Source organism: Lontra canadensis, unplaced genomic scaffold (assembly GCF_010015895.1).
Source record: "Lontra canadensis isolate GAN:19392208 unplaced genomic scaffold, GSC_riverotter_1.0 scaffold25, whole genome shotgun sequence".
Taxonomy (NCBI): domain Eukaryota; kingdom Metazoa; phylum Chordata; class Mammalia; order Carnivora; family Mustelidae; genus Lontra; species Lontra canadensis.
The window spans coordinates 19,697,444-19,819,587 of record NW_022631019.1 but is presented as its reverse complement, the minus strand read 5'-3'; the positions used below and the strand labels follow the sequence as shown (position 1 = coordinate 19,819,587).

Below are 122,144 nucleotides of genomic sequence, written 5' to 3'. Positions count from 1 at the left end.
GGGGGGGAATGGGCAGGGCCCAGGGCCCAAGGGGAGGGGGTCTTGTGGGCAGAATGGCAGGGAACATGCGGGGCCATGAGGTCTGGAGGGGGCCTGTGGGCTGGGTGATACGGAGGAGAAGATCAGAGAGGGGCCTGTGGCTGGGGCAGGTCCTGGGGGCCCCGCCTGCCTGGCACTGGAGCTGGGTGAGCGTCTCTGCCCCAAAGCGGCCTGTTCCTCTCTTGCTCCCCACTCCCAGGTTCTCTCAGCCCCTGCATGAAGAGATTGCTCTGCACAAGCACCTTCGCCACAAGAACATCGTGCGCTACCTGGGCTCCACCAGCCAGGACGGCTACCTCAAGATCTTTATGGAGGAAGTGCCTGGAGGTACGTGCCCAGTGTGGGATGGCAGTGGAACTGGAACTGTGGGGCAGGGAGATGGGGCCAGGAAGGGGGTGGAGAACCCTAGGGGAAAATGAATCCTAGCCTGCGTGGGTGGGGTAGCTCAGAATTAGCTGACACTGTGCACTTGGGTGGGGATGGAGTCTGGGCCATGGCTGGGGTGTGCCTGGGCCTTGAGCAGAGAGCTGAAGGCTGGAGTCAGGGGGTGCCCGTGATGATCCTGGACTGCGTCTGCCCAGGCAGCCTGTCCTCCTTGCTGCGGTCGGTGTGGGGCCCCCTGCAGGACAATGAGAGCACCATCAGTTTCTATACCCGCCAGACCCTGCAGGGACTCAGCTACCTGCATGACAACCACATAGTGCATCGAGACATCAAGGTAAGTCCTGAGATATCAAGGTGAGTCCCGTTGCTGGTGGTGGGGGTCATGGGAACACAGGGGTCCAGACAGAGAACAGCAATTTGCATTCAGAAGGCTGACCCCTTTGCAAAGGGTGGGGGAATTCACCAGGGAGGCTCCCAAGGGAATGAGAGAACTTCAGACCTGAAGCCAAAGCAGGTGCCAGCACCCAGGAAGTCATAAGTGGGGTGGCAGAGAGAGGAGGCTGACAGAGGCAGGGTCAGGCTGCGATCGTAGGAGGTGGGATCCAGGGACAGGGTCCGGTTCCGCCATCAGGAGCCCAGCCTGATGTCCACTGCATAAGATCCACTCTGCTCAGGGGGACAATGTGCTGATCAACACCTTCAGTGGGCTGCTCAAGATTTCTGACTTCGGCACCTCCAAGAGGCTGGCGGGCATCACACCTTGCACTGAGACCTTCACAGGTAATGGGGTGTGGGGTGGGGAGTGGGAATGCTGACCTGGGACAGAAGAACTCTTAGGACCTTCCGGGGAATGGTGTTTCTCCTGGCTGTGGAGTTAGAGCCCTCATGGGACATGGAACCAAGGGCCGATGATTGCGCCGGGGGTGAGGTGATAGAGTCTAGAACTGGAGCTTGAGTAGTCCACGATGGCGAATTTAGTATCTAGGAAGTGTGAATGTGGGCAGAAGTGTGTGATGGGTTCAGAGTGGATGACGCTGTCTGGGATGTGTGGTGGGCCATACTGTGCGTGAAGGAGTCGGAACGTGACGGAGCCCAAGATGAGTGAGGAAACTCAGGATAGGTGTTTGACCCCCAGGGTAGGTGATGGGGATTATCTGGATGACAGAGTTCAGGGTGGGTGCGGGTGGCTAGAGGATGAGAGCCCGTCACCCCCACATTGTCTAATGCCTAGATGAGCATTAAGGGCACGGCTTCTACCACAGGGACCCTCCAGTATATGGCACCAGAAATCATTGACCAGGGCCCACGAGGGTATGGGAAGGCAGCTGACATCTGGTCACTGGGCTGCACTGTTATCGAGATGGCAACAGGTCGCCCCCCCTTCCATGAGCTAGGGAGCCCACAGGCGGCCATGTTTAAGGTGAGACCCCTCACTCATGGCCTGGCTCACAGGGTGGGGGGCGTGGCGACAGACCGAGCCCTGAACACCTCGAAACTTGACCTTCTTCCGTCCTCCCTGACCCCTCCCAGGTGGGCATGTACAAGGTGCATCCGCCAATGCCCACTTCTCTGTCAGCGGAGGCCCAAGCCTTTCTTCTCCGAACTTTTGAGCCAGACCCCCGCCTCCGAGCCAGTGCTGAAGCACTGCTGGGGGACCCCTTCCTGCAGCCCGGGAGGAGAAGCCGCAGCCCCGGCTCCCCACGACATGCACTGCGGCCCTCAGGTAAGATGCAGGTGGAGGGAGTGGGCGCACTGGGCTGAGGGAGAGGAGCTGTGGAGGTGAGAGGGCTGAATGGGGGGCCCAGGCTGACAGCCTCCTCCCTCCCTCAGATTCCCCTTCAGCCAGCCCCACTCCTTCAGCTGACCCAACCACCCAGCCCCAGACATTCCCACGCCCTCAGGCACCCTTTCAGCACCCACCCAGTCCCCCGAAGCGCTGCCTCAGTTACGGAGACACCAGCCAGCTCCGGTGAGAGCCCAGGGTCTTGGCGGGGCTTTGCCTCATCTGGGTTTGCTCTTGTACTCCCTCTGGGGGGGAAGCCCCCCTCGGGGCCCTGGGCGCCTCCCACCACTTGCAAGGATGGCATTGGGGGCCTCCTCGCCGATTCTCCGACTTGTATTTCTTGTGCCACCTCAGTGCCAGGCTCCTCTCTCTTACCCCTGGGAGGCTGGCCTCAAAAGAGCCAGGATTCAGACACTGGGGTGGAGGCGGCCGGGCGCTGTGGCCACCCGCCCTCCATCCGCAGCTCCCGGGTTGCACTAGGGTGCCTGAGGAACCGGGGGCCGAGGAGCCCACGTCCCCTGAGGAGAGTTCCAGGCTGAGCCTGCTTCACCAAGAGAGCAAGCGCCGGGCCATGCTGGCCGCAGTGCTGGAGCAGGAGCTGCCCTTGCTGGCGGAGAGTCTGGGCCTGAAGCAGGAACAGGTGGGTGTGCGCGTCCCAACCACCACCACCAACAGTCACACACCACCACCCCCCTCTGCCGGTTGGTGGTGAGGCGGGGCCTGCAAGTCCTCAGAGGTATTCCCCCACGCCTGCACCCCCACCTGCAGCTCTCTTGACTCAGGGGGAAACCCACCCACGACAACCTCTCTTCCTCCCCAGGGGCCCCAGCTGGGCAGGAATCATGTGGAACAGCTACTGCGCTGCCTCGGGGCGCACATCCACACTCCCAACCGCCGGCAGCTGGCCCAGGAGCTGCGGGCGCTGCAAGGGCAGCTGCGGGCCCAAGGCCTCCGGCCTGCACTTCTGCAAGGACCGCTCTTCGCCTTCCCGGACGCGGTGAGGGAGCCTTCTCGCGGTTCGAGCTGCCCAATAAGATGTAGTCAGCTCCCTGTACCCGGGAATGTGCAAGGACTTGTTGCAAGGTTGCGCGTCTTCCCCGTGAAGATACAGCCGTCCAGAAAGGGACATCTATCCCGTCCTAGTTTCCCAGCTCCTCCCTCTGCCCCAAGCCCGCCTACTCGACTTGCCTCTGCCTCAAGACTTTCTAGGCCTTTCCGACACGAGCCCCACCTCTGAGTCCCGCCGCGCCCTTTCTCCCTTTCCAGGTGAAGCAGATCCTCCGCCGGCGCCAGATCCGCCCACACTGGATGTTTGTGCTGGACTCGCTGCTCAGCCGAGCGGTGCGGGTAGCCCTGGCCGTGTTGGGCCCAGGTAACCCCAGGAGTGGAGCTATCCTGCCTGCCGGCGAGGGTGTGACCCGCTTGGGGGCTTGACATGCACGCCGGGGGCCGGTAGGGGGCGTGGTTGGTGGGGGTTAAGCTCAACCCGGGCGGGAATGAATGGCTGGGTACCCAGAGCCGTGCGCCCTCTGCCGGGTGTCTGGGGAAGTGTCCCAAATGGGCGTTCTCTCTCCCTGCGGGAGCTCACCCCAGTCACTTGGATTGGCAGAAGAGGAGACAGAGGAGGTACCACCGAGGTCAGAGGAGGAACCCCAGTCCAAGCAGCAGGAAACCATCAGTCGGCCCCCGGGGGAACCAGAGAAGGCACCCCCAACCCCAGTGGTGCAGCTGGGCCTCTTGCGAGCAGAGACTGACAGGTAAAGCCCCAGGGACTTGCCCACGCCCTCTGGGCCAGCTTCACCTTCCCTCTCCACTCCATCGTACTGGCCCCGCCTCTGCGCTCTCCTACAGGCTCCGAGATGTCCTGGCCCAGAAGGAGCGAGAGTGCCAGGCCCTGGTGCAGCAAGCTCTGGAGCTGGTAAACAGGGAGGCGGGGACCTGCGCCTTGTCCCCAGAGCCCCCTGGTGAGTATGCCACAGCTGGAGAACACTCAAGGCAAGTGCCAGGCAGCTTCTGCCAGGAGGTACCCCTGGATTGACCGCCTAACTTCTCCTCCACAGCTGCTCTCACGGTGGACCAGGGCTTGGTGCAGTGGCTACAGGGACTGAATGTGGATTCAGGCACTATCCAGATGGTGAGGGGGAGAGCGCTGGCCAAGTCCTTGACCCCCACCCACCAGAGACTCCATCTCTGCCCATCTTTCAGCTCTTCTCACTCGTTCCCTCATGCCAAGAATCTCAGTACACAAGAGCACTTAGTGTACCCCCCATGGGGCAGATGAGGAAACAAGCGCCAAGGGGCATTGGCTGCCATGTAGCATATTAGTAGCCCAACAGAGCTAGTACCTGGGTCTCTGGACACATCTCCCTCTGATATTCTTTTCTACTGTTTCTGCATCTGGGTCTTTGTCCACAACCAGCTGCTGAATCACAGCTTCACCCTCCGTATCCTGCTGACCTGTGCCACTCGAGATGACCTCATCTACACCCGCATCAGGTATGTCCTGAGCCCTCCAGGGACACCCACGCATATGGCTTCTTGGTGGCCAGAGTCTGACCACCCCGCAACCAGGCTACATGCCTGCTTCAGTTCCTCCCTGGAAGTTACATGGACACAGCGTCCCCTGGTGGCAGGAGGCGCATCAGGCAGACAGTGGAGTAGGCCATATTCTGGCTGAGCCGCACTGAGCCTGCTCTCCCCAGGGGAGGAATGGTGTGCCGCATCTGGAGAGCCATCTTGGCCCAGCGAGCAGGATCCACGCCAGTCACCCCTGGCCAACAGGAGGCTGAATGAGAGCTCAGAGACAGAAGGCAGGACCTAAGGATGGCTGCATAGAGAAGACACCAAGCTGCTTCTGATACACCTCACCTACCCCAGGACTCAGGGCCAACTGGAGGAGGCCAGACGGGTGGGGGCAGGGTAGGGCCCAGACTTAGCGATATTGGGGGGGATCAACCATAGAGATACCCCCAAGCTGATCAAGTATGGCCAGGCAGACTATTAAACAGAGTATCTTTGTATGTTTGGGTCTTGGCAACTTTTTTTTTTTTAAGATTTTATTTATTTATTTGACAGAGAGAGATCACAAGTAGGCAGAGAGGCAGGCAGAGAGAGAGGGGGAACCAGGTTCCCTGCTGAGCAGAGAGCCCAATGTGGGGCTCAATCCCTGGACCCTGAGATCATGACCTGAGCCGAAGGCAGAGGCTTAACCCACTGAGCCACCCAGGCGCTCTGGATCTTGGCAACTTCTGCGGTATGGGGGGCCGGGGGTCCTGGGACCAGCTTCCTAAGGTCTTTCTGAGTCTGAAGTCCCTTCACCTGTTCCCTTTCACTTCCCTCGCCCATTCCTGCCATCGCCCTTGCTGCCCAAAAACAGACATCAGCCCCTTGCTGCCCTTAGAATAGACTTTATTGGTTTTGGCCGAGGGCAGGCCCAGAGATGGGGGTCCAGAGAGGAGTCTGGTGGAGCTTGTAGGGCAGCTATGTCCTGGGCACCAGGTCGGTTCTGAGGGGCAGAAGGCCATCCACCCACTCACATGGTCGCTGCAGAAGCATCTGCCACAGCTGCTTCTCCTCCTCTGTGGAATCCATCCAGGGTACCCGGAGCCCATAGCTGCTGCCTGGATATGTGCAGACAGGGGTGAAGGACATGGTTACCCTGGACACCCTAGGTCCCAAGGAACACCGCTGGGTCCCAGATTACCCACTGCCACTCCCAGCTCATAGTAGGCACCAAAGCTCAGGGAAGGGTAGAGAAGTGCCCAAGGCCACACGCTGAGCCCGGTATCAGCATCAGGTCTCCTGGGGCCCTGCCCCACTCACCAGTGCCCAGGCTGAGGCGTATGCCCCCCAGCTGGCGGCTGGTCAGGGTCCCATGGTCCCAGAGGGAGAGCTCAGCACAGGCCTGGTGCAGGTCAGCAGGCCTGAAGCCATCGTAAACCATCGTATGGTTGAACACAGGGCTGAGGCTGCGTCGTACCACCCTTGTCCGTTGGCGGCTGGCGTGGCTGTCATCGGGCAGCACTGAACTGTGGGGCAGGTAGGCTGGCAATCAAGTGGCTATCCCCTCACGCTCCCCAGAACCAACCAGTCACCAGATCCTACCCATTCTCCCTCACAACGTCCGTGCCCTCTGGCTCCCGCCTATGTCCTGAACTCAAACCTTCACTATTCGTGGACCTTTGGGCCAGCTACCTCTCAGGCTCTTGTCTTTAAAAGTTACAACTCTTATTCGTAGGACCCCAGAGTAAAGTCTCTGAAATACGGTTCTGCTACTTCCCTGCACAGTGACCTTCATTGGCTCCCTGTTGCCCCCAGAAGTAGTTTCCAGACTTTTTAAAGCCTCAGAACCCACCCTGCAAGATAAAACATTACCCAGAAGTAGAAGAAAACAACATCTATGCGTGGAATCAGGGCTGGGAACTTAGAACCTGACCCACCCAACTTCATTTCACTCTCTGAGTGTGAGGCAGCACCCTGAGGCACCCCTAGAGGTCCCCCAGAGCTTGCTTTGAAAACCACTGAACTGCAATTTCAGGGGCAAGCCCCACAGCCTGACCTTCCAGGTCTTTTCATGGAAGAGCCCCTGTGACCTCCCAGGTCCCCAGCCTCAGCTCTCCAAGTCCTATGGCTTGTCACTCTGAAATGCAGCTCCTGAAGGAAGTCTTTAACTTTTCTGACTCTGGGCTTTTGTTCAAGTTGTCCCCTTCACCCCTGCACAGTGGGGGGGCAGGATCAGACTGGGGGGCGGATCAGACTGGGGGGCGGATCAAGAACGGTTGATTACAAGGGGTTTGTCAGAGGTGGGGAGCTCCAGAGCGCGTGGGCGGTGGGGGAGGGCGGGGAGGAAGGGTAGCCAGGAGGGTCCGAAGCCCCTCACCACTGTACGTAGGTATCGGGGGTTCCTGAGCGCAGCGGCACGAGGTCCTGAGCTTCCTTCACCCAGAAGTGCAGCTCCCCGCTGGGGGGCAGTCCCGCGCCTGCCCAGAGACTCGGCTCAGACCCTGCCGCCGCATGCCCTCGCCCGACGCCCCTCGCCCTCGCCGGACCTGAGGCCCCCTCCTTCCAGGTCCCGTCCAGCGTGGCCTCTCGCGGGGCACTCACCCTCGGAGCCGGCGGGAACGTACTTGAGGGAAAGGGAGAGCAGCCCGCGGCTGGGGAGGTCGTCGGGAGAGTGCAGGACCTGCGAGAGGCGGTCAGGTCAGGGACGGGAGCCGGCCCCAGCGAAAGCGGCCATCGAGGGGTGAGGTCTCCAGACCCGGATGGGGCGCACCTAGCCGGGGGACCCAACCGCCGCCGGGGGTGGCAGTAGGGTTTCGGGGCCGAAGGGAGGCTCGGCCAAAGGCGGAGTCAGAGGAGGCTGGAGCAAAGGAAAGGGGGCTGGGGCGGGGAGGGTGCAGGCCGGACACCTGCGTCGCTGGGTCTCCCCACGCGGGCGGGCTGCCTCACCCGGGGCTGCAGAGGGAGCCAGGTGGGCTCAGAGTCCCAGTCCCACGTTTCGAGAGGCACTTCGACTTCGCCCAGAAAGATGTTGCGACCCAGGCTCTCGCGGTGCCACACGGACAGGCTCAGCACGCGGCCCCGGAGCTCGGCCTGCGAGACGGAGTACTGGGGACAAGAGGTGCGCTTTAAGGGACCACGGCGGCTGGCGCCGGCTTCAGCGCTGCAGCAGTGTGGACGGGGGCCTGTCCTACCGCGCTCCTTGCACGACGGAATCTGGGGGAGCCCCGAAGGGCCTTAATGGGAGGTCTGGACTAGCGCCATGCCCAGCACTGGACTGACCCACTGGGGAACGCACGAACGGAGGGCCTCCCTGCCGTTCCTCCCGCACAACGGAGGGTCGGAGCGACGGGCAACGACCATACCCTGGCTGCCCCAGGCACCAGGCCCCCGCAGGAAAGGGCGTTGGGTTCATGCATGGGGGGCCGCCCGGTTGTCGCAGGCTCACCCTCAGAGTCTCGTTGAAGACCGGGTTCAGATTCCTTTTCTTCACCGCAGTCTTGCGTTTGCTCTGCTTATCCGGGAGGAGGTAGCTTTTGACGTAGCTGGAGCGTGGGAGGGGAGGAGAGGACCGGAGCTTAATGGGGGGCCCTCCCAGCGCCTACCCCCCCCGGGGGGGCCTCCCCAGCCCCAGCCCAGAGCACAGCTTCCGGGCAGCGCTTTCCAGGAGTTCTCTCACTCAACCCCCGCGCCTCCCAAGGACGTTGATACTCCCACTTTGAAGACGGACGAAAATCGACCAAGAAGAGTGGCGGGGTGGGGGTGCAGCGAGAGCGGTTCGGGCACTCACGGATCCGAGCGGTGGCGTCGTGCGGCCGCCAGGCCCTGGCACTGGATCACGTGCACGCGCAGCTCGGCGGTGCCCGGCTCGTAGCGCAGCCCGAAGTGCACGGAGCCGCGCACCTGCACCGCGCCCGCCTCGGCCTCCCCGGACAGGCTCAGCTGGCTGCCGCTCAGCTGCGGGCGGGGGTGGAGGTCAGCGCGGGGCGGGGGGTGTGCAGGGCTCAGGTCCAGGCGGGGTTGGGGGGTGTTGCTCAGATCAGGGGACGAGGGAGGGGTGAGGCCGGGGCTACGCGCGGGGATATGGAGGGTGGCGTCCCCCACCCGTCTCCTTCGTCCCCAGGCCATAGCCCTCACCCCTCACCGTGGAGGAGTTGAGGCTGGACACCGAGGAGCTGCTGCTGAGCATGCGGTCGAGGGAGGGGCCGGGCCCGGGAGCCTCCTCCCCGTTCTGCAAGATCTCGGGCGCCGTCTGGGTCTGGGGAGCGTGGGGCAGGGGGTAAGTGACGGGGCGTCTTCTTTTTCCCAGCCCTTCCCCGACGGCTCTCAGCCTGGTGCACGGGCACTCCCCGCCTAGAATCCGCTCCGGGTCTTGGGAGCAGCCGCCGGCCGCTCCCGCCTACCTGGGCTGGGGGTGGCCGCGACTCCGCTCCCCGCGGCCGTGGCTCCGGCTCCGGCTCCGCCTCCTCCGTGTTGACCTGCGGGGCCCCGGAGTCCGGGGCTGGGGTGGGGCATGAGCTACTGAGCTTGGCCCTCTCCTGCCCGCCCCTAAGCAGATTTGGAGGGACTGGTTTGCCACTCCCGTGACCTGCGGATTCAGGCTCCAGTCCTGCGGGAAGCCCTTGAGACCGCACACGTACACGCATATACACGCACCAAGGAGAGAGTAGGAAGGGGAAGGAAGGTGAACACAGGTGGTTGGGGTCACTTCAGAGATGCCTCTGGTCCCTGAAACCTCTCTGTAGTCCCCAACACACACCCTCCCACTCACCTTCCTGGGCCTGGGGTTCTTCCTCATGATCTGAAGACTTTAGGGGGACATATGGTGAAGGGGAATCAGGTTTCTGAAAAAAGCAAGGAGTAGAGATCACAGTGGGGACTAGTGATGAAGAAGTCAAAGGTCACGATAGGGTCAGAGGCCAGAGGCTCCAGCTGGCTATCCCAGATGGATTTAGCACAGCCCTCCAGGCAGGGCTGGTAACCAGCTAACCAGTTGCCAAACCAGTGGGGCCTGCATGTCACACCCCATCCCGTGTCACGACATGCCCTGTCTGACTCGTCCCACTGGTGGCAGACAGTAACTTCTGAGTCCTAAACCTCACCCAGCTCAGTCCCCCACCACCCCTAAGAGCCAGATTCTGAGATTCCCTTAGAGACCAGGTCCCTGTCCCCATTTGACAGAGGAGGATTACAGTGGCCCAGACCAGGGTCTCCTGAGTCTCACTTCCCACCTCCTCTTCAGGGTCACTCATTACTCACCTCAGCCTTGCTGAGCGTCTCTTGGGGTGCCTTGTCCATGATGAGCCTAGAAGGGAGAGGTGGTTGTCAGGGAATAGACCCCAGAGGACTGGTAGGCACCCTCCTCTCCCCCTGCCAGACCTCCTCACCTGGGCTCTGGCTCCTCTTCAGCTTCTTTCTCGGCAGCTTCAGCCTCCCCATCGCTGCCTGGAGCCTGGTCTCCTGTGCCCGGGTGAGAAGCTCTGTGAACCTCAGGAAGTCTGGCCTTTGGAGATGCTCACTCACCTCCAGGAGCTCGTGGAGGGGTGGTGCCCACCCAAAGACACACAGTACCAGGGGCCCTCTCTTACTGTACGTGCATACCCAGTGCCCTGGGCTGTGTAGCCAGTCTCACCCCGGGGATCTCCTCTCACCCATGGAGCTCTTCTTTCTGCGGATAGAGGCTCGGACAAGATCAGAGCCAAGGTGGGCATGGTGGTGCCGTTGTGAGCGCGCTTCCTGGAACCAGTCTCCTGTCAGGATCTTCAGCTGCCCAGGGTCTGCCAGCGAGGCCCGGAGCTTGCTGGGGGATAGGGGAGGGTGTGGTTGTCATCCAAACCACATTCCTGCTACCCACTCTGTGCCAGGCCTTGTACCTGGGGCCAGGGACACAAGAGCAAATCAGACTCAATCCTTACTCTGGATCAAGGAGCTCAGGTTGATGGGGAGACTGGATCCAGAACAGACAAGTACACTATAATGAGGTGGGTGCCATGATGGATGTGAGAAGGGCCAGCTTTGCCTGTGGGAATCCAGGAGGGCTTCCCAGAGGAGGTGACATTTGACTAGTTTCTTGAAGGACAAATTGGAGTTTTCCAGGCAGAGAAGGAGAATAATTATCATTCATTAAGTGACTACTGTGCCTAATGCCCCCTCCTAATTCCAGGAGGTAGTGCTCCTTAGCCCCATTTTACAGATGAGGAGAGTGGTGCTAGGGAGGTCAGGAGAGTTGCCCTAGGTTACATAGCTAAGAGGTGTCTTCCTGTCCCCAAACACTACTTTTAAGTCACATGCTCCTCTGCCACTGTGCTCTTCCAGGGAGAAGGAACAGCACAGAAGGCTGTATTCAGGGACTCTGACGCTCTTGAGTGTCTCGAGTGGACATTCTGGGTATGTGTATCGGGGGCGGGGCTTACTGGTGGAGGATGAGACTGGGGAGGCTGGCAGGGACTAATTAGGGAGGCTTTGCCAGCGCACTTAGGAGCTGACTCCTGACATGAGGTGCTGAGGAACCATGGGCGGTTTCAGCAGGGGACATTAAGGACAGATCTGGGGAGCTCCAGCTGCAGCATGACCAGTGGGTCAGAGAGGGTGAGCCTGGAGGCAGGAAGGCAGCTGCCTCGGGTGAGGTGGAGAGCTGCGCTGGTTAAGGGTGGAGGTGAACAGTGGATAAAAACAGGAACCACCCAGATATCTAACAGGCCACACACTGGGAGGCAGCAGGGGCACACTGGGGCTCCCAGTGCCTGAGGCCCCATTCTCCCGGGCTCCCCTGCCCTGCCTCACCTGACGCGGCCCTCCTCCAACTGGCGAAGGCGGGCATCTCTCTTCAGGACATCAGCAATGGCCTCCTGCTCCTCCTCTGTCAGGAAGCTGAGGTCCAAGAGTGCATCAGCCTCAGGCTGTGGCCCGTGCGCCATGAGGCAGCTGGGCAGGGCCCAGAGCCTCTCCTGAAATGGGTGTCCCCTCTGGGGCATCAGCTGGGACAGTACCCCATCAGCTGGAGCACATGTGGTGACCTGGGGGCAGATCAAGGGGGCAGGTCAAGCCCTGCCCAAACACAGGGTCAATCCTGGAGCTGCCGGCTCTTTTCTGCCCAAATACATGCCTGGGCGGTGGGCACAGTACGACTCCAGGAAGGCTGAGCTCGAGGTGGCATGAGACACACCCATGGACCCATGGGCCCCCGTACACACTGGCTCACAGACATACAGACACGCTTGAAGATGTGCAGACAGGCCCACCCACAGTGAGACGTCCGCCTGATCACACGGGCGCCCCACCATCTGTATGGACAGGCCAGTGCACACCTGTCCCTCACCAAGGACCCTATGCGGTCTTGGTCCCAGACCCTGGCCCACACCAGGGGACATGCCTGACATATTCTGAACCCTGCACGCCAGGCCCCACAGAATGTATAACTCGGGACAAAAACATGACCCGAGATACACACAAATCACACTGAGTGTTGCACGCACATTGCTCCTCCTCAAAACTGGTTTGTGAGCTCCTTGAAGACAGAGAGAGCGCCTCACCCCAAAAGCCCATATGTTGCCCACAACAGACAGTTGGTAAAAGCTTGATTAATTGAATGCCGAAATACGCCTGTACACACATGGGGAAGGCCACACACACAAACACCCAGATCTGCTTACTGCTCCCACCCACCCCAGGAACCTACCAATATGGGTTGTCTCCCTCCACCCTTCACCTCCACCCTGCCCTGGCCCATTTGGCCTTCCTGTCTGAGGCAACCTCCTCCCCAGCCCACACCCCCACTTCCTCCCCACTGAGGTAACCACTTTACCTACTCCCCCTGAGGCCTCCAGCCAGGGATGCCCTCTTGCCTGCAGCCCCTGGCGCCCTCTGCTCTGGCCACATGTGTTCTCCCCCTTCTCCTGACCCAGGACCTGGCCAGGGGCCTGGCGGCAGAGGCCAAGGGCTGCAAAGCAGCTCAGGCTGCCCGGGCACCACGCTGACTCCGGAAGGAAAACATTTGCCCAGCTCCGAGGGGCATGTGGACGTGGCAGGGGGCCTGGGACACAGTCGTGGGCAGAGCGGAGGCATGGCCTGAGACCACTGGGCCGTCTCTCCTCCCCTGCTGCCCATCCCATCCCCTCCCAGGCCAGGTCAGGGCACCAGGCAGGCCCGAGATGGGAAGAGGGTTCTCTGGCAGGCAAGTCCTGGCTTGTGCCCGCTGCTGCCCGAGCTGGGCCATCCCTGCTGAGTCTGTGTCCAAGCCTGAGCGTGCCTTCTCCCTCTGCTGCCTGCACCACGGGCTTGGTGTGGCTGTCTTTACAGAGTGCCTGGTCTGATCCTGTGTGAACACCCGTGTGAACGCCCGTGTGCCCCGCATTAGCACTACTTCCCGAACATCTGCCCTGTTCAGTGCTGGGTGCTGTCCGCACACAGCTCGGGGCTCTTCTGTGGCCCGGGGCCCAAGCCCATGTGACATTGTGCCCTTGCGAGGGTCTTAGACCAACACAACACGGCTCTGCACACGGAGGTGTCTATGAGGCTGTTTGTTTTGTGGGTGTGAAGATTGTGTCACTGCCTGTGTGTCGGTGCACCATGTCCCAGTGTGACGCCGCGTGGGTGACTGTTATTCACCTTCAGTGACTTTCTGGATGACAGCATGGTGTGGTATGTGCCCTGTGTACTTCATCCTCTGCTGGATGCGCGTCTGGGCTGTGTCGTGCTATGTGCTGGGGGGCCCCAGGGGTCCTCCGGGGGTGTGTGTAGGAGTACGGAGGGGGGAATGTCCTGCAGGTCCGCCTGGGCTGGGCTGTGGGCATCTGAGCCTAGGGTCCCCAGCAGCAACCCCTCCCTGTAGTTCCTTCTTCTAGAGCTAGAATCCAGCGTCCGGTCCTTCCCACTCCCGTTCAACACTATGGGACAGACCCATTGGTCAATGTTCCAGTCCCAGACCCACTCCCACCTGCCCCGACCCCTAAGGCCCCAGAGGGTACCCAGGAGACCAGGTGGCAGTGTCTGCCCCTTGGGACTCTGGCAAGGAACCCTGGCCCTGAGGTGTGTTACCTGTAGGGGTCCAGTATGGATCAGAACCTTCGCAGGGTGACCTGGGCTCTCCTGAACTCCTGGCAGCTGAGTTTCAGAGCTGAACTTGGGGAGCAGAGCAGAGAGGGACTAAGGCTGACTCAACCAGCAGCCCAGAGGAGCTGCCCCAGAGGAGGAGGAAACACCTTCTGAGCAGGGCCTGCTGCAAAACCGGGCCTGGACTCCCGGCACCCTAGGGGTGCACCTAAGCCTTGGCTTTCAGAGATCTCCAAGCTGATCTGCTGGGTGGGAGACACCAGGGGCTTGGCCCCAGCTCTGCTGCCCACTTATTCTGTAACCGCTGTGAACAGCACAGGCACCAACCCCTGAGAGCCTCGGTGGCCTCATCCCTAGAGTGGGTGGCCGCCCCACCCCGCCTGCAGAGTTGCTGAGAGGAACTTGCTTTGAAAGCAAGGTTAGAAATCTTTCTAAGAAGCAGGGTCAAGGAAGGACTGCAGACCACGGTCAAAGGACCCTAAGTAGAGTTTCTCCTCTGCCACTGTGTGACCTTAAGCAGGTGTCTCCACCTTGCTGAGCTGCAATTTCCTCCTATGCAAACTGGGGGTGGAGGTGTCAAGGGCCAGAAAGGGCCCAGCCAGCATAGAGAGGTACCAGGGGGCCCCCCTCCAACAGTCCCTTTTGACAACCACTGTCCCTCCCTGTCCACATGTGCCTCTTGGGCGGTGCTAGCCCCAGCCACACTGCTCTGGACTCTAACTCTGTATCCTCCACCCCCAACCAAGTCTTCTCTTATGTCCAAGTTCCCACTGCTACGAACGGCCCCCCTGCTGCCAGTGCCCAGACTGCCCCCTCTCCCGTCCCCAGCTACCCCCCATTGCTGTTGCTCCCGCACTGCCCAGGTGTTAGTACCAGCCCAGCCTCTTCTGGAACCTTCCTCCTCCCTATCTCCTGGCCTCCACATAGCCCCTCTAGTTCTGCTTGTGCAAGGCTGTTGGAGGGGTCTTTCAGTGTCCTACTTCGATCTGTCATTCCTCAGCTCTGGAAGGTGCTGGCAAACAACCAAGTTGACCCTGTGGCTCGTTCACAAAAGTGCTCCCAACCAGTCCAGCCTCCCTTAGACACTTTGACTAACTCTTGGGCTGCACCTACTCCTCAGACTGACTCCCAGGCCCCCCCATAAGTGTGGCTCTGATGTCCTTGTCTCCCACATCCTTAGAAGCCTACCCAAAGACTCTGCTTCCGTTGGTGCTCCCTAGTCCCCAGCTGCAGGAGTGCTCTCCCCACTTGCCGCCGCCCCTCCCAGGGCTCCCCTGCCTCCAGGATGTGCACTGGGCTTAGGTGAGAAGGCAGGAACCTGGAGGCCAACAGGTCTGGCTTAAACTTCTGGCTCTGGTGCATGGTCCCTGGTGGGCCTGGATCAGTGACAATCTCTATATGCCTCACTCTCTGCCTTTATAAAACAAAGGCAGTGACAGCAGCCATCTCCTGGGACTGCTGCAGGGGAGTGTCCCCTGGCTTGCCTCCAGCATGCATTCTCCCTTCTCTATGGTCACAGTAGCCAGCCCTTTGGAAAACAGCCTCTCTCTGCTTTACCCCTTGTGCTCGGCCACAGCGTGGCTCTGAGTGGGGGCTCTGGAAGTAGGTTAGGCTACTGGACTTGAACATGGGTCCACTCTTCCTACCTCTGTGCCCTTGAGCAAATCACTTTACCTCTCTGTGCTTACTTCATCTATAAAATGGGGATGGTAGCACTGACCTCACTGGACTGTGGTGAGGATAAGTGACACTTTATTATGAGGCCTAGCACACACTAAGCACTCAGCCACCTCTTTATATCTTGTTTCCCCAAGACAAATTTAAAGTTCTGCTGGAGGGCACCTGGGTGGCTCAGTTGTTAAGCATCTGCCTTCAGCTGGGGTCATGATCCCAGCAAGTGTCCTGGGATCGAGTCCCATGTTGGGCTTCCTGCCCAACCATCTGCTTCTCCCTCTTCCTCTGCCCTCCCCTCCTCAGCTCCTGCTCTCTCTCTCTCAAATAAATAAATAAATAAAATCTTAAAAAAAAAAAGTTCTGCTGGGCGGGATCAAGCCTTACTACTTTTGTCTGCCCACTTTGCTGTGGTTGTCCTTCATACTGGAACTTTCTCCCTTCAGCCAACTCTCAGATGAGTCCCTGTATGCAAAATTGATTTTTGAAAATGGAATTGCTACGAAGGGACGGGAGTGGGGCGCTCTGTCTTGTCCTGGAGAAACTCCAGCTCCAAAGGGTGATAAGCTTATAGGCCCCTCCAGGGCCATGGGGGCCAGCTGCTACAGCTGTCCTCAAGGCTGCCGTCAGGATGGACACCAAAGATCCTCGGGATTCAGAGACCAAATCCTTTGTGAGTTCAACTAAAATGACACATGACATAGAGCAGGGTTAGGAAAGATGTCACCAAGGAAGAGGCTTTGGAGCCAAGTCTTGGAAAGGAGGGCCATGATTTCAACAGGTGGAAAGCAAAGGACCAGAAATGAGCAGGTTCTGCTGTCTTGCTGTAGAGCGGGGCCATGACCTGATCGCTGGGGGTCAGCACGGGGAACCTAGCAATATGACCGATGGATATGGCAGAGGCCAGGGGCTCCGGTGATCCTCCTGGCTTATCCCAGACGGTGCAGCCCTGGCTGAGGGGACAGGTCAGGGTGCTGGTCTGCCCAGCCCCACCTCCCAGTGCTCTGCCAGTTCTTCCCAACAAGCAGTGTGGGAGGGTTTCATACTCACTTGCCTTGAGAAGGCTCTGGGAGAGTGGATCTGGAAGGGTGGGGAGCTCCCACAGCCTGGGCCCGGGGCAGGAGGTACCTGAGGGAAGCGGACATCCCCGTAAGCTCTGCCTGAGGTAGGCACTGGACGAGGACTCAACCATGGCTTTGTCAATCAGGGCCCCCGCCAAGGAGAAAACAAGGACAAGACACCTTCTGGAGTCAAACTCTTTATTACCCTGCCCAGGGAGCCCCACGCAAGGAATCCGTGGAGCAGGGGTGAGGGGCAGCACACGCCCTTTCCACAACTTGAAGTTAAGGGGAACTGTGGCAGGTGGGAGGAAACAGCTCCCCTCCAGCTCCCTGACGGCACTGGCTGCCGTGATGCCTAGCCCCCAGCATCCCAGACCCATGCGGCCATCACCAGTGCGCCTGGGCAAGGCCCATGCCTGGGGCTGGAGCCAAGCTCTGTTTACATTGCTCTGGTCTACAGGGGGTCACTCTGGGCATGTCAGCATCACTCATCTCCCTGGGCTGGCTGGGGGAGCCCCGACCCCCAGGGAGAAGAGGAAGCAGGGTCTGCAGGGGCTGGAGGACTCCAGGAGATGGCGCACGAACTGCCCCTCGTGCAGCTTCTGGTAGACATCCGACTGGGGGCCCACCCAGTCCTATTAGACCATTCTAGAGACTAGTGGTGAAGGTCCCAGGGCAGCTTAGCTTATGGAAACTTCTCAGTGTACTCCACCCACCCTGGGACCAGAGCCCTGGCAGGCGGCTGCGCTCCAAATCCAGCTCTGGCCCCTGTGCGGCCTTGTCCGATGGTCCAAATGTGCTCCCCTTCCCCACCGGGCACTGGGCTGAGGCAGAGGGAGCCCAGTGGGCAGTGGCAGGAGCAGCTCTACAGAGGCAAGCTAAGGCCTTTCCAACAGGTGACCAAAGAGGGTACCTCAAGGGCGGGGGTCACAAGTCTGGGAAGGAGGGGACAGGGAGCTTCTCAGTGACCAGTGAGACACAACAAGCAAACACCCCCCGCCCCATGTTCATCTTCAGCCATTGTTCAGTCCATCTGGCCCAGACCACTGGGTCAAAACCGGCAAACCCATCCCTGCCTTCTGGGGTGAGAATAAAAAATCTGGAACCAAAAGGGGTGGCGACTGCCTTCTCAGGAACCTGGTGGGCTCAGGGCCAGGAGGCAGCCATCACCGAAGGTTGAAGACGAGGCTGACAGTTAGGATGATGCCCAGGAGGAGGACGAATGGCAGCCAGGTCTTCACGAAGGCCCCCACGCTGACAGGGAGGAGAGATGGGAGTCCAAATGGGAAGGGCCCGAGGAGTGGGGTGTGTTTCATAGAGCCCTGTCAGCCCACCAGCCCAGATGGGGCTGTTGCCCCTAAGGAAGCTCCCGGAACCACTCCCTCACCCCCAGACTTGGTCAGTCAAGGGAACAGGCCCAGCCTGGCTTGACACCGATGATGCAGAGTCACCAGTTACAGTCCTGGGCAGGGGCTGCTCCAGGTTTCTGGCAGACATCTGACACCACACTGGGCAGGCACGAGACGCACCCACCCCTCTCTGGGCCTCACCGCTCCCTCCACAATGAGCTCTCTCTGGGGAGGTCTTGAGTCTCGGTGTGGAAGCCCTCTAAAGAGGCCCTCTGGGAAGCGAGGGGTGGGCAGGAGTCAGCACAGTGCTGTGGCTGGAGCGGAGGGGCTGGGAGTCAGGGCTCTGCCTCAGTGTCTGTGTGACTGCGGTTACAGTCTTCTCTGGGGACCGCTAAAGGACTTTCGGAATTAAAAAAAAAAAAAGGACCCCTAAGAGTCTCTTTTTCAGAAGCTCTTAATGATGCATGTGGCTAGTGGGAGGTCTGGAGAGGTGGCCGGTGGGGGTCGGGGGGGAACCAGGCCCATGCTGGCGCCCAGGTGGGTGCATCACTCAAGCTCTCTGAGTCCCCTTACCTGAAAACTGGAATAATGTCTTTGACCTTACAGTTTGAGGCTGTGGCTTCAAAGGTCCTCCCAGGCCACCACGGAGGCCACCTGCCCAGAACCCTGCCTCTGATGAGGAAGAGTAGGAAGGTAATCCCGTGGGGTCAGTTACCAGCCCTTCCTTCAAGGGTCTCCATGTTCGCCTGACCTGTGCACGGGGCTCTGAGGGCTCACAGCCTCTCCGAGGGGCCACAACCATCAGCTCTTTTACCAAGGGCAGCTGCAGCTTAGAGAGGCCAAGGCAGGTGGCTGAGATCACATGGGTCTGGGGTTGGACCCAGGTGAAATCCAGGTGGAGCTGGATTTCAGCACAGTCACCTTCCTCTCCACCAGGAACTCAGCTAGTTATTCTAGAACCTTCATGGCTCCAACCAGCATCTGCTTTGGCCCTGTTGGCTGCAGAACTCCACAAAGGGCCCTGACAGGATCCTCGGGAGAGTGCGGCCCCAGGGGTGAGCGGTGGCTGGACGGCTTACCTGACGTACTTCCCGTACAGCAGGCAGAAGAAGCAGAGTGTCACCATGTTCCAGTTGGTGCTGTTGTTATAGCGCATCAGGTTCAAGGCCAACGCCACATGTGAGTGGCAGTTGTCACAGCAGAGACTGTGCTAGAGACGTGGGAAGGGCTGCGTCAGGCTGGGTAGTGGGGGACCTTCCATCCCAGGTCCTGCTATGGGGAATGGCCCACCTACCATGCGGTGCTTGTACTCCTCGGAGGCGTCGTGCACAGCTGTGTCCCACGCATTGGGCCCGCTAGCGTACACCTGAGCAGGGTCCAGCTTCCAGTACCTGGGAGGAGAGAGGGGGTCCTGGGCACTGGCTCTCCTCTCTTACCATCACTCAGCCTCTCAAATGTTCCGGACGCCTGCTCTGTGCAGGGTCCTGAGAGGGGGCGGAGGCTGCAGGGGTGAGAAAAGCCCAGGGCAAGAGGCACACAGTGGACACCTGTCACACAGCGCCATGTGGATGCTGGGGAAGGCAGGAGACAAACTCATTCGGGGGGTTGTGAGAGGCTTCTGGGGTGACATCTGCATCTCGTGTGAAGGAAGAGTGGTTACCTGTGTCCAGCGGAGGGCGGGGCATGCACAGAGGGAGAGTCACAGACTTATGGGGTTCATACGGGGGTGGGGTGGGGGTGGGGGATGGGGTGGTTAAGAGTCTGGGCACTGCTGGAGGAGTCAGAGGGAGGAAGATGCAGGCAGGGCCACATGCTGGGGGACTTGAATGTCACCCAGAGTTTATCCATAGCACAAGTTCTCTGCCCCCCCTCCCACATGGAAGACTGGGGTGAGCAGGAGAAGAGCCGGTGGGGCTAAAAGCTCACAGATCTCAAGCTAGGTGCGAGCAGCTGTGCTAACAACGGAGTGCCCAGCGGGGCTCCAGAAGTGAATGCTGGGAGGGCAGGGCGCCCTCTGGCTGCTCCGTGGGGAACGGCTTGGATATGGGGCTGCACAGGGGTTCCTGCCTGGAAACGGGTGCCCAGAAAACTGACCCCAAAAAGCAGCCTGGCACAGACATCCAGCCCAGAGGTCCACGGCCAACATCTCCGCCTGCCTGTGGAAGTCAGCAGGGGGCGGGGAACCAGTGCAGGCTGTTTCACTGCGCAGGTACCACCTCCTCCCTGGGGCCTGACTTGGCTGGGGCAGCCTCAGACCACTGGGACTGTTCTCAGCATACCAATGACTAAGACCTTGTCACCAGGCCCACAGCTGAGTGGGCCCCCAAGACAGAAGAAATAAAGGGGTGCCTGGCTGGCTCAGTTAGCGGAGCATGAGACTTTTGATCTTGGGGGTTGTGAGTTCAAGCCCCATACTGGGTATAGAGATTACTTAAAAAAAAAAAAAAAAAAAGAAAAAGGAAGAAAGGGGGGGAGAGAGGGAGGGAGACAGACCAAAGATTCCAAATACCCAAACATAGCAATAGCTCCCAGAGGGTCTGACTACTTTTATTCTAACCAGAACTTTCCAGCTGAGTTCCAAGCAGTGCCTCCTTTACATCTTAAATGGCTTGTTCACTCCCGAGGGGCAGAAGAATCTAGATTTTGGAATGAGACATCTAGGTGTGAGTCTCAGCTCTGCCACTTCCTATGTGATCATGACCAGCCCTTTCTCTTTCCTTATCCTTCCAATGGAGCTGCATACAACCTCGCAGAGCTGAGGCAAAGTCTAGATGGTCTGTGGGTAAAAATGCAGCCAGGACCGGGGCAGATGCTTGGCATGGGTGCTATGCTCTGGTGGACCCTGGCTCTCCCGGCCCTCATCCCATCCTCAGGGTGCTGATTCCAGCCGCATCCCAGAAGGCCCGGCCCTAGGGCTTATCACACGGGTGCTCATCACTTACTTGGCAGGCTTCCCGAAGGCCATGTTGTCTTCCTGCAGAAGGACAAGAGCAGAAGTGAGTGGAGAACCTGGCAGACAGATGTGTCCGTGGTGCAAGTGCAGTGACTAAGAAGGTGGTAGGTCAGGGGGACAGAAGAGGAGTCTGTACCCCGCTCTGGGGCTGGCACAGCATCTAAAGGGCCAGCAGCAGCTTTTCTGGGAGAAGGTCACATCACAGCAGGAGTGCCCAGGGTGCTGCACCCAGAAACCAAAGACGGAGTGCCAGCCATGACAGCCCCTCTGTGTGGCTCCCAGGTACTTCTCTCACCCTCTGGTCCTCATTTGCTCCAAGTTCTCTGGCCAATCTCTGAGTGATCACAGGGAGGCAGTTTCCTTTGTGGTACAAATGACAACACCCTCTGACCTCCTGACCTGACAACAGGGCCCACGTGGGGCTCTTGTGTCTGGCAGCCTGACCGCATCATTCAGAGGAGGCCTGGTGGTTGAGGAGGGGGCTCGAGAAGCTTCCAATGACGGACATGTTTCACCCAAGCCCTGGACCTCCTACATAAGGGTCGGGGCAGATTCTGGGTTCAGAATCAGGAAGACCCAGCTGACAGAGCAGGTCAAAGAGAAACTACCATAAAATATACAAAAGACCTTCGTCATGACATCTAATAATATAAACAAGCTGGTACCATCACGGCTCCTCATTCCAGCCTCTCACGGAGATGAAGCTGCACCCCAGGGATAGGCAGCATGCTGCCTGCTTGTCGGGAGCTGGCCCCCTGCCCCCACCTCAGGCACATCCCCAGGAAACACACCTAAGAACATAGCTGGTTCGTTCTAGAAGCCCCACCCCATCTTCTCCATGGCCACACCCAGGGAACCACATCAGCCTCCCCGGTGTCCCCACCTTGTGACTCCCACCTTCTGAAGGTCCAGATGTGGTTCCTGGATGGTCTGACTCTCCACTCTTGCCTCTAATCCCTACCCATGTCTTGGTACCCCAGGGGTGGGCTAAGGACTGGGTCAGTTACTTAAGAATCCTTCTGGCCACACTGCCCTCCTGGCCTGTCCTGGAGGTAAGAGAAGGGGGAAAGGGGTCAGACACTGGTGAAGAGCAGAGGGCCAGGGCCAGGACTGTCTGGTATTTGCATTCTCCTGGGGAGACTGGAAAGCTGCCTCAGGCCAGCCAGGCCAGCCTCCCACTGAAGCCTCGGAACCAACCAGAGCAGGGCAGAATTGGAACTCACCGAGACAAAGTAGGGGCCAGCAAAGTCCCGAATGACTCCCGTGGATGTGCAGATGCCCATGTGGCCGATGATGGGGAAAAACCACCTGTAAAAAAAAGGACAGAGAAGGGGCAAAACTTAGGGGGTCTTCGACTGGTTAGACAGATGCTGGGGACACTCCACCCAGTGTGAGACTACGTGAATATAACGTCGTGCAGTGAGTGCCAACTAGGGTGGCCGGGGAGGGCTGCGGAGGCACAGACGAGAGGCGAGGGCAAATGAATAGCACAATGGAACACCACTGCACCCCACAGAATGGCTACCCCCAAAGGATGGTAACATGGGGTGTGGAGAGGATGGGGGGCAACTGCAATTGTTTCTACTGCTTTCAAAACTAGCAATTACTTTATGCCTCAGCAAACCCACTTCAGAGTGTACGCCCAGCAGAAACAAATGCTTATGTCCACCAATGCCAAGAAAATCCATAGGACCTCCGTTCAACATCGCTGGAAACATTTGTCAAGGCTCACTGAACCGCACACTTAAAATGTATGCACTTCATTGTATATACAATACATCCCAATAAAGTTGAATTTTCCCCCAAGTTTTTATCTCAATTCCAGCTAGGTAACACACCGAGCAATATGAATTTTGGGTGCAGGATTCAGTGATTCATCACTCGCGTGCACCAGCCGGTAACATCACAACTGCCCAGCTTAGTACCTGGCACCTGTTCAACTCCCACCCCCCCAATAAAGTTGATTTTAAAAATAACTAGAAATAATCCATATGTCCAACAAGAGTAAAATGAGTAAGTAAATTAGGTAGAGTCATGAAATGAAATAATACGTAACAATGAACAAAGAACACACTTCGGCTACATACATCACACATTCTCTCAGACATTAGGCAGTGAAAAAACCTTCCACAAAAGTCCATGCATAAAACTCCGCTTATATGAACTACAAGAAGAGGTAAAACTAACCTATGGTGCTCAAGGGCAAAAGAGGGGTAATTTCTTTGGCAGAATTAACTGGCACAAGGGAGTCTTTCAGGTACTGGAAATGTTATCTTCACCTGGGTGATATGAATATATATCTATATATATATGCAAAAATTCACTGAGCCATATACCTAATATTTGTCCACTTTGCAGTGTATGTTATATCTCAGCAAAAGAGTTAAAAAATAGGGGTGCCTGGATGGCTCAGTGGGTTAAAGCCTCTGCCTTCTGCTCAGGTCATGATCTCAGGGTCCTGGGATGGAGCCTGGCGTCGGGCTCTCAGCTCAGCGGAGAGCCTGCTTCTTCCAGTACCCCTGCCTAAAAAAAAACTCCCTAAAAAAAAAAAGGGGGTTAAAAAAATTAAAGAGTGAGGGGGGAGGCATTTAAACCAATCTGTGGGGGCGCCCGGGTGGCTCAGTCCTGGGATGGAGCCCTGCAACGGGCTCCTTGCTCAGTGGGGAGTCTGCTTCTCCTTCTCCCTCTGCCTGCTGCTACCCCTGCTTGTGCTGTCACTCTCCCTCTCTGTCAAATAAATAAATAAATAAAATCTTAAGGAAAAACAACAACAACAAAAGACTAATCTGTGTTGGGGGGGAGGAGGGTTTCAGGGACAGCTGCTTAGAGGAAATGAGGAAGTTAACAGTAGGTGGAAGGACATCGATGAGGACAAAAGCTGAGGACAAAAGCACGGTGCATTCCAGGAACTTAAAGTCCAAATTAAAAAAAAAAAAACACAAAATCTCAATTGGGCCCCAATAAGCAAAATATATAGAAGCCCCTGATCTGTCTGTAGCATGGGAACCAGGGCGCTACAGGGCCTCGGTGCTGAACAGACTGGTCCAGTTTAAAGACTCCCAGGGGGAAAATGTGACTCATTCCAGGGCCAGTGGCCAGCACTGGTTTCAAAGGTGCACCCTGCTCGGGAAGGGGAGGCAAAACCTGGAGGTGCAGTTCAAAGAAGCGATTATTAGGGGCTAGAGCAGTCAGCAAAAACTTCACAGAGGAGGTAACTTTTAACCCTAAGCCATGAAAGGACAGGATGTCATCAGGCAGAAAGCAGAACTCTGCTTGTGTTTGGAGAAGGTGAGGGGACAAGAGTGGAGGGAAGTGGGTGCCCAGTTCAGAGGCTATTCTGGAATACTGGCAAGAGATGATGGTGATCCTGACTAGAGCACTGGTGGTAAGGTAGTAAGAAGCAGATGGATTCAAAAGATCCTTAAAAGGAACACTGGGCAGTTTTATGACTGATGGGACAGAGGCCTTCCTAGGTCTGCTGCCCGGGGAATCTGAAAGGATAGTGGGGTCAGGTCTCTTGAGAACGTAATTCAGGTTCCATCAATCCCTTGCTTCACACTCATTAATGGCTTCCTGTTACACTTAAAATATACTTAAAACTCCTTCCAACACTTTGGCCCTGCTTATCCCTTGAAATCACCTCAACCCTCTTTCTAGCGACATTGCCTGCTTCTCGTTCCTCAAACACAACAAATCTGCCCACCTCAATGCTCTTTTTCATTTGCCTTCATCTGGAACACTCTTCCTCTAGAGCTTCACACAGCTGGCTGCTCTTCGTCATTTGGGCCTCAGCTTTAACTGTCCACTTGGAAGGTCCTCCCTGACATGCCTTCAAGAGTAGCCACACCGGGGCGCCTGGGTGGCTCAGTGGGTTAAAGCCTCTGCCTTCGGCTCAGGTCATGATCCCAGTGTCCTGGGATCGAGCCCCACATCGGGCTCTCTGCTCCGCGGGGAGCCTGCTTCCTCCTCCCTCTCTCTGCCTGCCTCTCTCTGCCTACTTGTGATCTCTTTCTGTCAAATGAATAAATAAAATCTTAAAAAAAAAAAAAAAAGAGTAGCCACACCATGGGGCGCCTGGGTGGCTCAGTGGGTTAAATAAGCCTCTGCTTTTGGCTCAGGTCATGATCTCAGGGTCCTGGGATCAAGCCCCGCATCGGGCTCTCTGCTCAACAGGGAGCCTGCTTCCTCCGCTCTCTCTGCCTACTTGTGATCTCTCTCTCTCTCTCTCTGTCAAACACATAAATAAGTAAAATCTTAAAAAAAAAAAAAAAAGAGTAGCCACACATTACCCCAGGAATCCCAGATCTCATTACTCTGCTTTAATTTCTTCATAGTACCGACTACTATCTGGAACTAATCTTGTTAACTTCTATGGTTGTGGTCTTTCCCCACTAGGACGTACACTCCAAGACAGCATGGATTTTCTTATTTATTATAGTCCCCAGAGCAGTGCCTAGCATGCAGTTGGAGGTATGAATTCACTGACTGATAAATGATGAATGAATGAATGTCCTGAATTTAAGAGTGGAGTCAGGCTCTGAAGTTGGAGCTGGGCTGAGTCTTGACTTTGTTTTGGGGCAAGTTACTCATTCCCAACTTTGTCAGTGAGAGGTGGATAGTAATAATGACCTCAGTGCGGGGGCTACTGTGAGGATTAAACAGGCTCTGCTTGCAAACTGCCCGACACACTTCCTTGCATTTGGTAGTTGCTCAATATTGTTACCATGAGCTGTTCCATAAACCCTTGCTATCTCATTGGCTGGACCGGCACAGAATAAATTGCTAAAGAGCTACAGTGGCCACAGAATGGGCACCGGAATTATGGGAAAGTAGCTCCTCTGGCTTCTCAGACCCTGATCTCAGAACCCCCCCCCCTTTGCCTCTGCCCCAGTTCCTTTCATCTGGTTGGGGAGATGGTCTGGGTTTGACCAGTAACCCACATATCACAGCTATGCCGGAAATCTATAAAGTCCAGAGACAACAGCAGAGCCCTGAGCCTACGGAGGCCACAGAGAAGAAACTCTCCAAGTATTAGTCGGTCTGGAAATCCCATGAAGGCAAGCTCCAAAGCTGCTTTGTGGATTGCTGTCTATTCAGACCAAGTACATAACAGACCCTCAATAACTGTTCATGAAACGAAGGAACGGCGGGAGGGAAGGAGTTACTGACCCTGGAGAGCTCTACCTGGTAAGGTAGACTATCTCAGTGGAAAGAGCCCCACGTAGGCTTCTAAGCCTTTATTTCCTCATCTACAAAATGGGGATGACAGTATCTATTTTCATGAGGTTGACGTAAGGACCAAGGACCGAATGAGATGATGAATATAAGATGTTTAGAGTACGTATCCAACCTTAGCTGCTTTTATTAGCAGCAGGAGCTATTATCTGGCTTTTCATGCAGAATTATCAACATCTCTGAGGGGGTGGACAGAGTTTTGGTTTCAGTTGCCTCCTCTCTGCTCCCCTTTCCAAAGACAGATGACAGTTCCTTGTGCCGCATCTATTCCCAGCTCTGCACCCTAGGTCAGCAATCATCACGATGCACTATGATGGTTCGTTCATCTGTCTTCCCTTCCTGCTGCAGGTTCCACAGAGGGGCTATGGCTTATTTATCTATTGACACATGCACATAGATGCAAACAGAAATGGGGTGCGAACTGCTCCTGGCCCAGGTGACTGGGGATTATGGTGCCCCCATTTCATGTTGCTATCAGCTCTCTGAAGAGCAGAGGGCTCTATGAATGTTTTTCTGAGAACAGGGAAAAACCAGAGATCTTAAAGAAAGAAGACATGTTTCTAGTAAAAACGGTATATTCCCTGACTATCCCTTCCAATTATTCTCACGTAAACATTTTATTTTCTTCACAGCACTAATCACTATCAGAAGTTCTCTTACTAGCTTACTTGTTTACTGTCTATCTCCCTTCACCAGGATTTAAATTCCGTGACAGGGGCGCCGAGGTGGCTCAGTGGGTTAAAGCCTCTGCCTTCAGCTCAGGTCATGATCCCAGGGTCCCGGGACTGAGCCCCACATTGGGCTCTCCGCTCAGCTGGGAGCCTGCTCCCGCCCCCCCTCCCCACCAGCGCCTGCTCTCTGCCTACCTGTGATCTCTATCTGTCAAATAAATAAAATCTTAAAAAAAAAAAAAACAAAACTCCATGACAGTGAGAATCCTATCTGTTTCATCTGTGACTTTATATTGTTATCACTTAGAACTACTCTGGGCACAAAGGAGTCATTCAGCAAATATGTTACAAGAACACTGAATGAATGAATGAATGAATGAACACACTTTCTTAAAATTTTTATTTTTTAAAGGAATCAGACTTGGATGCTTTTAAACGAATGCATAAGCATTTAAAAACAAACAAGTGAAGTATTTTAACATAATACAAAAATTAAGGTCATTTTTGTATCATCAACATATAAGGCCAAAAAATGGTCCCTTCTCCACAACACTTGGCTGCTTATGATACACGGAACAAATTTGTCTCATCAGGTGAGGGGAGATAGTCAAAAGAGAGCATGTTATGGAGTCTGAAGACTGAGTCTGGGACGCTTTTGCTCATTGGCTTGTGAAGCTGACCAAGACCTTTAATGGTACAGAGGAAGCTCAGCTTCATCGTCTCAGAAATCCCTACCTTAGAAAATGACTGTGAAAGAGCTTGGCCAATTGTCCAGCTCTGTGAAGGGTGTTTTTATCAGTTGTCAAGGCTGAAGTAGGAGAGCAAACCAGCTCCCCTGACCCAGGAGCTCCTCCTCCCTAAAAGGCGGCCACACTACAGGAGCACCTGCTCTCTCTCCTGACAAAGGACGAGGCCATGGAAGGAACACTGCTTTGGAAGGTAGATACCCTGAGACCTAAATTCGCTTTGCAACTGAAATAGTGTGTGATCTCCAGCCTCATCACCTACGAGACAAACGGCTGGACTCCCAGATGCCTGGGGGCTTTTTCAATGTTGACATCTCAGGAGGTAGTGTGGTCTCAGCCACACTCCCACTCCCGCCTCTGGACTCATTCTAGCCTATAGGAAGTGATCAGCAAGCTTTCGCTCAATGAATGAAGCACTGAACGAAGATGTCTCCTCAGACCCGGTGAGGGGCCCCTCTTCCGCACGGCCACAGGTCCTGCGCTTCCCAGCCACAGAACCTTTCCCGCCGGTCTACGACTGCCCTGCTCCCTCACTAGACCAGGTGTAACGAGGGCGAGGAGCGTGTCCCCTCCGTCAGCACAAACTGGCACCGCGTAGGTGGCGGGGTTCTGGTGACTGGGCGAGGGGTGCGGGCCGGACCGGAGGGAAGGGCTTGCAGCACGTCGAAACCGGAGGCTGGCCCGCGGCCGCCCGACTCTCCCCGTCCCCGGGCGGAAGCCGGGTAAGACTCACGTGAGCACCGGGATGGGCGTCCACACCACGCAGTAGGGAAAACGGCTCCGGTCCACGTCCATGGTGCTGCCGCCCGAGCCGCTGAAAGGCTTCTTGTCCGTCTCGGCCGCCGTCGGCGCCTCCACTTCCGCCATCCCGGGCGGGGGTGGCGGCGGCGGCAACAGGAGCTGCGAACTCCCTTCCGCTTCCGCCATGCTGCGCGCGCCCCGCTCCGGCCGGCCCCTGCTCCAGCGCCGCTCGCCCGGTGGCGTCACTTCCCGGAGGTGGGGTCCTCCGGCTTCGCCTTCCCCCCGGGAATTGGGGCCGCATCCCTCTGGGCCCGGCCCGCCTGGCCCCCTGCCTCGGCGCCCGTCGGCTCCGTGTGTTTGCGCCCGCACTGCAGCGTTGAGGAGGGGATGCCTTCAAGCGGCGCGCAGTCTAGCGCGAGAGACCGACCGAGAACTTCGTAATTCAGTACGCTGAGGCCTCCCAAGAGGTGTGGTACAGCCGCTGTTTACTGAGCGCTTCCTAGGTGCCAAGCACTTGACATACACTGTTTTTAATCCCCATAGACTGGTTCGACATGCGAATTTAGGTATTTCCCCTAGGTTACATGTGAGAAACTGAGGCCCAAGAGGTGAGGTGAGTGGCCAAGATTCAAACCCAAGTCTGCGTCCCTTGTCCTTTCCATTCTGTGGGCTCTCATGAGGCAGTGGCAGCGGAGAGAGGAAGGTCAGGCTAAAATGCTGTGTGGTGTGCGTGTACGCAGGGGAGGCTTGCCGGGAGGTATCTGAGCTGTCTTGATGTTTGCCAGGTGGCACGGGGGTGGGGGTGCAGGGATGCGTGCAGCCGTGCAAAGCAAGAGGCTTTGCAGAGCGCAGTATGCAGGAGTGTGAATATCACCTTGGTTGGAATAAATCTCAAACCTTACTTAGATGTGATCCGATACCTTCATCGAGCAAATGGAGAAACTGAGGCTCGGGGAAGTTCATTAATTGTCCGAGATCACACACAACCAATATAAAGCAGGCAGGCTTAAATCTTGGATTCTTTGGGTTTTTTAAAGGATGCCAAGATAGCCAAAGAAAAGAATCTGTTGGGATGGGAGGGGAAAATATGGGGACAAGAAGGAAGGCAGCAGCTAAAAATCAGGCTAGGAGGAGGTAGGGACAAAATCAGAAAAATGGGAGCTATGCCTTTTTAGGAACGTCTTTTTCTTCCATTGAATTACCCTTCCTCAACGCTGATCCACAGAAACCCTGCTCTCCTGTTTGTAGCAGTTAATATATATTTTTTAAAGATTTTGTTTATTTATTTATTTATTTATTTATTTGACAGAGATCACAAGTAGGCAGAGAGGCAGGCAGAGAGAGAGCGTGAGGAAAGCAGGCTCCCCGCTGAGCAAATAGCCCGATGTGGGCCTTGATCCCAGGACCCTGGGATCATGACCTGAGCTGAAGGTAGAGGCCTTAACCCACTGAGCCACCCAGGCGCCCAAGCACTTAATATTTTAATGCATTTTGGGGGTATGTCTGTTATGAAATCTAAGTTCCTTGACTTCAGTAGCTATCGTATAGCTCCTAGTACAGAGCAGATGCCCACTAGATGTTTCTTGATTTAATGATTGAACGGATGTTTTATAAAGGCCTTACAGGTATCACAACTGAAAACGATTCTGAGTAGGTTTGTGCCTCTCCTGTGACCCATGTATAGTGCGTTATCTTTGCAGAGCAACACCAGCATCTAGGACAGAGTTTGGCATTGATTAGGTGTGCAGCGTATGTTTGTTGAATGAATAAATTACTTCTTGACTCATCACGATACCTAATCTCTTCCAGATCACAGGCTCTGAGGAAGGTCTTTGCCTTAGATATTCCTCCGTCATCACTGTCAATCCATAATTCTAGCACAGGGCTGGTGGGTGCCCTTTAGTCATTTATTTTATATATATTGATGAATAAACAACCAAAGTTAAGTCTTTCTTAGGGTCTGCCACAATTTGGTAGTACTAACACAAGGACCACCTTTACTCTGCCAGCCTTCAGCGGCTTCTCACTGTACTTAGGATAAAACATAAATATCTCACCATAGCTTACAAGGCCCTTCGTCTTGTCTTTTTTCTTGCTTGTTCACTACACTACCGGCCACCACCGGGCCTTTTTATCAGTTCCTCTCACGTGCAGCACTCTTTCATGTCCCCAGGGACTTGGCTTACATTCCTCTGCTAACTGTTCCCCGCCCCCTTAAAGTGGCTAACTTCTATTTATCCTTCAAGTCTCAGATTAAATGTGGCTTTCTCCAAGAGCCCTTCCCAATCAAAATCAGAAAGCCCGTTAATCTCCCTTGAGACATCCTCTTCCTTTCCTTCATAGCACATTTGTAGCTCTGCATTCTTGGATTCCCCCACTAGGCTGGATACTCCTTGAGAGCAGAGACTATCCTTGTCTTGTTTACTTCTGCAAACCTAGTGCCTAGTAGTGTCGAGTATATATCATCTACTTAATATTTGCAAAAACGAATGAATGGCATACACTTAAAAGCTGGGTATCATCTGTTGGGTACACACAGTCCGAGGGCAGGAACCTAGCTTATCACCTGCTACCTCTTGGTGTCCCAAGCTTTTTAAAGGGGCCCATGGGTGTTGGGGGGCACAGTGCTCAGGAGTAGTGTCTGATCAGAGATCCTTAGCTCCTTGGCCTAGGCAGCTACAGAAGCAGAGGCATGAAGATGGCCAGGTTCCTGGAGAAAGAAGCCAGCTCCTCTGACTTCTCTGGGGCCTCTCCCCCAACCTTCTCCCCCTGCCACCCCTTAGCCTGTCCACATAGCCCCCTCTCATATGCACACTTCACCTGGGTTTTCTCTCCCAATGTAAAAGCCTCCCTAGCCTGTGCCTTGCCTGCTCTGCTGCTGCCACCTCTATCACCCATAGACAGATGGGAAATCTCCATCAAAGACTAACACTTCCTTCCAGGCTCAGAGGATCACAGCAGGGTCCTGGAAGAAGCTCCTCTGACAGCTCAGGAAAGGATTGATAGGACTCATCACTACCCCTCCCCTCAACACACACACCGACCTAAAATAGGAATGACCATCTGGATCCACTTACAGGGCTGGCTGGGGGAGGGAAGGATACGAGAGCCGGAACTGTCAAACTGGGAAATCTTCGAGGGCAAGATGCTGCTTGTTTGAAGGGTGAACTCAGGGCAAGTTCTCTTGGTGGGAGTCTGGGCACCCCATCCATTGGCCCCATCTCTGAGTCCCCAAGGCTCACACACCATCTCCCTCGGACTGTTTCACTCCTCATCCTGGCATTCAAGGCCCCCATGGTCTGGCTCTAAACCCCAGCCTACTTTACAAGCCTCATCTCTCACTCTGTCCCTCGGGATTTGCTCGGAGTTAACCTCCCTGGGCTGTTTGCCCTTCAGAAAATGATTCCTGCACTTCATACCTCATGTCTTTGCTCACACTGTTCCTTCAGTGGAATGCCCTTCCCCTAGTCTCCTATACTACTTTCAAGGTTTCTGGCAAATGTTCCCTCTTTGCTCCCAGAGCACGAAGGCTGCGTTTCTACCTATTGAATATTCATGTGTACTTGCATTAGCATTAGCTGTTTACATGTCTGTCTCCCCTGAGGGACTGTGAACTCCTTGAGAAGGGGTCTGAATGGATCTATTGGTCCCTGTAGCCAAGCACAGCACCCGGAAGATAGGAAGTGCTCAGGGAATGTCATCATTGCTATTTGTTGATCATAGATGGTCTCCTTAAGGGCTCTGGGGAAGAATCACCTCAATCAATAACCCCGGGCAGCAGGGCTGAGCCAGGGGCGGTCACCGCAGCAGGCTGGAGTTGCTGCTGGGCATCATGCAGTGTGCCTGGAGTGTGGAAGGGCAGAGGCCGCTCTTCAGCCTTTTGTTTCTATTTCAGCCTTTCTGTTTCTACTCCGCTCATTACCTTCTCTGGCTCCTGGAGATTGGGATTCTCCCCATTAAGCCCTGAACTATCTTCCAGGATGGCTCCAAACCTTTCCATGGTAGGGAGAGGACCATTTGAGAACAGACACTCTGACCCTTTGGACATTAGAGTTTACAAAATGATTTCCTTCTCTGTTCGGTTTTATAGATGGGCAAACTTGCCCAAGATTATCGAAAGCACAGCTAGGACCAGAAGCTAAGTCTCCTACTTCTGGTGGGCAGTAAAGCAAGACAGTTAAATATGTGAATTCTGGAGTCAGCCAACAAACCCAGTGTTTCCACCTAAGCCCTGTCAGTGGTTGTCCTTTGGAAAGTAACTGAGCCTGTTGCGATTAGTTCCCGCATATCTAAAATGGGAAACGATAATTCACATCTTAGAGAGTTCTTGTAAGGTTTGACCGGCTAGACCTGAACAGTTCCTGGCCCCAAATACACAATGTTAGCTCCTGTAGCAGGGAAAACCACACAACTATAGAACTCTTACTTAAAAAGCACTTTGATGCACATAATCTCACTGTGATTTGGGGCCTTTTACAATGTAGTGAAATAACCAGAGCAGGTATCAAAATACCCATTTTATTGATAGGGAATAGGAGTCCAGAAAGGTTCAGGAGCTTTTCTGAGATCTAAGTACCTATTAGACAGAGTTGGGGTTTTGAGCCTCCTTGACCCTGGCTCTCTCTGCTGATGAGCCGTCTTAGGTCTACTGAAGAGTGATTAAGGCTGAGACCAGCCTGAGATTCTGTAAATCACAAAACAGGTGCAAACTATAGCCTCATTAGGACTAGGCTAGTTTATATATATAAGAAAGAAATGAGAGCAGGAAGCAGAACAAGATAGAATAGAGTACCGCATGCCTGCCATCATGTCCATCAGAATGCTTTCCTCCCACACCACCCTTGCCAGACACAGAGCCTAGCAAATGGTGGGGAACTCCATGGCAGAATGTACAAGGGAGGACTACTGATTCCCAGGGAAATTCAATTCACAGGGACCATGCACAATCCGCATTTCTAGCCACATCTTCCAGATAATGTGGAGGTTCCAGGAGGTCAGGGATTATTCTGCTGTGTGCACTTTTATTAAGCCAGGGCTTGGTACAGAGGAAGAGCTCAAAAAGTGTCACAACATTTAAATAAATGATTTTTAAACACTTGGACTAGGAATCAGAGATTAGGGATCCAGTCCTGGTTTTGTTTCTGAGGTCCTTGCATAGCCCTTCCCTTTTTCCTGCCCCTTTTTGGAACTCCTTGTCTCTCTTCCAAAAATGTGGAGTTTAGGGCTAGATCAGTGATCCTCAGCTCTGGTCATACTTAGAATGAATCTGGGATGCTTAAAAATAATGGTTGATGCCTCAGATTAATTAAAACAATCTCTGCGGTGGGACAGTTTTAGTTTCTAAAGTATACTGGGTGAGGGGCACGTGGGTGGCTCATTTCGACCCTTGATTTTGGCTCAGGTCATGATCTCAGGGTCATGAGATCAAGCCCCATGGTGGGCCCCATACTGAGTACGAATGGAGGCTGCTTCAGACTCTCTTCCTACCTCCCTTTCTATGGCTCTCCCATCCTCTTGAAAGAAAGGAAGAAGAAAAGAATGAATGAATGAATCAATGAATGAATGAATGAATCCTGGGTGATTCTGATAGCATAGCCAGAGTGGAGAACCTCTGAGCTAGATGGTCTCTCATTGCCCTTTACGTTCTGCAGCACATTTCAGCATGTGCTGAAGCACAGAGACAGCGGAGCAGGCCTCTAGGGCCACACCTACCCTCCACAAACACAGGTGGCCCAATTCTTTTTTTTAGTAGGCTCCCTGCCCATTGTGGAGCCCAGCATGGCGGCAGGGGCTTAAACTCATGACCCTACGGTCAAGACTCAGATGCTCACCAACTGAGCCACCCTGGTTCCCCACAGGGGGGCCAATTCTAATGTCTGTTTTGCTTGCCAGGGTTGGCTCAGTCGGTAGAGCCTGCAACTCTTGATCTTGAGGTTGTGAGTTCTAGCCCCGCATTGGCTGGGTGTAGAGATTTCTCGGGGTGCCTGGGTGGCTCAGAGGGCTAAGGCTCTGCCTTTGGCTCAGGTCATGATCCCAGGGTCCTGGGATCGAGCCCTGTATCGGGCCCTCTGCTCAGCAGGGAGCCTGCTTCCTCCTCTCTCTCTGCCTGCCTCTCTGCCTACTTGTGATCTCTGTCAAATAAATAAAATCTTAAAAAAAAATTAAAAAATCTAGGGCGCCTGGGTGGCTCAGTCAGTTAAGTGTCTGCCTTCAGCTCAGGTCGTGATCCCAGGGTCCTGGGAGTGAGTCCCCCATCAGTCTCCCTACTCAGTGGGGAGCCTGCTTCTCCCTCTCCCTCTGCTGTTCTGCCTGCTTGTGCTCTCTCGCTCTGTCAAATAAATAAAATCTTAAAAAAATGTATTTAAAAAATTGTTTTGCTATGTATTCACTGGGTGGGCTTATCTGATCCCACCTCTCTCTCTCGTTTTTATCAAAGTTTGGTTTTTTTTTTTTAATATTTTTTTTTATTTGTCAGAGAAAGAGCAAGAGTGAGCACAAGCAGGGGGTACAACAGGCAGAGGGAGAAGCAGACTCCTGGCTGAGCAAGAAGCCCGATATGGGACTTGATCCCAGGACCCTAGGATCATGACCTGAGCTGAAGGCAGATGCTCAACCAACTGAGCCACCCAGGCGTCCCTGACCCTGCCTCTCTTATCAGTAAGGCTCGTGAGAGTTTTGGGTGAGTCACACAAGCAGAAAACGTATTAAAAATGGAGTACCATGCAACCTTTCTTACTCTAATTTTTGCCTTTTCCACAATGTCATATAGTTGTAATCCTACAGCATGGCTTTCAGGCTGGCTTTTTTCATCAAGCAATATGCATTTAGGTTTCCCCCATATTTTTGTGGCTTGATAGCTCATTTCTTCTTATCACCCTTTGCAGGACTTCCTGGTTGCTTCAAGTTTGGGGAATTACGAAGCTGCAACCAACATCTGTATACAGGTTTTTGCACGGATCTAAGTTTTCAACTCATTTGGGTAAATACTAAGAAGAACAATTGCTGGATCCTACAGTAAGACTATATTCAGCTTTGGAATAAACTGCCAAACTGTCTTTTCAAGTGGCTGTACCATTTCTGCATTCTCACCAGCAATGAGAATTCCTGGTGCTCCACATCTCTGTCAGTGTTTGGTAATGTCAGTTTTTGAAATCCAGCCATCCTAATAGGTATGTAATGAGATTTCAAAGATCAGCTGACTGTATTTATGTTGGTTGAATTTGCAATACCCTAATAACATAATGCTGAGCATCCTTTTGTATGCTCATTAGTCCCCTGTATATCCTTTTTGGGGGAAGTATCTATTCAGATCTTTTGCCCATTTTTAAATTGGGTTGTCTGTATTCATACTGTTGAATAGAGTTCTTTGTAGATCTTTGTGTATGTTGGGGTATAGGCCCTTTATCTGACATGTTTCACAAATATTTTCTCAGTCCTTGGTCTTTTTCATTCTTGTAATAATAATGACTTCATGGAGAAGATTTTAATGAAACCCGATTTATCAATTCGCTCATGGACTGTGCTTTTGATGTTGTTTCTAAAAACTCATCACCAAACCCAAGGTGACCCAGATTTTCTCCTATTTATCTTCTAGACCAGAAGTCTCTTTTACATTTGGGTCTATGATCCCTTTTGAGTTAACATTTGTGAAGGGGGTACGGTGTTTATTTATTTATTTTTAAAAAGATTTAAAAAATTTATTTGACAGACAGAGATCATAAGTAGGCAGAGAGAGAGAGGGGGAAGCAGGCTCCCTGCTGAGCAGAGAGCCTGACGTGGGGCTCGATCCCAGAACCCTGGGATCACGACCCGGGCCGAAGGCAGAGGCCTTAACCTACTGAGCCACCCAGGCGCCCCTGGTGTACAGTGTTTATATCCAGCACCACTTATTGAACTGTCCCTTAACCTACTGAGCCACCCAGGCGCCCCTGGTGTACAGTGTTTAAATCCAGCACCACTTATTGAAGACTGTCCTTTTTTTCATTGAACTGACTTTGCTCCTTTGGCAAAGATCAGCTGACTGTATTTATGTGGATCTACTTTTGGTTCTCCACTCATTCCATGGATCTGTTTGTCTAGTCCTTTGCCAGTACCACACTGTCTTTACTATTATAGCTTTATGATAAATATTAAAGTTGGGTAATGCCAATCCTCCTTTTTCTTTGACTTCATTACTGTTGTTGGCTATTCTGGGTCTTTTGCCTCTCTATAAACTTTAGAATCCATTTGCCAATGTTCTCAAAACTAGTTGCTGGGATGTTGATTAGGATTTCACTGAAGCTATAGATGAAGTTGGGAAGAAATGACATCTTAATAATATTGAGCCTTTCCATACATGAGCATGGGTTATTTCTTCATTTATTTTGATCTTCCTTGATTTCTTTCATCAGCATTTTATAGTTTTCCTCATATAGATCTTGTACATATTTTGTCAGATTCATTCCTAAGGGGTGTGTGTGTGTGAACAGCTGGGGCACAGGGGATTTTTTTAAGATTTTATTTATTTATTTGGCAGACAGAGATCACAAGTAGGCAGAGAGGCAGGCAGAGAGACAGAGAGAGAGGAGGAAGCAGGCTTCCTGCTGAGCAGAGAGCCTGATGCAGGGCTCAATCCTAGGACCCTGGGATCATGACCTGAGCTGAAAGCAGAGGCTTTAACCCACTGAGCCACCCAGGTGCCCCGCACAGGGGACTTTTAGGGCAGAAACTATTCTGTATGACAGTGTAATGATGGATACATGACATTATGCATTTGTCAAAACCCACAGAATTATAAAGAAAGTGACCTTATGGGCTTTAGTTAATAATGATGTATTAGTATTGGTTCATTAATTGTAGTAAATGCACTACAGTAATGCAAGATGTTAATAATAGGGGAAACTGAGCCAGGGAGAGAGGGGGATATATGGGAGTCTGTAGTATCCACGCAACTGAATCTAAGCCTTAAAGTGCTCTGAAAGACAAAGTCTACTTACAAAAAGGGTGGGGGGAGTACCAATTCCAAATGAAAGGGAGCCCTGGTGAATGAAGTCTTCCAGTGGCTCCTTCTTGCTTACACGGTCCAGCTTACAGCCCCTCATCATGCACGGGGAGCCCTCTGCAGCTGGACTGCCCCTTCAGCCCATGAGCCACTCCTCCCTGAACAGTGCAGCTGAACTGAATCACTCGGGCTCCGGGAGGGAACCTGTGACTTTACACTAGTCTCTTGACCTGGGACACTGCCCCTCCCTTGCTTGGTCTGCAAATGTCTTGAGGAAGTTTCTAAAGACTTCATCCTGGGGGTGCCTGCGTGGCTCAGTGGGTTAAGCCTCTGCCTTCAGCTCAGGTCATGATCTCAGGGTCCAGGGATTGAGCCCCGCATCGGGCTCTCTGCTCAGTGGGGAGCCTGCTTCTCCCTCTCTCTCTGCCTACTTGTGATCTCTCTCTCTGTCAAAAGAATAAAGACTTCATCTTGGACACAAAGAAGTGACACTGGTCTAAAACACCTGCTTCATAACACCACCTACTGTGCTTCTGTTTCTGTCAGGATCTCCTTCCTGTCTCCTGAATTAAACTGAGAATACCCTAGCATACCCTGCTGCCTTCCCATCACGCTGTTCTTTCCAAATGTACAAACAGAAGAATGACAAAATTTCAGTAGTGAAGCTGTTGTTCCCACAATACTGAATCACAGCCCTGAAACTGTGCATCAACAACCTTGGCAGGCCCCAACAAGTTCATAGAGCACATGGTAGGGGATTTTAAATTTGGGAGATACTCAACATCTGTTGGCTAAGGAGAGATCTACTAGTTCAAGGTAGATCACAGTTTCATCATTAGGTTGTGATACATTCCTTTGGTTAGATCATCTTTGAGAAGCTGGGTTTCTGGTGGTCGCTCTCGTAAAAAGCAACTCAAAGTCAGTGTGGAATAGGTAGTAGTGTCCAATGGGATTAGAAAGTTTGAGAAGCTTTATAGTGCCCAACAAGCACACAGATCCCATTAGTTATTGTATTTAAGAATGAAATAAAAATACTGTTTCTTCTAGTTTATAAGTACTTTTTTAAAAAAAAGTGACTTGGTACCACATAGTTCTTATGTAATTTGAGTATAATTACTTGATAAATAGAACTCTTGGGCATTTCTTTTGGTTTAGAGGCTCCATGAGAAAATTACTGAGTCACTAATGCTGGGTGAGTGCTATGAGCTGAGAAAGTCTGGGAACCTCTGGTCTAAGATACCCTCTAATCCAGGGCACATCACATTGTGAAATCCGTTTAGTGGGTTATGGCCAGCCCTTTTTTACCTTAGTAAAACAGAATGGTCACTAGAACACACTGCATGTAGCAACAGTAAATATTATTGTGTAAAGCTTATGTTCATTATATACACACAAATAAGCATGGGTATCTTGGATCACAATGTAAAATGTGTATTTCTTGTTTGGGTTGACTTTAGAAGTTTGAAAAGCCACTAAGACTTCAACCTCCTTGTTTTAGAGAGGAGAAAACAGCTTGGAGAGTGAAAGCTGATTACTGCAATTCACAGCCACCGGGGCCAGGCGCTGCTGCACTCAGCCTCGCTGTGCTGGGAGGCCACTGCTCACAGGGATCCTCCAAGGCAGGCCTCATTCTACCCAGCAGAGGTGTGGTTACTCAAAGTCACATAGCTACAGAGGTGAGGATCAGGTACCCTCACTTTGGTTCCAAGACCCATTTGCACCCCACAAATGCCAGCAGCCACACCTAGAACAAAATGGTTTTAATCAATTGCGTCACCCTCACTCTCCTGGGAGCGGAGCAACAAAAAGGCTCGGCTCCTGCCCCCAGAGGACAGTAAGGCTTATGTGTCTCTCCACACTGCAGGGCCCAGGCTGGGCAGGCGCGGGGCGGGGGGGCGGGGGGGGGGGGGGGGGGGGAACAGAGGGGGGACACATGACGGGCGGGCAGGAGGCAGAGAGGAAATGGCAGGTGGCTCGAACACAGGAAAGCAAAAGGGGCCCTTGCTGGTCCTTGGGCCCCAGGGCCCAGCCCCAGTACTCCTGCTTTCCCCTCCCTGGCTCGAGAAAGGTCATGGAGAAGAGACAAGGGAGCAAGTCCCAGCAGCAGGAAAAGCAGCAGCAGCTGTTTCCTTCACCAATAAATATACTTCATTACCAAGCTAGAAGAGAGGGGTGGGAGAGGGACTGGGTGGGGAGGAGGGGGAAGAAGCTGCCACCTGTGTTGCTGGGATTAAAGCAATGACGAGATGGTGCCAGACCCCCCACCACTATCCTCACCCCCCCTGTCTTCTTAAAACTGTGAAAAAGCTTTTAACATGGCCCTCCTGTCTCCAGGGCTGCTCGGAAGCCTGACTGAGAGGAGGCACCTGGCAGAGACCAGGCGGAGGGAGGGAAGGACGGAGGGAGGGAAGAAGGGAGGCTGCTGCTCCCCAGAGGCTGCAGCTGGAGGGCTGGAGCCAAGTAAGCACTGAGGGGAGAAGGAGGGAGAAGGGGAGGAAGGCTGAGCAACTGTCAGGAGCAGCTCCCAGCTGAGAGCCAAGGGGGCAGAGAGCGGCTTGGTGAGTGGTGGGGTGACTGCTGTCCAGTGTTAAGCTTGGGGCTGCTGAGGAGGGAGGGGGCCAAGTTAGGGATTTTCCCATCTGAGTGGCTCAGGAGACCCACCCCCCTCCCCCTAGAGCAGCAGGGGGACAGAGAAAAGCCATCACTTCTTTGGTCTTTGTGGCGGCTCAGCATGTGGGGTGGGAGGAAGGGCAGAAAGGGCCCTTAGCAGGGAGTGCCACCTCAGCAGAGTGGGCCTGGCTGGGAGCTCTGGCAGAAAGGTCACAGTGAGGCCAAGGAGCCCCCAGAAAGGGGAGTGGGAGTGGTCATAGTGCAGTGCAGAAGGCTATGGCGTGGTGCCCCACCCTCTGCCAGGGCCCTTGGGAAAGGCTAAGCCCCCGGAGGTGGCCAGTGAGCGCAGGTGCAGGGTCTGGAGCCAGCACTGGGAGAAGGGCGAGGACACTCTCCTGCCCAGGCAGGGGCCTGGCCTTGCCTACTGCAGGACTCCCACCTTCCTTCGGCTTCCACCCTGACATGGTGGCTCTGGAGGGAGGGTGGGACCCCATCCTTTTTCAGAACCTTCCCTGAAGCCACAAAGGAGCTAGCCTTGCCCGTAGGAGCAAGAGTGGCAACAGGTCAAGGCTAGCCCTTACGGACTGGAATTCCACTCCCCTTCCTGCCGCCAACTGAAGTGTAGGGCAGTCCTTGAAGACAGCTTTGGCCCTTGCCTCCCAACCTGAGGCGGGCTAGAGCCCTCCAGGGATATGGGAGGTGGGTGGTGTCTGGAGGGGTTTCCCCTCCTGCTCTTCTGCTCAGAGCTGAGGCCAGTCAAGGGGCAATCTGCCCCAAAGTCTGAAAGCCAGCGAGTTGTAGCAACCCCCCACCCCCAATGCCAAACTAACAACAAAACAGGGAAATGAAAAAAATGGGGGGAGGGGGGAAGACAAACCAAAACAGAACCCCCTGACCTCCTGCCCATGGTGGAGGGTCCAGCCAGTAGCAGGCGCCGGGGACCAGAGCTTGGAGGGTCTAGCTGGGCCGGCACTGAACCTGGCCCTCGGAGCTGTCCTCGTCATCAGAGGCCCCCGCACCCCCACTGCTCAGGCCTGTGATCCGGTAGCCCATGTTGAGCAGCATCACCTCCAGTGGGTCGGCGTTCATGCGCCGCTGGTTGGCCTGGGAAGCACCCTCCATGTCCTCCACAACCCGGCCTGTGAGGTCTTCGCTCTGTGGGGAAGGCACACATAGCACCGGGAGAGAGGTGTGTGGGGGAGGTTGGCAAGCGCGTGCGTGCATACACACACACACACACACACACACACACACACACACACAGATGGGGCGGTATACGTAGATGGCTGGACACACCAAGAGATGTACGTGGGGCTGTACGTATACTCCTATGTAGATGCGGATGCCAAGGAACCCACATATGGGGATACGTACAGGACATGTGCTCACCAGGATACAGATATGAGGGAGGCACGCCATGTGGGGTTATACATACGGGGCCCATCTGGTAGTACACACTGGGAGGGGACACAATACACTGAGATATATATGGAGGTGCACATGCTGGGATACACACTGGGGGGTCATACCCCTATTGGGGTACATATTGGCGGGGCCCCATACAGGAAATGGTGGGGCTTACCACATGGGGGGCCCATACATGGATTTATGTGGGAGGACTCACACCAGGGTCTGTTGGGCACACCTACTAGATACCCAGGGCAGGAGGAACAGGCAATACCCCCCATCCTACTCTTCTGTCATCACTCCCAACAACCCTTCCTTTATCCTTCTTTTTCTCTCCCCTCATGGGAGAGGTCTATAGGGTTCTCTTTAAAATTCACAGTAAATTGCCTCTGTAATTAGATACACCACTTCTGTTTTGCTGGCTAGAAAGGGGAGGGAAGTGGGGCAGAGGGCAGTGGAGGCCTCAGGCCAGCCTGCCTGGCTACCCACCCTGGGAGTAGAGGGGACCACATCCTCCTAAGTGTCCCTGTGAACTGGACACTTCACAGGCATCACTTCTTTATCCTTAAAGCAACCTTTTGAGGTGGTGCTGTCATACCCATTCCAGTGTACAGATAAAAACCTGGGCCAGAGATGGTTAAGTCCCTTAGGCAGTGAGTGAAGGGACCAGGATTCAGACTTAGGCTCACCAAGATTCCAAAGCCTGCATACTTCCCATGTAACCAAGGGACTGGCTTTTGTCCAGATTCTGGGGGACACAACACAGTGGTATATGAGGTCCCTAGGGAGCCCCTGAGGGACTGTTCTCATGAGGTGGCACTGGGGCTGCTCTAGTTCCCTCCCAGCCTCCTGCACCCTGTCCTTGGTTACTGTTTCCTGTATGGGAGTCTCATCCTCTCAGCTTGCTCAGGGATGTGCCTCGAGAAGGCAGGTGCCTACTCTTCCCCCTGGGACTGCCTACTGTATTTGGAATTGATGGCTCCCACCTTGACACGGTGCTGGGCCCTCAGGTAGGAGTTCACTCATCCTAGCGGCTTCCATCTCTGAATGACTCGTTTCCCTCCCTAATCCTCCCAGGCTCAGCCGGAGGCCTCGCACAGGGTCCAGCCCAACCTTTGTCCCTGTCCAGTTTTGGCCATTTTCTCCACACCCTCACCTCTGGCCGGGGGTTCCAGAGCCGCACAACAGGGTCAATGCCGCTGGTGGCCAGGAAGCAGTAGCTGGGGTGTGGCTGCAGGCAGTTGACGATGGACTCGTCCCCTTGGAGCACGCGGACCAGGTTGGTGGTCTCCTTTTCCCAGATGAAGAAGGAGCCATCGTCAGAGCCACTGACGATGTACTGAGCGTTGCTGGCAGAGGGGCAAAGGGCAGGGAGGTCAGGTGGGGTACTGCCCTACAGCCTCAAGTAGAGGCTGTACGGCTTAGGGCAAGGGGAGCAGGGAACTCTGGGGTCTTCCCTTGACTCAGAACTCCCACACACGGCAATCCTCTCCATACTGCAGAGCCTCGGTCGCCGTCCAGCTATTAAGCTTAAGATCAGGGACTGCTTGGGTGCCCCCAAGATACTCTCCCTCAACACATATTATAAGCTCCCTGGGTGCGGGATCAATCCTGCATCTCTTCGATCTCTGGGAACACTCTTGTCTAAGCCTTCCCCAGCAGTCCTCACTTCCCGGGTCCACAACCCCCTTACACACCACTGACACTTAGAGGGGATCTTGACAGTGAGACTCTCAACACTCAAGGATTTCACTTACCCCAAGAAAGTATACCATATACAAAGGAGGGTTGGGGGTAACGGGGTCTGAGACATGGGCTATGTCCCTCAGTACCGGGGGCACAGTTCTGAGAACACAAGTGTGCTAAGACTGCCAGCTTTTGAGGGCTCTGGCCTCATACCCCAGCAGAGGGAAGCTCCAAGCATCCACATCAAGACCAAGCTCTGGCGCATGGAGACAGAGGGAGAGGAGGCAGGGGATAAAGGCAGAGTCCAGACCCCATACTGGATGCTCTGTGGATTACCTCACAAATCCTCATTATGGCCCCATGAGTAGGGATGGCTGGTTTCATTTTATAGATGAAGAGACAGGCCCACAGAGGTGAAGCCATTTGGTCAAGGATACAGAGGCAGAACTGGGATTTGAGACTTTTCTGAAAGCATTATGCCCCACCCCCCCAAGTCTCCTGCTGCCAACCAGGCTGTGCCCTCCTCCTCTTCAGGGCCTCGGACCTGCCAAAGAAATTGGCCTCCTTGATATCCGTGGTGGTGTTGCAGTGGCCGCAGTAGCGGAACTGGTAGTCGTAGCTTCGCTCCCGCAGCACCATCTCATCCTCCGAGATGGAGTCCTTGCGGCTCGTACTGCGGAGGCGGACAGGGCCACCGCCGCCACCGCCGGCTCCCTTCTTCTCCTCTAGGGGCAGAGAGCAAGGAAAGGTGAGACCTGTCCTTATTTTCCCTCCCCTACCTTGTCTCTACCCCTGACCCTGTTTTTTCAGCTCAAGTGCTGACAATGTAGGGCTATCTGCCTCTACCCCTACCCTCGAAAGCTGGGAATGACTGTAAGGAAGAAGCACTTTTGGACCTAACCCTTGAGGATGTTCAAGAGGGGACTTTGGATGCTAGAAGGGCCTTTGCTCAGGTCCCAGAACAATGTCTGGAAGCCCCAAGGATGCAGAGGCCCACAGTCTGTTTCTGTGGAGGTAAGAGGTGGGGCGGGGGGGGGGGGGAGGTGAAGCACTACTGAGAGACTTGAAGGGATAATTTTTCTAAGTAGACCCACAGCTCTGAAAGGAGTAAAGTCCAAGCCCTTCCTCACCGGAAGATGAGTTATAGATCCCAAATGAGGCACTGATCAGTTCAGTGCCTTGGGTAAAATCACAACAGTTTTCTCAGTGCCTTAAAAGTGCCTTGATTCTGCCTGCCTCAGGGCCTTTGCATGTGCTGGTTCCTAGGCCAGAAATCTTTACCTCCCACAGGTATACTTTTTATCTAGTTACCTCTTCTTCCCCATCCCTGAGATCTCAGATTAAATGTCTCCTCCTCCAGAACCCTAGCCTGACTAGCCTGACATTAAGCCCTGCCCCAGGCACCTGTACTGTATCAGGCCCCCATGGCACTCATCACATTGTTTCTTCTTCATTGCTTGGTTCCTTCACTAGGGCTGTAAACTCCACGAATCCCATCTGACTTGTCCACAGCTGTACACCCACAACCCAGCACAGTGCCTAGCATGTGGTAGATGCTGGATAACTACTCAAACAATGCATTAGTCGCATGGTTAGTAAATTGCATAGGAGAGAGGTGAGGGTCCATGTCTGCCTCCACTGAGTTTCACCACAAATACCCAGCTCACCCTCCAGTGCTACTGAGCAGAGCTGGACAGGGCTTCAAATGAGCTCTGTGGAGGCAAGGTAGTGGGGTGGTCAGGGAGGCTGTGCGTTACCTTAGGTTACATGGTTACCACACGGCAGAGCTGCATGCGTGAGGCATTTCTCATGCATGCCTCTGCTGCAAGCAGCCAAACTGGAAGGAGTACAACCCCCCACGGCTGCCTCTTACTCAGATGTCCAATGGAACAGCTAAGACCCGGTCTCTGTGAGCAGGTGAGAAGGCCCAGCTGGAGCTATGCAGACGACCTGACTGGGCTGTTTCCTCCTGTCCTGAGTCCTAGGCATTAAGCCAGGTGCTTTAAACATACTATTGTTAATCCTCAAGAGAAACCCTAAATGGGAGGTGCTATCATTCCCCCTTTACAGATGGGGAAACTGAGTCTCAAAGAGACCAAGTGGGTGTCCCAACCTCACATAATTTCTGAATCAGCCTAAGAATCCAGGCCTCTCTAATCTCAGAACCATGTCTTCTCCAGCATGTCACATAGGACCTCAAAGTAACAGCAACCCCTCCTCAGTGCCCACTCACCACCGTCATTTTTGGAGAAGAGGGCTGCCGTGATGTCGCGGCCCAATGCGTCACAAGCGCTGCTGTGGGCCTGCTCCGGGAACTTCCCTTTGAAGTCATCCAGGCACTCCAGGGCCTCAGCCACGTACTTGAGCTCAAAGAGGCAGCGGGCCAGGCGGAAGTGTGCCTTCAGGTGGCACGGGTTTAGGGAGATGGCCTTGAGGCAGTCTCTCAGGGCATCGTAGTGGTCACCATCCCTGGGAAGGCAGGGGAGTGTGGCTTAGAGGTAGGACCGCGTGGCAAGCAAGGAGTCCACCCAGTCTCCTCTGAGGTGGGCCACCTCAGCCCACCTCTGACAGATCTCAGGGCGAGGGTGCTTGTAGACGAAAAGAACCCTGGCTCAGCTCAGACCCTGCTCCCCAGGAGACAGGGTATGTTAAGGAGATGAGTCAGGAACCCTGAAGTCTTGGTGGGGGATGGAGGGATGGAGTGCGCGCACCAGGGTGCGCGCATGTGTGAAAGAAAAAAACAGTGTCAGGCTGCCCTCTGCTGGGCACAGAGTGCAACTGCGCACTGGCTCACCCCAGGCCCCTGCAGCTCTGCAGCAGAAGGCCTGGCATCTTGCCCACTTCAGGCTCCCCAGGCCCTCCTTCTCTCTTCCTCCAACTACATCCTCAAATCCCCCCGGATGGTCTTCAAAGCCCTGGCCAAGGCAGGGGGCCCTCAAGGACAGTTCGGCGGTCTGGGGAAGCCAGAAGTACCAGGCTGGGGACTGAGGGTCTGACCAGCAGGCAGCAAGCCCTCAGCCAGACCCCCCTCTGTCCTGGCTGACTGATCCACAGCAGCTGTAGCCTCTACCTCCCGGGGCTGAAGGATGGGGCCTGACAGACTGGCAGAGTCAGCTCTCTGGAAGCTGATGGCGAAGGGGGGTGTGCACGCCAGGAACTCCAAATCATCCCCACTCACTACCTTCAACCTCCCAAAGCATGGATGAAGGGAAATGGGGATGTTTTTCAGTTTTCGGGGGGACAGCAAGAAGGGAGGGATCTTAAGGAAGTCCCCTGCTCTCCCACCCTGTGCCAGAATATAGGATACACTTCTCCAGTACCTCTCATCTGTTCCCACCTGTCGTTTGTAGATCCAGACAGGTCACAGGACTTCTCCTTTAGTAGCCTTCCCGCCACCCCCCCTTTTCCCTGCTGGGCTGAGAGGACCCAACTGTGACAAGCAGCATTCCCCAGAACTGATGCTCTTTCCACCAAGGCATAGCTCACAACCCTCCTGCACAGGGTCAAAGCAGGCCCGACAGGGGAAATGTCCTCCTGACCCTCCTCTCCTACAGCACTCAGAGCGAGCACCCAGCCCTTGCAACAGCCACGCTCAGATCCGGAACAAGCAGCTCACCAGCGTGGGAGCAGGCAGGGGATAGAGTGCTTTGAAGGCATGGCCTGCATTAGAACGATTGGCTGTGATGAAGGAGCAGGCACTGTTTGGAAACCCAATTACCACCTGCAAAGTGCACCTCAGAGCTCCTGGAGAGAGCCAGACAGAGACCAACCAGGAGCCAGAGGGTGACAGCTCCCACTGCACCCAGGAGCAGATGGCAGCCCTGGAGAGACTGGCCTGGAACAGAATGCGACATTCTGGGGTCACTGGCAGGCATGTGGGGATGGGGAGAGAGTAGGCTGGCCCTAGGGTTCACCCATCCACCAGACTCTCTGCCAGATCAATCTCCCTGAAAGGACAGCCCTCAGCACATCCCTCTCCTGCTCAGAACCCTTCAGTAGCTGCCCATCACCCCACTGAATCCAGGCCAAAACAGCCACCGCTCTGCATTCCAAGTCCTTCCCAGGCCGGCCCCAGGCTACCTCACAGACTCATCTCCTGCCAGTCCCTTCCAGAACCCTCTGCTCCAGCCAAATGGATTTGTTGTTCTGCAAACAAGCTCTTCAGTCAGTCCCCCACCCCCACGCCTTTGTTCGCACCATCTCTCTGGGAATGTCCTTCCCCCATAATCCCCTCCTCCTCTTCACTTCCTTGCCTAAGTCTGCCCACACTTACAGCCCATCAGACACCTCATCTTCCTGACACTTCCCTGACCCCAGCTGAAGTGACTTAACTTTTCTTCGTGCCCACAGCCTTTTACCTGACCACACAAAGACTCACTTTTTCCTGACTCTTTGACAATGAGAACCATGATCATGTCTTTGTCCTCTGTCCAGAAGCTGGGGACTCTGGAGCACAGGAACTCAAAGTGAAGAACTTTGTGTCCCTGGTATCTAGTGCATAGTAGGAGTTCAGAGAACATGTCAAGGGCTTTATCAGCCTCTCTTAGCAAGAATGCAAGAGTGAAACAGCTCTCAGTCTAAAGCCTGGATGAGGACACTGCGTATTCTACCCAGCTCTTGGGACAAAGAGGCCAAACACCTCAGGATGGCCCCCAAACCATCACCTCCTCAGTCAGGTTACCATCTGAGTCTTTGGCAAACTCTTGACGCCTGAGCTCAGGCCAATGGGGTAGCATCTTCCCAAACCCCCATCTACCATCCTGTTAACTTGGGTGGGTTTCTTAAGCTTCCCTCTCTGGCCTGCCTTGTTGCAGCCAGACGATGGCACACCAGCTGGCCTGTCTGTCTGGGCAGAGCCGACGGATGCCAGACGGAGCAGAAATGGCTGTGGGCCCAGCTCTATCCATCTCCAGTCCTGGCCCCGGCTGGGGGATGGGGCCTGCTTGCCTGCTGGTGCTGCAGGCAGAAGGGCTAGGAGCCCTGATGGTCTCCAAAGATAGCGGGTTCTTCAGGATATGGACCCCACCCCTTTACCACCAGCCACTATGACCCAACATGACCCGCAGCCAGCTTCAGATCTCTGGTATCTTGTTTGTGCTTAGTCCAATGGTCTAAGAGCATAGAAAAGCAAGCTCCAAGGTCAAGGAGCTGCAGAATCATCTCAGACAGATACCAACTGAATTCACCAAATGCCTCTTTCCTATGTAGCAAGAATTCCACTGTTCCTTCATAGTCCCAATTCAAGGCACAATTATCCAACAGTTGGGATTAATCAATCTCTCAAGTCCTACTTATCCAGTGGCCACATCACTTTATAACAAAACACCACTACTTAACAAAACTATTTCACTGTGACCTTCCTTGGTGCTTGAGAATTCCTGACTTCTAGTCTGGAGGTGGGGAGAAAAAGCCTGGGGCTAAGGAGCCCTAAGAGGCAGTGGGATGCCACTGCCACTTTCCCTGGAGGCCTCAGCAACTTGGCTCCATCAGTCCCCCTGCCTTCATCCCCCGTCCTAAGGTCCGCTCACCACTTGCGCTTCATGTAGGCAGCAGCTCGGTTCCCGTAGAGCATGGCGTTGTGAGGGGCCCTCTGCACGGCCTTGCTATAAAGCTGAATGGCCTGGGTCCACTGCTGGCAGGCAAAGGCCTCGTTGGCTTGCTGTTTCACGCGCTCCAAGTATGGGGGCAGCTCTACCTGGGGACTACGGGGAAGGAGAGCCAAGTTAGGCCAGCCAAAGAAGGTCAGAGCAGCCTCTCAGGAAGTTTATAGCCTTGCCTGAGGGCCACTTGTTATTTTCTTGGTCCCTGGGATCTGCACTGTCATTTAGAAGAGGGGCGCACTTCCATCCTTGGCCTGGGTTACTGCAATAGGTAATGGGCAGAAGTCCCGATACTCTGAACCAGTGAAAAAACAAGAGGAACAGAAATGAAGCTGTCATGGACAGGTAAAAGGCAACTCTCTCTCTTTTTTTTAAAAGTAAGCTCTAAGTAAACTCTATGCCCCCAACATGGGGCTCAAACTCATGACCCCAAGATCAAGAGCTGCGCTCCACTGACTGAGCCAGGCAGGCACCCCAAAGGCGATTCAATTTGATTCTATTTATTAGAGAGAGTGCGAGTGTGTGTGAGCTTGCACGTGCGAGCGGGGAGTGGGCAGAGGGAGAAGGAGAGAATCTCAAGCCAACTTGTGCTGAGTGCAAAGTTTGACAGGGGGCTCAATTTCAAGAGCCTGAGAGCATGACCTGAGCTGTAATCAAGAGCTGGATGCCTAACTGGTTGAGCTACCCAGGTGCTCCCCAAAGGCAATTCTTTTTTTTTTTTTTTTAAAGATTTTTTAAATTTATTTATTTGACAGGCAGAGATCACAGAGAAGCAGGCAGAGAGAAAGGAGGAAGCAGGCTCCCTGCTGAGCAGAGAACCCGATGCGGGGCTCGATCCCAGGACCCTGGGATCATGACCTGAGCTGAAGGCAGAGGCTTTAACCCACTGAGCCACCCAGGCGCCCCCCAAAAGCAATTCTTAATCAAATTCCTGAGCATGATAGTAGCTAACCACCCACCTCCACACTGAGCTGAACCTTGTGACCACCCAAGTTCCTCCCATGTATCTCTCTATAGAGACTTCTGTTTCTCTCAAAGTTTAGAGGCTTTGAACACCTCTATACCAAAGCCCAGAGGCCAAAAGATAGTATGGGACAAAGAAAAATATAATGGGGGAAGAACATCTATGTAGAACACCTTTAAGAGAGAGCTCAGTACTAAGAGACAGCTGATCCCTTGGTCCTGACCCAGCTACGGATACCAAGGGACTGGAACTTCAGTCTGAGCATGACTGGAATCCTACCAGGTAGGAGCAGTATTGGAACCACTAGCCACATCCATAAATACTCCACTACTCCATTATATCCCTTGCCCCAGTCCCCAGACTTGGAAGTATGTACCTGGATGGAAGGTTTAAAAGACATGCTCTTCCCTCCGATTCTATCCCTCCAATTATACTGTAAGGTACCATAAGGTATACTTGGGACTGGAAGGGCTGGACAAGTCAGACTGGCCTCACCTGACATGTCCCCTACTCTCCGGCAGCCGGAAGCCATTGCTATGAAGGTGCAGGCCATTGGACACGCCGTTGGATACACCATTGGTGGACATCTTGCCGTTCTGAACTTCTGGCAGGGATGGGGAGAAAGAACAGCAACAACTCAGGAGAAATTCCCCATTGCTCCTCAGCAGCCCTCCAACTTCCATCACAGGATCTGATGGTTCCACTGTGGGCCATCCTCCTGGGGTGAGACCCCTTCCCAGAAAGCAAGTTTGGACACAAGAAGGCGAGTGCATAAAGAAAAGTCTGTGCGCCCTCTGCTGGTTGGAGAGGGACATAGCTTTAACTTGGCATTACCCTTAGGTGGGATTTGGGGGATTGTGGGGCGGGCGGGGGAGTGTGTGTGTGTGTGGGGAGAACAGGACTTGTAGAGGTGCCTAAATCAACTGCAGGCCCCAGGAAAGAGTCAGTGAGGAGACTGACCCAGGATGAGAAAGGAAGGGCAACTACTTGAGGTCCTCCAGAGACAAGCCACGGAAAGTGCTTTTTCAGAGGGAAGGTATCTCTGACCTACTGTTCTCTTCCTTCTTACTGTACACAGAGCGTTCTTTCAGAGAATCTAGTCCTTTTGGGGCACAGCCACAGCACAAGGGAAGGGGCAGCTTTCTCAGCAGAAGTGGCAAATGCTCAAGCTCCCCAGCAGAGATAACCCTACCCCAAGAGAGAACTTACCCCCTGAGGAGTGGCATTTTCTAGGCAAGAGAAAGGTGTACGGCCGCTGCTTGTAAGTCAGGTCAAACAAATAGACCTAGGGTGGAAGGGTCAAGAAAAGAGACGGAGGCTGTGAGGTAAGAAAGTGGCCGGCCAGAAGCAAGGCCTTGGTGGCTTGATGGCTCTCAGGAACACAGTGAGTATTGAGTAGGGAGCCATCCTGCAAGGCCAGGAGGTGTTCTACGGAACAAACCTCAGACGAGAACATCTTCCCAGTTCCCAGTCCCGAGGGTGGACTGCTTAAAACACCGCCATTAATTAGAATCACGTGTTTAAGTTTGAAAGGTCCTCAGAGGTCACAAAGCCAAATTTCTCATTTTATAGCTGGAAAAACTGAAACCTCAGAGAAGGGAAGCAATTTGCCCAACGCATCACTGCTACTTACTTCTCTCAGTGAACATAAAATTATCTATTATTATTTAACGTTTTTTCAATTCTTACTTTGCTTTAGTAACTTGGCTAAATGTTTTATAGGACTTACCTCATTTCATCCTAGAAACCATCTCATAAAGAAGTACTATTATTTTTTTAGTTTATTGTTTTTAGTTATCTCTATACCCAACATAGGACTCTGAACTCACGGCCCCAGGGATCAAGAGTTGCATGCTCTTCTGACAGAGTCAGCCAAGTCAGCCCAAGTCACCCCCTTTACAGACAAAGAAATATGAGCTGAGTCTTTATTTACCCATGGCCATAAAAGTAGTAGGTGGCACAGCCAAGACCCAAAACCAAGTCTGTCTGGCTCTAGGCCACTCTGCTACACTGCATCGCTATTCATCCTAATGCTACCTTCAGGCCAGGTGATGGCTCAGCGATCTGAAGCCAGGACCAGTTCTCCATCCCAGTTCTCTGGTACGTAGTCCGCCTTGCCTTGTTCATCAACTGCTTCACCTGCCATGTCTCCCGTCAACCTGGGCTGGATCATATTTCACCTCTGTCTCCTTCATGTTTATAATAATGCTAGTCCCAGAGTAAGTGCTCAGTGAGTGTTTGTAGAATAAATGGATTTAAGCAAGGCTTACTAGATATCCTGACCGAGAACATGCAAAGAGAAGGGTTAGTAGCCTGCCATTACCAAGGAACACTCCTACGGCCCGACTCTGAGCCCCAGGGTTTCCTCCTAGGAAAATGGAGGATGAGGAAACCGAGGCTCAGAAGAACGAAGACCCTCACAGTTCAAACTCCCAGTACACAGAAGGCCAGCATTTGAAGACCGGTCCGTCAGTTCTAAAGCTTCAGAAAAAGCCAAGGCCAGGGCACCTCTCTGGGAATTCCAGTGATGCCAGGTTGCTCCTACATTTCACTATGAAGTAATTTACAATAAGGCTGCTGCTTGACTGCCTCATGGCAGTGGAAGTGAGGTGTTAAGCCCTGGCTGCTGACTGTAGGGTGAAGGAGGGCAGGGCTATCTTGGGCAGCCAAACATACCTGCTCCCCTCCCATGTTGACCAGCAGCTCTGTGCCATTGGGGCTGAAGGTCACATAGGTGGCAACCAACACTCTCAGACGGTTGTTGTAATCAGGCAGCTTCACGGGCAGGTGACCTGTGGGGAGCAGCTCAGTTACCCTAATGTGAAGCTCCCTGTCTTCCCCCAGAGGGGCAGGGAGTTGTGTGAAGCCAATCATATCCATAATGGTAGCACTTACCTTCATCCTAAAAGCAGCTGCGAGTGTTGAGCGCTCACTACATGCACTAGGCTAACTGCTTTATGTACTTTATTTCATTTCATCATTACAGTGCCATTTTATGGAAAAGGAATTAAGACTCATCAAGGGGAAATACTTTGTCAAAGGTCACAGGATGGCTGGTCAGTGGCAGTCAGGATTAAAGCCCACATCTGCCTTACTCTAATACCCTTTCTCTTGACCACCATGCCATGCTATCTCCCTGCACCATCCCAGACAGAGTCAGCACCCAGCCACGAGTGTGGGGCCAGGGCTGGACTGAGCCCTACCTGCTACGTAATACTGGGCGGCACCATCCGGAAGGGGCTTCTGCCGGTCACAGAAGGTGTGGACACCTGCCGAAGGGCTCTGCTTCATGCTCTTCCTGGTGGAAAGGCAAACCATATAGGTTATAACCCCTAGCACTACCCTTGGGTAGTTGAGATCACAATCCCTAGAGAAAAACCTAAATTTTTACCTCTGAAAGGAGATACTTTTCTTCCTTACCTGAGCAACCCCAAAGATTCACCAACTAGACAGCCATGGCCGTACACATTACAGTGTTTTACAGGTAAGTCCTATCCATTGTCTTGGTCCTCATGACCACCCTATTATTCTCATTTTACAGATGATGGAGTTAAGGTTCAAGGTCCACTCCATGTCATGTAGTGTATGAGGAGCAGCAGTGGTCGCCCAAACCCACAAATGAAAGTCTAGCAGGCCAGACACCCCTGTGCCTGTCCCAGGAGTTGACTGAAAACCCAGGCTGGCAGAGCTGCTCAGGTCTGGGACTTAGGTGGAGGTTCTGAGTATATTATACATTTGTTTAAAAAGAATAATAAAATTAAATGTACAAAAAAGAATTACATGTATAAGATTATAACTCTGCACAAATACTCATAGTAAGAGAACAAGCAGAAAATATTATACACAGTGATTTGTTTCAGGTGGTGGATTATGGGTAGTTTTTTCATTATATTTTCCATATTTTACAAAATAAACATGGATTACATTTTTTTAAAAATCACAAGAATTTAAAGACCCATCTCAGAAAGAAGAGGGCATGGCAATGAGGGAAAGGGGCAGCAGGTTCCCAGGGACCTGGCCATGGGTGGCCGAGCTATTCATACCTGTGGTTATGAATCATGCGAATGTCATAGAGCCTCACAAAGGGCCCACTGGCCCCTACTGCCAGGCAGTTGTTGTCCTGGGGGTTGACGGTGAGGCACTTGGCCTCCACCAGCTGGCCACAGTACTCTGTCAGGTCAATCAGCACCTCCGAGTGTTTGCTGTTCTCCCGAAGGTCATACTGGCTGTGAGAGAGGACAGCGTTAGGGGATGGGGGTTGGGTCCTCCTGTGAGGCAGGGGAGGAGCTAAGGCCTTGTTATACAAAGGGACTGAGAGCAGCTCTGACCTGTTCCTAAATAGTAAGAATGTCAAAAACCACTACTTCTTTTATTTTTTTTTGAAAGATTTTATTTTTAAGTAATCTCTACACCCGTGTGGGGCTTGAACTCAGGACCCTGAGATCAAGAGTAGAATGCTCCTCTGACTTAGCCAGCCAGGCACCCTGAAAAACCATTCCCATTTCTCCAGTGGTCACGATGGGCCAGGCACCTGAAATAGGCTTCTCATACAATCTGTTTTATTCTTTATGTAACTATTTACGGTAAATACTACTGTAATGTTTTTTGTTTGTCTTTTACAGGTGTCAGTGATATTACTATTAAGTACTATTACTACTGATTACTAAAAATGAGAAACTGCTTTGTGTCCAGTACTGTCTGTAAATGTTGTACATGGATTATCTAATTAAATCCTCATGCCATTCCCAGGTACCATTAGAACACTGAGGCTGAAGGCAGCTAAACAGCCTGTCTGGGATGACACTGCCAGTAAATGTGAAGCTGGGATAGTGCAGAGCTGGGGAGACAGCCTTTAACCACCTGGCTCCGCTCCTTAACTCCGCTTTTCATCTAATTTCTTACAGGAAACGAAGAAGTATGGAGGTGACTGAAAGGAGAATCTAGAGGTCACCTAAGAGCGATCTAGAAACACTTAGCATCAAGACAAGCCTGAGTCCCACTCAGGAGGTTAAAGGTCATGTCAGACATCCCCGGCAGCAGCACCCGCCTCACGGCAGTTTGGAGGACTGCTGTGCTGCCACTACACAGGCACAGAGAATGGGGAGGATGTGCCCCATGTGCTCACCCACCTCCTGCCTAGACACTGGCAATAATCTCCACCCTGTCCACCTCACCTTTCTATGCCGACCTCATCAGATTGCTCTTCCTAAAATACTGTTTTTTGTTGCATCACTCTCCTGCTCAAAAACCTGAGAAGATTCCTCAATACTTCTAGCTTACTGTTAGTAAACATTGACCAAACTCATCAGTCTGGTTTCTAAGACCCAATTTCAAACTAACATCATCCCTCAGCTTTCTAACCGCGCTGATGACAACTATCCCCCATATGGCTATCTTACCCCTGCCTCCACGAACTCTGCTCAAGTTGGGGAGTCCACTCAGCTTTTCCTTGCCCATCCAAATCTTGCCTATTCTGCAAGGTCCAGTGTATGCTCACCTTCTGCTAGGACACCTTCCCTGACTGTACCTTTGCCTAAGTGCCACTCAGGCTCTGACCCTAGGTGTTTAGCCTCTCCCTGCTGCCCTGGCACAGTCTGGTTAGTCAGGGTCAACAAGGGTAACAAGGAATTGTACCTGCCACTGACCAAAGTGCTTTTTGTCTTCCAAATACTCTCCTAAGGTTTTATAGGCACTATCTTGATTTTAATGCTCAGGCTAAGGGAGATATTATGATAATTTCCATTATAGATGATGAAACTGAGATTCAGGGATAAAGTGACTTGCCCCAAATACTGAGTGACAGAGGTAGGACTTGATCCCAGGTCTGTCTGACATCAGTGCCCTGTTTCTACCTGCTGTTTTATAGTTCATGCGATCTAGATCTCTCTTCTTTTTTAACGGGGAAGAGGGTATAAAGTCCTACAAGATCTCAAGGGAGACATTAAATCAGGTTGGAGAGACAAGGAAAAATTTCTAAAGTCACCTCTGAAGAAAGGAGTTAAAGGGCAATGAGACCATTTTAGGATGAAGGAAAGTAGAGGTAAAGTTGTCATAACCTAGGCCACTGGGAAGAGGGAAAGCCCACGTGACCATTTCTGGCTGGCTATCCCTTTCTCACACATATGCCCACTGATCAACTCCTTGAGAGAATGTATCAAGCACCTCTACGTACTAGGCAGTGCTGGGCTTCAGGAACAAAACCAGGGATGAGAGAGAGATGGAGATGCTCTGGCAGTTCACTGTTCAGTGAGTGATACAGACAAAAAGATAAACCAATGAGTAAATAAAATAAAAGAACTACAGATAGTGACTGGAGTTAGAGAGGATACAATTAGTGTGCTGAGACAGAATGATTGGGGGGGGGGTCCTACTTCAGACAGGATAGAAAAGGTGCTTCTGAGGAGGTGATCCTTAAGGTGATCTCAGGGCGAGGAAGAGTCAAATATGGAAGTAACTGGGGACAGAGAAAACCAGGTGGAGGGAACACCAAGTGTGAAAGTCCAGAGGAGGCTGACTCTGCGTTGGTGACAACAGACCTGCAGGCCTGGATGTAGTGTAGGAGAGCAGGACAAGCAATGTTCCCAGTTTTATGTCACAGAAAAGTGCCCTGGGCAGATAGAGGAGGCTGAACTCTGCTGACAGGAAGGAACCAGGCCTGTGGAAGGAAGCAGTGGGGCGGATGGGATGGGGAGCCAACATGCAGGGGGAGCAGGGGAGGCACAGGCCCCACTCCATGCCTCAGGCCCTTACCGGATAAGCCCGTCCTCAGCAGCACTCCAGAATGTGTTGGGCCACATGGGCGCTGTGGCGATGCGTTTCACCCGGTTTGTATGGTCTCCAAACATGTGGATCGTTTCCTTTACTGTCAGGTCATGGACATGCACTTTGGAGTCGGCTGCCCCCGTGATCAAGATGCGGTCCCCAGCATGAGGCAGGAACTGCTCCAGAGAGATCGAAGAAGAGATTGGCAGGCAGTGTGGGTCTGGCTGGCCAGGAAAGAAGACTAGTCTGGATGTTAGTACCCTCTTTCCTTCATTTTGGGTAAGAAAATGAGCCCATCCAAGACAGTCCACTAAGGAAACTGCATCAAGCATCAGCCTATAGGCCCAAAGGTAAAAATTGGGACATATGCCTTTACTTTGGTGGAGTAGTCCTGACTTATGCCAAACTGAACTACCTAAGAAAGCCTTTTCCTCTGACCCTTCCCCAGGGAAGAGCTGAGCAGGTGACAGTCACAGTTGTTACCATTTACTAAGTATTTACCATGTGCTAGACACTGGGCAGGTTCCTTATCTTACAGATATCTTAAATAACCCACTTAAAACTGAGGTTCAGCACTAACACTGAGTTAACTCGAGTCTGTCTGATTCTCATGTGAATACTGCCTCATGAGGACCATTTGATAACCTGAGAATTACATAACAAAGTAGGCTTAAAATGAAAAGGACTTCCAGTGTTTTAAGAAGAAAGTAGTATTTTAAGTTGGGTTCAAATATTTCTGGAGAACAATCTGGCAATAGGTAACAAAGTAAAAGATGTTTCTATCTTTTAATCCCACACTTCCACTCTTGAGAAATTTCTATTAGGAAAAAGGGACCTGTGCAGAAATGCTCAGAGCAGCACTCCTCGTAATGACAAATACTGGAAATGGCTCAAATGTTGGGCCCTGGGGAAGGGTTGAGCATCAGGAGGAAACATCTCCCTGCAGCTGTTACAAAGAATGAGAACCCCGCCATTCAGATGAAGTTGAGAATAAAATATTCCAGATGACATGTGGTAAGAACAAAACAGCCATAAATATAGCTCTGAATAGTAATCTTTAAAAGGTGTGCGGTTCTATCACCTAGCTTTGAGGAAGAAAAATATTTGGGTATGGCGTTAGTTGACTTTTTCTCTTCTTTCTTGGGTTAAAAAAATTTAATTATCTTCTTTCTTAACTGAAAAGTTCCTCCCAAACCACAACAAGGCTGAACCGGTGCTGGGGTTGGGGCATTAGTCTGCATTTAAAGAGCTCCAGTCTTACTTGACTTAATTGCTCAGGAAAGAGCAACAATTCACTCTTTCCACACACCACTGTCTAAGGGCTCACCAGAACAAGGGCTGGATGAAACAGATGGAATTCCATCATTTTTAGGGGCAACCAGTAGTCTTTAATCCTGTCTGGAAACAGCATGTACTTCAGGCACAACAGAAGAGGGAGCTCTTGAGGCCTAGTGCCACACTCACACACTGTAGTTGCCACCAGGGGGAGCTTGTGGGTTAAATAAAAATACCTGTATTGTTACTACCGGAAGAGAGAAGAATCCTTTTCTACACTTTCACAGGAGGCTGAGGGTCTATGAATTTAATTTTGGGCCTTGCCCCAAATCTCACTATTAGTATCAAGACCACTGTCAAATTCTGGTTTTTGAACTCAACGTTTTGTGCTCTACGATGCCAAAGCTGATGGGATAGGTCCCATTCCCAGATCCCACCCCACAGATTCAAATTGAACCTAATAACAATTTTCAGGGGGCAGAAAACAGTCTGTTTGCCATGCAAGAGGTGAATCAGCATTGTACTGTCTCTAAAAACTGCAGAAAATTATCCAGGACTGGTCTCTGGAATAAGAGGTGAAAATGAGAGCTTGGGAAGGGGGCAGGGTTTAGGGAAATAAGTAGGTTCTCAGCTCTCAAATCTACCTTCTTCTTCATGTATCTTGTAATTCTTCTTGATACTAATTAGGGAAATATTTCTCAGATTAGTGAGGCTTTCCAAAGGACACTCACTCTCTCACATACATCCATTACAGAATTTCAGGGCTGGAAAGGTCCTTAAAGGTCATTTCCTCCAACCTTAAACCTGTCAGGTAAGTTCCCGTTGTGGGGAGTACCTCAGTGCTTGGACATTTACAACCTTCTCAAAGGGCCCATTCTACCTTTTCCAAACTCTAAGCGCTAGACCTGTCTCTCCATCAGGCCCACATTTGCTTCTGTGGACTTAAGAGCCAATAATCCCACGTCTGTTTTCTGAGATCAAAAGGCAGAAACTTCATGTCATTTCCACTTACAGGGCTTCAGAGGTATGAAGACATTTTTAAATCCCGTTCCCACCTCTCCTTAGCTCACTTTCACCAACAAATCTGTAGCTCGAATGTAGAATAGCTAAAAGTACCTATGCCAGGTATCTTTTTACAATCATCTCATTGAACTATAATACTAAGCCTATGGAGTGCTGCTTCCCTTTTAAAATTAAAGGCCTATTTATTCATTTACTCATGAATCCAGGGGATTTTCCTAAGCTACTTTGTATTTACAGATGAGTAAAGGGGCTCAGAGAGGTCAGGTGACTTGCCTAGGTCACACAGCTTCTAAGAGGCAGATAAGGGGGTCAAACATAGGCCTTCCTGCTATCTAAGCTCATGCTTGGAACAATACCACCCACCATCACCACTCAAATAAATATAAATTCACCTGGAGCTGGCCTTGTGGCTCTAAGTGAGGAAGGAGAACATGGAAAAGAGATGGGGTTTCAGGAATCACAGTCAGATGGCTCAGATCACAAAGGTGTCTGTGACCCCAGGGGGTATGTGGAACCCAAATGGGCAAATACAACCATGTGCACAGCCCAGTCATGCCTCTTACTTGCTCTATGCCTTATCCTGCTCACCTTGACAGAGAAGATATTTGCCGTGTGTCCCGTGTGCATGGAGAGCAGCTTCTTGTGGTGCAGCGGGTCCCACACAATCGTGTGCTGGTCATCAGAACCAGAGGCCAGCAAACTGCAAGCAGAATGAAAGTTTCTGACCTCTCTTCAAGTTCCTAGGTCCTACTCCCCTACCCCACCTCCCCTGTTCATAGGGAATAAATCCACAGAGAGTGTGATGAACAGGAGATATCACGGAATTCAAGGTTATCTTGTAAACATTAGTTGAGTCTCTTCTATTTTGTCCTAAGGATTTCTCATTATTCCTTAAAGGCATTAGATTATAAAAAAAACAAACAAACAAACCAGGGTTTGGGTGGTCATCCAATTCATTGTTCAACTGTGTGTTGATAGTGATGGACTAAACTTAAGTACACAGAAAAGTCTCTTTTCCTTAGATCTACTAAGGAGGAGGTAAGTCCCTTCTCCCAGCCTCCCCACTCCCGTCCCCAGCACCTTCTCAGATACTCTAGCTCATACTCACTCTCCTTTCTCGTTCCACTCTAGACAGTTGACACATCCTGAGTGACCCTGGGGGAGCAAATGGAAAGGGACAAGAAGAGAGCCAGTTAGAGATTCTCTTGGGAAATGAAACACCAAGAAGTAGAACTAAACAGGTAAACTGGCCTTTTCATCATTAGTGTTTTGCTGGTGCATGTGAATGACCAGAATTGAATTAAACTGCCTAGTATCTTACAATATATAAAGTATTTTCATAATAATGATCTCACTTAATACTGAACACCTCAGCCTGCTTTTTTTTTTTTAAGACTTTATTTGAGAGAGAGAGAGAGAGTGTGTGAGAGCACAAGCAGGGGGAGCAGCAAAGGGAGAGGGAGAAGCAGGCTCCTCGTTGAGCAGGGAGCCTGATGCAGGGCTCGATCCCAGGACAGTGAGGATCACAACCTGAGCCAAAAGCAGATGCTTAGCTTCCTGAGCCACCCAGGAGCCCCCACCTGAGCCTTTTAAATAAGGCCATGTTTCGGGGCACCTGGGTGGCTCAGTGGGTTAAAGCCTCTGCCTTCAGCTCAGGTCATGATCCCAGGGTCCTGGGATCCAGCCCCGCATCGGGCTCTCTGCTCACAGCAGGGAGCCCGCTTCCCCCTCTCTCTCTGCCTGCCTCTCTGCCTACTTGTGATCTCTGTCAAATAAATAAAATCTTAAAAAAAAAATAAGGCCACGTTTCATTGATCCTATTTTGCAGAAAAGTAAACTAAAGTTCAGACCAAAGTAAGCCATGGAAGTGAGACAAACTTCTGCTCCTACCACTAAAATGGGCATGTCCCCTTCCAGGGACATCCCCCTCAGCCACAGAAAATTTGCCCAGAGGAATACCTGACCCAAAGGCAGCCAATTAACTAGAAGGTTGATCTTTTGTCCATTTGGCATATAATTTAATTTGTCAGGCACCCACTGCGTATCAGGTACTGTTTGACACTGGGCATACAGCAGTATACAAAACAAAGTCCCTGATCTCCTGGAGCTTACTTCAAGTAGGTGGAGCCTGGTATAGTAAGGTTAATTGGGACAGAGTCTTGACTTTGGGGGTCTGAATTGAGAAACATGGAGAGAGAGAGGCAGTTAGTAGCAGACACTGAAGGTAAAAGCATCCACAGAGAGGAATCATGGTAAAGCCAGAGCAATGAGGAAAGAAAACCCATGAAAAACAGAAGGTATCAAGTGGCAGAAGTGAGTCTTACATGGGAGAAGGAAGGAACAAGTCACCAGGCATTCCTATGTACTATTGTCTGTTCTCCCACCCTCCTTTATTCCCAACGGTACCTAGATTTTCATTTACTTAATTCCCTATTCCAAATAAGACCATGTGTTTCAGCAAGTATAAACCCACTGTCCTTGCCATACTGATAGGTTTAGCAACTTAGGCCTTAGCCAAATTGGACATGGCATTCACCTGGGCACAGGGATTGGCTCAGAAGTAAGCCTGTGACCCCAATCAGATGCTAGGGACACAGCTGCTGGGAGGATTCTGAAAAAGGCATTTCCTCATTCTCAGAAGAATCTACGAGAGACGCCTTTCTTCCTCAGATGCTGGGTGTATAGCTGGACTTGGAATTGCCACACAAGGGAAGCCAGCCTGAGAGTGACGTCAACACACAGAAGACAGCCCAGTCAAAGGGAATCACACAAAAATAGAGCAAGAGTGACTGACCAGAGTAACCAATACTGACACCTACTCCACTTCTGGACTTTTAGTTAAATGAGACACTCAGGGGGCGCCTGGGTGGCTCAGTGGGTTAAAGCCTCTGCCTTTGGCTCAGGTCATGATCCCAGAGTCCTGGGATCGAGCCCTGCATCGGGCTCTCTGCTCAGCGGGGAGCCTGCTTCCTCCTCTCTCTCTCTCTGCCTGCCCCTCTGCCTACTTGTGATCTCTGTCTGTCAAATAAATAACTAAATAAAATCTTAAAAAAAAAAAAAAAGGAGACACTCAGTTCATTATTAAGGTCTTCTGACTTGTGTTGCTATTTGTAGCCCAACGCATGCCAACTGGTAGTTCCAGCTAAGCTCCCAGTTTATGGATACTTCCTTCAAGATGCCTTTCCTGTCCTGTAAATTTGGGAAGGAGATATACCCTTCCTTGTGGGCTCCTCCTGTCACACTGGACAATGGCTCTGTGTTGACATGATTTTTTTTTAAAGATTTCATTTCTTAGGCGCCTGGGTGGCTCAGTGGGTTAAAGCCTCTCTGCCTTTGGCTCAAGTCATGATCCCAGGGTCCTGGGATGGAGCCCTACATCGGGTTCCCTGTTCGAACAGCGGGGAGCCTGCTTCCCTCTCTCTCTCTGTCTGCCTCTCTGCCTACTTGTGATCTCTGTCAAATAAATAAATAAAATCTCTCAAAAAAAAGATTTTATTTCTTTATTTGAGAGAGAGCATGAGAGTGGGGAGGGTCAGAGGGAGAAGGAGGCTCCCCACTGAGCAAGGAGCCCGATGCAGGACTTGATCCTGACACTCCAGGATCATGACCTGAGCTGAAGGCAGTCGCCCAAACAACTGAACCATCTAGGCGCCCTCTCTATTGACATGTTGACATGTTTACTAGACTGAGCCTGAGAAAGCAGGCTTTGTGTCTTGTATTCATCATATCCCCAAGGCCAGATACAGAGCCTGGAACATTATCTGTTGCCTGAATGAACAAATGAGTCCAGTGGGACAAGCAGGAAGGATTGAGAAATATGAACAAATCTAATTCCCAAGTATCTGGTTAGGCTTATTTTATTTTTTAAGATTTTATTTATTTAAAGGAGAGAGAGAGTGTGCACCCACAAGTAGGGAGAGGAGCAGAGGCTGAGAGAGAACCAGACTCCCTGCTGAGCAGGGAGACCAATATGGGGCTCGATCCCAGGACCCTGAGATCATGACCCGAGTCAAAGGCAGAGGCTTAACTGACTGAGCTACCCAGGTGTGCCCGCAACTATCTGGTTAGAAACGCTTTTCTTCTGCCTTCTCCTTCCCTCTTACCCTTCGCCCTATAAAGATTCTCATCTGGGTTGAACCCCATTTCTTTCCGGTTCTGCACTTACGCGCATTCACTCTGTTCAGACTTGTCAGACCACTTGCTGACCTGAACCTCTCTCACATTCCCATGGCACTCAGCTGAAACTCCCACATGTGGCTCTGGTCACTCTTTTTTGGGTCAGAGTAACTTCTGTCCTCAGCAGTTTCATTTTCCCAGCAGGATGTAAATTACTGTGCCTAGGGTCGCTTCACATACAGGCCTTCAGTAATCGCCACTTAGTGAGGGCTTACAAACAGCAAGCACAGTGTTAATTACTTGTGGTAGGCAGAATTGGCCCCTGATGTCTGTATCCTGATCCTCTGGAACTTATGAATATGTAATGTCTGGTGGCAAAGGGGACTTCGCAGATGAGATTCAAGTGAAGGTCTTTGAAATGGGAGAGAATTCTAGGTTATCCAGGTGGTCACAATATGATCACATGAGTCCTTAAAATCAGAGAACCTCTCCTGGCTGCAGAGAACTTGAGAGATGTAGGTGTGAAAGGGATCTGTCCTGTTATTGCTGGCTTTGAAGATGGAAGAAGGGGCTTATGGGTCAAGAAATGCAGCAGCCTCTAGGAGTTGGGAATTGCAAAGGAACCGATTCTACCCTGCAGCCTCCAGGAGGAACACAGCCCTGTCAAGATCTTGCTTTTAGCATAGTAAAACCTGGGTCAGACTTCTGATCTACAGAAATGAGATAAGAAATTTGTGTTGCTTTGAGCCACTAAGTTTGTGGTAACTTTGTATGGCAGTAACAGGACACTAATACAGCACTCTATATCCATTAACCTATTTAAGAAACAGGTATCACTACTCATTTCACAGATAAGAAAAGCAATACTCAGAGAGGTTAGGTAACCTGCTGTGATATTGTAGTTTATAATAAGAAATACATATTTGGTCTTCTTTGCCATTTCTGAGCCCCTAGAAGCCCTTGGGATTTCCTAGTGATAACAGAAAAACATGTCTTGATGTTCATAACAAATCCCTTTTAACCTTAACACCTGAGTTTACGTATTAAGTGATTTTTGGAAAGCACCTAAGGATGGGGGCTGGTTTCCAGAGGAACCAACCATATGATTGAAGGATTAGAACCTTTAGTCCCAGGGGTGCCTGGGTTGCTCAGCTGGTTGGGTATCTGCTTTTGGCTCAGGTCATGATCCCAGGATCTTGGGACCCTTGTCAGGCTCCCTGATCATGCTGTGTCACTATCTCTGTCTCTCTCTTTCTCTCTCAAATGAATAAATAAAATCTTAAAAAAAAAAAACAAAACAAAAAACTTTCAGTCCTACTCCCCAGAGGTCAGAGAGGAACTGGAGGTTGACTAGGTCACCAATGGCCAAAATTTTAGTCAGTCATGCCTATGTACATGAAGCCTCCACAGAAACCCAAAACAACTGGGTTCAGAGAGCTTATGTATTAGTAAACATGTGGAGATCTGGTGGAGAGTGGCACATTCCAAGAGGGTGTGGAAGCTTTGCACTCCTTCCTACATACCTTGTCCTAGGCATCTCTTCTATCTGGCTGTTCCTGAATTATATCCTTTTAGAATAAAGGGTAATCTGGTAAGCAAAATGTTTCTGAGTTCTGTGAGCCACTCTAGCAAATTAATCAAATCCAAGGAGGAGGTTGCTGGAACCTCCAATCTATAGATGGTGAGTCAGAAGCACAGGTGACAACCTGGATTTGTGATTGGCATCTGAAGGTTGTGGTGCAAGGGGCGGGGCCATCTTAGAGGACTAAGCCCTTAACCTGTGCAATGTGATGCTATCTATTCCCCAGACTGACAGTGGCAGAATTGAGTTATATTGTAGGGCACCCATTTGGTGTTGGAGAGTTGCTTGATGGTGTGTAAAAAGAACCTCCCCCCCAACACACACTGGACCTGGCACCACTAACAGGACAGGAAGCAGGATTTTTCACTTGAGAGCCTGAGCTCTTAAGTACTGTCTGAGAAATGGATGAGTGTCTCTAGAATTACTGTTTATTTGTCCTCAAATCAGTAATGCCTCTCAAGTACAGAAGACAGAGGCCAAGTAGACAAACATGATACTTCGGATTAATTTTCACATGGTAAAACCTAGCTTAGAGGTGGGTAAATTGAAGAGAATATAGAGAGAAAGCTCAAACGGGATTCTACAAAAATACAAAGTAACTATTGACAGAAAGTATTAATAAAGGACTTTATAAGTTAAAACACCTGTTTGGGAAGCTACTTTATAAGGAATAGAGTGTTTAAGAGGAGTTATTTTGGCCCTGATAACTAAGGCTGGCTTAGATATATGGTCACAATCTATAATTACATCGTAGAATACAACGGAAGAAAATATGCCTATGACATATCAGAATTAAAATGTGAGTAAAAAATAAAGGGATAAAGCCTCAAACTTTAAAGAAAGTGAGAAGAGGGACTGAACAGAGAAGGCTCCCTAGAGAGGAACAGACCTCTGTGTGCCTCCCCGGGCCCTTGGAAATACTGCTGTTTGGGGTGAGCTTTGCACATCAGGGACCTAGAGGAAACCGAAAATGCACAGAGAGAGAACCTGCAAGAAAAGATTATATCTCATTTACACTTCAAGTTACAACCTCTTAGTTCCTGTTTAACTTTTAAAAATATTGATTATAATTAAAATTTTTGTTAAGTCCCTATAATTTGCTGAGTGGTGTGATATATGGGAGGAAGAGGAGGCAGGAAGAAGTATTTTATCCTAACACTGCTCAGAATTGTAGGTGCACGATGATGATAAAAAGCAAATGGAATTACAGTGGGTTTTATTACTGCTTTTACATTCTTTATAGACTACGTAACCCATATAGGGGGCTTATATCCTGCACTACAGCCCCCATCTTCATATGCCTCTAGTATGTAAACACTAGCATTTACTATACATGATCTCATTATCACTCCCTTTCTACAGGTAAGACTAAGTCTCAGAGATACGAAATAATTTACCTGAGGTTGCACAAATGATAAACATCAAAGTCCAGCTGGGAACCCAGGTCAATATAACTCCAAAGTTATTTCTCTGGCTATGCTGGGTACCTCAGATGTCATGATTATTACTGTCCATTTAAAAAGAAATCTCACTGCTACCATCACCTTAAAGACTGTTCGGCAGTTTCATGTAAAGTTACGCTTACATCTACCCTATGACCCAGAAATTCCATTCCTAGGTAATTACTTAAAAGAAATTAAGACATTTGTCCACACAAAGACTGACATAAGGGCACCTGGATGGATCAGTGGGTTAAAGCCTCTGCCTTCGGCTCAGGTCATGGTCTCAGGGTCCTGGGATCGAGCCCCACATTGGGCTCTCTGCTCAGCAGGGAGCCTGCTTCCCCTACTCCCCGCCTGTCTCTCTGCCTACTTGTGATCTGTCAAATAAATAAACAAAAATCTTTAAAAAAAAAGGACTGACATAAGAATATCCACAGATGCTTTATTTTTAAAAGCTCCAGGAGCACCCAGCTGGCTCAGTTGGTAGAAGTGTATGATTCTTGATCTTGGGTTTGTAAGGTGGAGAACCACGCTTGGTATAGAAAGTACTTAAAAATAAAATCTTAGAGGGACGCCTGGGTGGCTCAGTTGGTTAAGTGGCTGCCTTTGGCTCAGGTCATGATTCCAGTGTCCTGGGATCGAGTCCCACATCGCTTGCTTGGCAGGGAGCCTGCTTCTCCCTCTGCCTCTGCTGCCACTCTGTCTGCCTGCGCTCGCTCGCTCACTCGCTCTCTCTCTCTAACAAATAAATAAAATCTTTAAAAAAAAATAAGATCTTAGAAAGAAAAATAAAAAATAGATAAAAGCTCCAAACTGGAATTAAGCTAAAGGGTCATCCATGGAAAAGGGATAAATAAAATAAGTCTATCCACACAGTGGAATACTATGTAGCAATGAAAAGGAATGGACTATAAATACAAGTAACAACATGGATGAAACTCAAAAAACATTATGCTAAGCAAGAGAAGCCAAACACACGCAAAAATATACTATCTAATTCCATTTACATTAAGTAAAGAACAGGCAAAACTAATCTTTGGAGACAAAAGCCAAAAAGTGGTTGCTCTGAGGCAGGAGGGTTGACTGGAGAGGGCACCACGAGAACTTTCTATGGTGATGGAAGTACTTTCCAATTTGTTGCAGACAGTAGTTATACAAGTGTCAAAACTCACCTAACTCAATACCTGAGACCTCTGCACTGTATTTTTGTGTAAATCATACCTCAATAAAGAGAAAAAAAGGTAATAATAATAATAGCAATAGTAACAGTTGATATATACTGTGCACTATCTCACCATGTACAAGGGACACTACTGTGCCCTTCACATACACTTTTATTTTTATTTATTTTTTAAAGATTTTTATGTATTTCTTTGAGAGAGATAGCACAAGCGGTGGGGGGCATGGGGGCGGAGAGAGAGGGAGAGGGAAAAGCAGGCTCCCTGCTGAGCAGAGAGCCCAACATGGGGCTCAATGCCAGGACCCTGGGATCATGACCCAAGCTGAAGGCAGATGCTTAACTGACTGAGCCACAAGGCGCCCATATATATGCTTTTAGTTAATCTTTACAACTGTCTTATGATGGAAGCATCACTATTTTCATTTTTCTGATGAGGAAATTGTGTAAATAGTGCAGCCACATACTGTGTAAATAGTATAGCCAGATTATGAACCCATGTCTGACAGATTCCGAGCTTGGCTGTTAACCATGATGTCAGACTGCCTTTTTAAATTCTGAGCTGTCTCTCCTAAAACTTAAATGCTATGTGCCTGCAAGTATTGTGTGGGCTCAGAGAGACATGACTGAGTCAGACAGACACATCTGTCCTCACAGAACTGATGAGGTTTTGTTTTCTCCTTTTCTCTAAACATGCAACGTTAGCCTTTGCTTACGTTATTATAATCGCATACACATCACTTCAAATGGCTAAGGAATATTCTTCCGAAGGTTAAACCATATCTACCTCTACCTTAGTGTTGTACATATAAGTTAGTTGCAAATTTGGTGAGTTGATGTACTTTTAAAAAATATTTTATTTATCTGACAGAAAGGCGGGGGACAGCACAAGTAAGGGGAGCAGCAGGCAGAGGGAGAAGCAGGCTCCCTGCTGAGCAAGGAGCCCAACTTGGGACTTGATCCCAGGACCCTGGGACTCATGACCTGAGCTAAAGGGAGATGCCTAACTGATTGGGTCACCCAGATGTCCCGAGTTGATGTATTTTAAAATTCTAGTGGGAAAGGGACATTTATAGGTGACTGGTCAGCCCAGACTAGGACTAATGTCATGGTTTTGTTTTTTTGTGTGTGTGTTTTGGCATTTGACTGGAAATATATAAAATCTGTGTGTGTCTTTTTTAAAGATTTATTTATTAACTGAGAGAGAGAAAGGGAGGGAGGAAGGGTGTACAGGGAGAGAGAGAATCTCTCTGTTGGGAGAAAGTCCCAGTGGACTCCCTGCTGAGCATGCAGTGGGATGTGGGGCTCAAGGTCATGACTATAAGATCATGACCTGAGCTGAAACCAAGTCAGACACTCAACTGACTGAGCACCCCCCAGGGACCCCTATAAAATCTGTGTTGTAATGCTAAGTATCACCTGTGCTACTCAAGAGCCTGATAAGCAGTAATGGTGTGGAAAACTATTAGAATGGGAAACATTATTAACAAATGCAAATTAGTAGGGGTGCCTGGGTGGCTCAGTCAGTTAAGCATCTGACTCTTCATTTTGACACAGGTCATGATTTCAGGGTTATGATACTGAGTCCCATGTCAAGCTCCACACTCGGCATGAAGTCTGCTTGTCTCTCTCCCTCTTCTCCCATTTGTGTGTGCACTCTTTCTCCTCTCTCTCAAATCAATCAATAAATAAAATCTTTGGAGCACCTGGGTGACTCAGCGGGTTAAAGCCTCTGCCTTCAGCTCAGGTCATGATCCCAGGGTCCTGGGATCGAGCCTCGCATCGGGCTCTCTGCTCCGTGAAGAGCCTGCTTCCTCTTCTCTCTCTGCCTGCCTCTCTGCCTACTTGTGATCTCTGTCAAATGAAATAAATAAATAAATAAATAAATAAATGAAAATCTTTGAAAATAAATAAGTACAAATTAGTAGACAGCAATCTATTAAAATATGGGATCCACAGGGGAAATATAATAAAAGTCATTCATTTCTAGAGGAAAAAAAATAGGAACCATTTTATAAGGGAGAAAGAAAAAAAGAAGAGAAGCAAAGAACTAGGAAGTCTACAAATCAGTGTGTATCCTGGTATAACCAAAGGGTCTAGAGAGCCTTTTGTCTTAATTTATTTTTTACAAATAGCAAGCCTAGGCTGGTTAGTGACAATCAGAATTGTACAGTAGAAAGAGATGTCAGGGTTCAACTCTGGCTTGGCCTCTTCCAAGGTCTATGAGTAGTCACTTAAGATTCCCAAAACCGGAATGCCTGGGTGGCTCACTGGGTTAAGCATCTGCCTTTGGCTCAGGCCACGATCCTAGAGTCCTGGGGCTGAGTCCCGCATTGGGCTCACTGCTCATCGGGGAGCTTGCTTCTCCCTCTGCCTGCCACTCCCCCTGCTTCTTTCTGCTCTCTCTTTGACAAATAAATAAAATTAAAAAAAAAAAAAAAAAAAAAAAAAGAACTGGGGCCCCTGGGTGGCTCAGTGGGTTGAAGCCTCTGCCTTTGGCTCACATCATGATCTCAGGGTCCTGGGATGGAGCCCTGCATCGGGCTCTCTGCTCGGCAGGGAGCCTGCTTCCTTCTCTCTCTCTCTGCCGGCCTCTCTGCCTACTTGTGATCTCTGTCTGTCAAATAAATAAATAAATAATCTTTAAAAATTAAAAACAAAAAAACCCAAAAAAACAAAGATTCTCCAAACCTCATTTTTCATTTAGAAATGGAGATGATGATAATGTAAACCTGACAAGTTCACTGTGAAGATCAAATGCTGTAATGTAATAATATATGCAACCACACTTTGGTAAACACTGCCCCCATCCCTGGAACTAGTCCTCACATATACTCTCTGATATACCTGATATATCTGTGTGTATCTTCCAGATCCTGCTCTTAAAGACCCCTCCGACATGGCTAGGATACTGAGAAAGGATACACATCTTGAACAACTGGATTCCTTCCTATTTACTTACTTTTCCAAAAGGGTTATTTTCTGCAGCTATTAAATTGCTACCTTAAGCTATGACCAAACAGAAAATTCATTTATTTAATACCCCTTATATACAAAGTACTGGGAAAAAAAGGAATAAATAGTAGGATACACAAAAACAGGTCCATGTCCATGGCAACATGAGTCAAAGTTCTACCATAGTGAAGGAGAGATATACCAAAAAACCTAGGAAAAGACAGGAATATCCAGCTTTAGGAACAAGCTTAAAGGATCTTTGAGGACACTGGCTTGCATATCCACATGACCCCTACATCATATCATATATAAAAAATAATATAAAATGGATCAAGGACCTACATATAAGATCTAAAAATATGAAACTTAGAAAGAAACCTGGGTATAAATTTTTGTGACCTTGAATTAAGCAATGGTTTCTGCCCCCCCTTTTTTAGTGGTGGGGCTATAACTGATGATTAATGGTTTCTTAAACATATAAATCATATATATGATAAGGGTCTAGTATCCAGGATGTATAAAGAATTTTTATAGCTCAACAATAAAAAGGCAAAAAACTCAATTAAAAAATGGTTAAAGAGAGAAGCACATGGTGGCTCGGTGGGTTAAGCCTCTGCCTTTGGCTCAGGTCATGATCTCAGGGTCCTGGGATTGAGCCCTACATCAGGCTCTCTGTTCAGCGCGAAGTCTGCTTCTCTCTCTCCCACTCCCCCTGTTTCTGTTCTCTCTCTCACAGTGTCTCAAATAAATAAATAAAATCTTTTAAAAAAATGGTTAAAGAAGGGGTGCTGGAATGGCTCAGTTGGTTAAGCATCTGATTCTTGGTCACAGCTCAGGTCTCGATGTCAGGGTGAAGTTCAGGCCCTGCACTGGGCTCCACAATGCACATGGAGCCTACTTAAAAAAAAAAAAAAAAAAGGATAAAGGACCTAAATAGATATTTCTCCATATGAAATATACAATGGCCAATAAGAACATGAAAAGATGCTCAAGGGGCACCTGGTGGCTCAGTGGGTTAAGCATCTGCCTTTGGCTCAGGTCATGATCCCAGGGTCCTGGAACTGAGCCCCACAGTGGATCAAGGACCTACATATAAGATCTAAAAAGTATAAAACTCTTAGAAGGGTATAAATCTTTGTGACCTTGGATTAGGCAAAAGTTTTTTTGTCACCCCCCCCTTTTTTTGGTAGTGTGGCTACAATTGATGGTTAATAGTTTCTTTTTTTTTTAAATTATTTTTATTAACATATAATGTATTATTTGCCCCAGGGGTACAGGTCTGTGAATCATCAGGTTTACACATTTCACAGCACTAACCATAGCACATACCCTCTCCAATGTCCATAACCAATCACCCTCTCCCTCCCTCTCCCCCCAGTGACCCTCAGTTTTGTGAGATTAAGAGTCTCTTATGATTTGTCTCCCTCCCAATCCCATCTTGTTTCATTTTTTTCATTCCCTACCTCCCAAGCCCCTGCCCTGCCTCTCAAATTCCTCATATCAGGGAGATCATAGGATAACTGTCTTTCTGATTGACTTATTTTGTTCAGCATAACAACCTCTAGTTCCATCCATGTAGTTGTAAATGGCAAGATATGATTTCTTTTGATGGCTGCATAGTATTCCAGTGTGTGTGTGTGTGTGTGTGTGTGTGTGTGTATGCCACATCTTTTTTATCCACTCATCTGTTGATGGACATCTAGGTTCTTTCCATAGTTTGGCTACTGTGGACATTGCTGCTATAAACATTTGGGTGCACATCCCCCTTCAGATCACTATATTTATATCTTTAGGGTAAATACCCAGTAGTGTGATTGCTGGGTCATAGGGTAGCTCTACTTTCAACTTTTTGAGGAACCTCCAAAATGTTTTCCAGAGTGGCTGCACCCGCTTGCATTCCCACCAACAGTGTAGGAGGGTTCCCCTTTCTCCGCATCCTCACCAGCATCTGTCATTTCCTGACTTGCTAATTTTAGCCATTCTGACTGGTATGAGGTGGTAGATGATTAATGGTTTCTTAAACATGACACCAAAAGCACAAGTGATAAATGGAAACAAATAACTTGGGCTTTATTAAAAATAAAAACTTCTGTGTCAAAGGTGCTATCAAGTAAGTGAAAAGACAATCCACAAAATGGGAGAAAACCATTTAAAATCATGCATGTGAGTATATGGATAAACTAAAACTGTCATACATTTTCCCTGGGAAAGTAAAATGGTGCTGCCACTTTGAAAAATAGTTTGGCAGTTCCTCAAAAAATTGAATATAAAAACAAACAAAAAACATATGATCCAGCAATTCCACCCTTAGGTATATACCTAAGGGAACTGAACATGTATGACCACACAAAAGCTTGTACACAATGTTCACAGCAGCATTATTCATAGCTAAAAGATGGAAACAACCAAATGTCCACCAACAACGAATGGATAAACAAAATGTGGTAGATCCATATAACAGAATGCTATTTGGCTATAAAAAGGAATGAAGGATTGATTCATGCTACAACATGGATGAATCTTGAAGACATCATGCTAAGTAAAAGAAGCCAGATACAAAAAAGCCATGTATTGTATGATTCCATTTTTATGACATGTCTAGAATAGGAAAATCCACAGAGACAAAAAGCAGACTAGTGGCTGCCAGAGATAGGGAGTAACTACTAATATGGGTAAAGGGTTTCCTTTGGGGACAATAAAAATGTCTAGAATTAGATAGTGGTGATAGCTGCACAATTTTGTGACTATACTAAAAACCACACTGAATTGTACACTTGAATAAAATAAAAAATAAACTAAAAACAAGCTAACAAACTGGTGGCAGGTGGGATGTGGCCCACAGACCATACTTTGCTGAACCCTGATCTAAAGGATATTCCTTGAAATCTCTTCCAAAGTCAGGTCTCAGGGCACCTGGCTGGCTCAGTGGGTTAAAGCCTCTGCCTTCGGACCTCTCTGTCAAATAAATAAATAAAATCTTTTTTTTTTAAATAAAGATTTTGTTTATTTATTTATTTGACAGACAGAGATTACAAGTAGGCAGAGAGGCAGGCAGAGAGAGAGGAAGGGAAGCAGACTCCCCGCTGAACAGAGAGCCCGATGCGGGGCTCGATCCCAGGGCGCTGGGATCATGACCCGGGCCGAAGGCAGAGGCTTTAACCCACTGAGCCAGCCAGGCGCCCCAATAAATAAAATCTTTAAAAAAAAAAAAAAAAGTCAGGTCCATCTTTTTCTTTGTGGGTGACTATTTAATAAACTTTGTATATAATTTACTTCTCTATAAGGTATTATTAAAAAAACCACTCTGACAAGTCTTTATTAGAGTAAGGTTATACTCTAAAACTTCCCTGGTCTACTAACTATATTCAAAAAGAAAACCAATCTAGTTTGATACTACTTGTTTCTAGTGAATTTATGCTCAAATTATGTATGAAACAAAACAAGAACAAAAAAGCAATCAAGCCAGATTGTGAAAGTGAGATACGTAATTTTGCAACTTACATGGAAAATATTAAGAAAACTAGTATGGCAAGAGAATGAATCTACCAAGCCAAGAACTATTTGTTAATCGATGAACTAACTAACAAATTAATTGATTAAAGTAAGCTCTACACCCAGTGTCGGGCTTGACCTCACAATGCAGAGTTTGAGAACTGCATGCTTTCCTGACTGAACCAGCCAGGTGCTGATAAACCCTTTCTAAAAAGTAGACACATGGTTGAGGTAGAAAGAATTATAAACTATGGGGCCAGACAGGCCTGACAGAATCTTATTAATCTTATTTTTATCACTTATGTGACCTTGGAAATGCTCAATTTTATTCTTATTTGTGAAGTGAGATTCCTTTCCTCTCCCTCTCTCTACCATGCATGGAACATTGTGCCAAGAAATCCCACAAGTGAAAGAAATAGAATGGATCAAAGTGTGGACAAAACTTTAAAGTGTCCTTGGAAGATCCTGGTGATGCAACCAAAAATGAAAGTGCCTCCCCCAAAAGTGAGGACTGCAGGCTAGAAACTGGAATCCAAGGACATTTGGCTCCTGTCCGGTTCTGACATTAAAACTCACTGAGACAAAATGAGCTAGCACATGTAACTAAAGCGGGATGTGGAATGCTGAGCAAAGATGTCCATGGAAAATATATACCAAAACATCATAGATTTAATCCTAATTAATATTAAATTTAAATCCTGTAATATCAACTTCTTTTCTGCCTCTCTTACTCAGTTGCTGCCAATATACCAGTTCTTTAAATACACATATAAGATTTTATGTATTTATTTGAAAGAGAGAGAGAAAGCACAAGAAGAGGGGAACAGCAGAGGAAGAGGAAGAAGAAGGCCCCCCACTAAGCAAGGAGCCAGACTTGATCCCAGGACCCTAAGATCATCACCTGAGCCACAAGCAGACTGAATGAGCACCCCCAGGGCACCCCTAAAGTTTATCTTTAGAATACATATACTCGAAGAATATATATAGTCAAAGTACTGTGTTAAAAAATTACTTGGGTTAGTTGGCATCGCTCTCCCCACCGTTGTTTTTATTTACTTTTTGGATGTGCGAACCTCAACATGGTTCTAAAAGTAAAAACTCTACAAAAAGTTCCAGAAAAAGGTTACTCCCTTTTTTCTACCTCTCCACCTCTATATCTTCCATCCACTAGAGGGTAACCCATTTCATTAGTTTCTGCTTAACCATTCTGTGCTTGTGTTTGCAAAAATATGCAGGTACCTATATAAATTCTTATACCAAAATCAGCAAAAATTATAATAGCCTTTAAACATATGGAATAGATATTCAATTTTACTCATAAGAGAAAGAGAACTTAAAACTACATTGAGATACTATTTTTCACCTGTTAGAATAGTAAAAAAATTCCAAAGCTTAACCACACAGTCTATTGTTGAATTGTGGAGAAGCAGGCACTCTCCTGCATTACAACTGGGAAAACAAAATGGTGCAACTCCCATGGAGGAAAATTTGGCAATGTCTAACAAAATCATATATGCATTTACCCTTTGGTCAGCACTTCTACTTTCAGGTTTTTACCCTAAAGATACACCTCCAGCAATACTAAAATACTTACACGTAAGGTTAGTCATCATGGTATTGTTGTAGTTGTAACTATTAGAACCCTAAGAGTCCATACAGGGGATATTCACTGAATAAATCTGGGCTCATCTACATAATACAATATTATGCAGCTATGAAGAAGAACTCTATGCACTGATACAGGTGATTTCCAAAATACCTTGGCAAGTGAAAAGAGTGTGTGTGTATATATACATATATACAATCTCAAGGCATGCCTCACTGATTCTTCATCCTCAAAAAATCCTCCAAGTCCAGCCAACCACTTTATTTTCTTTACATGCTGCATCATGTCTTTATTTCCCTTCCTATTCCCATAAGAATCCATGATTCATTACTAAAATCATTCTCTTGCAACATTCATTTGACAAAACCCCAACCCTGAATGATACTCTAGTTCTCCTGTATCTTTAACTTTCCCTTTCTCCACTAATTCCTTCCCCTTGGAATTAAACAAGCACAAGTTCCTCTAATCTAGAAAAGTACTTCCTTGATGCCAAATCTGCAGCTAGCTATGGCCTTCCATTTCTATTCCCCTTTGTAGCCAGACCAAAAGAGTAGCCTATACTCAGTATTTTTCACTTCCTTACTTCCCAGTAATTCCTCAATCCACTTCTATCATCTATACCACACACCACAAAAATGGCTCTTGCCAAGGTTACTATTGTAGCTTCCTTGCCCTAAATCAATGGACATTTCTTTTTTTTTTTTTTTTTAAAGGTTTTATTTATTTGTCAGAGAGAGAGAGAGAGAGATCACAAGTAGGCAGAGAGGCAGGCAGAGACAGAGGGAGAAGCAGGTTCCCTGCCGAGCAAGGAGCCCAATATGGGACTTGATCCCAGGATGCTGGGATCATGACCTGAGCTGAAGGCAGCTGCTTAACCAACTGAGCCACCCAGGCATCCCTCAATGGACATTTCTTAATCCTTATCTTACTTGGACCCTGGCAGTATTTGATACTTCCACCTCAATACAACTTTCTTCTTCTGGGTTCTGCGACATCACCATCTCTCTCTGTTTTCCTTCCTACTCCTCTAGTTACTCTTTCTTGGTACCCTTTGCATATTCTTCTTTGTTCACATGGCCCTTATGTTGGTCTTCTTTATGTCTCTATCCAAGGCTTTCCCTCCACTCTGCATATTCCCCAGAGGTGATTACAACTCTTCCATTGTTCTAATCTCTATGATGTTCCCTGCTCTCACATCAACATCTCTGAAGTGTACCTGTATCTTAGGCTCAGAGTCAAGTATTCCAACTACCTATCCAGAAAGCACTAGATAATGTACAACATACAGCTCCAGAACATCCATACTGAGCTTGTTATCTTCCCCCCAAACCTATTCCTTTTCCAGTGCTTCCTTAACCTAGTGAATGATACTATCATTTACTCTGCCAGTCAAGTCAGAAACTTGACCTTCACCCTTGACTCCTCTTTCCTAACTTTTCACATCAAGTCACCAAGAATTCTGTTTATTCTATCTCTTAAATGTTTTGCAAATTCACTGACTTCTCTCTATCTAAATTACCATTATCTAGGGTCAGGTTATCTATCACCTCTTCCTGAATGACAGCCACAGTCCCTTAAACTGGTCTGGCTATATTTACTTATTAATTGTTATTAATTTTAAAGGTTGATTTATTTGAGAGAGAGAGAGAGCGCATGAGCAGAGGGAGGGATAGAGGGAGAGGAGAGAGCACTGTGATGGACCCCATGAGATCAATCCCACAGCCCATGAGAACAGGACCTGAGCAGAAAACAAGAGTAAGACGCTTAGCCAACTGAGCCACCCAGGAGCCCCTAGTCTGGCTATATTTAAACCTGTGCAATCTTCATTTTGAAGCCAAGATAATTTTAAAGCTTAATTCTGATCATTTGCTCCTATTGTAAAAATCATTCAATGGCTCTCCATTGACCTTAGGATAAAGTCCATGGTCTTCAACATAGCTTACAATGTCTTATTAGGAGCATTTCACCCACACTCATCTCACCAACCTCATCTGTCATCCTTCTCTCACTTGTATTTTGTGACTGCCTGTTCTCCTGAACTGAGTACCCTCTACCCTCTCTCACATCACTCATATGCTCTTCCCTCAACCTAGCGCTTTTTCTCTCCCTACCAATCCCCAAATCTAGCTCCTCCCATCCAGCTCTCAGGCATCAATGTGGACTACATTTCTTTTAGGAAACTAAGCTGTGATTTCTCCAGCCCATCAACTTTCATCCATTTGTGAAATTTCTCAGAATAATGCAGGACACATAGAGGAATAGAGACTGGGGTTGGGGAGAGAACAAACATTTGTTGAGCAGTGCTCTAAGAATGAAGGAATGTAAAAGACGTACAATTTAGTTCAAACTCCATGAAAGATAATTTTGTTTTTTAAGATTTTATTTAACAAAGAGAGAGAACACAAGCAGGGGGAGGGCACAGGGAGAAGGAGAAGCAGGCTTGCTGAGGGACTCAATCCTAGGACACTGGGATCATGACCTAAGCCCAAGGCAGATGCTTAACTACATGAACCACCCAGGTGCCCATGAAAGGTAATTTTGATAATAATTATCCAAAAATCACAGATACGTGCACCCTCTGACCTACTAATTCCACTCGTATGTTTTTATCCTATAGACTCTAATATGGGCCAGTGATACAGCAAGCAATGATGTATGTACAAAAGACTGTAGGTAATCTACATGTCTGTCAACAGGAACAGTTTAAATGAATTACTCTGAAGCCATGAAAGAATTAGAAATTAGAAATATCTTTATGTACTGATATACTAAAATCACAAAACATTTTTAAATTAAAAAACTTAAGGTACAAAGCAGTAAATATGTTATGTTAACATTTGTGAGAAAGGGTGAGACTGCATAAAATTCCTCTGGAATGATACTGACTAGTTGATTCCAGGGAAGTAAATTAGGTGGCTGGGAAAGAATGGGAAGGAGATGATCTTTTAAACTTTTAAAATTACAATTATATGAATGTTTACCTAATCAAAAATAAGTACATAAAAAAGGAAAGGACCTAATAGTCAGATGCTAGGTTGAAGGAAAAAAATGTTTAAGAAGCATCATTCAGGGGTGCCTGGGTGGCTCAGGAAGCTAAGCCTCTGTCTTTGGCTCAGGTCATGATCTCAGGAGCCTGGGATCAAGCCCCGTGTCGGGCTCTCTGCTCAGCGGGGAGCCTGCTTCCCCCACTTTCTCTGCCTGCCTCTCTGTCTACTTGTGATCTCTCTGTCAAGTAAATAAATAAAATCTTAAAAAAAAAAAAAAAAAGCATCATTCATGTCATCCACCCAAACCTCCAGGTCAAAGAAGAGATGCTAATGCTAAGTACTGTGCTAAGTACTCTGATTTTTTATTACAGTACAATTAGCAGTTTTAGATCATGATTTAGTTTAAACATTTTTAAGTGCCAAGATCTGAGAGTATTTTTTTTTTAAAGATTTTATTTATTTGGCAGACAGAGATCACAGTAGGCAGAGAGGCAGGCAGAGAGAGAGGGGAAGCAGGCTCCCCACTAAGCAGAGAGCCCGATGCAGGGCTCGATCCCAGGACCCTGAGATCATGACCTGAGCCGAAGGCAGAGGCTTAACCTACTGAGCCACCCAGGTGCCCCAAGATCTGACAGTATTAAGGACAATTTCCTAATATAAAAGAGAGATGAATACAACAGATTGATGTACTTCTTGATTCAGATCTTCCTTAGGAAGAAACAACTAGGAACAAAATTAATTCAGGTAAAGTGGATGGAAACCAGTCTTAGAAAACAACATTCAGGAAAGAAGTATGAAAAATAAAAAAAATCAGCTTTGCAAAGTAGATTTTTCAGAAGCTTACAGAACCCGCAGGATGAATGCAATGGAAGAATATCCAAGAAATAAAGTTATCAATGTTAACTTGGATGCTTTTTAAATAGGCATCTCTTTGGGTATAAATTCTAAATATACAGGAAAAGTAACAAAATACCAGACCGGTTAAACTCAAAATGCAAACTAGAAAGTCAGAAAGTAAAAACAGGGAAGGATTATTAACCTGGAAGGTAGAGAAGTGGTATGGGAATAAGATTAAAAAAGCAAACTCTAGGGGCACCTGGGTGGCTCAGTGGGTTAAAGCCGGGGTTGCCTTCAGCTCAGGTCATGATCCCAGTGTCCTGGTATCTCAAGCCCTGCATAGCATTGGGCTCTCTGCTCAGCAGGGAGCCTGCTTCCCTTCCTCTCTGCCTACTTGTGATCTCTGTCTGTCAAATAAATAGATAAAATCTTTAAAAAAAAAAAAAGAAAAGAAAAAACGAACTCTAATTAAAAAAAAAAAAAAATCAAACCAACAGGTTTTTGGTGAACATCTACTAAATGTTCAGTGCTCTGTCCTAGGAGTTCTCTTTAAGTTATCCTTTAGAGTTTTTCAAAAGCATACAAAGTAGTAAATTAGGACAACCAGGAAAAAAAAAATCTTCCCCAGATAATAAAGAATATTATTATCAATAACCACAAAAAGGCAGGAGCTTTTACTGTTGATTTTACCTCTTTTATCCCACCTCCAGCCCCAAATAATCACCTCTTCCTAATGCTAGAAATGAACTGCTATTAACTAACACACAATCCAAAAGTGACAATGGGTAGGAAATAAAACAAGGAAAGGAAATGACAGTAAAGTGTTTAAAAAATAATACCAGCTAATATTTGAGTGCTATATGAGTTTTACAATACGCTAGGCACCGTGCTAAGTACTTTACACAAATTAACTTGTTTATCCTTCCTCACCTAACCTAACAAACAGGATATGGATATTATTTTACTGATGAAGAAATGGGTGCTAAAGTTAGACTTATCTAACCAAGGTCATATGACTCATAATGGTATCTTAATTACTATTTGTCAGGTGGGGCAGTCACAAAAAGATATCCCCTCCAACCTCAAACTAGGAAAGAGGGAAATAAGACGGACTTTTGGGAGTTAAGACTCTAAAACTCAGTACTGTTCAACTTTACCTCCTCCTTGGCTTCCCCGATAACCATGTTCTCCTATCTCTATGTCTATTCTTTCTGGTTCCTGTGGATAGAGGAAGAGCAGTAACATGCAATCTCTAAATGTTCGAACCACCTTGGTTCCTGGTCCTGAGCTTGCTTCTCTCACTTTCTACTTTGTCCCCAAGTGACATTACCCAGTCATCCTGTTTCACGGCTCTTATATAGAGCAGTGGTTCTCAAACCTCTTAGTCTCAAGACCACACTATCAAAAATTACTGAGGATCCCAAAGAGCTTTTTTTATAGGGGTTATATTTATTGATATTTATAACATATTAGAAATTAAAATGGAAATATTTGTATTATTTTCATTTGAAAATAAAAATGGTAAATTAACACATTTTAAATGAAAAGTAAATATATTCTTTTTTTTTTTAAAGATTTATTTATTTATTTATTTATTGGACAGACAGAGATTACAAGTAGGCAGAGAGGCAGTCAGAGAGAGAGGAGGAAGCAGGCTTCCCACAGAGGAGAGAGCCCAATGCGGGGCTCGATCCCAGGACTCTGGGATCATGACCGGAGCCGAAGGCAGAGGCTTAACCTACTGAGCCACCCAGGCGCCCTCTTTTTTTTTTTTTTTTTAAAGATTTCATTTATTTATTTGACAGAGAGAGAGAGAGAGATCGCAGATAGGCAGAGAGGCAGGCAGAGAAAGGGAGAAGCAGGCTCCCTGCTGAGCAAAAAGCCCAATGCGGGCCTCGATCCCAGGACCCTGAGACTATGACCTGAGTTGAAGGCAGAAGCTTAACCCACTGAGCCATTCAGGCACCCGTAGTAAATATATTTTCTAAGACAAAAGAATTTAATAAAAAGAGTGGCTTTGCATAATGGCTAGCTTAATGGAAGGTAACTGGTCTCACACCTTCTTTTGTATTGTCTGTTGCAATGTTATTTTGGTTAAAGTATATAACGAAAATACAGCCTCACAAAGGTAAGTAGTTGCAATAGGGAGGAGTTTTTTAATAGCCTTATAATTATAGATATCCTTCTTTGATACTGCACCAAAACTCCACAAGTAATGGTTTCTTAAGTTACAATCCAGAATCTGAAACCACAGGAACTACTGGTACCCTCCTATTGTTAAAGCGCATTGGTCTAGTTTATATTATGCATAGGTGTTTTACACATGTATTATGTATAGGTGTTTTACACGTTTGTATTACATATAGGTGTATTACACATGTATGTTTTACACAGTGTTACATCAACCACCGGTCATTTTGAAAACACTGACTCACTGAATTTAAAGATCTTCAATGTTAACATTCATTATGCAACGCTGTTGACATCTGTTTTATCACTACAGACCTCGTCAAAAAAGCTTTTTAAGTATTGAGAAGTTATCAAGCTCACCACAACAGATAAAAGTTTTCCTATATTCTCTCTTTTCTTGGCTTAGAAGTTCAAGTTTTATCCTTGGCAACAAATACTATCAGTTGTTTTTCTTGAAGTGACAGCTCAGTTCATTCATTTTTTAAAGGAAATGTCTGCCAGGTACTCTTATTTGAATAACCACAGTTTTTGTCTGGTTCTTTCAGATAGTGCTTCATGAAAAGTAGTGGGGCTTACAACTTGAACAACTGCACAAGTGCTTCTTCCTCTAGGCAACCATCATAGTGGATTTGCAGGAGTACTTTATGGGTACTTCCCATCCCGTAATACAGAATACTAAAGAGATACTTAAGGGTTGAAATTTAATAAAACTAGGAATTTTTGTTGCTTCACATCAAGCACATTTTAAGTAAAACCTGCTTTTTTTGTTCACTGCAAATGCATGGCATTAATAAGTCAATTGATGCTATTTGCCTTAATCCATACTAAGGTGAGAGTAGTTTTACTCATTTTTTTTTTTTGCAAATTTTATTTATTTATTTTTCAAGAGCATATTTACTTATTTGATAGAGAAAGAGAGAGAACGGAAGAAGGGAAGGGGCAGAGAGAGAAGACGACTCCCCAATGAGCCGGGAGCCCAAAGCAGGGCTTTGATCCCAGGACCCCGAAATCATGACCTGAGCCAAAGGCAGATGCTTACCATCTGAGCCACTCTGGCGCCCCATTTTTTGCAAATTTTAAATGAATTAATTTTTGTTTTGCAAACAGCATCTTGATACTACTATGAAAGTAGTTTTGACCACAGACTTCCTTGAAAAAGTCATGGGGATTCCCAGGAGTCTGCAGACAACACTTTGAAAACTGCTACTATAGACGCTCTCTCTCTGTCAATGAATGACACTTCAGTTTTTATTCCAGTCTATGTCTCTCTCCTATCCTAGACCCACTGGACCCTTTAACAATGATAGAAATGTCTTGGCTTTTAACAGAGGCCTGAACTGCTTGAACGCTTGAATCCCACTGCCTCCAGCCTTCCCCAGCACTTTGCTCCTTCAATTATTCTGTCCTATTACATCAGCAAACCTTCCCCTGCCATCAACATAATCACATGCTCATATTTCTTCCATTCTTATTAATCTCCCTTGTTCCCATAGACCCAGCCACTTCTCCAGTTCTCTACTTCCTTTTGTAAACAAAGTTTTTTCAAGAGTTGTGTAGACAACTCTGTAAAGTGGAAAACAAAAACAAAATAAAATGACTTTGAAGGAAAGAAACGAGAGAATAAAGAAGACATCATTCGGGATGCCTGAGTGGCTCAGTGGGTTAAAGCCTCTGCCTTTGGCTCACATCATGATCCCAGGGTCCTGGGATCGAGCCCCGCATCGGGCTCTCTGCTTAGCAGGGAGCCTGCCTCCTCCTCTCTCTCTGCCTGCCTCTCTGCCTACTTGCGATCTCTGTTTAAAAAAAAAAAAAAAGAAAGAAAGAAAGAAAAGAAAAGAAAAAAAATGACATTCTTCCTCCATCTTCTGAAATGAGCCCCCCTGCAATTGGTTAAAGCCAACTCAAAGACAGGAGGACAAGAGAGCTGAAGAAAGGTAAATAGTAGACATAGATGGCCAAGAGAAGGTATCTTTTATAGTTTACCCTTTTTACTGATTATATCCTACCTCCTCTCATCTGGGGGAAAAGTTTGTATTAAATAAATTAAAAGATAAACTTCCATCTCTCTTTAAAGAAAGAGAAAACAAGAAAGCTGTCTATGATATGGCTGTCACTTCTTTTCCTCCAATTCCCTCTCACAATCCCTCCGATCTAGCATCTATTCCCACCACTCCAGTAAAACTGCTCCAGTAAAGACCATATGTATTGTTCTGTCCTCATCTTACCCAACCTTTCAAAAGCACTGAGTAGAAGTGACCACTCCTTTCTTAAAATATTCTCATTATGTGGCCTTTACACTTTCCTGGTTCTGTTTCCTTTCTACTTCACTGATGACTTTCTTGGGTAACTTTTTATCTTCTTAGCTTGTAATCAACTTCTAAAAGCTGGAGTGTCTCCATGCTAGGTCTTGGGCCCTAGTCTCTATCCCTCCTAGAGTTGAGTCTTCAGATTTCTCCCTCCTGTCCATAGCTCTCTCCCAATTAGTATCATCAACTGCCTACTTACTTGACATCTCCATAAAGCTATCCAACAGGGTTCCAAATTTAATATGTCCAACCCCTGAAACTCTCCCAAACCCATTTTTCTCCCAGTCATCATCTTTCCATCTGCTCTCACTTCTCTAAGTCTCACAAGTGGCAAAACTGGGATTGAAACTAGAGTTTTTGTTTCTTTTCTTTTCTTTCTTTCTTTCTTTTTTTATTTTGTTTTTAAACATCGAAATCTGTACATACTATGTAGGTTAGGGAAGTGCAAATTGAAACATTTCACCTTAATGTAATTTTGTATTTGCGCTCCAAACTTTGGGAAACAATACGTGGGATCCTGTTTTGTGTTTGTAAAAGCTTCTAAGTCTATTTTGGACAAAGTTACTTAACTAGGAAGAGATGGAAGAGAATATGGGTTGGCTGGAGGCATGGCTGAAAGAGTGAGCCCAGCCAGCCAGTGACCACTGTCCACTCAGCATCCAGCAGAGCAGGGTTTCTCAACCACGGCACTGTTGGCATTTGGGCTGCATAATTCTTTACTGCACATTCTTTGTTGCTGTACTGGGTGTTGCAGGAGGTCTAGCAGCATCCCTATCCCCTGTCCACTACATGCCAGCAGTACCCTTCTCATCTGGCCAACCAAAACTGTTACTACATATTGCTAAATATCCCCTTGGAGGTAAAAATCTTTCATGCCCTGTCCCCAGCTGCACCAGAAGGGAGTACTTTGAGTTATGTTCTGAAGGAAATATGGAAAGAAACTCCAAATCAATAAAGGATAAATAAATGTCTTAAAAATTATGTTTTCAAAGAATTTTTAGAAATATGTAAGCAATCATGATATAAAAGTATAAAAGAGTTTACCAAACTATTTAAATGGTTTGAGCCTCATTTTGTAGGCAAAAAAAATTTATATTAAAAAACTGGAAGGGGGCGCCTGGGTGGCTCAGTGGATTAAAGCTTCTGCCTTCAGCTCATGTTCCCAGGGTCCTGGGATCGAGCCCCACATTGGGTTCTCTGCTCAGCAGGGAACCTGCTTCCTCCTCTCTCTCTCTCTGCCTACTTGTAATCTCTATCTGTCAAATAAATCAATTAAGAAAAAAACCTGGAAGACTTAAAAATCATGAACTAGCTTTCTATGATCCAGGCACTGTATTGTTAGTGCTTCACACAAATCTCATTTAATCATCACAACAATTCTCTGTTACTGCTCTACTTCACAGATCAGGAAACTAGGGTAACCTGCACAAGACCATAGAGCTAGTGAGGAAACAAGTTTTACTTTTTTTTTTTTTAAAGATTTTACTTATTTATCTATTTGACAGAGACAGAGACAGGGAGAGAGGGAACACAAGCAGGAGGAGTGAGAGAGGGAGAAGCAGGCTTCCTGCCAAGCATGGAGCTTGACTCGGGGCTCGATCCCAGGACCTGGGGATCATGTCCTGAGCCCAAGGCAGACACTTAATGACTAAGCCACCCAGGTGCCCAGGAAAACAGGTTTTAAAACTAAATTTAGAGGGACCTGGATGGCCCGATGCGGGGTTTGATCCCAGGACCCTGGGATCATGACCAGAGCTGAAGGCAGACACTTAACTGAGTGAGCCACCTAGGCATCCCAGCAAAGAGAATTCCAACTCAACCTACTGATAACACTAAGTTGGATAGGAAATCTAAAAGTTGGATTCAAAACATGGTCTGGAAGAAGGAAAGGGACTGGAACTAACATCATAACATTATAGTGTGTCTCTGTGTTGGACATAATGAAAAAGCTGAACTTCTGGACTGAAGGCCTGGCTTTCCATGGACTGGTCAGGACAACACTGGACAAGGTGCTTGACCTTTCTAAACCTTTTTTTTTTAATACCCATTCCCTATAACCCCACAACATTACTTTGAAGCTAAAATGAGAAAGCATGTGTGTGTGTGTGTGTGTGTGTGTGTGTGTAAAAACACTGTGTAAACTCTAACTTCCTTTGCAAAGGTAAGAATAATTATTGTCCAAGCCAATAGGAAAAAGAGTGGCACACATTTCAACAATCTTTTTTCCAAGCACATAGCAAATAATATATGACCAAGAAATAACTTCTGCATGACCATACCAATCACTAACCTTGATTCACCTGCCTATTTTTACCTGCCTAATAAAACTGTTGGACGGGAGAGGTAGCCATCAGGTGTGACCTGCAGAGAAAAACTTTTTTATGCCTTGAATAATGCAGAGGGTTCTCTACAGACAGAAAATGGAGACCCAGCCATCTGCATCTAGTATGCAAACTGGATTTCTTACCTGTAGCTCTGCTTCCAGGCCCAGCCGCCTGATAAAGGGGTCAGTGACATGGTAGTGCCGCTCAAAGCTCAGGGCACCCCGCTCCTAGGGGACAGATACAAACTCACAGTTTCATTAATTTAATCCAACATGATTTCCCATGTACCTATTATGTACCCAGCACTGTTCTGGGCACCATAGTATCTACAAAAGTAACAAGAAATTGGCCTGCAGGAGTCTGCACTATACTTGGGTAAGGGTTAGAGAATAATAATAAGAGAGTATAAAATTAAGCACAAAGTTGTGCTGTTGGGTTACAAAAAAAGAAGGAGGAGGAGGAGGAGGAGGAGGAAAAGAAAAAACGAAAAAAACTAAAAACAACAAATAGGGAGTTTGCATTGTTAGGATGGAGTGGGTGGGCACCATCTTTAGGACACATATTGTGGGGTATATTCATAGGAAAAAAAATAACTTCATCGTCCCTCCAATTCTGATTCTGTGCCTCTAGGAAATGGTCCTTGCCCTTGAGGGCCATCCAGTCCAATGAAATTACAAAAAAACCCACAAATGGACAAAGCCCCCAAAGGATTCAGGGATGCAGGGAAAAAAATACATGAAACAGATTGATGTGCACCAAGTACACAGCTCATGTAGAGGCATACACTCAATCCTTTTAGATGATGATCACAGCATATGCTGCATGCCACTGACTTTTTAAAGATTTTTAATTAAAAAAATTTTTTAGCACTTAACCTTTTCAAAGAACGTTCAGATTTCATTCTCTATGATCTGCCTAAAGGCAGACATTATTATCATTTAACAACAGAAAACAAAAGGAAGTAAAATGACTCAAGTCTTATAAGTAATTAGGGTCTTAAGCTCCTGACCTCAGCTTGGGGTTCTTACTATAGAAGCACATCATGTCTTGGTGGAAACTCTTCCACTAAATCCCTGTGCTCCTTAAAAAAAAAAAATCCATCCATCCATCCATCCATCCATCAATCAATCAATCCCTGTGCTCCTGACAAAGCCTGGGCTACCCTGCTAAATGAACTTGACTGCCTGGTCATTCATTCATCTCACAGAATGTACCAACTGCATAGGTCAGGTGCAGGAGACCCTTAAAGAAAAGAAGAAAGAGTTTAAGCTGAACTAGGACTAAGACTCTTCCAGGTTCTGTTACGTGCACAACTCGGCAGCTAGAACAACATGAAGATGCTGTATTTTCTCCTGCTGTAGCACCCCCCACATAAACCTACATATGCACAACACAGTTGTGTATGCACATGCACAAGACACAGATGGCTCCCTTCTCTCACCAGCTTTCATTAATTTCAGCAGCCCAGGTACAAAGCACTAGGATAGAGGAGTCTCCATGAATTCCATGTTCGTGGGCAAAAGAAGATGGAGTCAAGAGACCCTGATTCTAGTCCTGGGTCTGCCACCAAGTAGCTGTGTGACTTCAGGCAAGTCAAGGTCTTCAGACCTCAGCTTCTTCCCCAGTCTGTTAGGAAGAAAGAACCTCATGCTTTTGTACAAAGGTCTAAGGTGCTTACCTTGATCTGCCTACGGATGAGGTCTCTAGTTATGTTGACTTTTGCCATCTTCTCTTAATGGAATTCAACAGCAGGAAGCTATAGAAGGATCTTCAGGACCCTTGAGCATTCCAGCCAAGCCCAGGTCCACAAGACACACATTTAATTACCTAGGGAAAAAAAACCCATCAAACCTTAAGGGATGGAATAGGGTGGCTTCAGGGCCCTAGTTCTATCCCCTGAAACAGTTCAACAGCCTACCTAGTGAACTAGTTATTGCCTATGATTTATAACACGGTGAGTTGGCCGTGCTGCATAGTGCTGAAGAACCTTTGGAAGATGAAAAGGGTGGGAAAGGGGAAACAATGAATCAGAGCCACAGGAAGTACTGCAACAAACACTGAAGAGGTCATGTATGCTTCACCAGAAAATGGAGGGCTGGATAGAAGTACGAAGGAAGATGGGAGCATATTCTGAAAATAAGAACAAGACATGTAGCAAGAAAGATGTCAAGTTTCACTTGCTCAGTATGCATCTGTGGCAACCAGTCTTTTTTTTTTTTTTTAAAGATTTTATTTATTTATTTGACAGAGAGAGATCACAAGTAAGCAGAGAGGCCGGCAGAGAGAGAGAGAGAGGAGGAAGCAGGCTCCCCACCGAGCAGAGAACCCGATGTGGGGCTCGATCCCAGGACCCTGAGATCATGACCCAAGCTGAAGGCAGAGGCCTTAACCCACTGAGCCACCCAGGCACCTCGGCAACCAGTCTTTTAATTATACTTTGAATCCTCGACCCTCATCTTGGCTCTCCCCAAAACCAAATCAGTATCACACACAGCACTAAACCCTCTAATAGATTCACAAAATCAAAGGTGGACAGGAAAGGTAAAGGTGATCATGTCTAAGATTCAATCTGATAAAGAAATCCCTCTTCAATATCCTGGTAGGTAGGCTTTCAGTCTCACCTCTTGAAGCAACTTACTCCTTTGTTATAAACTCTGATGGTTAGAAAAACCTACTAATTTCATTTATGAGAACTTACCAGTAGAAAATGCAAAATACAAGAAACACAAAACTTCTATACCCAAGCATATTCATCAAAGATTTTGTTTTATTTTTTTAAGTAGGCTCCATGCCCAACGTGGGGCTCAAACTCAGGACCCTGAGATCAAGAGTTGCATGTTCTACCAATCAGGTACCCCATCACAAATTTTCTAAAAATAAAAAAATTAAAAGGACCAAAATTTCCAATGATAGAGTAATGGCTAAACAATTCATAGCCATTTGATATTAAGCAGAATTAGAAATGTTACTTATTAAAAAATGCTACTTATGAAGGAAAAATGCTTACGTCACACCAAATGTTTATATGATAACATGATGCCTTTTTAATAAATACTACTACCAAAACTGTGTTTTAAAAAGGAAATACAGGGGTGCCTGGGTGGCTCAGTGGGTTAGGTCTCTGCCTTCGGCTCAGATCATGATCTCAGGGTCCTGGGATTGAGCCCCACATCAGGCTCTCTGCTCAGTAGGGAGCCTGCTTCTCCTCTCTCTCTGCCTGCCTCTCTGCCTACTTGTGATCTCTGTCAAATAAATAAATAAAATCGTTTTAAAAATAAAATAAAAGTAAAAAAGGAAATATATAAGTGGGGCACCTGGGTGCCTCAGTCGGTTAAGTGTCTGCCTTCAGCTCAGGTCATGAATTCAGGATTGAGCCTTGCAAAGGGCCCCCTGCTGGCAGAGAGCTTGCTTCTCCCTCTCCACTGCTTGTGTTCTCTTGCATTCTCTCTCAAATAATATAAATAAATAAAAATAAAATCTTTAAAAAATAAAAAAGGAAATATAACAATAGCCATCTTTGAATAGTAGTGTGACTGATTTTTTTTCCTTCTGCTTTGTGATATTTTCAATTCTCTTCTACAAAATCACATTAATATTGAAATCAGAAAAAAAGAAGAAAAAAAAAGAAAAAAAAAAAGAAGAAAAAAAAAGAATGCTAGAGCCAAAAAACCCCACTAGGCTTTGAAAGAAAGTTCTGCTCCCTGTTATTTCCAACTTTTGGTCCTGGTTCCACCACTGAAGCTACACAGGAAGTTTAGTCTTTCTTCCCCAGTATGGCTGGGATGATGGCTTTCAGGGCCAAGCCTCTCTGCCAACCCTCTAAGCCAGGAGGATTCCCAAGACCACTTCTCGATCTCCTGGCCCGGGTTTTCCATCAGTGGCACCCCTACAGATTCCTAGCACACCCTCCTGAAATCATCTCTCCACCTGCTCTGTAAGCAGACTCCTTCTTTTCCTTTGATATTTAATCACAAAAGAAACTCTATATAAACACTTTGCTATTGCGGATTTTTTTTTTAGCATTAGGCACACAGTAGGACAATAAAAATCCTGCTACCTGATTAGATGTTCCCATTCAGCCCAAGTTCTTTGGAGTTTATGCAAATACATCAAAATGATATCTTTTGGGATCATAAGCTCTTAAAAGGGCAAGAGCCTTCCCCATAATGTGGAAGTCAGCCAGCATTGCATCTTAGTGAGCATTACCAGGGAGATAGGTAAGTCACTGGCACGGTTTAGGATCACAAAACATGTGACCATGAATAACACCTAAGGATGCCAACTGGGAACAACTATGGTTTCATGATAACTTTCCTAGGGGTCTCAGGGCACCAAATTAAAAATGTGAATTTGGACAAATTGGCATACACTAATGCTGGCCTGCAATTATGTTTATGGCTCTGCTTTGTGATATAATGGTCAACCTCCCCTTCCCCCCCACCAAAAAAAAACACCCAACAGTAATTTCCCTCACAATCACCAAGAATATAGGGTGAGATTTATTGTAACAGAAAGAACACTAAAGTCAGTGAGAATATCTGGTAATAGTAAGTAAGCTATGTGGCCTTGGTCAAATCTCAGTCTCTCCACATAGGCTCTCACTGCTGTGTCTCACAGGCACAGGAAGAACTAGAACAAACACTGAAGGGGCCACATATGCCTCACCAGAAAAAGGCCCATATGCTTCACCCCAACACCCTTTTTCTTGGAAGACTAAAAAGGTCAAACGATATAATGTAGGTATGGTGTTTTTTATTTACTGTTATTTTTAAGATTTTATTTATTTATTTATTTGACAGAGAGAGAGAGAGACCACAAGCAGGCAGAGAGGGAGAGGAGGAAGCAGGCTCCCTGCTGAGCAGAGAGCCCGATGCGGGGCTCGATCCCAGGACCCTGGGATCAGACGTGAGCTGAAGGCAGAGGCTTTAACCCACTGAGCCACCCAGGTGCCCCACTGTTATTTTTAAAAGAATATAAATACTATGGTCAACTAATCTTCAACAAAGCAGAAAAGAATATCCAAAAAAAAAGACAGTCTCTTCAACAAATATTGTTGGGAAAACTAGACAACCACATGCAGAAGAATGAAACTGGACCATTTCCTTAAATCATACACAAAAATAGACTCAAAACGGATGAAAGACCTAAATGTGAGACAGGAATCCATCAAAATCCTAGAGGACAACACAACCAGCAACCTCTGTGACCTCAGCCGCAGCAAATTCTTGCTAAACACGTCTCCATAGGGCAAGGGAAACAAAGGCAAAAACGAACTATTGGGACTTCATCAAGATCAAAAGCTTTTGCACAGCAAAGGAAACAGTCAACAAAACCAAAAGACAACCAGCAGAATGGGAGAAGATATTTGCAGATGACATATCAGAGAAAGGGCTAGTATCCAAAATCTATAAAGAACTTATCAAACTCAACACCCAAAGAACAAATAATCCAGTCACAATAGGGCAGAAGACATGAACAGACATTTCTCCAAAGAAGACATCCAAACGGCCAACAGACACAGGAAAAAATACTCAACATCACTTGGCATCAGGGAAATACAAACCAAAGCCACAATGAGATACGACCTCACACCAGTCAGAATGGCTAAAACTAACAAGTGAGGAAACAACAGATGTTGGCGAGGATGCAGAGAAAAGGGAGCCCTCCTACACTGTTGGGAATGCAAGTTGGTGCAGCCACTCTGGAAAATAGTAGGGGTTCCTCAAAAAGTTGAAAATAGAGCTACTGTATGACCCAGGAATTGCACTACTGTGTATTTATCCCAAAGGTACAAATGTAGTGATGCAAAGGGGCACCTGCACCCCAATGTTTATAGCAGCAATGTCCATAACACCCCATCTATGGAAAGAGTCCAGATGTCCACTGACAAATCAATGGATCAAGAAGATGTGGTATAGATACACATAATGGAATATTATGCAGCCATAAAAAAGGAAATCTTGCCATTTGCAACAACGTGGATGGAACTAGAGGGTATTACGCTAAGCAAAATAAGCCAATTAGAGAAAAACAATTATTGTATGCTCTCAATGATATGTGGAATTTAAGAAACAAGGCAAAGGATCATAGGGAAAGAAAGGAAAAAATGAAACAAGATGAAACCAGAGAGGAAGACAAACCATGAGAGACTCTTAATCTCAGGAAACAAACTGAAGATTGCTGGAGGAGAGGAGGGTGGAGGGATGGGGTCACTGGGTGATGGACACTGGGGAGGGTATGTGTTGTAATGAGCACTGGGTATTATATAAGACTGATGAATCACAGACCTGTACCACTGAAACAAATAATATATTATACATTAATTAATTGAATTTAAATGAAAAAGAATATAAATACTTTTACCTCCTAAGAAATAGTAAGTTGCCAAATATACATTTACTATGTACCAGGAATTGTGCTAATGGCTTTATATATTTATTCATTCCTGGGCTCATAAATGTGCACAAGAAGCTTCTCCTGTATGCCAGGTAGTATTCCAGGCCCAGGGGATACAGCAGTGAACAAAAGTTCCTTAAATTTCATGGTACTAACATTCTAGGAGGAGGGGACAGATAATAAACAATAATACAAATACAATAAGAATATATCCAGTAGGGAAAAGTGCTGTGATGAAAACAGAAAAAGTTGATATTAAAGTGATTGATGGGTTACTTTTAGATGTGAGGTCAAAGAAGACGAAGTACACATTTGTGGAGTTTTCTAGCTGCTCAGCATTTGAAACCCTTCCTGTAAATTGGGAATCTCCCACCCAATAGTCTGGCAGAAGACAGAATGCCTCCCACTATGAGGTGGGAACGGCAGAGACTAAGATCCTCTGAGGTCCCTTACAGCTAGAGTGCGTGCATATGCCCCAGGCTGTTCCAACCCGACACATCAGCCCCAGACCTTTATTGGGATCTGGTATCAGAGAATCAGAGGACCAGAGGGAGTTCATGCTGGCAGCAAGGTGTGGCTATAGTAGCCAGTAAAGCCCAGTCAGCTGGTGGTAATGGTGTAAGCTGTATAAGCATCAGCAGTGACCTCATGGTTTGGTTCTGTGAATGATTTTGGCTAAAAGTCCTGGCTGCTACCCAACTTCCCTTGTTCTAGCCCATTCTTCAAACCTGGCTTTGCGGCCTTCCTTGATATTTTGTGAGTTTCCCTTATAACCTTTCAAAAATCAGCCAGAGTTGGTTTCTGTTGCTTACACCTACAAATCCCGCCTGATAACAGATGAACCCTCAGATGACAATCAAGCTGAAACATGAATGACAGGAAGTCACAAAGAACTTGGGGAGGTTGCTTCTGAGGAGAGAGACCCACCACTGTTAAGGGGAAGACTGGTTCAAAAAGCTTGTATGGTGGATGTTATTACTATCATCATCTTACATAAAAGGAAACAGAGTCATGGACATGAAACAATTTTCACAATGTCACACAGGTAATAAGTGAAGCTGGGGCAGGGACTCAAACCAGAGCTGCATGTACACTCTTAACCACTTTGTATATGAGAATAAATTACTAGGGTACATAATTTCCTAGAGTAATGATCACTGTGAGTCAACTAAATTGTTACTACTCATTCATTAATTTTCCTAAATTATTAACCTGGTTTGTACCAGGTACCAGGTACTGGGCTAGACATGGGGTAATACTGACTGGGATGAAAGACATAGCACCTAAGAAATCAGAGAATCAAAGGCAAGGGATTTTAGCTAAGATAGGTACATACTTAGAGAAACTAAAAGGAACAAAAGAAGTGAAAAAGCAGAGAAAGTAGACAAATATAAAAAACCCTCACGACAAGTCAGGTAAATGGTAAAATGGAAAGTGGGATTTAATACAGTATCAGACTGGTAGGCAGAGGTTTAAAAATCAAAATGTCAAATTTAATACAACTACTGCTCAGTATTTTGGTGAACATTTCTGTTCCCATCCTGAGAAGAAATGGTAGCACACCAGCAGACAGCTCATTCTAGAGCACAGCCCACCTTCTCCCCTCTTTCAGGCAACATGGATTCAGTGCCTTCCACAAACTTTTTTAGGGAGGCAAGCATAACTGGAAACCCTTCTAAGTAGAGATTTATGTAAAAGGTTTACATTAGGTGGGAAATACCCCCAAATCTATAAGGGGCATAATCAGTTTCATACTTTGATTAAAAAATCTCTCAAACACAAATAATCAAATCAATAAAGGAACAGTTATTTGAACATGAGGAGATTTAATCACAGTCAAATTTTTAAAAGCATTATTTTAAAGCGTGTTCTGGAATAGTCAATTCTATAGAACAAAGAGAACTCACAGATATGGAATGACATGATGGAGACATTTGGAATTGAAGAAAGGAAGTCGTGTATTTATGATTAAACACTAGAAAAGACTATATTGAGGGGATTTCTATCTCTGGTGCAGTATGCAAATTATATGTTCAGTTCTGCTGAGATGCAGAAGACTGAAATAAGTGACTTCAAGAATCCATAAGATAACATTTTCGATGCCTATTATGTCAGCACCACACTTGACTTTGAAAAAACAGCAAAGCAGCAGCCAAACGCAGACCCTTCTCTTCAAGAGCACTTCATATAGTTGTCATGAATTGAATATATCAATAGCACCAAGGCAATTGTGACCATTAATACCGTAGATAAACTGAAAAAGGCTAATTTAACCGAAGGACCAAAATGAATAGCTAGGACAGTAAATTCAAAAGGAACAACAGGAATAATAAATTAAATCTTATTTATACTCATTTACATACATCTTAGAAGAAAGCACAAAAATGACAGTGGGGGAAACAAACTAAACATATGGCAGGAGGGGCACCTGGGTGGCTTAGTCGTTAAGCACTTGCCTTCAGCTCAGGTCTTGATCCCAGGGTCCTGGGATCGAGCTCCGCATTGGGCTCCCTGTTAGACAGGAAGCCTACTTCTCCCTCTCCCACTCCCCCTGTTTGTGTCCCTGCTCTCACTGTCTGTGTCAAATAAATAAATAAAATCTTAAAAAAAATAAATAAATAAACATGGCAGGAGAGGAAGAAAGGAGACATGTAAATCACCAGCAAAAAAACTAGGATGGTAACAGACCACAAGCAACTTTATATGTGTATTCTTCATTCTAAGGCTAGCACAGTGGACTGAGTATACCTTTACGTTAACCCTTAAAGCTCTAATGACACTGAGGGCTAATTTGCAGAACATGAAAGCTCCATAAAAAAATCTCTCTAGCTAGGGTGCCTGGGTGGCTCAGTGGTTTAAAGCCTCTGCCTTCAGCTCAGGTCATGATCTCAGGGTCCTGGGATCGAGTCCCGTATCGGGCTCTCTGCTCAGCGGGGAGCCTGCTTCCTCCTCTCTCTGCCCGCCTCTCTGCCTACTTGTGATCTGTCTCTGTCAAAGAAATAAATAAAATAAAAAAGAAAAAAAAGAAAAAAAATCTCTCTAGCTAAAGTACAAAGGTTTAGGAATGGCATCTGCTGTCATTGAGGACACTACAGGCCGGCTCTAGTTGACACTCAATAAAAGGAGGAAGAAGGAAGCTAGTTTCTGGGAATATGAATAATATAAAAATGATTAAAAGGCACAGAGGAAAACATATGACATAATGTTACAAAGAAAATAAGAGCTGCCATGCCTAAGATACTCCTCCCAAAAGGTATTCTACTCTTAAGAGCCTAAAATGCGTAGCATGTCACCACCTAACGCTATCCTTTCTACAAACTTTTAACTCAGGCTATTGGGGGGCGCCTGGGTGGCTCAGTGGGTTAAAGCCTCTGCCTTGGGCTCTGGTCATGACCTCAGGGTCCTGAGATCGAGCCCCACATCGGGCTCTCTGCTCAGCAGGGAGCCTGCTTCCCTTCCTCTCTCTCTGCCTACTTGTGATCTCTATCTGTCAAATAAATAAAATCTTAAAAAAAAACAAAAACCTAAAACTCAGGCTATTTGGAACTTTTCTTCCATAGGCAGACCTCTAAATTATAAAGGAAGCTAATAAGAAAATTCATTTAGCAGCTCAATTTGGAGGAATTAATCTCCTTCATAATGCAAAGGGTATCCTAATATAATAGCCCAAGGTTAACAAGCCTTAGAACAAAGTACACCTGGCAAAGATTACTCACCTGGAACCAAAGATTGAATGGTAATTTCCAAATAAACATGAGGAACCACTCATTTCAGGTGTGCCACAGTCCTTGGCTGGGCTCTGGTTAATGGAGCAGAAAGGGAAGCAGATTTAAAATACTTAGGCACTTGGGGCTGAAGTCCAGCCCCCTTGTTGTACCAATTAGTACCTACTTAGGCAAGTTACTCAACCTTTCTGAGTTTCAAGTTCCTCGTGTGTAATATGGGGATGCTCATCGACTTCAATTGGTTGTTGTGAGGAATAAGTGATCAAATATATATGAAGGTACAAAATAGTGCCTGGATTACAGTAGGTGCTCAACAGACGTTATCAGCCGAATCTTAACTCTAGTAAGACTTGATAGCTCCTGATCTATGGGCAGTGCCATGGTTACAACATTTCTCCCTTACTTCCTTCCCTACCAGAGCAACAAAGCTGACACTGGGGATTCCATTGTAGGGTGGTGGGGCACACAAAGTGGGATGACTTTCTCACTTCTGCTGAAGAAACTCCATACAACAGTGTGTACCAGAAGGGTTATACAGGATTATTCATAATAGCTAAAAAGCAGAAACCCAAATGCCCATCAACTGATGAATGGACTAACAAAATGTGGTGTAGCTATACAATGGAATGTTATCTAGCCATAAGAAGCAGTGAAGTGCTGATCCGTGTTACAATATGGGTGAACCTTGAAGACATTATGCAAAGTGAAAGAAGGCCACGAGCTGAGCCGTATACAGGTTTCTCCAGCTATCCAAAAGTAAAGCATTCCTATGAAATCTATCCTAAGCTGCAATGACATAAAGTGAAGAAGCAGTTATCACTAGTTTATATGGAAAGTTTTTGAGCTTTCCCTGACCCCCCAAAAAAACCTCTCGTGGGCTTTTCTGATACCATCTTGCTAACGGATAAAAAAAAACAAAAAACAAAAAAAAAACCTAAATGAAGATGAAGCACAGAGGCTCAGAGTTCAAAGCTATGGTGGCTTGATGCGGAGTGTAGTTCCCAGGGGAGAAGCTGGGAGGTGCCATCCTCGTTTCTCAGGGTGTGCGCTGCCTCTGTAATGGGCTCACCGCAAAACAAATGATGAACACGGTATCTGATTTTCACCCTTTTCATAAAAGCAAAAATCCTCTTCGGATTTCCTTCGGTTAGCAAGAAAAAGGTGCTAATGTAGGTCTTTCATAAAAGTGAAGTGGCATAATGTGAACTTTCAAGAATCAAGGGATGCCTATAATTCCATTTACGTGCAAGGCCCAGAATAGACAAATCTACAGAAATAGAAAGATTTGTGGTTCCTTGGGGCTGGGGGGATGGGGTTTAGAGTAGTAACAGCTAAAGGATATGTATTTCCTTTTTAATTTGAGTGAAACTCATATAATATAAAATTAACCATTTTAAAGTGTACAATTCAGTGGTATTTAGTACACTCACAGTGTTATGCAACCATCACTTCTAGGTAGTTCCAAGACATTTCCATCGCACCAAAAGAAAATCATACTTATTAAGTAGTCAGTCCCTCTTCCATCCTCCCCCTCATACCTGGCAACTACCAATTAACTTTCTGCATCTATGAATTTACCTATCCTATATAATTTTATATAGGATTTTAAATACAATTTTAATATAAATTTATATATTATATATATATAAAATTATATTTTATATAAATAAAATCCTACAATATGTGGCCTTTTGTGACTGGCTTCTTTCACTTATGTAATATTTTGAGGTCCGTTACTCTAGCACGTTATCAGTACTTTGCTCCTTTCTATGGCTGAATACTATTCCATTGCACTGCTATTATCACGTAGTGTTTATCCATTCATCTGCTGGCTGTTGTTAATAGTGCTGCTATGAACATTCGTATATATTATCTGTTTGACTACCTGTTTCCAACTCTTTTGTGTATATACCTTGGAGTGGAATTCCTGAGTCATATGGTAATGCTACGTTTAACTTTTCTGAGGAATGGCCAAACTGATTTCCATAGTGGCTGCACCATTTTAGTTTCACCGACAATGTACAGGATTCCAATTTCTCCACGTCCTTAACACACTTTTTAAAAAAGATTTTATTTATTTGACAGAGATAGAGACACAAGCAAGGGGAGCAGCAGGCAGAGGGAGAAGGAGAAGCAGGCTCCCCACTGAGCAGGGAGCCTGATGCTGGCTTGATTCCAGGACCCTGGGATCATGACCTGAGCCCAAAGCAGAGACTTAATGACCAAGCCACCCAGATGCCCCAAAGTTATTATATTTTTAAAAAGGAACTACTGATACAGGTAACAATATGGGTGAATCTCACATATTCTGAGCAAGCAAGACACAAAAAAGTACATAGTAGGGGTGCCTGGGTGTCTGGGTGCTCAGTTGGTTCTGACTCTTGATTTCGGCTCAGGTTGTCATCTCAGGGTTGTGAGATTGAGCCCTCTCTCAGGCTCTGTGCTCAGCGTGGAGCCTGCTTGTCCCTCTCCCTCTGCTCCTCCCCAGCTCACTCTCTCTCTAATAAATAAATAAAATATTTTTAAAAAGTACATACTGTATGATTCCATTTACTGTTGACCTTTGAACAACGTAAGTTTGAACTATGTGCATCCAGTTACATGTGGATTCTTTTCAATAAATACAGTATAGTACTGTAAATGTATGATTTTCTTAATAAAATTTTATATTCTCTACTTTATTATAAGAATACAGTTTATAATACTTATACAAAACATATGTCAATTGTTATCAGTAAGGCTTCCAGTCAATAGAAGGCTATTAGTAGCTAAGTTTTGGTGAAGTCAAAAATTATATGTGAATTTCTGACTACATGGAGGGGCGCAGGGTTGGTACCCCTAACCCCCACACTGTTCAAGAGTCAACTGTATATGAAGCTCTAGAATAGGCAAAAATATAGTTAAAAAAGTGTTGCTTGGGTGCATGGAGATCGACAAGGAAAGGACACCTGAGAATTTTCTAGAGTGACAGAAAGGTTCTACATAGTGATGAGAGTATGGTTACATGAGTATTGGGGAGACGGGTTACATGGGTATATCCATTTGTCAAAACTGCACAATCAAGATTAGTGAATTTTAATATTTGTAAATTTTACTTAAAAAATAGAATGGAGGGAGGGCACCTGGGTGGCTCAGTGGGTTAAGCCTCTGCCTTCGGCTCAGGTCATATCTCAGGGTCCTGGGATAGAGCCCCATATAGGGCTTCCTGCCCAGCGGGGAGCCTGCTTTCCCCCTCTCTCTGTCTGCCTCTCTTCCTAATTGTAATCCCTCCTGCTGTCAAATAAATAAATATATATTTAAAAAAAAAAGAATGGGGGGTGGCTGGGTGCCTCAGTGGGTTAAAGCCTCTGCCTTCGGCTCAGGTCATGGTCTCAGGGTCCTGGGATAGAGCCCCACATCAGGCTCTCTGCTCAGCAGGGAGCCTGCTTCCTCCCTTCTCTCACTGCCTGCCTCTCTGCCTACTTGTGATCTCTGTCTGTCAAATAAATAAATAGAATCTTTAAAAAAAAAAAAAGAATGGAAGTGGGAAGCAGAGGAGGTTCAGATAAGAATGGCAGAATTTTGACTGTTATTGAAATAGGATAACAGATATATGGGAGTTCAATATTGTTTACTTCATATATATTTGAAATTCTCTCTAATAAAGTTCTTTTTTAAAAAATATTTATTTATTTTAGAGAGCGTGTGTGAGCAGGAGGGGCAGAGGGAGAGAGGGAGAGAGAATCTCAAGCAAACTCCATGCTGAGTGTGGAGTCTGATGCAGGGTTTGATCTCATGACTCTGAGGTCATGGCTTGAGCCCAAACCAAGACTCAGACACTTAAACAACTGTGCCATGTCGGTGCCCCTCTAATAAAGTCCTTTTAAAAATCTTTCTTATTACAGAGTCATTCAAAACATGGAAGACTGATTAATGAAACACAAAACCAGATTTAAGAAAATCAAATTTAAGACATATCTATAGCCATCTTAGCCCTGGAGGGAAAAAAAAAAAAACCTAGAAGTGTACATATCTACAATGTTATAACAAGAAGGATATGTATAAAAAAATGTGCCAGTGGTCTTCTCTCTGGTAAGACAACAGGTGATATACACATATATAAATGTATTTTTTTCTGTTCCTCTGTACTTTCCAAGTATTCTGTTGTGAACATAATTGTTTTTATAATAATATAGAAATAGCCCTTAGGAACCTGCTTCAAACTGAAAGAATTGAGTCTGAATCTGGCTCTACTATATACTAGGTTGTGTGAGCTTGGGTAAAATTATTTATGTTTAAGCTCCTGGGGGTTTTTTGTTTGTTTGTTAATCGTTTTACCTGTCATGTAGGTATACATAGTAATTTTTACCTCACAGGGTTATTGGGAACATTAATGAGATAATGCATTACAAAACACTTAGTACAATACCTGGCATGTGGTAAGCACTCAAGAAAGACTGGCTATTTTTCATCTGTTAACATGAAGGTAACGACAGCACCTACCTCAGAGATGCTGTGAGGATTATATGGGATAACTGGCACACTGTAAATACTTATTAAGTATGAGTGACAATAAGGAAAAAGTGTTTAAGAAAAGCTTCCTCTCTGCGTGCCTGGGTGGCTCAGTCAGTTAAGTGTCCGACTCTTGCTTTCGGCTCAGGTCATGATCTCAGGGTTTCCAGATCAAATCCCACGCTGGGTTCCGCACTGAGCACGGAGCCTGCTTACGATTTTCTCTACCTCTCCCTCTTCCCCCCACCCCTCCCCTCTTTCCCTCTCAAAAGAAAGAAAGGGAGGGAGGAAGGGAGGGAAAGAGGAAGGAAGGAAGGAAAGAAAGTAGGAAGGAAGGAAGGAAGGAGCCTCCTCTTAAAAAGTTAAATAGAGTTACTATATGACCTAGAAATTCCACTCCTAGGTATAACCTAAGAAAAATGAAAACGTAAGTCTACACAAAAACTCAATCAATGTTCACAGCCCTGAAGTAGAAACAACCCAAATGTCTACCAATGGTAAATGTCCATAAATGGGTAAGTAAAATGTGATATAGCCATATAATCAAGTATTAATCAGCTATAAAAAGGAATGAAGCACTGATTCATGCTGCAACAGGGATGAAACTTAAGAACATTATTTGAAAGAAGTCAGTCACAGAAGGCCACATATTTTATGAATCCATTTATATGAAACGTCAAGAATAGCAAAAGCTGGGGCACCTGGGTGGCTTAGTTGTTAAGCATCTGTCTTCGGCTCAGGTCACGATCCCAGGGTCGTGGGATCGAGCCCCATGTCGGGCTCCCTCCCCCACTTCACTGCTTGTGTTCCCTCTCTAGCTGGGTCTCTGTCAAATAAATAAGTAAAATCTTTTTAAAAAAAAAAAAAAGAAGAAGAAGAGCAAAAGCTACAGGGACAGAAAGTATATTACTGGTTACTTGGAATTGAGGAAGAAGATGGGAGTGACTGGGGTGGTTGTGATAGCTAAAGAATATGGGTTTCTTTGGCACATGATGGAAATGTTCTGGAATTAGTGGTGAAGGCTGCACAACTTTGTGGGTATATTAAAAAGGGCAGAATTGTATAATTGTATATTTAAAAGGGTAAACGTTATGGCACATGAATTATATCTCAAGAAGAGATCAAGTCCCCAAACCCTTTTCGTCTTTTCTCTGCCTCAAAATCAGAACTTGGGAAAATTCAGTTCTCACCCTTTTAGTCATCTGTCTCCTGCCTTGAACTATAATTATTTTTGTGGGGCTTCTCTTCTTTAAAAAACTAAAAGTATCCTGAGGGCTAGCTCTTCATCTGATTAATCTACTGACCCTCCTAGGTCTCTAAGGACTGATGCGGGCTTAGCAGGCGCCCGTAAGTACTTGCTGAATGAATGATAGCATGACGATCTTGTGTACATACACTGCTATATACCTATCAGAGTGCTGATCATTTCATTCATGCTTTTACCTTGAATTTCACAACAATCCTGTGAGGAAGCTAGAAAGCTATTATCATCCCTTTTAACAAGGGAGAACTGAAGCACAGTGCTATATGGCACTGAGGAATAAGTACTAGACCAGGATCTAGGATCTTGTGCTCCAAGCAGGGGCTCTGCCTCTAACTGGCTGAAAAACCCTGTGTGAGGCGTTTCACTCTCTCAGACTGTTTTCCCATCTGTAAAATGAGAGGTAGACTCTGAGATGAGCTACAAAACTTCTTCCAATGCCTCTACCCCATGATTCTAAGAACACACTCCTAGGAGCAGTAGAGTGGAGATGGAACCCCAGTCATCTGTATTCTTTTTCCTCTGAACATGCTGCCTCTCACTGTGGAGAGATGCCCCCTAGCCAGAGTGACCACTGGCCTCCTTTCAACATTCTGAATTATGCAAAAGATGTATGCAAGTTTCCTTTCACTCTATTTGCAGTGGTCTATCTACTGGAGCAATCCTATAGAAGAGAAATACACTTCCAAAGGATAAAGGTCATTGCAAGTAGCATAATCAAATAAAGAGTTGGGAGCTGGAGTCCAACAGACCTAAGGTTCAAATCCCAGTTCTGCCACCCATTTTCTGTGTGGCTGCATTTCTAAACCTCAGCTTCCTAATCTGCAAAACAAGTACGATAATGCCTACTTTCAGAGAGTAAAGAGCCATACACGTAAAAATGCCTGATACCAAGCCTGGAAAAATACATTCAAAGCATTTTTCTTTCTTTCTTTTTTTAATGAACCACCTTTTTTTTTTTTTTTTTGGAAGATTTTATTTAGTTATTTGACAGAGAGAGAGAGAGAGAGCACTAAGCAGAGCGGCAGGCAGAGGGTTAGAGAGAAGCAGGCTCTCTGCTGAGCAGGAAGCCCGATGTGGGGCTTAATCCCAGGACCCCGGAATCATGACCAGAGCTGAAGGAAGCTGCCTAACCAACTGAGCCACCCAGGTGCCCCTTCAAAGCATTTCTTAAGTGTTCTGATTGCTCATAAACCTATGAGGCAGGTACCATTATCCCCACATTTCAGATGAAAGCTCTGAGGTGGAGAGAAATTAATCTGCCTCAAGTTACAGTTATTAAATGGAGAATCAAACTAGATAGTTTAATTCTAAGACCCAGGTCACTGACAACTAAAAAATAGTTACTACTTTTAATCAGATCATGTGCAAGCACTGTTACCTCAAAGAAGCTCTTAGCATTCTTTAGGGTTAAGCTAAGGAATCAAAATCACCTTGATTCTGCCAGTGTCAAACATAAAGTTCCCGAGTGTATTTCAGGGTCATGGACTAAGCTGGCACAAGGACAGCATCTGGGAAAGGTTTGGTTGGCAGGATAGGACCATCAACAAAGCACCTTTGGAAAAGTTCTTTGCCATCTTCGAGGCTCCTGGCTCAAATGACTCCATATGGGGTGGGGTTGGCTAAGGCTTTCTCTGTGAAGTCTATCTTAAGAAATGTTTCACTTTGTGGGAAACTCTGGATGAAAACTCACCTCCATGGCTCCTCTACATTCGTGCTTTGTGAAAAATTTTTCTTGATGTTTTTAGAACAATGCTTTTCAGTGATTACAGCTAATTTATCTGCTTTTTCCTAGGGCCACAATTACCTTAAGGTAGTGAAAGGGAACAGGTACACAAAGGGAGCATACTTTGAAAATGCTGTCCTCTCTTACTGTATATATGAGCATCTACAGTCTTGGATTTTTCCTTTAACTTGCATCTTTCCAAATTTTGGCATGATTCAGTGTACCTCTCATAGGGAAGTCTTTGAAGTTTCACTCTGTAACTTTCTTTCTAGCAGAGAAGTTAAGGAAAACTAAGCCAATCAGTGTGGAAATGCTTCCTTTCCAACTCAGTTGCAGCTGTGTTACATCCAGATGTCTGACTCAGGAAGGAATCAGGTAAGCCACCGGCACCCAAATATTCAGGGCTCAACTGAGGGCTCAATTTGAAACTCCAAGACCAGAAATGCCTGACTCCCATTCTAAGAAAGGCTCTCTAAAGGTACATGGAAAAGCACAGTCTTGTGCTTTCTAAAAATAGAATCGGGGGGTTACGAACAAGGATAAAATGCTGCCAACGTCCTGAGAGAGCCCCTGGATGGCTACCTGGGTAACATCTGATCCTGCTCTGGCCCATTCCCCAAGAAAATGGGATTAATACCTCCCCAGATGGCTACAGGGAGGATTAAGGATTATTATTCTTGGCATCCAGCTCTATCAAGCTCTAGCAATTGTGACCTTGTTCATTTTAAAATAAGACATTAAATATAAAAATGCAAACAGTGATCCCTGAATCTGACTCTATAGTAGGGTGAGGAATTTTTTCCCACAAGACCTCTGACACTGCCTCCTATACTCCAACCTACTTGCTGAACCCTCCTCTTACTCAGGCCTCAACTTTTTAAGGTATTAGTCACTAATGCCACAAAGCCCTTCAAGGAGTCAGCAGCTATTACAAATAGTACACAGAGTAAACCCCAGAATTCTCAGGGTGTCACCCTAAAGAAACAAAATGGTACCCTTTTACCCCAAACCCAGGCTCTCAAGGGCAATCAGTGAGGTCTAGCAAAAAGTGTGTATTACATCACTTAGTACTCATAAACCCACTACAAGGAAGGTACTGTCACAAATCTCATTTCACATATGAGGAAACTATAGCTCAGAGAGGACACATGATTTACCCTACGTTACACAGCTAAGAAGGTACAAAAGTGCAAATATCAGTCCTACTTCTAGCTGTGTCACCTAACAGGTTAGTTGTTTGTTTTTTTTTTTAACTTTCTGGAACCTCAGTTTCCTCATTTGTAAAGTGGGGGTAATGAGGACGCCTGGGTGGCTCAGTTGGTTAAGTGCCTGCCTTCAGCTCAGGTCATGAGCCCAGAGTCCTGGGATCGAGTCCTGCATCGGGTTCCTTGCTCCATGGGGAGGCTGCTGCTCCCCCTGCCTACTGCCCTCCCTGCTTGTGCTCTCTCCCTGACAAATAAACTAATAAAGTGGGGATAATGATAGCTCCTTCATAGAGGATCTAAGGAGTAAATGAAATATCATAGAAAAAGTATCTAACAAGCGCCTGGCACACAGTAAGTATGAAATATGAGTTAGTTCTTTTACAGATCAATACGGCAGGAGTTTGACATCATTTCCATGTAATAACAGGGTTTAAAATACTGAATAACTAATTAGTCCAGTTACCTACATAAGTATGAACTCCTCTACCAAATCCTTTATAAGAAGTGGAAAAGCCAGGGCGCCTGGGTGGCTCAGTGGGTTAAAGCCTCTGCCTTCGGCTCAGGTTGTGATCCCAGGGTCCGGGGATCGAGCCCCGCGTCGGGCTCTCTGCTTCTCTCTCTCTCTCTCTCTCTCTCTCTCTCTGCCTGCCTCTCTGCCTACTTGTGATCTCTGTCTGTCAAATAAACGGATAGAATCTTAAAAAAAAAAAAAAAGAAGAAGTGGAAAAGCCTCTGCTTGAATACCTACAATGACGAGTAACTCATTCCCTCCCAGGGTGGCTGATTTTGCTTTTAGAAAGCCAAATTTTCTCCTACCAAGCCAACGTCTCCTCTCTTGGAATTTCTATCCCTTGGTCCTAGTGCTGCTTTCCAGAATCACACAGAGAAAGTCCAGTTCTCTTTCTACGTAACAGTTCTTCAAATACTTGAAGGCGGGTTTTGTGTTCCCGCAGGCTCTTAGCATTGGTCCTTTCAGACTTTCAAGCATCACAGCCTCAAAGGAGACAGGCCCTGGTTTGAATTCTAAACATTTCCTATATTTGCTGTGTGACCTTAAGAAAGTTATTTAACCTCTCTGTACCTGTATCTTCGTATGTATAATAGGGAAAATGATCTTTGCCTCACAGGCAGTTATGAGGGCTAAATGAGATAAAGTAAAACACTAACTATCACACATCCCAACATATACCAGGCCCTCAATAAATGTCAGTTACTTCTTAGAATGTGTTCTAATTAGTAAATATCTCTCAAAGTTAGACACAATTAAATGTAACACCAAGGGATTGGTTTCTGATGGAAAATACCAGGGCTTGTGTTTTTGTAGCCAAGGACTTATGTGAGTCCCTCTGCAACGGCTGCCCAAAGATGCAGTGGAATCCAGAAAGGTAAGGATAAAAGAAGAAAGGAATCAGGATCATTCAATCAGTGACCCCCAAAAAAAGTAAGTATCACCATATTTCATGTTGTTTATGATTCCCTCTTTAAGACCCAGGACTGCACATGTGGGCCACACTCTCTAATTCAAAAAGGAGTGAAGAAACTAATGAGAAAATAATTTAAAAATTGTTGAAGTCATAGTTCTGGGTCTTTGCAGCAGCTGGCCCCTCAAAGTCCAAAGATGTTTAACAGAGGGCTTTAAAATCTTCAGTTGTATCCTTCCAGGTCCTGAAGTCTAGGTGTGTGAAAAAACCCTAATTTGATGTCCCATGAGTCACTACTGAGTTCCTTAGCTAGAATATTTGTGAGCTAGAATATTTGTCAGCTGCATGACAACTCTAAAAATCCCCAAGTGGCAAATCGCCAATGTTAATACCATCACCATAATCACTACACATATTCTCTTCCTTTCAGTAACTCCAAGAGGAGGAGTCTTAGGCAGAAATACGGATTGTTGTTCTATTATTCTTCAGAATTGACCCAAAGCACTGCTTCTACAAATTGACAGGTGGCTTGAACATAAGTGTCCCCAAATAGGTCAAAATACCACAGTATTAAAGCAGCAGGATCACAAACTATGGCAGAAAATGTTTCTCCGTCTGCCAATGAAATACAACAACCTGCACTGGAAATCCACTGTTAAGTCTCAACATCGTCAGCCCAATCAAGCCTTTCTAGTTACTCCCCGGTCTATGCTAGAGGACCCAGTTATTATACTCAGCAGACAAGATTCAATTCAATCCAGAAACAGCCCTAAGTAGTTCCTTCACTTCGAGAAGACACTAGCCACTCAGGAGGGACTGTAAGGTACAGAAAAGCTTCGTTCAGATCACTGGGCATACCTGTGCCCTAGGCAGAGATTTCATAACATCTTTGAGTCTGGAGGTGTCCTCTGAATAGTTTCTTCTGAAAACTGTTTCAGCCTTTGTTAAAAGGGAACACTTAACTGCCACTTTACCCTGATCATCTACCCCATCCTTGGGAAGAATGGGGAAGTTACAGACACCCTATCAGGTTTCTAAACTCATAAACTTAAGAAGAAAACTTTAAAGTTGCTCTACCACTACCTCAGGAAGTTCTAAAAAAAAAAAAAAAAGTCACAGAAGAAAAGGACTTTGAGGAAAATAGTCAAATTAGGCAGTCAGACTTTAGTCATAAGTCCTGATAGCTCTTTTCTAGAGTCCCTGGTGGTACACCTACAGAGGAGAGTCAGAGGTCACTAAGCAAAGTCAATCTGGCTGGCAAGGAGTGGGGGCGTTCCACTGTAGCTTTCAGTGACAAGACTTGGTACCTGATGGTTCACAGTCTCTCTCCTATTCTACACTTCCTATTTCCCTTTTAAGTGGGTTACTGAATAGCCCGTTCCCAAGTAAAGGCCCTCTGTAAGGGCGTTACAGTCGCCTGGTGGAAACACCTTAAGAGTTCTGCTTAGTGGCAGGATGGGCCACTGAAGGCATCTGCGGCTGCAAGAAGCCTGGCCACGGACGGACGGACACACACACTCACAGAGAAAGAGAGCGGGAGAGAGAGAGACAGAGCGCGAGAGCAAGCGAGACAGAGCGAGAGCAGGAGAGCAGGAAACTAAGCGAGCAGGTCAGGTCAACGTAGCCCTCCCGGCATTTCCACCTGCCCCCTTCTTCCTGAGACCGGCGCCAGATCAGATGTCAAACAAAAACTCCGCAAAAAAAGTCCCGTGATGGGATGACTTCCACCTCTCCCTTGGCAGAGCCCGCTGGACTCCCAGAGCGTCCCCCACCACCCACGTCCCGGCCGGCCCTCCATCCCCACCCCGCCCCCGGCCCATTCTGCCCTTCGCCCCTGAGAGGCCTGCCCCCTCTCGGGACACCCCGGAGTCCCGAGGCTGGCGGCCTCTGGGCCCCCGGGCCGGCAAGACTGCGGCCGGCCCAGAGCGGGCGGCCCGTGTGCCGGGACTGCGGGAGCCGGTTCTCGCTTCGGCGCCCGGCGAAGGCAGGGGGCGGTGGCTACCAGTACCTGTCAGGCCTCTTCCCAGGACCAGCGGCGGCGCAACTTCAGGAGCCCATGTCCGTCCGGGGGGCCCGGCCCCTCTCCCGGGAGGGGGGGGCGCGGATCCCGGGGAGGGGGCTGGGGGGCCCGGGCAGCTCTAGCCCCTTCCCATGCTCCCCGCCCGGCGCCTCGCCAGGGCCGGACAGCGCCTCCGCCCGCCCCTGCGCACCGCCTCACACCCGCGCTCACACACACTCACACTCCCTCGCGCGCTCTCACACACGCACTCCCCTCCCTCCTCCTCCTCTGTTTATCTCCTCCAGCTGTCTGGGGACCCAGGAGAAGCCCAGCACCGCGCCTGCGCCACGCAGTCTCCGCCTCCACCCCGCGCCTCACAGCCGGCGGCTACGCTACGGAGAGAGCGTCCGGCGGTTTCCAGAATGGCTAGGCGGGCCCCTCCCCCCCCCCCGCGCGCCCGGTCAACGTCTGCTGCCGGCGGTGCCTCCTAACCTGCTAGTGGGGGAGCCCCGCACCGCCGCGACCAATCCACTCCTGCGCTCGCCAGACCCGCAGCCAGTGGGCAGGCGGGAAAGCCGGGCTAAGCCCCAGGGCATCCTGGGAATCGTAGTTTTTCCCCGTCGAAGAACTCCTGCCCAGTGGGCTCACCCCGCCCAGTTGCCATTAGTTACCCTGACGCACCTCCCACCCCACATCCAGGGAAAATGGTCCCTCACGTTGCTTCTGGGACACCCCTAACACTCACCCATTGCCCCTCAGAGCCAGACACAGTCTCCTGAGAGCCTCACCAAGACTTCCTCAGATCCCCTGAATTGGGAGACTTTTCAGGCTGGGGCCCCGATGCCCCGGTCCAATCCCCCAGAGCCCAGCTTCCTCTTACTCTTTCCTGCCCTGGAGGGCTGCTGAGTGGCACATTCCTCACTCTTGCTCCTGGGCCTGAAGAAAGAGGATAAAACGTAATCAGTCCTAAAACCGAGTGGCTTGGAGGGGAGCCAACCACACACTACGGAAACCCTCATGCTGACCGAAAGAGACAAGAGATGAGGTCCTTCTGAGACTAACTGGTGGAGGCACTACTGTTCCTCCCTCTAAGGAAGAGGCGGTTCCAGCCTAGTGGAGTGCAACCTCTGCTAGAGGAGGCACCATCCTAAGGAAGTGCTCAAGGTGACAAGGGAGGCATCAGGTGTAACTTCTGAAAGCAGAGACTAGGCCCCACCCATGAGGCACCTCAGGTCAGAAAAAGGAAAAATTGTCATCATTTTCTGAGAATGGAAACTTGGCACTCACCCATAGGGTGGGTGCCATTTGTCAGATAACAGTAATTCGCTTTTATTTAGTATTTACCATGTCACCACTGTATTGAGTACAATTTCTTAGATACTCCTACTCTTATGGTGTTTTGCAGAAAAGAAAAGAAAGCTGAAGCACAAAGAGATTAAAAGCAACTTGCCCAGGGTCACAGAGCCTGGATGAAACGCCTGGATAAAAAGCCTGGGATTTGAACCTAGATCAGCCTTACTCCAGAGTCTGAGCCTTGGAACACTACCTGTCCCTCCAGTGAGAACCGGGCAGCACCTACTCTCAGGAAGGACTACGTTTATTTACCATCCACAGTGTTTGTTCCATGTTTATCACTCCATGAGTTGCTTTTTTCCTACTTCTGCTCACATCAAGTATATAAATTAGTCTGTGAGCTCCCAAAGGGTGATTTCTTCCCATTTGGAGGAGTTAGAACCTACTTGTGAATTCAGCTTTGTGAAATGCTTTTCTCCTATAAATGTGGGTCATTCTTCCTGATGTCTCCCCCACAGATGTTCCACTGAATATAAAATATCATAAATTTTGGGACTAGAATAAAACTGAAATTATCCATAGCTCCCCAGGCTCAGGCTGAAAGCCTGGCTAGGGTCACTGGCTCAATTAAAATGAAAAATAACTAATATATGTGGAGTATTTACCATGAGAAAGAAGTTCTTATCAGTGAATTAAACAATACTCACAAATTGCATAGCTAGGAAGTGTGGTAAAGTTGGGATTCAAACCCAGATTATTTTAATCCAGAATTCCCATTTTAAACCTTTGCTCTATGCCAGCAATGTCACAGGGGCTCTTAGAAATATCAACAGAGGGCGCCTGGGTGGTTCAGTGGGTTAAGCCTCTGCCTTTGGCTCAGGTCATGATCTCAGGGTCCTGGAATCGAGTTCCCCGTCGGGCGCTCTGCTCAGCGGGGAGCCTGCTTCCTCCTCTCTCTCTGTCTTCCTCTCTGCCTACTCATGATCTCTCTCTGTCAAATAAATAAATAAAATCTTAAAAAAAAAAAAAGAAATACCAACAGAGAAGTGTGGGTGATGTACCTGTGGCTCCTAGCACAGTAGACAGTAAATAATGGTTGGCAGAATGAACTTTTGTTGGTAAGGAATGGGTGATAGTGTATGGTTTTGGAATATAGGCGAGGTTCGGTGGAGTGAAGTCTGGAGCCAATGATCAAGAAATAATTCTTGAGCTATCTTTGGTGCAAAATGGTGTTCTTTTTAGAGCACGGGGACAAAATCCGTTGGCACAAAGAGCTATGGCACAGGGGTCTTGAGGAGTGGCTCATTATATACTTGCAAGTTGGGGGAGGTAAGGAAAAGGGAGGTTTCTTTTTTTTTAAAGATTTTATTTATCCGACGCGGGGCTTGATCCCAGGACCCTGGGATCACGACCTGAGCCAAAGGCACAGGCTTTAACCCACTGACCCACCCAGGCGCCCCAGAAAAGGGAGGTTTCAAAAGAACTTTCATATGCTAAAGAGGACCCACCTAAAAGATCCTTGCAAGATACCAGAGGCCAGGTGCCATTGTCAAGTTAAGGTTGTTTTCCCTTCTAGCAAGGTTATTAACATTAAGACAATTGGGAGATTCCTGGAAGAAAGTCACACGTGTCCCACCCAGGAGTGGGGGCTGGTGGGAGGTTGGCAGGGTGTCCGCTTATGCTTTTGTTTTCAGCTAGCCTCCACTCCCTCATCAATAAGATGAAGAATATTAATAATAGCTGCCTGGGTGGCTCAGTTTGTTAAGGATCTGACTTCAGCTCAGGTCATGATCTTGGGGTTCTGGGATTGAACCCCATGTTGAGCTCCACATCAGGCTCTGCTTGTCCTTGTCCCTCTCCTTCTGACAAACCCCTTCTCTCTCTCTCAAATATATAATTAAAATCTTAAAAAATAATAGCTGCAGCTAAAATTAATTGATTATTTTCTTTAAAAATAATATAAAATAGGGGCTCCTGGGTGGCTCAGTGGGTTAAGGCCTCTGCCTTCGGCTCGGGTCATGGTCTCAGGGTCCTGGGATCGAGCCCCGCATCGGGCTCTCTGCTCAGCGGGGAGCCTGCTTCCTCCTCTCTCTCTGCCTGCCTCTCTGCCTACTTGTGATCTCTGTCTGTCAAATAAATAAATAAAATCTTAAAAAAAAAAAAAAAAACGTTTAAAAATAATATAAAATAAAAATAATTATTTTCTACCAGGAGCTCACTTGCCCTCCCATGCACGCTCTCTTTTCTACAGATAGGAATATACACGCGTATATGCTATATGAGTATATTTCATATATATACATGTATATACATATGCATATGTATATGTGCATACATTTATCTATGTATACACACCTTCACACACACTAATTCATTTGATTCCCATAACCCATTTGATTGAATTAGGTATTATTCTTACTCGCATTTTTACATAGAAAAAACAGGCTCACAGGAGACTTAAGTTCAGAATCAGGCACCCCTCCCAGCCAGAAATGTTTTTAGATAATTTTAGATAATTTAAGAGAAAAATTTCTTAATATCTAAAATGTTTTTAGATAATTTTAGATAATTTAAGAGAAAAATTTCCTACTTTCCTACACAGAACTGAGCTTCTGTGGGAATTGTAAACTCTCTGTTTTTGATAGTATTCAAGAATAGGATGTATAATCACTTGTCCAGAATACTGTGGAAGCAATCACTTTATTGGGTCCATATTTAAGTAACTAATTCCAATATTCTCTTGTTTGGCTTTTGGAAGAAGACCAATTATTATTTGAATAATAAGACTTGTGACAATTAAGGTAGCTAGCTCCTTTTCCTCTCCTAAGTGCACTAGATAATCCCCCAGCTGATCAGCTCTGCAGAGCTAGTCACTGATACAACCGTTTTCATCCCTGGATTGGACTCCTGGGCAAAAGGAGGCATAGGCAACCTAAAATTGAAGATGCCCTTGTTCTATAACCCAGAAGTTTTACTTCTAATATTTTAGGGGAACTGTTGCATGTGTATACAAGAAGACATGGGCAAGGAACATGACTTCCAGCCTTCTTGTAATAGCAAAAAAAAAAAAAAAAAAAGGTCAAAACAACCTAACTGTCCTTCTGTAGGGGAAAGGATGGATTAATTATCATTTGTTTATACAGTGAAGTATTACACAACCAATTAATTTATTTATGTGCTATCAAGATAGATATATGTTTAAAACATAATGATGAATGGAAAAAAGGAAGTTGAAAGATGATGCATTCAATATGATATTTGTGTAAAATTTAACACAAAAAATGCCACATATTATAGATGCATGCAGTAAAAGTACACAAATTGACATGGGAAAGACACACAGCAATTTTGAGAGAATAGTTGCCACTGAGAAAAGGAAGAAAGAAGAGGTGAGGGATGATGTTTTAGCTATATTTGTAATATTTTATATCTTAAAAGATTAGAAGTAAATATAGCAAAATATTCAAATATTAAAATTTTGTCTTGGGGATTATATTATTATCTGTACTTTTCTGAAGGTTTAAAATAATTATTTATAAAAATTTTAAAGATTAAGTAAGGGGCAAAGAAATCCATTTCAACACAGGCACTGGTCTTGTCTAAAAGTTGAAGGTCTATTAAAAAGAAAAAAGTTAAAGATCTATATCTGTACACTGGTAATTATTATTATACAAGAATCTCATTGTTTAAAAAAAAAAAAAACAGGTACTACCTCCATGTATTTTCTTTAGGACTTATAGTTGCAAACATTTGGCCGACAATCTGGGTCACTATAAGAAAAGGTTGATACTTGCTCGTTTCAGTTGGTCCCTTCATTTACTGAGGAGAAAATGGTGGCCTAAAACAGTACACAAATTGCCAAGGTCCCAACTTGTCCACTCCGGTCCAACTGGTCCATCCAGAGTATCCAAACTCATCTTAAAGACACTGTGGCATTGTTCAAGTTCTTCTCTTCACTTGAGGGGAACCATACTCCTACTCTCATTTACCTAACTGGTCTGTTCTTTCTCCAAAACTCTACTCAGCTAGGCTAAGAAAGAATTAGCCAATCTCACTCCCCAAACTACGGTCTGAATGTTAAAGTTGAGCGGGCCCTAAAGGGCTCCCCTGCTAGGCTCCCTCATTTCTCTGATCGGCCTTTCCCAGGAAGGCACGTTCTCTGTCTCACGGGGCAACATTTTTGTGTTTGAACTACACTGATCATGGGACAGCCCTTTATTTATTTATTTATTTATTTATTTATTTATTTTAAGATTTTATTTATTTGCCAGAGAGAGAGAGGGAGAGAGAATGAGCATAGGCAGACAGAATGGCAGGCAGAGGCAGAGGGAGAAGCAGGTTCCCCGCCGAGCAAGGAGCCCGATGTGGGACTCGATCCCAGGACGCTGGGATCATGACCTGAGCCGAAGGCAGCTGCTTAACCAACTGAGCCACCCAGATGGGACAGCCCTTTAATAATAAAGTTCTTATTTGTCTCAACTCTGTTCTCTGTAACAACATAGATTTTTCATAATAATCCCTTTTCCTCCTAAAAAAGCTTCAGATAATGAATACAGCTCTCACTTCCCCAGTGAGTCTTTTCTTTCCTAAACAAAATATATCCATTTCCTTCTGATACACTCCAAAAAAGAGGGGCAAAGATTGACACTAGTGAGGACGTTCAAAAGAATATGGCAAGGAACCCTATGGAATTTCTAAAAGAAGCATTCCAAAAATATCCATGCAAGGATAGCCCCGCTAGAAGGGTTAGCAGGTGGAGACTGTTTTCAGTTACAGGTAATGTATAACCTGGCCACCAGTGGCTTTAAGACATAGTGGTGAGAGTTCTCAAATTAACAAGAGGGCTTGAGGCAGGTGATTGCTGTAATTAGTTCAGCCGTTTAACATAATTCATTTCTATTTTTTCTGCTCCAGGATCTTTAGTTTTGATTTCTCACTCCAGTAATAAAATGGCTGCTGCAGCACCAAGCATCATATCTATGGTAAAGGCAAGAAGAATCAGGGGCAGGGGGCAGGCATCACCAGCTGCCTTTTATTAAGAAAGCAAAAGCTTTTTAGAAGCCCCCAACAGGGGGTTGTATCTTAGTTGCCAGACTGTCTTGTAACTGCCTAAAAGGTAGGTTTGGGAAAGTCTGGAAAACAATTATTTAGCATTTCCAGCCTCTCTATTGCAAGAGGAGGCCAAGGAAATGAGATTAATGAATAGATATTGGGCTAGCCACACCAGGAATATCTGCTATAGAAACTTCCAAGATGATAGTTTGGGTCATAATTCAGAGTGCAGGGGTCACACCCAATTCTATATGGTTAGACTCCCCGACAGTCCCAGGGTTCCTAGTATGAATCAAAAAGTCAGGGAGATAACTTCTGATCATTAAACTCAGAAAAAAAAACAGATCAAATAAAATTCCAGTGTTTTAATGTACATAGGGAAGAGTTAACCTTGCAGATGATGGACCAAGTTTCCTTCCCCCTGGACCTGTTAGTGCACCAAAGCACTAGAAAGCCAAGACTCTCCTACCTGTTGGACAAGCAGGTTATAGCCTCTTTATGTTCTGTAAATAGAGTACACCATATGCCACCATCTACTTGACAAGAGTTATAAATAGAAATTAGCAGTATGTATGTAGAACACATTGAAATTGTGACACTCGAATTTTAAAACACCAGTGAATTGGAGGACTAACACCGCCCAACTTCAAGACTTATTTTAAAGCTATAACAATCAAGACAGCATGGTACTGGCAAAAGAATAAACAAATACATTAATGGAACAGAATAGAGAACCCCGAAAAAGACCCACATAAGTGTAGTCAACTGTTTGCTGACAAAGAAGCAAAGACAGGAAGAAAATGTATTCCTCTCAAAAAATGGTGCTGGAATAACTTGGACATCCACATACTAAAAAAAAAGGGGGGGGAATCTAGATACTGCCCTTATATCTTTCACAAAAATTAACTCATAATGGATCATAGATTTAATGTAAAACATAAAACTATAAAACTTCTTGAAGATAACAAGGGAGAAAATTTAGGTAACCCTGAGTGGGGTGATGAGTTTTTAGATCCATGAAAGAAAAACATGAAAACCTGGACATCATTAAAATTAAAAACTTCTGCTCTGCAAAAGACATTGTTAAGAGGATAAAAAGACAAGGCCCAGACTGGGGGGAAAAAAAATTTGCAAAACAGATATCAGCTAATGGACGTGTATTCAAATTATATAAAGATCTCTAAAAACTCAATGAAAAAATAAACAACCCAGTTAAAAAATGGACAAAGATCTGGACATCTCACAAAAGAAGATATATAAGCATATATATGAAAAGATGGTTTCAAGATGCTCAACATCAGATGTCATTAAAGAATTGCAACCTGAGTGCCTGGGTGGCTCACTCAGTTAAGAGTCTTTCTTTGGTTATGATCTCAGGATTGTGGGATCAAGTCCCACCTCAGGCTCTCTGCTCAATGGGGAGTCTGCTTCTCTCTCTCCAGTAAATAAATAAAACCATTTTAAAAAGAGAGAATTGCAACTTAAAACAACAAGGTATCACTACAAACCTATGAGAATGGCTAAAATCCAAAAAAACTAACAAAACCAAATGCTGACAAGGATGTAACACAATAGTAACTTTTTTGTTTGCTTGTTAACTAGTTGGCTGATTTTTATTTTATTTTTTTTTATTTAAATTCAATTAGATAACATAGAATGTATTATCATTTTCAGATGTAGAGGTCAGTGATTCATCAGTCTGTTATTTTATTTCATTTACTTATTTATTTATTTGTTTGCTTGTTTTTGTTGTTGCTGTGTGGTTTTTGTTTTTTGGTTTTTTTTTTTTTTTGGTGGGTAGTAAAGCAGGGTTTATTGAGCCATAGCAAAGTGATGGTACAAAGCTCTCAAGAAGGGAGGGGACCCAAGGGGGTTGCCACCAGAGTTTCTACCTCTAAGGGTTTTTATGGGCTTGTTGGCAGACTGTTTTAATCTGATTAATCCTCACAGTGCCAGTCATCCAATCAGGTGTTTGGGAAACCTATCATATGGGAAAGGGTGGAGGGCTCCTTCCAGAGTGTCATAAAAATCCTTTTATGGCTGGTTTCCTCTTAAGGCAGTGGGAGTCCTAGTCCTTGCCTGCCTGCCTTCCAATTGTCCTTCATCATTCCCCTCTCTGAAGAGGTAGCCCTAACTACTGTTAGGGAAGAAGGGCAACAATTGATTATAGCTACTTCCTGCAGTCTTTACTTTCTCTTTTTTTTTTTTTTTTAAGATTTTATTTATTTATTTGAGAGAGAGAGAAGAAGCCAGGGGAAGTGGTAGTGGGAGAGGGATAAGCAGAATCCCCGCTGTGCAGGGAGTCTGAAGCAGGGCTCATTCCCAGGACCCTGAGATCATGACCTGAGCTGAAGGCAGACGTTTAACTGACTGAGCCACTCTGGTGCCCCCATCGGTCTTATATATAATACCCAGTGCCCATTACATCACATGCCCTCTTTAATGTCCATCATCCAGTTATCACATCCCCTACTCCCCATAACTCCAGCAGCCCTCAATTTGTGTCCTATCATTAAGAGTCTCTTATGGTTTGTCTCCCTCTCTTTGTCTTAATTTTTTCCTCTCTTCCCCTATGATCCTTTGTTTCTTAAATTCCACATATGAATAGGATCATATAATTGTCTTTCTCTGACATATTTTGCTTAGCATAATACCCTTTAGTTCCATCCACATCACTGCAAACGGCAAGATTTCATTTTTTCCCCCTTGATGGCTGAGTAGTATTCCATTGTATATATATACCACATCTTCTTGATTTATTCATCTGTCAATGGACATCTGGGCTCTATCCATAGATCTGCTATTGGGGACGTTGCTGCTATAAGCATTGGGGTACAGGAACCCCTTCGCATCACAACATTTATATCTTTGGGGTAAATACTCAGTAGTGCAATTCCTGGGTCATAGCGTAGCTCTATTTTCAACTTTTTAAAAAATATTTTTTTTATTTATTTGACAGAGAAGGATCACAAGTAGGCAGAGAGAGAGAGGGAAGCATGCTCCCTGCTGAGCAGAGAGCCCGATGTGGGGCTTAATCCCAGGACCTTGAGGATCATGACCTGAGCCAAAGGCAGAGGCTTAACCCATTGAGCCACCCAGGCACTCCTATTTTCAACTTTTTGAGGAACCTCCATACTGTTTCCCAGAGTGGCTACACCAGCTTGCAACAGTGCAGGGTGTTCTTTCTCTGCATCCTTGCCAACATCTGTTGTTTTCTGACTTGTTAATTTTAGCCATTCTGACCGGTGTGAGGTGCTATGTCATGTGGTTTTGACTTGTATTTCCCTGATGCTGAGTGATGTTGAGCATTTTTTCATTGGGATGTCTTCTTTGGAGACATGTCTGTTTGTGTCTTCTGCCCTGTCGTGATTGGATTATTTGTTCTTTGGGTGTTGAGTTTGATAAGTTCTTTATAGATTTTTGGATACTAGCCCTTTCTCTGATATGTCATCTGCAAATATCTTCCCCCATTCTGTCAGTTGTCTTTTGGTTTTGTTGACTGTTTCCTTTGCTGTGCAAAAGCTTTTGATCTTGATGAAGTCCCAATAGTTTGTTTTTGCTTTTGTTTCTCTTGCCCTTGGAGACGTGTCTAGCAAGAATTTGCTGCGGCTGAGGTCAGAGGTTGCTGGTTGTGTTGTCCTCTAGGATTTAGATGGATTCCTGTCTCACACTTAGGTCTTTTATCCGTTTTGAGTCTATTTTTGTGTATGATTTAAGGAAATGGTCTAGTTTCATTCTTCTGCATGTGGCTGTCCAATTTTCCCAGCACCATTTGTTGAAGAGACTCTCTTTATTTCATTCGATATTCTTTTCTGCTTTGTTGAAGATCAATTGGCCATAGAGTTGAGGGTCTATTTCTGAGTTCTCTGTTCATTTCATTGATCTATGTGTCTGTTTTTGTGTCAGTACCATACTGTCTTGATTATTATAGCTTTGTAATAGAGCTTGAAGTCTGGAATTGTGATACCACCAGCTTTGGTTTTCTTTTTCAACATTCCTTTGGCTATGAGGAGTCTTTTCTGGTTCCATACAAATTTTAGGATTATTTGTTCTAGCTCTATGAAAAAAGTTATTAGTATTTTATTTATTTATTTATTTATTTATTTATTATTATTTATTTGACAGACAGAGATCACAAGTAGGCAGAAAGGCAGGCAGAGAGAGAGGAGGAAGTAGGCTCCCTGCAGAGCAGAGAGGCGGATGCAGGGCTTGATCCCAGGATCCTGGGACCATGACCCGAGCCGAAGGCAGAGGCTCAACCCACTGAGCCACCCAGGCGCCCCAAAGTTAATAGTATTTTAAAAAGGATTGCCCTGAATGTATAGATTGCTTGAGGTAACATAGACATTTTAACAATATTTGTTCTTGAAATCCATGAACATGGAATGTTTTTCCATTTCTTTGTGTCTTCCTCAATTTCTTTCATGAACACTCTATAGTTTTCTGAGTACGTATCCTTTGCCTCTTTGATTAGGTTTATTCCTAGGTATCTCATGGTTTTGGGTGAAATTATAAATAAGACTGACTCCTTTATTTCTCTTTCTTCTGTCTCATCATTAGTGTATAGAAATTCAACTGATTTCTGTGCCTTGATTTTATATCCTGTCACTTTGCTGAATTCCTGTATTAGTTCTAACAATTTTGGGGTGGAATCTTTTGGGTTTTCCACATAGAATATCATGTCTATGAAGAGTGAGAGTTTGGCTTCTTCTTTGCCAGTTTGGATGCCTCTTATTTCTTTTTGTTGTCTGAATGCTAGGACTTCTAGTACTATGTTTCTTTTTTCTTTTTTTCTTCTAATACTTTTTTTTCCTTCTAGTACTATGTCTAAGAGCAGTAGTGACAGTGGACATTCCTGCCATGTTCCTGACCTTAGGGGAAAATCTATCAGTTTTTCCCCATTGAGAAGGATATTTGCTGTGGACTTTGCATATATGGCTTTTATAATATTGTGGTATTTTCTCTCTACCTCCACACTGTGAAAAGTTTTAATCAAGAAAGCATGCTATCTTTTGTCAAATACTTTTTTGGTATCTATTGAGAGGATCATATAGTTCTTGTCCTTTCTTTTATTTATGTAGTGTATCACATCGATTGATATGCAGATGTTGAACCACCCTTATAGCCCAGGAGTAAATCCCACTTGGTCATGGTGAATAATCCTTTTAATGTACTGTTGGATCCTCTTGGCTAGTATTTGGTGAGAATTGTATGCATCCATGTAATTCTCCCTTTTGGTAGGATTTTTGTCTGGTTTTGGGATCAAGGAAATGCTGGCCTTGTAGAATGATTTTGGAAGTTTTCCTGCAATCTCTATTTTTTGAAATAGCTTCAGAAGAATAGGTATTAATTCTTATTTAAATGTTTGGTAGAATTCCCCTGGCCCTGGACTGTTGTGTTTTGTTTTTTTTTTTTGTTTTTTTTTTTTTTTGGCAGATTTTTATTACTGCTTCAATTTCCTTGCTGGTTGTGGGTCTGTTCAGATTTTCTATTTCTTCCTGGTTCACTTTTGGTAGTTTATATGCCTCTAGGAATGCATCTATTTCTTCAAGATTGCCTAATTTGTTGGCATATCTCATAATATATTCTTATAATTATTTGTATTCCTTTGGTGTTGGTTGTGATCTCACCTCTTTTATTCATAATTTTATTTATTTGGGTCCTTTCTCTTTTCTTTTTGATAAGTCTGGCCAGGGGTTTATCGACCTTACTATTTTTTTTTTTTTTTTAAGAACTAGCTCTGAGTTTTGTTGATCTCTCTGACTATTATTTTGGTTTTTATTTCATTAATTTCTGCTCTTATCTTTATTAATTATCTTCTCCTGTTGAGTTTAGGCTTTATTTACTTTTCTTTCTCCAGCTCCTTTAGGTGTAAGGTTAGGTTGTTTATTTGAGACGTTCCTTGTTTCTTGAGAAAGGCTTGTATTGGTATATATTTTCCTCTTAGGACCACCTTTCTTGCATCCCAAACGTTTTGAACAGTAGTGTTTCCATTTTCATTTGTTTCCATGAATTTTTTAAATTCTTCTTTAATTTCCTCATTGACCCATTCATTCTTCAGTAGGATGCTCTTTAGCCTCCATATTTTTGAGTTCTTTCCAAATTTCCTTTTGTGGTTAAGTTGCAGTTTCAAAGCTTTGTGGTCCAAAAATAAGGAGGGAATGATTCCAATCTTCTGATACCTGTTGAGACCTGATTTGTGACTCAGTATGTGATCTATTCTGGAGAATGTTCCATGTGCACTTGAGAAGAATTTGTATTCTGTTGTTTTAAGATGGAATGCTCTGAATATATCTATGAAGTCCATCTGGTCCAGTGTGTCATTCAAAGCTCTTGTTTCCTCGTTGATCTTCTGCTTAGATGATCTGTCCATTGCAGTGAGTGGGGTGTTAAAATCCCCTACTATTATTGTATTATTATTGACATGTCTCCATAATTTTATTATTAATTTGTTTAGGTAATTGCCCCTCCCCTGTTAGGGGCATAAATATTTATAATTGTTAGATCTTCTTGTTGGATAGACCCTTTAATTATGATATGGTGTCTTCCTCATCTCTTATTACAGCATTTGGTTTAAAATATAAATTGTTGGGGCGCCTGGGTGGCTCAGTGGGTTAAAGCCTCTGCCTTCGGCTCAGGTCATGGTCTCGGGGTCCTGAGATCGAGCCCCACATCAGGCTCTCTCTGCTCGGCAGGGAGCCTGCTTCCCACCTCTCTCTCTGCCTGCTGCTCTGCCTACTTGTGATCTCTCCCTCTCTCTGTCAAATAAATAAATAAAATCTTAAAAAAAAAATAAAATAAAATATGAATTGTTGATGGGGTGTCTGGGTGGCTCAGTCATTAAGCATCTGCCTTTGGCTCAGGTCATGAGCCCAGGGTCCCAGGATCAAGCCCTGAATCAGGCTCCTTGCTCAGCGGGAAGCCTGCTTCTCCCTCTCCCATTCCCCCTGCTTGTATTCCCTCTCTTGCTATCTCTCTCTCTCTCTGTTAAATAAATAAATGAAATTTAAAAAATATATATATACTTTGTCAGATATAAGGATTTCCACCCCAGCTTTCTTTCTTTTTTTTTTTTTTAAAGATTTTATTTTATTTATGACAGAGAGAGATAGCAAGAGAGGGAGCATAAGCACAGGGGATTTGGAGAGGGAGAAGCAGGCTCCCTGCTTAGCAGGGAGCCTGATGCAGGACTTAATCCTAGGACCCTGGGACTACGACCTGAGCTGAAGGCAGACGACCAATGACTGAGCCACCCAGGCACCCACCACAGTGTTCTTGTGATGTCCATTAGCATGATAAATGGTTTCCCACCCCCTAACTTTAAGTATGGAGGTGTATTTGGGTCCAAAATGAGTTTCTCGCAGACAGCATTTTGATGGATCTTGCTTTTTTATCCAATCTGATACCTTGCTTTTTTTATTGGATCTTTTGATTAGCTCATTTACATTCAGAGTAACTATTGAAAGATATGAATTTAGTGCCATTGTATTACCTGTAAAGTCACTGTTTCTATATATTGTCTCTGTTCCTTTCTGGTCTATATTACATTTGGGCTCTTTGCTTACTTAAAGGATCCCTTTTCCTGTTTCCTGTAAGGTTGATTTGATGATCACAAATGTTTTTAGTTTCTGTTTGTCCTGGAAACTTTTTATCTCTCCTATGCTGGATGACATCCTAGCTGGATAAAGTATTCTTGGCTAGAGCAATAGTAACTTTCATTCATTACTGGTGGGAATGTAAAGTGGCATAGCCTCTTTGGAAGACAGCCTGGCAGTTTATTAGAAAGCTAAATATAGTCTTACCATATGATCCTGTGATTGTACTCCTAGGTATTCACCCAAATGAGTCGAAACTTATGTCAAAACAAAAACCTGCATATAGATATTTACAACAGCTTTATTCATAACTGCCAAAAAGTAGAAGCAACCAAAATAGCCTTCAAATAATAAGTGGATAAATAAGCCATGGTACATCCATACAATGGAATATTAATCGATGATAAAAAGAAATGAGTTATCATAAAATATGGAAGCAACCCAAATGTCCATCTATAAATGAATGGATGAGTAAG

General features: G+C 46.9%; 4 protein-coding genes across 9 annotated transcripts in view; 1 reads left to right on the top strand and 3 right to left on the bottom strand.

Moving 5' to 3' along the window:
• Positions 1-5,218, top strand: part of MAP3K6 (mitogen-activated protein kinase kinase kinase 6) — a 10,458-nt gene extending 5,240 nt beyond the window's left edge. Inside the window, exons 16-29 of the mRNA XM_032863882.1 lie at positions 239-366; positions 621-757; positions 1,098-1,203; positions 1,686-1,843; positions 1,954-2,146; positions 2,254-2,392; positions 2,687-2,846; positions 3,027-3,203; positions 3,473-3,578; positions 3,816-3,963; positions 4,058-4,170; positions 4,267-4,340; positions 4,626-4,702; positions 4,909-5,218. Coding sequence (XP_032719773.1) covers positions 239-366; positions 621-757; positions 1,098-1,203; positions 1,686-1,843; positions 1,954-2,146; positions 2,254-2,392; positions 2,687-2,846; positions 3,027-3,203; positions 3,473-3,578; positions 3,816-3,963; positions 4,058-4,170; positions 4,267-4,340; positions 4,626-4,702; positions 4,909-4,999 — 1,807 coding nt within the window. The 3' untranslated portion in view covers positions 5,000-5,218. The remainder of the gene's footprint in view (positions 1-238; positions 367-620; positions 758-1,097; positions 1,204-1,685; positions 1,844-1,953; positions 2,147-2,253; positions 2,393-2,686; positions 2,847-3,026; positions 3,204-3,472; positions 3,579-3,815; positions 3,964-4,057; positions 4,171-4,266; positions 4,341-4,625; positions 4,703-4,908) is intronic.
• Positions 5,219-5,597: 379 nt separating this feature from the next.
• On the bottom strand, positions 5,598-14,190 carry SYTL1 (synaptotagmin like 1). Its single transcript, XM_032863878.1, has 15 exons — positions 13,742-14,190; positions 11,489-11,721; positions 10,357-10,505; positions 10,093-10,165; positions 9,965-10,010; positions 9,477-9,549; positions 9,109-9,206; positions 8,850-8,963; positions 8,496-8,662; positions 8,154-8,250; positions 7,655-7,813; positions 7,310-7,388; positions 7,086-7,185; positions 6,029-6,234; positions 5,598-5,826 (listed from the first exon to the last, which is right to left on the bottom strand). Exons 2-15 carry the CDS (start codon positions 11,677-11,679, stop codon positions 5,687-5,689), a joined length of 1,692 nt encoding a protein of 563 aa, XP_032719769.1. The 5' UTR covers positions 11,680-11,721; positions 13,742-14,190; the 3' UTR covers positions 5,598-5,686.
• A 1,901-nt stretch (positions 14,191-16,091) lies between these two features.
• TMEM222 (transmembrane protein 222) lies at positions 16,092-28,403 on the bottom strand. 3 transcript variants are annotated; one of them, XM_032863881.1, is made up of 7 exons: positions 28,176-28,403; positions 22,014-22,098; positions 20,780-20,811; positions 19,132-19,228; positions 18,917-19,047; positions 16,478-16,555; positions 16,092-16,110 (listed from the first exon to the last, which is right to left on the bottom strand). In XM_032863881.1, the coding sequence occupies exons 1-7, from the start codon at positions 28,367-28,369 to the stop codon at positions 16,107-16,109; spliced, it is 621 nt and encodes a 206-aa protein (XP_032719772.1). In that variant the 5' UTR covers positions 28,370-28,403; the 3' UTR covers positions 16,092-16,106. The 3 variants fall into 3 exon arrangements, with proteins under 3 accessions (XP_032719772.1, XP_032719771.1, XP_032719770.1); XM_032863880.1 differs by lacking the exons at positions 16,092-16,110; positions 16,478-16,555 and adding an exon at positions 17,013-17,742 and having other exon boundaries at positions 28,176-28,398; XM_032863879.1 differs by lacking the exons at positions 16,092-16,110; positions 16,478-16,555 and adding an exon at positions 18,361-18,509.
• Positions 28,404-38,908: 10,505 nt separating this feature from the next.
• Positions 38,909-108,118, bottom strand: WDTC1 (WD and tetratricopeptide repeats 1). Of its 4 annotated transcripts, none has more exons than XM_032863875.1 (16): positions 107,738-108,118; positions 87,183-87,331; positions 85,648-85,731; positions 59,599-59,645; positions 59,079-59,190; positions 56,181-56,368; positions 53,474-53,656; positions 52,634-52,728; positions 52,107-52,222; positions 50,640-50,715; positions 49,926-50,031; positions 48,395-48,568; positions 45,100-45,335; positions 43,411-43,591; positions 42,337-42,529; positions 38,909-40,928 (listed from the first exon to the last, which is right to left on the bottom strand). In XM_032863875.1, the coding sequence occupies exons 2-16, from the start codon at positions 87,228-87,230 to the stop codon at positions 40,731-40,733; spliced, it is 2,037 nt and encodes a 678-aa protein (XP_032719766.1). In that variant the 5' UTR covers positions 87,231-87,331; positions 107,738-108,118; the 3' UTR covers positions 38,909-40,730. The 4 variants fall into 4 exon arrangements, with proteins under 4 accessions (XP_032719766.1, XP_032719765.1, XP_032719768.1 ...); XM_032863874.1 differs by having other exon boundaries at positions 49,926-50,034; positions 107,738-108,116; XM_032863876.1 differs by having other exon boundaries at positions 40,740-40,928; positions 42,337-42,471; positions 49,926-50,034; positions 107,738-108,117.
• Positions 108,119-122,144: the final 14,026 nt, after the last annotated feature.

Bases quoted from the DNA above. Each gene is read 5' to 3' on its own strand.
- TMEM222 (XM_032863879.1), bottom strand. From the start codon at position 28,369: ATGGCGGAAGCGGAAGGGAGTTCGCAGCTCCTGTTGCCGCCGCCGCCA. The intron at 20,812-22,013 runs GTGAGTTCCAAT...GTCCTTCTGCAG, and splicing joins CTGGCCCCTACTTTGTCTCG to GAAGACAACATGGCCTTCGG. The intron at 19,048-19,131 runs GTAGGTGGGCCA...CCACGTCTCTAG, and splicing joins AGGAGTACAAGCACCGCATG to CACAGTCTCTGCTGTGACAA.
- SYTL1 (XM_032863878.1), bottom strand. From the start codon at position 11,679: ATGCCCCAGAGGGGACACCCATTTCAGGAGAGGCTCTGGGCCCTGCCC. The intron at 10,011-10,092 runs GTGAGGAGGTCT...TCTCCCTTCTAG, and splicing joins GAAGAGGAGCCAGAGCCCAG to GCTCATCATGGACAAGGCAC. The intron at 6,235-7,085 runs GTGAGGGGCTTC...CCTGCCCCACAG, and splicing joins CCCGATACCTACGTACAGTG to TTCAGTGCTGCCCGATGACA.
- WDTC1 (XM_032863874.1), bottom strand. From the start codon at position 87,230: ATGGCAAAAGTCAACATAACTAGAGACCTCATCCGTAGGCAGATCAAG. The intron at 85,732-87,182 runs GTAAGCACCTTA...TCTGTCCCCTAG, and splicing joins TCATCCGTAGGCAGATCAAG to GAGCGGGGTGCCCTGAGCTT. The intron at 56,369-59,078 runs GTGAGCAGGATA...TCTCTGGAGCAG, and splicing joins CAAATATCTTCTCTGTCAAG to TTCCTGCCTCATGCTGGGGA.